The 142,447-nt window shown below is 48.5% G+C and overlaps 2 protein-coding genes across 2 annotated transcripts; both read right to left on the bottom strand.

The window, feature by feature from the left end:
* Positions 1–11,530: 11,530 nt before the first annotated feature.
* LOC115599600 lies at positions 11,531–25,465 on the bottom strand. Its single transcript, XM_030464653.1, has 5 exons — positions 25,396–25,465; positions 25,115–25,262; positions 23,011–23,098; positions 22,398–22,508; positions 11,531–12,146 (listed from the first exon to the last, which is right to left on the bottom strand). The coding sequence occupies exons 1-5, from the start codon at positions 25,463–25,465 to the stop codon at positions 11,928–11,930; spliced, it is 636 nt and encodes a 211-aa protein (XP_030320513.1). The 3' UTR covers positions 11,531–11,927.
* A 12,333-nt stretch (positions 25,466–37,798) lies between these two features.
* NECTIN1 (nectin cell adhesion molecule 1) lies at positions 37,799–99,716 on the bottom strand. Its single transcript, XM_008498380.2, has 6 exons — positions 99,270–99,716; positions 56,162–56,512; positions 55,614–55,916; positions 55,087–55,204; positions 52,709–52,860; positions 37,799–44,040 (listed from the first exon to the last, which is right to left on the bottom strand). The coding sequence occupies exons 1-6, from the start codon at positions 99,349–99,351 to the stop codon at positions 43,499–43,501; spliced, it is 1,548 nt and encodes a 515-aa protein (XP_008496602.2). The 5' UTR covers positions 99,352–99,716; the 3' UTR covers positions 37,799–43,498.
* Between the last annotated feature and the right edge of the window lie 42,731 nt (positions 99,717–142,447).

Genomic DNA, 142,447 nt, shown 5'->3' with positions numbered 1-142,447 from the left:
TTGTTTAGTTTGTACAAATTGCCCCTGAGGAATCGTAGCAGCCTTCAGGAAGATGCAAGGAAGACTTCTTTATTCCTAATGAAAGTGAGAAGGGGGAAACAAACCCAGAACCAGCTATGTATCCCCTGAAAGTAGCAGTGTCACAAGCATCCTAGCAGGAATAACTTGGGAATGATGATGATGCAACCTGCATTTCCATGATCACTTAGGGCAAGGACAGCTGAGGTGTCTACTCTGCCCATTCCATATTCATATGAGCTTGATGTATGCCATGAATGGGTCCTAAATTTATACAACCAGCCTCTGATCAGATGGCCCTGAGCCATTACTGATCTATAAAGCACAGGACAGGCCTAGGGAATCCTGAAAGTCCTGATCAAAGCTGTCTGTCCCTGTTAGACTTCAATCCTGTCTTCTTGCAGAGCTCTCAAAGCAAAGCACAGCCAACAAGACAATCATGTCCTTAGCCAGACAGAGCTGTCTGTGACCAGGGCTTCTGATGCTGATTGCAAACATTTAAAGAGGAATCACTCTTCTCCAGCTCCAGTCCTACCATTCTCACCACTGCCAGAGGAGGTTCAATGCCAGATCCCTGTTTTCCCTTCATCTCCTTCCTATCATTGCAGAGTTTTTGTCTGGGTTACAGAGTTATGGTTGTTATTAAGTTTGGATATTTTTATAGACTTCTGCACTTACAATATACAAGTGTGCATACAAACATGACCCTTTTGCTTTTATATAATTCTCTCCTTCCCTGCACCCCAAGTGACTTCTAACAAATGACTAAATAAATGCATTCAGATAGTGCTGTAATGGAGAAAAATTCAGTGTTTAATGAAGAGATTGTTCTTACCCTGGGACTGTAAAGATGAATGATGCTGGCTACAGTTTGAAAACTCTTTTTAGTTTAAAATACATTGCTCCTTGGTAAGGAAAATAGAAAGCACAAAGAAAAACAACCAAAAAAAACCCCAAACCCAATCCTTTATAGTTTTTTGCCAGGGAGGAGCTGCGTTCACACAGAACAGAACTGTCTCAGCCAAAATTGCTTCATATATCATAGACCAACACCAAGCAGATAATGGCAAACAAGTTCTGATCAGGGAGTGATTATTGCTCTGTGCTCCAAGCACTGATGTGCAGACAACTGAGTACAGTTTGATTTTTCTTTAACTGAACTGACCTTTTGAGGTTGAAATTAAGAATGTGATCACACTGGCTGGTAAAATGGTATGCCAAGCTGAAGGGAAAACCATGAAAGAAAGCAGTAAGGCAGTCCCCCTCTCTCATGCTTATGTTTTCTGTTTGAAATGAGGTTGTCTCTTTTCACACTGTGGCTGTGTGTGCTTGTGCATGAAAAAAATAAAAAGAAAAAAAAAAAAAAGGAAAGAAAAGTCTCTTGTCTTTCTGATCTGTTACTGACAGATACCAAATTATCTCAAAATCATCTTGCATCTATTGGAAATCTGTGGTCAGATGAGTTGTCAGATCTCACACCGTGGGAGGAATGGGAGGAAGAATGGAGGGAATTGCAATGAGATCATTTAGTTTAGCATCAGCCTCCTTCCCCCAGGTGTATCTGACCTGATACTCAAACACTCATCATCCCCCATGCTGTGGGGGTTTGTGTGTGTTTGTTTTGCCAAAGCAGGAGGAAAACCATTCCCACAGAACACAGGGCAGGCTGCTATGAGTGATTTGGGAGCAGAGAGCCATTTGTAGGCATGGTACAAGTGCCATTAGTGCCACATCCACTGGCCAGGAACATGTAAGGATTGCTCATCCTTCTGGGCAAGCCTTGCTCAGCCTCACAGGTCCTTCAGAAGGGATATAAACCTCAGCAGACAGCAATGGGCATCTGCTCAGTGCCATCTGCTCTCTGATACCCCTGTAGTTATTAGCTCCAGCTCCCTGCACACCACTCCATGCTCTGAGCTTGGTTTTGCTCTGACAATGTGACCAACACAGAAAGGGTTTTCAGACTCAGTGAAGACACTGATCCAATGCTCTCTGGCACTGAAGATTTGGGCTGGAGCAGGGGAAATGCAAAGACAGGTCCTGTCCTATGCATCCACCATGGGATCATCAACCAGACCTTCTGGCCAGGCTCTAAACTCTTCCCTTCTCCCAACATTTGGCCACATGAGTTTCAGAACAGGGGCACCACATACCTGGTACAGCACCAGCTGGATAGAATCACAGAATTGGCTGGGTTGGAAGGGACCTCAGAGATCATCGAGTCCAACCCTTGAACCATGATAGGACCTACAGAGGCTGTCTCAGTGCAAGCAATGATAAATGTGACAAATCAATTCTGCCAAGTAAGACCAGAGCTCTGAGCACACCCCTCCTCCTCACCCCTTGATCCCAATCCAATGGGTCAAGCTATTCAGTGTCAGGCTAGATTTGCACTTAATATCAGGTTTTAACTGCAACTTTGTTGGTTTGGTTTGTTGTTGTTTATGAAGCTATCCTTCCCCTTCCATAGGGAAGCTCTCTGAATTTGCCCTTTCTTAGCATCCATAGAGATTCATCCTCTGGTATTAATCTGCCAGTCAGTACTCCAAGGGAAAAAAATGCAGGAATCTATGGCACATCACCCCATCGTGCTGAGCACTTTCCCAAGAGGAGCCCTGAGAGGCAAGTTCAAAGTAGCAAGCAAATAATACAACAAGAAAAGAGACATGAACAGATGAACCCCCTGCCACTAAGACAACAACAAGTCAAACTTCCACTTTTCATGACTGAGACAGCACATTAAAATTAATTGAATGAGCTCCAGCTCTCATGAAAAGGATGTTCCCTGGCTGTTCACCTGAATCCTTGCTTCTTTCAAAGATGCTTTTGTGTCGTTAAACCAAACTTGCACTGCGTGTGCTCCTTGTAAAGCACAATGAGACGTGCAAGACCCAGGATCTGCCAGAGTTTGTTATTGAATTTGTAATGTGCAGTTGTGGGAATGATTATAATATCACCATTATAATATCACCAACTGGATTTCAGCTGTCCCCACACATTCCCGCACGCAAGCTGAAATGAACAGTGACAGGAAAACGTTCTTGTTTGCACACAAATACTGCAATAACCAGCAATTTCAGACAGAGAAAAGTAGGAAGGAAAAAAAGTTGAAGGACAAAGAACTCAAACATTGAATTCTTCAGAGAAGTAAAGTCTTAAAACCAATATCATTAAGGTTTTCAATCTGCCCTGAAGAGTGGTAAAAACAACCAAGAGTTAATTCTCTCCCTAAATCTCTCCTCCATCGACCACTACTTTGCATGCCTTTTAAAGCAGAGGAAATTATATTAATTTCTCTAATGTGTGCGATGCCATAAGTTCTTTTTTTAATTATGATGATCAAAATATTGCTTAAAATTAAAGGCAGCTGCATTTGTTTCTGACGGATATCGTAATTGCAATTGTAAATTGGGAAATGTAATGTTTCCTGGTGCTGCTGTGAGTAATGGTTCTGAAATAATTATAGATAGGTAGATATAAATAAACCAAGAGATCTGTGAAAATAGAGCAAAAGCAAGCTAAAAGGGTAATTAGCTGGGCAAACAGGAACAGAAGGGCTGTGGAGTTCTGTGACTGTATTCATAGAATTTGTAAAAAAAAAAAAAAGCTCTCCAAAAAGGTAGGGAAAAAAAAAAACAAACAGAAAAATAATTAATTTCAGCTCTGGATTTACCATGAAGTTTCTTTGCTGTCTTTTATACCCTGCAGAGAAATAAACTCCTCTCCATGAGGTAGTCAGATGTGAATGGCACCGATAGAGCCCTGGTGCTTTTGGGTTGTCCTGCCTTACCCTGAGGCTCTTACCCTCTGAGAGAGGGATGGGGTGGCTTTCCACCCAGGAACCATTTCTATTCCATACAGCTTGAAGGAAAAGCAAAATAAAGGTTTTCTGGTATTGAGGCCCTGACAGCTAGAAAATGGCCAGCTTAACCACAACATTTATCATCAGACCCTGAGCTATAACGAGCAATCACACTCCAGCTGGTTTATCATCAATAAACAGGGATGGAATATTAGTAACAATTCTGACAGCTTTAGCAGGTGAACACTGAAAAAAAGAGCAGTTGCAAATTGGAGACCTCAGCCTGTATTGTTCAGCAGCCCCAGGGGGTGTTGCCATCCCACTACATCACAAGAGCCATACTGGAAATTGTGGACTGAACTGGTGAGCCACTGAGCAGGGAAACAGATGGCAATGGGAAACCAGTCAACAGCTGTACAAGCCCCTGGAACATGCCCAGATGGAAAGAAGTTATCACTGGGCCAGATGACCACAGGGCTGGACTTGTTCCTAGCACAGGCAGAATAAACAGAACACAGAGATCTGACACTGTTTTGAAGATGTTTCTGGAGAATTAGAGGCACTGAAAACTGAAAAAAAAACCAACTGTGGAGCTCTGCTGCTCTGGGAGAGACCAACCTTGTCTTTTATTGTTATGCCCACAACATTTGCAAATGCAAGTGGATCTGAAATCATCTAACATCTGCTGGAGAAATACAAGTTCTTGCATGTGTAAGAAGACACTTTGACCTCAGTTGGAGCAACACCAAGCTCCAGAATTTGACTAGTCAGGCAAAATTCCAAGAAAAACCAATCCACCCCATAAAGATGATTACCAAGAAACACTTTCCCTCTAGTGGGGACAGTGGGAGAAGGCTAAAGATTTCACAGGGCTCATTAGAGAAATGGGAACCATTATTTTCCTTCTTCAGCTTGTAGAATCACCTCCTGAAAGGATCTTTTGACAGACAGAAACAAACTTAACAAGGACACTGACCAATTGAAGAGCCTTTTTGGATTCTATAAACAGTATTGATCTTCACATTCACACAGAAATGAGTTAGATGCCAATTGTATATGAACTGAGCTGTTGTCTTTTGTACACAGTTTGTTTCACTGCCTGTGTGAATAGAAGAAGGTCTGAAACACACTGGGTGCCCTCAAGGGAAAAAAACTGATGAGGAGGGAGGGGGCAAAGCTGTGGGAGTAAAAAGGTCTCCAGTTCAGTCCTCTGCTGTTGTCAGCAAATGCCTGCAGAAGGCCATTTCTCAGCTCACCAGGCTGCTGTATAAAACCATAGGGAAACAGGTTTGAACTCCATGATCACTGAGGGTAGAGGCTAAAGGGGACCAGAAGAGAGACAAGACACTGGATACAAAGTGATCCATGTGAAACTGGACCCCTCCTCTGCTCCACAGGACTTTTCACTTGCACAAATCCAGCTGCATATTTATTCTCATGTTTGAGAAATGACAGAACAGACATCAAGCATCAGTCCCATCTCTCTGCCAGGCACTATGACCTTTCCCTTCCAGAGCTTCAGAGATCCCACTCAGTGCAGCCAGGTCCCTGGGAATGGACAGAAGACCAGAGCTGTGTCCCCTCCTGTGCTGGCCTTATTTGAGAAGGGCAGCCCTGAGACATGAGAAATGATACAACCCCATGTCACAAAGCCCTAGCTCCTAATCTGCATCATCATCATCATCATGAGGAAGAGCTTGGCCATGGAAGCTGGGACTGGTTTAATCTTCTGCAGGCCTGTAATGACTCTGAACCCTCTGTCTAGCATCATTCAGCATGACTGCTTAATTACAGCAATTAGGGAGTGCAGTAGAAACCTGCACAGTGTGAAGGAGGAACTGCACTCAGGAAATGGATTCTCTGTCACTTGGGTCCATTAGGAGGTCAGCCTGGCTCTCACCTCCATCTCTGGGCCAGCCCATACCCAGTTTGTGAGGTCTGTCAGAAACATGGTGGGTTGGACCCCATGCCCAAGGACATGCAGCTTCTTTCTTTCTTCTTTCCCTCCCATCCCAGGGCTGCTTTTACATTCCAAGATCAAGCCCAGTGAAAGACCAACCCTGGTTACTCTCTAGAAGAATATGATGTTGAGGGGTGCCCCTGGGAGAAATGCTTCCCTCCATCCCAAGAAAAGGCACAGATCTCCCCAGAATGGTAAGAAAATGCACTTCACATCTGCACCAGGGGTATTGACCTCTCCAGTCATCCTGTGGTTGAGGAACACCTTCCCTGCCTGGTGGGATGCCCCATATGAGCACACACAGCTTTGTTCACACTTCAGTAGGTGATGCTGAGCGTGGCCAAGGGATGGATAAGAACCTGCCTGCAGCCAGGACAGAAATAATCCTGGCCCCACACCACTGCACAAAGGAAGAACTCTGGCTCTGAGTTAATGAACCATAAATTCCAGCTTAATGAGTTTTATACTGAGGAGAATAATTAATGTAATTAGTACTGATATGAAAATGATGGTACTCGAGCCCGGATTACAAGGGGGAAGGGGGGGATCTAGGGATGGGAGAAAGCTTGGAAAAAGCTCATCCTGTATGGGGCTGTTCACCCAGAGGAACAGGGCTGGATGAATTCTTGGCAGGCTTTAAAACCTCACCTCCCATCCACCATAAAGGGAAGGAAAATAGAGCATGACAATATAGCAAAAAAACCAGAGATCATTTATCCCTGTCTGCAGCAGAGAAGTAGAATCTTTAATCCAATTCTTTCCTGTGTTGTCCTTTAATTTGCAGCTCCCCTGTTCCACTCCATATTTGTGTTATATTTTCTGCCCTCTATGGTGCCTATTTTTTGATTCTACATGAAAAGCTCTTCCTAAAGATGATTAGCTCCAAGGAAAAGCAACAGCTCTTTAGCTATATAAGTATTTGGATATATTTTATATATTAAGTTCAGTCCAAGAGGCAGTAATACTGATATTTTAGTTTTGTAAATACAGATCAATACATGAATTTCTCTATACACACAAAGTTCAGGGTGAGGCACTGCCCATGGCACATTCAGCACTGGAGAAGGAGACCTCAAAACTCATCTTAAGTGTTGGCCCTGCTTACACATCTGATAGGGGTGGGGAAATAATTAAAAAAAAAAAGCAGGAATGGATGTGTTTCACAGAACCTCTGTTTGAGGAAGCACCTTTTTCACCTTACCTGTACAAACTGCCTCTGATCCTTGGTTGGTTGGTTGTGTTCCATTGCATGGCAGATGAACAGAGCTCTATCCAGGCATTGGTAGGATCCCCTGAGCAGATGGCCCCTGTGCTATGTCCTGCTACACAGGAGATGAATCCAGATGCTTTTCCCTTGTTCAGAAAGTAAATTGAGTCCTGGGGGGAGATGGCAGGTTCCAGAAATACAGGATAAACTTGTCTGGTTTTGTGCATAGTGATGATAGCACTGCCAGCAGTCTGCTTTCACCATCCTGCTTGCTGCAGGGATCTGCAGGCTCTCCTGGGATACTTTGGCCCTGAGGATAAGTTCTGGCTCTCCTTGAGAAACCACTGAGAGAAACTCTGGAGCAATATGTGCTGCTGTTTATCTCATGCAATCCAAGAAATGCCTACCTGGTATAACCAGCTTGGGCTGCTGCTTTGGCTGTGTTCAGCCCAGTGACTGCAAGAGCTTTTTTGCCTTCCCTTCATGACCCCACAGTTCTGCCATTTGCTAGCCCAGATCTGTGAATTGTTCCAAAAGATCTTTATCCAGAGGCTCCATCTTTGTGCAGTGGAGCTTTTTTTATTAAGAAATATCCTGGGGATTTTTCATTCTCAGCATTAGTGGCTTGTGCTAAAAATCCTCTAATGGTGTATTGATCAGCTCTGTCTGAGAGGGCACCCCCTAAGGAAGCATCAGCTTCATGTTCAGCTGGACTGGGCTGACACCTTGTCACCCTGTCCCCCTCTGGGTGTCTATCTGTCTGTGCACAGCAGGATGCTCCTCAGGGCAAGCAGGCACAGGAGCAGGACCAGAACAGCAGGAGGGGTTTTTTCTGTAAAAAAGTTTTTCCTGATATCCAACCTGTGCCTCCCCTGATGCAATTTGAGGCCATTTCCCCTTCTCCTATCATCTCTCACCAGTGAGAAGAGACCAACCCCACTCCCTCAGGACCACTCACTTCTCTCTCACTCTTTTTTTTCCTTTCTTTGTTTTTGTTTTTTTTAACCAGAGGGGCCCCTTTAAAGGTGGGGGGTTCTGTGGCCTCTTTCTCGTGTGAATCCAGCTCTTGTTAATCCCAGATTAAGCAGGGAGTGCTTCCCACCAGCTGGTGCAGGGCCCAGGCTTGCCCCTGACCACAGCACATTTGATCCCCACACACACGAAGCATCCAGAGCCCCTTCCCACTGCTCTGGGAGAAAGGAGAGATCAAGCACCTCACACAAGTTTCACAGCTATGAGAGAAGTAGTTGTAACTCCTCAGTTCACTTTTATTTAAGTTCTGTGATCAGTCTTTTCCATCTCAAGAGCTCTCCTGTCAGTGCCTACCAACATCAGAACAGAAATCATGACATTTCACCCCAATAACAGGAAGAGTGGCTTCATGTCTCACACCTGTAAGAAACTGAAATAAAACCAGTCCCACCTGTAGCACGATCCTGTTCAACTGGTTCAGCAATCCACCTCCAACAGTGTTCCTGGATGTCTTCTTCCCGGAGAAGGGATCCTTTAAAATCAGTTTGCACCCTGGCAGGAGGAGAAGGCCTCTCAGCAGTGTTACTGCTGCAGGATTTCTGTGCCTGAGAGGTCACTGCAGACATGGGTGGCTTTATCCTGGAGCCCATGGCAAGAGCTGCAGCAAAGTTTGGGAACAGCCATCAGGCAAAAGTTGTGGCATGTGTGGAAAGGGAGGGAGGAACAAGAACCCCAAATCAGAACCATAGAAATGCAGCTTTGTAAAACTGAAATGATGGACTTGAATCTCATGTTCTCTTGTCTTCAGGGCTTTTCCTCCCTCTTCCTAAGGTACAAAGGACTTATGGAGGGTGTGGAGGCTCCCTTTTGCCCTCTTCTGAGATGAACCAGGTCATTAAGAAGATTGTTAACAGGTGAGGAGAACCAAGACATTCCTAAGCTTTATACACGTGCTGCCATAAGTCACACTATTGCTTTGAGTTGAAGATTTTCTTGCTGTTTCCCTTTCTAAGGAGGACAAAAATCTCTCTGCTTTGCTGAAAAGCACAGTAAAACCCTTTGTGGCCTTCTTCTGTGGGCAGCTCAAATTAAAAGCTGCACAAAGCAACTGGGTTTTCTCTGTATCTCTGCCCCTTCCCTCTCCTCATCAAAGCAGCAATGAAAACAACCTGTGACATGTCCTCTGCCTCCTCTGGCAGCCAATCATTTTCTTTAGCTTGAATCTGAACACCTGACCATAATCAACTTCTGAATTAGATTCTTAGAACTGCCTGAAACTGCACCAGGTGATGGATCCCAATCAAACCTACTTTAATATCTACCGTGCATGCAGCACCCTGCTATTGCAGGCATGCAAAGAGGGAAGGGTGTAATGGACTTTTGTTCACTTTTTCTCCATGTTCAGGGGTTCTGGGTTGACTCCAAGATGTCAGACCCCCAGGTTTTCCAGCACCTCATCACCTTTCCAAACAGAGCGACCCAAGGCAGATTTGCCAGACTCCAAATCATGGTTCCCTTGCTGAGGTGATGTGTTTGCTGTGGCTTCAGTTCAGAGCACACCCAATTTCCAGCTCCATGGTAGCCAGAAAGTACTGGTATGTTGAGAAAAAAAAAAAAAAAGAAGAGAGAGAAATACATTATTTGAATCAAGACACGTAGTGCTGGAGTTCATTGGTGGTGAGAAAATGGCTGAATTCTCTGAAGACTGGCAGAGGAAATGTGAGTCCAAATGACTCCAAAAGGGTTCCATCGGTCAAGTCCAAAAAGATGGTATTGGAAAAGTTGTATTTAATGCTCTTGGGCTGTGTCTCTACAGGTCCCTGATCCTGCAGGAAGGAGAGCACCCCATGCCCCAGCACATTTGAAAGCTGCTCTGCCTGCCAGAGCTTGGCCAAGAAACGCACTGGTGCCCTTTCATCCACACCTCACCCAAGCACAGCAAGGTCACCTAGCTGCTACAACAACCTGTCAGTCTGGTGGGAAACCACCTCCCTAGAGTGTGCAGCAGTTTCCATCCACAGAGATGAACTCTTGTCCATGTGAGCAGCTACCACAAAGCACAGAGTGGTACCAGGGAAGCAGAGGGGTGGGGAGAGTCGGTTCTCCAAGGGGATGTTGGATGCCATGCAAGGGTCCAGGGGAATCCATGCATGGGCTGTCATCCTCACACAGTGTGGACTGTACTAAAGGAAGGATAAACTTCTCTCTTCTACACAGATCTATTTATTAGCCCCCAGGGGATCCACGAGGCAGTGTGAACACAGATGTGCTTCTCTGCGGAGGAAGAGGGACAAGCAGGATGAATCTTGAGGCTACTCGAGGTGATGGGAACACAGAAAGTGCATAGAACAATTACAGCTGTTTAGATCCAGGTATACAAAAATAAAATGGTGCCTCAGTCCACATGGCATGGCAGGAGGTGGGCTGGTAGGATCCAACATGATCATCATCCCTCCTCTCATCGGGAGGCTTTCAGTCTGGCTTTGTGTTCATACAGGTAGCACAGGTGTGGTCCCCATCTCTCCCTCCCACATGCACTTTGCCCAAACATCCTCATGGCTTCCAGAATGATGTTAAGTGTGCAATGTCTGCAGAATGCCAAATAGCCAGCCTGAGACAAAGGGAAGTAAATGCCTATGCCCCAAGAAGGAATATCCCCCTGTTAGAACTGTCCCACCTCCATCTCTCTTGTGCCATACCTGGGTGAAACAGATGGAAGTTACCCTTGAAACCAAGCTCTTATGCAGCATGTTCATTACTTTTTCTCCTCTTCCTCTTCTTTGCTTTTGTATGCAGTTAAGTGTACATCTATATTTACTTTTCTTCTAATACAAGTGAACACAAATGTGATGTGGAGATAAATTCACTTCTCTGAAACACTCTGTGGTCATAGGAATGTACACATTTGGATTTACACATCCACACACATTCCAATATATAAAAAAAATGTAGTTCCAACACTAAAATGCTTTTTTAAAAGTTAAAAAGGCCAGATTCCTCTGTTGGCTTCTATTCTTCATTAAGAGCAAGAAGATTACCTGAAATAATGATTTATTCTTTATATTCTGCCTGAGTTAATTTTAAAATTCCAATCAACAGATGCAAGGAAGAGAGGGAGAAAAGCTAGTGGGGGGCCACATTAGGCTTTCCTGAAAAGGAAGATTAGAGAGAATGTTTTCCTTTCTAATTTTTATTCCCCTTTGGGTTTCAGGTTATAAGATGGTTATTTAAAGGATGCTCTCTCAAAATGTGTTGGCTTCAAAACATATCCCAGCACCATCTGGATTTCAGAATGAATCCAAAAGACTGGGAGTGGAAGCAGGAGGGAGAAAGGGCAGAAACAAAAGACCTAAACCAAGCTTTTTTTTCTATTCTTGGGTTGGTTTTGAGTATCTTTCATTATAAGCATCTTATTATTTGGTTCACCAATCTTGGCTGTTCAACAGGGATTTCCTATCCCCACTGCCAAGGGGGAAACAAAACTCTCCAAAAGAGGAAAAAAAAACCAAACCAAACCACTAGTGCCTCAGGTTTGAGCACTGGTTGTGCTGTGAAGCTTCACATAAGCTGGAACCAGGGATGTGAAGAATCCACCCCCAGCTCCTCTGGTGCAAACAGGGTTAGAGACCCAGAGGAGGAAACCTGGGGACATTTAATCAGGTTGGGCACATCCCATCTGACACAGGGCAGTGTCACCCACACAGACATGCACACACAGAGCCAGCTTGGTACAGGAGGGGCAGGATGAGAGAAGAAAGATGCAAATACTGAACATGGGCAAAGGCAGAGTGTTCCCTTGAGCATTAGCAAGCCAGTCAGGTACTTAACCTAATCATGTCAATTACAATTGCAATCAATAAATAAAATAAACAGTGGCAAAAGGTGGATCTAAAAGGCCTTGAGTGTTGAGCAAGAGGGTCAGGAGAAGTGAAAAAACATCAGCTTCTTCGTTTGGGTGTGGTGACACTTTAAACATACTGTTCCTTAGGACAGATGTAAGGAGCCCGGGACCCGGGAGGTGGGCAGCAGAATGAGATGTCAGAATGATGAGGATAAAGATCTTGTGGGAGATCTGACAAGGGGGTATAAACATGAGGGATCTTCTCCAGATATCGATCTTCGTGTGAGTTACAGCGGGTCAGGTAATCACTCGCATTCGATATCTCTGAGTGACACTTTCCAAAGTTCTGTAAGTAGAGACAAAAGTCAATGGGTGAAAACTCTGGGATTATTAGCAAGCAAACACACAGCTCTCCAGCTCCTTGCTGAGACACACGTGTAACGAGAAGGATGGAAAGTTAAATAGTTCTGCTTTCTGCTTCAGAAAAGGAGAAACCCGGGTGATAAATCCCCACATTTCAAAGTTTTTGTCTCGTTTCCTGAAATACCCATACTGCTGAGGAACATGCAGAGATTTTGCATGGTTTGCCCCTTGTCTGCAAATGCTCTGCCTCCATGGAAAAAAGCAGTCAGCCAAAGAGAAGTTTCTTTCCAATACTCCTAAGTCTTCCACACCTGAGGTTTGAAAAACCAGTGCTTGGACATCATTAATCTAACCCAAGCTCCTGCTCTTTCATTTTAAGGGCACATGTGTCTAACCTGGGACTTTGGAGGTGAAATAGTTTATTGTGTCTCTTGTTTAGCTAGCAGGTAGGACTGCATGTGCTCAGCTTTACCTGTGTGAGCAGTTCCACTGAAAGCCCTGGGGCCAGCTTTGTAAGTCAAATCAACTCCAGAGAATAGAAAGCACTTGAAAGATCAAGACCGCCCTGTGGTCCCATGATCTTCCCTGCATTCTTATGGATGTTTTGCAAAATTTCAGCCTTCCTCTTTAACTGCCAAATGAAATGGAAACCCCTCGGAGCCCCAAATGCTTTGATTTATAAGGAGATAACTTTGCAGAGGTGTGGCAAGAAACACTGAGGAAACATTGCTTGTTAAAGTGCAAAAGTTGTGGGGACCCTTTTTCTCCCAGAAAGCTCCATGCCAACAGCAGAACCCCCTCTCCCCTCCCTGCCCTGGGGTGCCTGCTGGGCAGCCCAAGGGACTCACTGGAGAGCAGAGCTTTCCCACAGCCCAGGATCTGGCTCCCCAGAGGGTGGCAGCAGATGGGAAGGATTCCTCCCTGCTCACAGTCCCTTTCCTTTGGTTTAAAGTCCTGCAAGATGGCCTGAGCAGGAGGGATGGCCAGTGAGGACAGCATTCTGGTCTTCAAAATCAAGCCACATTCATGGGTTAGCTCCTCCAACCAAGGGCTGATTTCTTCTCTGAGAGAGAATGCTCTGGCTATCATCTTTATGCTTGTGGTTTGAACTGGGGCTGGTTGAAGCAAGTACCTTGCCCTTGAGTCCTTCCTTGTTCACTTTCAAAATACCAGACACAGTCAGTTTAGTGGAAAGAACAAAGACTTGACCCTCAGGAGAAAATGCCTGAAGGAACAGAACAATCTAGTCTGCTCATCTGCTGCCAGATCCTGGATAAATATTTCACCAGGTTGCTCTAAAAAATCATATAGAAAACAAAGTGTCAACACTAATTTATTGATGGTTCAGACTGCTAGGACAGGCAGCAAGCAGGTTGGAGGACTGCACAGTCAAAAGGCAACGTCAGGAACTGCCTTGCAATGAAAGCTCCCAGAGGTTGGGAAGTTTGTCTGAGCACCAGGAAAACAGCAACCTGACTTCCAGCTCCTTTTCCTTGCCAAAACTGAATATCCCACTGCTCGAGCTTTTAAAAGTCACTGATCTTGGCCTGCCCAGATAGCAAAAAATAACTTTCTGTTTAGAGTTGCTGTGTTGGTATCTGAGATTCAGGTGGGTCATTCCCACAGCTGCCTCATGAGGTTTTGTCCACTGATAAGAGCTCAACCTTATGGACAGAGCTAACCTGAAAGGGAAGTTGCCTCAAGGACTGTATTTAGTAAGAAATAGCAGGGAAGAGGGTCTCTTAGCAAGGCTGGCAGTCTGCTGGCAGTGAAATGGGAGGGGAGGTCCTTATGCTTTTTGAGCAGGCAATAGAAAAAGCTTAGAGCTTCAAACCAATATGTGCACTCAAAAAGTGTAATAGAAAGGTCTAACAGGAGAAAGTTTCTCAGTTAACTAGACATCTTGTGCAAATTGAGTTGACATCTAACACTGAAAGAAGCTGAGGAGGTTATGAGATGCTATTTCATGGGCTGCCTATTGACAAGACACTGCATCAGCAAAGCTGCTCGTCCAGCAGTGAGTGTGGGCATGAAACAAGAACCCATGAAGCAGGACTGGAGAAAATAAGTGCAATTTTGTCAGCACTTCTATTGAGTATGAACAAACTCTTCTCTTTCTGGTCAGTGTTTTGTCCTCACTCTTCATAGGTGAGAGCAAAGGCAAAGCAGGGCAGCTGGAAAATGCCAGCATCAAGCTCAAAGGAAGAAGCTTCCTTGTCTGTACTCACCTCTCCTCAGCAAGCCAGGAGTCACATTGCTCCAGCTGTGTTCCCTGATCTCATTTCTAAGTAGCAAAAGGGAAGTGAACAAAATCAGCCTGATGGTTTTTTAACATATTTAGCAGGCGCTGCCCTTTGACTTCCTTCCCCAGTCCCACTGTGAATTTTCCCAAACCTAATTTATCTTTAACAAAGTTTGAAATTAAATTAGGGATAATTAACTAATTAAATTGAACTGGCACACAATTCTGTCACCTTCCCCCACCTGACTTCCCCCACTTGCCTTTGTTTCCAGCATGACTCCATGCAATTCTTCATTATCTGGGTTATATCCTCTCCCCTCTCAGTTTTATTTTCAAGAGCTTGATTAAAGGGGATGTCAACCATCTATCCATTTCAGACAGCCTGGAAGATTACCTTTAAACAGTCTTTATTTGATTGAATTAGAGAGCTTTCGTTTCAGCCATGTCTTACTCTCAACCTTTCTCCTGAACCAAAACTAAGAACATTTCATCACGGTGCTGGGAGCCTTACACTCTCTCCTCCTTCTTTTTGGATTCCCTGTTCAGCAGTTTTGAGCTGCTTTTCAGCTTTCTAATATGGCCACAACTTCAGATGTCTGCTGGCATGCACCTACTCTCTGACACCTTATCTGTGAGGGAGCTCCTGGAGTAATCACTGTCCAGATTAAAGACCAAACATTAACTTGTCAGGGATGGGTAGGAAGCAGTAGCCCTGAGCCTGCTTTGAGGAGTGCTTGACTTCTGTAAGGGTAAAACAGAGCAGGTAGGAGACCAGGGTTCACCCCTGGGTTCAGAAAAAGAAGAGGTGGAGGAGCATGAGGAAAGCTGAAATTCTCAAAGTATTGGGAAGGAGCTGTGATGAGGGGTGCCAGTATTACTTATGCAGAAAACTTTATATAAAACTTACATACTATATATTTATATATATATGCATTTATATATACTATAATTTATATACTAAAACTTAGAAGCTTATAATTTACATCCCTCTTTGCAGCTTGCTTTTAACTCTTGCTCTTTCTGCCTATCGTATCCACCTGTTCTGCATTCCTACAGCACCTTAGACCATCATTAATCTTAAATATTTCCCTCCATGCTGTTTCTTCCCTGTGTCCTTCTCTCTCCCCTGCTGGAGCCATAGGGTTTTTATCCTCATTTGCAAATGGAAAGCTAACAAGGAGCCACCTGAGTTCTTTGCTTTGTTTCCCCTGTAGCTGGTGCAGGTTTAATAGTTGGGGGGACTCTGGCCACTAATTTGCTGGGATCTTGGTGCAAGCCTCATGGTTTTGAGCTTTTCTTGCTGTAACAGGGACAAGAAATTCCCAAACAAAACTGAGAGCAGGAGTGTGGGGAAGTGAAGGGGAAGGAAATAATTTTAAAAGCATTAAAAAAAAAAATATAAAAAAATCCCCCTGATCTGTGGTGTGTCTCAGAAGGGAGATTTTGTGGCGGTGAGATTACACCTTCAAAGCACCATATGACTGGCTTTATTTTTACTTCAGAGAAACTGGGAGGATTTCCAAATTTGGATTTGGAGGATTACTGTCCTTTTGCTGACAGTAAAATCCCCCACCCTGGGGAGGACAAGGCAAGACCTCCCAAGATGGATTAGGGAGTGCTTGCCTCGTTGTGGTCCTCCAGTCCAGCCCAAGGAAATGTTGGGAATGGAAGGTGGAGGCATAAGGGAAGGTGGCTGCTTTCCACCACATCTTCCTCTGGGCTGTGTGATTTTCATCCTCTCCCTGTATGCAAGTGGCTGTCAGTGCTGCTGCCTCTTGGTGACAGCCTGGGAGCTGGGCAGCACCTCTCTCCACTCACAAACACATCCCACAACCAAAGGGAGAAAAGAAAAACCAAACCAATCTAAAACTTACTGTCCACTCTCGCTCGTTACGTCTACGAAGACCTTGATCCTCATTCTGGTAGCAGGGGTGGGTGAGACACCACAAGAGAGAGGTTACCACTCAGTCCAGGCCAGGCCAGCTGCAGACACTTACCTAGGAAGGCTTTTGCTACAGCAAGGGAACTACAGGGCTGCTTCCAACAGAGGAAAACCAGGGACCAGAGGGATAAAAGCAGACTGACCTAACTCACTGCACACCTTCCACCCCTGTGTTTCTGCTCCACCTTCACTCACCTCTTAGCACAGATATTCCTGGTCTGCACAGAGGCACAACAGCACCAGGACTGTCCAGCAGGACTTTTTACAAGTGCCATTTTTCTCCTGATAGAAGTGGTCCAGAACAACCACTTGGAGGCTTGGATGTGGGCTGAGACCCCACTGGTCCCTGCCACAGGAGCTTGGTGACACTCAGACAAAGTGGTCAGAAAAACAGTCTAATTTTAAGGAGGAGAGCTCCAAGTCAGATCATCTTTCTCCCTCTTCCTCAAACATCCCATCATGCTGTCTGCACCAAACTCACACAACACAAGCTTTTTTATTTTTACATACACAGTCCCTCTGTGACTGTCACTTGTACACTGACTCTTGGATGCAGGAACTTCTATGTGTTCCCATATTCTTCCACATACTCTCCCACCTTGTTCTTTCACACATGCACATATGCTCCTTCTTATCTATAGTTGCTTCCATGCACACAAACTCTATTTTTTTCCTTTTTTATATTTTTTTTTTCTTTTTTCCCCCCCTTTTAGTCAGTTCCCTTCCTTCCCTCCCCTACTTGTACTGACTAGCTTGGAAAGGCCCTCTTAACATCTCCATGAAACTTCTGGCTTCAGCTTCTGCACATCCTAGAACTGCTGCAGAGCCTCACCAACACTCCCCAAAACCAAACCTCAGGCTGAGAGCTGCACCCTTCAAACCCACCTCGTTCCTCCCTGGGACTGCAGAGGGGGCAGACCCCTGTTCCAAAACAAAGTCATCAACCTTTTCCCCCTCCCACACGCCTCACCTCACTGCAGAAAGCAAAGAGGGGGAAAAAAAAGCAGTAAAGAGCATGCACAGGAGGCAAGGCAGAGAAATCCCTGTAAGCACCCCAAGAAATAAAAAGGGTGGCAAAGAGAGCAGGCGGCGTGCGGGAGATGGAGGGAGCGGGGAGGAGGAGGATGGGGAGGATGCACACTGGACCACTCCGTGGGGAGGGGAGGAATCCAGGGAAGGGGGGGGGGGAGGTGACTTCAGAAGGGCAGAGTGAGGATGGCAGAGTGTGACCGTGTACCTTTGAGGCCAGAATCTGAGGGGGAAGGGCCTAGAGTGACATGCGCTAGCGTAAGCTGGGCTGGATGGTTGCATACTCGACTAGGTCTCCGCCAGCATGGATGGAGGTCCGAGGGCTGGGTGACGAGGCCAGAGCTGATGTGTCCAGCTCTGCATAGTGGACATCAGAGTCCTTGTTGCCAGAGTTCTGGAGAGAAGAGAGCAGCAAGGCAGGGGGGGATGACACAGGAGGGAGGATTTGGGGTGGGAGTAAGGGAGCGAGAGCACAGGAACCGTGCGGAAGGTGGGGAGCGAGTGATGAGACAGGAGAGGGGGTGAGTGAAAGGTGGAGGGAGAAAGAAGAAAAGGGTGGGAGGGGGGAGGAAGAAAAAAACAGTTAAAAAGAAGGAGGTAGGGAGGTAATGAACAGTCAGCCTGGTAAAATCCCAAATCAAAGGTCCCAATGGCACTGCTCCCCAAATCCATCCATTGAGCTGAGCACTCCCAGCAGCTGCTCCATCTGCCCCTTTTTACTAAAGTTGCTCCCAGCAGCATCTTACTGCTCTGACCTTCCCACCAACCCCTCTGGGATCAACATTTTCTTTAGCCAGAGGTGGTTGAGTGAATTCAAGCTTTATAGGACACCTGAGCTGTCAGTTTTGACCTCGGAATTTAGGGTTCATCAGAGCACACTGGAGGCAAATGCAGGGCTGGAGGCATGAGTGAAAATCAAGGGGAAGGTTTGAATTTTGGATGTCAGGAAGGAGACACCTGGGGGAGTAGCTTCAAAGCCACATCTCCAGGGATAAGTTTGTAGCAGACACATGACAAAAGGGAAATTACACTGTTTACCCAATACTGTTGTTTTTCCCTAGCATGGGGGCTGTAGAACTCTTCTGTGCTACATTTTTTACACTAAGCTTGACTGCTCAGTTTGCTACTGCAGATTAACTATGCAGCATGATTTTGTCATTGTAATAACGTCTACTAGGTGCTAAAAGCATCCTTTGGCAAAAAAAAAAAAAATAAAATTTGTGGGTATTCCCTTACTAAGTGGGCTTATCAGCAAAAGCTGCATGAATGGAATATTATCCAATTTGTCTGATCACTCCCACCCAGGCCTCTTTCATGCTTTGCAAATAAAAATGGTCAGAGAACCTTGGGAGGCAGGATGGCCTGAAAACCTCACTGCTCAGTGGGGAAAATGAGTCACCAGGAGGAGCCCTGGTGTCAGTAGCCAAGGAATGAGGGGATACCCTGGATACTTGCCCTGTGGAGTTCAATACTCCCTTTTGGGGCTGGTTTCCTGCCAGCACTGGCCAAGCATCTGCTAAGAATCTCTGGGAGGAGATTGCTGTCTCTTCCAAATGAAATAGCTTTTCAGTTTCTCTGTCCCCTTCCCAAAAAATGTTTCGTGGTATGGCAATTATGCAAAAGATGTTTAATCAGTCTTTACCTCCTCATTCCTATCTTGTCTACTTAGTCTCATTCCTCTCCAAAATAGTGCTTCCTTCCCTCTGCAGGTGTGTTCTCCATGGAGTTCCCCTGCTTGCTGCTACTCCTGGGCTTGCTCCTGCTCCCTGACACTTGTTTGGAGCAAAATTTATTAAAATATCAATAACATGACAAGTATACAAGTTCTAGCACTGCCACACGCAAGCACTCTGTGTAAGTCATCAGCATCAGCATCCTGGTAATTGCCCAGAAAACTGAAAGAAATCATTTTGCTGTCTGCAGCAATGAAATTTTCCCTTCTACCTGTGCAAATGGATATTGCTGACATGTACACTAATCATACTTCTGCTCCTACATCCCCTGGTACCTCCACTTCCCTCGCTCGTGCTCTCTCACACACAAACACAGCCTCTGTGTGACCCCCAGGCACTGCCATGTGCACACTCAGCACATTTCTGCTTTTACCTACACCCGTGGTACTCTGCACACTGACACACGTGGGTGCTGGCACTCTCAGACATTCATAGTCTCTGAAACACACACTCACCTTTCCATTCCATTCACATGTAAACCAAAGCTTTTACTCCACATCTCTACCCTTGGTTGTCCACTGCTTATTTCTGTGCTCCCAGCTTCCTGTGGTCTTTCCCACAGTTTGCAACACATGAACATACATATTCATTTGTAGCTCTTGACACAGGGCCCACCCCTGCTCTCTCCTCTCTCTGCAGACATGTCCCAGCTTCTCCCCTTCACCTGCTCCCCTGCCAGCACACATCTGCACACATCTGCATACACATCCTCTTCATGGAGTCCTCCTCCACCTGCCTGGTTTTTGTTTTTTTTTTTCTCCTGGCACCACTCCCCCTGGCACCCCCTCTCTCACTCTTTGCCATTTCCAATCACTTTCTGACTCCTGTTCTAGGGCTGTGAAATTGTCAACCCCAGGCAGTGGCTTTCACGCCGCGTTGTGATAAATCTTGTTTATCCCAAATTATGAGGCTTTGCACAATTCATTTAAAGCTGAATGCACCCACCCCTTTTTTCCTGCAGAATCTGCTCCCTTCAACTCTCATCTTCTTCACTGTCCTCCCGAGACAAAGCTCTGGGTGAAGTGCAAGCAGAACAAGAATATCCTGTCTTTCTTCTGTGCCCTCCCCTCTAAAGGATCCCAGAACCATGTGTACAGCAGCACAGCTGCCTGGGGAAGGGGGGGCTGTATCATGGTGATGCTGGCAGATGCCCAGTGAAGCTGAAGGCATTGTGCTTCCCTCCTCATCCTCCAACTGACCTATCTGCTGTGCCTTAGGGCTGAAAAAAAGCAATGCCTTTGAGAGGTCCTGCAGCAGGAGGGCAAGAGCTGGCTCCTTTGCAAAGTGTGCCCAGGCCACCTGATGCACATCTGTCCCTGGTTGTGGCAGCTAATACTGCCTGTTGTTATCTGGGAAGAATCCAGGAAAACCAGCACTCCTTGACACCCTCCTTCCCCTTGCCAGTCATGAACTCGAATAGCCTGCTGCAAACTCAGAGGATGCAGTGGTTTAGCAAGAAATGGGAGCAAGCCTCATCCTGTTCCTGGGGCAAAAAGCCAAAGAATGGTGCATGTGTGTGATGGAGGAGCCTGGTACCATTAACAGGGACTGGCAGGTCCAGTTCTCTGCTGTGCTAGACTTGTGCCCAGAGCAGACACAGCTGTGGCAGCAGTGACTGAGTCACTCAGACACCACCTCCCCACTGCAAAGGGAGTTTCTTCATGGCCAAATGAAACGAGGGCTCCACAGGCTGTCACCTCTTGGCTAACACCATGGGTAAGGAGCAGTGAGTGTGCCACGCATGGGACATAGAAATGCATCTTCTCAGACCAGGGCTGAGAGCAGAAAACTCGGTTGCTATGGTTACGGAGCAGTTACCCATCACGCCCCATCTCACATCACTAACTCTGCCACTTAATTAACTGCCTGCTCGTTATTTCCCAAAATGAGCTCCTCCATCCTCCTGCTTGCTTGAAATTTGGCTCTCGGATGCTCTCCACAGAGCAGCCAGTCTGGCTCTAGCATCCTGTGTTTCATTTAAAATTCACCTTCCACTTAGCAAGGATTAGGAAAAGCTGCAGACAAGCCCTGGGACTGACAGTGGGTTGCAAAGGGAAGTTTTTCTTTAGGGACACCAGCCATTTTCAGCTAGAATGAGCTAAATACTTCATTCAGCTCAGCACAGAACTGTGTCTTTTTATTTTCAGTGCCCTCAGCATCTGTCTTGCTGCAGACTTCTGCTAGCTAAATGTCACTGGGCCCTGTCCTTCTATTATCTGCACAGGAATACACATTAAATGGCCATACCAAGCTGAACCTGAAGGTGGGTTATAATTAGTTATGTTCATAAAATATGACTGTGCTATTGGCTGATATTTATACTGACTTCTCAAACAAATGGGTTCATGTTGCTGAGAGCTGCAGGCTTGGTGCAGATCTGAACCACCCTTTGTGGAGGAAAGTTTTGAGACCTGCAGCAGTTCCATGGGGATCCTGTGTCTCCTCTGAGGACTCTGGGGAGCAGCCTCAAGCCACAGGGTGAGGGAGGGAAAGGATTGTCACAGGCCTGGGAGGAGGCAGGTTTTCTATTTGCTCATCCAGGGAGGAGTCTAATCCTACCTGTGCTCTGTTTCTTATGCCTTCGCCCTTTGAATCTAACATTTCCTCCTGCAGACAAGTCCTTGAAAATCAGCTTTTCCCACATCTCTCCTTGACCCTTAATCTCTCTGCTGCTGCCACACATTAGCATCTCCCTATCTGAGACACAAAAATCCACACACAAAAAAGGGTGTGTGTGTGTGTGTGTGTGTGTGTGTGTGTGTGTTAAAACTTGTTGTTGGTTGAGAGTCAAACACTTGGCAAGCTCTACCCTGCAGGTAATTGTTTTGTGAAGCTCTTGCTGCAGCCCATGCTGCTCTTCAAGAGCTGCTTCATCCAGCTGGAATTCTAACAGGGGTTGGGGAGGTGATCCTGGGGTGGAGCAGCTGGCTTGTAGGCTAAGCTGTCACATGTAGGGAAAAATGAGACTGGCCCAGGTTGTGAGAGTCCTCTGGTGATGATCTGGAATAAGCAGGGTGTTTTACTGAGGAATGGCTCACAAAGACACAGCCCTAAGACCTATGGAAACCAAGGATAAAAGGAGCAAATGCTGAATTATCTGAGAGGGAGGCTGAGATCAGGTTGTGAGGTTGCCTTCCTCCAGAAGAGGATGCTCCTGGCCTGGGAAGGCTGCTTGTTCACCCTTGCTGGGTAGTGAGGGTCTTTTATTTTGTAGTTTGAGAGAACCTGTGTGAAAAGCAGTGAGGCTGGGGGTGAGGATGAGGTCAGGCAGCACCCTGAGCTCCTTACCAGTTTGTCAGCATAGGGAGAGGGCTCGGTGGCTGCCATGTCATAGTATGGAGTCTGCAGAGGGAGCTTCTGGATTTCCTCCTCGTGTTTCATGTTGTCTAAGTGAACAACCTGAAAGAGAGGTGAGAGAATAGGGATGAGGAGAGCAAGTACTATCCCTCTGCCACAGCTTGGGGCAGCACCTGCTTCAGGTGACAGCACCAGCAGATATCACCACGAAGGGCAGTGCATCTGACCTTCCCCCTTGTTCCTGCTCTGCTGTTTGCATCCTGCTCCCTTTCCTTCCTTCTCACATCCCTCACTGCCACTCATGACATTCAAAATGGTGGGGATGCTGCAAAGGCCTCACACCCAGGAGCCCATCTGAACACCAGCTCATTTAGAATTTAATCCTCACAGAAGGGAGTAAGCAGGATCCAAATTTTATCTTTCAATCAGTGCCAACCTTTGGGGATTCTGGGCAGACAAGTCCTTACTTTCTGTCCCTCAAATCAAAACCATGGATTTCTTTGATCCTGCAAGCCTGGTTTTCCAAAATTTAGGCACCGTGGACACTGCTTGGGATCACAGAGCACAGAGGGAGGAACTTGCAGCTGGGCTGGGGAGGGGGTACCTGGATGTCTTCTGCAGTCAGGTGGCTTTTCATCTCCTGTTTCCTCTTTGGTGGAGGGGCAGGTTTGTGAGATGGAGGCAAATCCATTCTGCAGATAAAGAAGTGAGTGCTGATCAGAGGGCAAGAGGGAGGGGTCTGCTTGTTCTGATGGGCTGTAACAAGCTGCATCCTGCATGCACTGAAGATTTGATTGCATTTGTCACCAAACTGCCAATGTAATAACATACCTTATTCTCTGTAACCCCCCATGCCCTCTTTTTCACCCCAATTAGAATTGTTAATAGAAAGAAAGTCCCTCCTAGCATTCTATTCCTAATTCCAAGAAAATCCTCATGTTGGATTGCAGGTCCTGAGGGTGCAGCTGGGATACCTTTCTCCTGGCACAGTTTTGGAACAGCACCACATCACCCCATGGGACCTGGCTTATTTTATGGCTTCAGGGTACCAGAAATTGTCTGGCACTGGTTGCTGCAAATCAACAAGGGGAAGTCTCCCCTAATTCAGGAGCTTATCTGGAATGGTAGCCCCTGCCATGGGCTTCCTTGGAGGCTTTTGAGTCTTCCTCCTAGACATGCTGTGCCATGCAGGGACTTTCATCCCTGTCCCCCACCCAGGGGATCAGCTTTTGCCCCAGAGCATAAGGATTGGCAGCCAATATAATCCTAGCCTGGAGACTGTCTCTGCACATTCTGTTCATATCCACAGATGTGTCTAATCCTTTTACACAACTTATTAAAATTCTGATCCACTAATTAGCTGGCACCCCCTCCCCTCCCCTCCCTCTGTACAAACTTCACCAGATGATAGAGATGAGAGACTTTGCTTGGCAACCCAATGGATTCCAGCATGGGACCAGAGTGTACAGTGAGGGGGAGAGGAAAATGTGTATGATGAGAGGGAGAGGCTCTGAAAAAAAGAACCAAAACAACCCAACATTGGCTTTATGGCTCTAAAGAAAAGAAATGCTATTAACTTTCAGAGGCTTTAGAGAAGACTCCACAATAGAGGCAGCACCTTTGCAGACTCAGGCATCAGTGTGTTTCTGCTCTCAGCTAAAGTGGCTCTTCCCTGTGCCTGCATGAAGGGCCATTGTGGGAAGAGGGCTGTCTAAATGCATCTCTAGCATAGGGCCAGTGCTGTTGATGTAATTTCACCTTGTGGTGCTATTTTTTTGTTTGTGTGCTTTTCTGTCCCCCTGCTCTCTCCAGGCCTCTTCCCTCCCTCTCCTGCTATCCTCCGCTGCCCTCACTCAAATGGGATTAAATGGAGCACAAAATGTGGCCAGCATGTAACAGCAATGTGGAAAATAAAAGCAACTTCTGGCCTTTGGGCTTTCTGTGCCTCCCCTTTGAGGCGGAAAGGAAGGGAGGGGATGCTCTTGTGAAAAGGCAGTGACAAGGTAGAGCTTTTCAGGCAGAGGCCAGGGCAGAGATTTCTGAAGAGCCCATGCTGCATAGGCTGAAATCCAAACCACTCATTTCCCTGCCTGGGATCTGTGCTGGGCAGAGTAATGCAATTGCCCATCAAAGAGGAGCCCCCCAGGCTGTCCCCTCTCCCTGCTCTCAAGTGTCTGAGTTCCTGTCTTCAGGCTGGCACCATATGTACAGAACTGGACTGCTGAGGGGATGTGAATCCTTTCTGGACTCTTTGGGGTACATTCAGAGGTGCCCAGGGTCTCTTGGAGACCTCTTTCTGGTGACAGAATGGGATTCAGTCTAAAACAAGAACCCTGAAGCTATTTCCCTAGAAAAGGAATAATAGGATCCTCTCCTACCACTGGAGGTGAGAAGGGCACTCAGCAGCTCCACTTCCCCAGGGATAAGCTACAGCCCAAGCAGCACCTGGGTGAACACCCCCATGCTTCAGTTCCACTTCAGGCTTGTGATAAGAGTTCAAAAACAGGAGAGAGCAGGATGGAAAGCACTGGGGGGGTATTAAGGAGGGGAAGCAAGCCAGAGGAGTGAGCCAGAGGGTGTCAGACAGGAAGAAAAGGCAGGAAAAAACATTTTCTTCCAAACTTGCCGTGTGTCCAGGGAGCAGAAGGGGCAGCAGTGGCACCTGTGCTGCCGGGATGGTGTCCCTGGGGGGGTACGGGGATACTCACGGGTCAGTGGCCGCTTCCCTGCGGTGCTTCTGCTGCCGCCTGTAGACGACAATGACAGTGACAGCCACGCCGAGGATCAGGGCTGCTGCAATGGCTCCCCCGACGATCCCAATGATGCCTCCTGGGGCACCCTGAGGTAGTGGTTTATCTGCAACACACACAGGGAAGCACCAAAGAAGGGTTAGAGCATCAGGCGACAGGGCTGGAAAGGTGCAAAGAGCAGTCAGGGCTCAGGAGGAGCAGAAAGCTGGGGCTACAATTGCAGCCCACTGCATCCCCACCTCTGTATTCTGCAATCCCCCCTTCAATCAAGTGGCTATTCCTGCATCTGTTTTCCTGCTTTTTTCCCATCCTCGAAGAAGGGGATAGGGAATGAAAGTGCTTCCAAGCAGCCACCTTCTGTAGTGCAGAGGGACTCATGGATCTGCTCCTTGATGTCATTTTGCTACCTTGAAAGCCTTGTGCAGGGCTTTGTTAGTGTGTCTTCACTGAATTCCTGCTGCTGTTGTACTGAAAGGGAGCTTTGCTGTTAATGCAGAGTGTAGAAGAGCAAAGGACCAGTGCTCAATTTATTGAGCTGGAGCAGAAGGATGTGTACCCCTAAACCTTACAAAAAAGACATCCTGAGGGCAGGATTTAGGGGCCGGGGGGAGATGTATCATATCTTACATTTTATCTCCTGTTTGCCCCATGGCTGAAGAGCTCTGTGACTTGGGTCAGCTCCTGGGTGACTGACGTGGACCTGATTCAAAGGAAACCTATCCCATGGGCCTGATGGGAAAGCGCTTTGAAACGAACGATAAAAGGATTTAATTTGCTCTACCTTCCAACCTAATTAAACTTGAAAACTAGCTAATTGGTACTTTGTACTTACAGCTCTGCGGTGATGAAAGAAGGAGATAATTGGAATGGAGGAAGAAGGAGGAGGAGGAGGAAAACAAATTCAGGGGAGAGGAGGGAGAGAGGGATGAGGGACCGAGGTGCTTTGTTGAACTTGTCTGTCACAATTTTTCTGCTCTTCTTGATGCACTGGCTGCTCTTAGAGACCAGATCCTGGACTATGTGGCCCTTCTTCTGCAACAATTATGGAATTGGGTAGCACAGAGGCAGCCAGCATCTCCACTAAACCACCCATCCCCAGGGCCTCAAAATTATACCCACTTGACATGTGTGCAGGGTTATAAAGTAGTGTACGTGCACAGATTCCCAAGCCACACAGGACAACTTATACAGGGCTTTTCAGGGTGCAAATCTGCCACTTATTCCCACCTCACATCCCTGAATTCCATACTTGCTTAACTAAAGGCTGGGATCCCTGAAACCCCACTTCCCAGGTGCAATTGCAGAACTGGAAAGTGCCTGCTTCCAGATCTCACCTCACAGACACCCTTCTTCACCTTTCAGATTTGCTGCTGTCATCCAGGAGTGAACTGAGAGGTGTATGAACACTTCCCAGTGAAATCCCCTCTGTGCTCAATACCAACAAACTGCACAGCAGAGCACTGGCATGTTTGCTCCATCACTGCAGAGCCCTTGAACTCCCAGCACCAGCTGAGCCATTGCCACCAATGCAGATTTTGCCCTGGGAGCTGTACTGACATGGAGTCCCCACCCCTTTCCATTCAAATCTCATTTTCCCTTGCCTTGCAAGGACACTCCAGAGTCTCCATCAGTCAGCATCCCACACCCAGCCTTCTGCTGTTCCCTAATTAAGAGCTCAGAGCTCTATGTCTTCAAGGGGAGGGATGCTGTAGTCATCAGAATGTGAGGCTCTGCTCCCCACTGTCCTTGGCAGTCCCTATTCCTTCTTTCCCCTTCCCCATAAGCCACGTTGTCTTGTAAATAATATTTCTGCCTTGAGACAGCTCCCTTACAGCCATGCTCTGGCAGACAGCTGACATGTTGCAATCCAAAGCCCTGGACAGCATTTGAGATTGTGGCAGGAATGACACCTGTAAAGAATCTTCCAGTCACTTTGTCTGGGGCATAGCTGTGATGAATTGGCCCCTAAAGGCTCTTTGGATGGCAGGCAGTGAGCAGGGAACGTCAGCCTCCTGCTACTGCTGTAAATCAGAAGGTGAGTATGTGTGTGAGGGAAGAGGCTGGAAGGAGAAAGAGGAAAAGGAAAAAAATAAATAAAGGTAAACTGCATCTCCAGGGCTGTGTAACAGCAGAAAGGGGCTAGGAAAATCTGAAGGGGGGGAAATGCAGCTATCAGTATGCAGAAGAGAGAGGTAAATATTGGGCCCTGGGTAAAGGCAATAAGGGGATGAGGAGAATGAGGAAGCACAAGAAGAAATGCAGATAGTTTGGGGTGTCTATCAGAGTCCTTCCTTCTTGCCAAGCTCTCAAGACTATGGAATGAACATCCTGGTGTTGGTACCCATCCCAGCTGCACAGAATGGCAAAAACCAGACAAGCACACAAGCCTAAGGACAGAAGATCTGCCTCAACATGTGCAGGGCTCTTTCCTCAGGACAGGCTGAGCTATTCTGCAAAAGTGCAGGTCATATCCTTGCAGGAGTCCAGCTAGGAAGATGTGAAAGGTGACAGTGATAATTGCTGACAGTGAGAGGAAACACAAGGAGACAAGGGAGATAAATCATAGATGAAGGTCCTAAGAGAGCATGAAAGTACAGAAGAGAAGAGAAGAGAAGAAAACAGGAACAGGTAGAGACAGACTTTCCTTTCTGATGGCTCTTCCTTTTTTCCTTCTCCTTTCTTTTTTTTCCCCTTAAACCTTCTTTCTTATTCATCCACAGCTATTTATTTCTTTAATCCCTCCTTCCTGAGGAAGAGCTGTGTCTGGTACAGTTTGGAGGGTTCATCTGCAACCTATTTCCTCCCCTCCTCTGTGTGTGTGGGCTCTTTAGCAGGTAAAATCAGGGACACCAAGAGGAGGGAAGGGTGGCTGTGTTGTAAGTCAAACAGGAGGGCAGCAGAAAAGCCTCAGGAGAAGATGATAAGAACTGGCAGATGAGGATTCAGTTACATTGACAGGGCTTTTGGGCAGCCCTGGGAAGATGTTTACAAGGCTTGTGAATCAGGATCGGATTAAACTGGCAGGACAGCTCAGGGGCCTCCAGACTGGAGTGGGAAAAGGCTTTGCCAATTAAGAATGCAAAACCCCTTGCTCTGTGTCATGCTCAAATAATTTAAAACTCTGCAAAAAGTTTGTGTGAAGCAGTTGGCAGTGAGGCAGGTACCAGAGAACCCAAAGGGGCTGAATGAACAGCTCAGCCTTATCTGGATGTCTGAGGGCTGCTGGGAACTCCTTGTTCCTGCTGGAAACTGAATTAATTCACTGTGTTACAATTAAGGAGAAAGGAAGGACATCCCACACCCAGTCTCCTTCAGAGGAGTTTTATTTGTTCCTTTGTTCTCCCACGGCTCTTCTGGAGATGGAAGCAGACACAGGAAAGGAAGAGAAGTGGTTGTCTACCCATAAGCATCCTTCCCAATCACCTGCTGCTGTGTGTGTCTGGGTTTCCAAACATAACCTGTAACTGATGAAGTTCTTTCTACCAACTAGGTCAGCCAAAACATCCTCTAAGGTGCTGAGAATGCATTTCCCCAGCCCCAGTGCTCAGTTAAATCCCATCCAGCAGTCCAGTGCTGTCACATCTCCCAGAGAAGTGAGGAATGTCCCACTAGACAGCAATGTCCATCCTGGAGAGATGCATCAGGCACAAACACAGGGAACAACTGATGCATAGTTTCACAGCACTGCTTATAAAAAACAAAAAAAAAAACAAAAAAACCAACCCACATTGTCCAAACAGCCACAGGGCTGACTGCTCTATCTGTATGGCCAGAGCTGAGGCTCAGATTTGCTGGGAACAACCATGGCAGAGTTTCAAAGCAGGGACAGACAGAGCTGTCCACACGTGCTGTGCCCAGGGGGTGAAATAGTGCAGCTGCAGAGCCCAAGAGTAAATAATAATAGAGGAACAATGAAGGCTTTGGAGAACCAGCTTGCAGGAGAGCAAGAGAGATGTTCCCAAAGGAAACTTGAAGTGAGGCAAAGATGGATAAACTGGAAAGCTTCCAGAGAAGGGTATGCCAGCACAGGGGAAATGACTCACTTGCTCTTGGAATGGGGGAGTGATGTGGAAGACTTTGCAAAAGAAAGAAGAGAGGAGTCTATCCTGCTTTTGGAATTGAAGTCTCTTCCCTTAAAGCTACATGTGTGGCTGGGACATCTGCAAATGAAGCAGCCTGGCTGTTCTTGGGATGAAGACTTGGGAGCAGGATGCGTTACATGCACACCAAGGGGCTGTTCTGTCTGGGACTGACTTCTTAGGCAGCCCTGGGATCAGCTGGATAATTCTGCACTTGCTGGGATACCTGTGCAGTGACATCCAACCTGAGCAGGTGGGGAGGAGCAGATCTGGGGAATGGGATCCTGCACAAACTGCACAGACAATGGGGTGGGAAAGAAGTGCTGGCAGGCAGGAAATCTTAATTTGGATGAGAGGGATGAGTCTTACACCAGTGATGCCTTCTTTCTCTCCTGACTGTCTGCCATATATTCAGCTTCCTCTGAGAGAGCCTGAGCCCTATCTAATTGCTGATGCACTTGCCTGCATCCCCCAGGTAATTCTGGAAACTGAGTCCAAATTCTGGACTGAATCTGGACTGAATCTGGAAGCTGCTGGTTTACTGCAGCTCTCAAAGCTAGTTTGCTTGAGGGAGCTGCACACTTTTCTCCTCTTTTCCTCCTCCTGACTTCAACCTGATTCCTCAGTGCTTTTCAGGAAAAAGCATAACAACACAGAGCACCTACGATTAGCCCTTTGCTCAAAGATCTGCCTACATCTCCAACCAGATGCAAAGTAGGGTTCCCTTTCCATTTATCACCTCCTCACACAAAACAAATCCCCACCTATTTCATGGCTGCCTTGCTCACAGACACACTGTAAATCAGTGGGAAGGGATCATGGTACTTCTCCTTGCTTTTTGCTGGCAGCTTTGAATCTCTTCTACTTGCCAGCCTTGCTAAGAGTAAATAGTACCCTTGTAGCCCCATACACAGAACCATCCATCCTGCATGTCTAAAGCAGTCTGTACTGGGCCAGTCCCAGCTGAAAGTGAGCCTGGATTGTCACCCTGACCTTAGCACTTGCTGGACTCTTTCTTCCTGCTGAACCTTTGAGCAAGACAACAAGACCAGAGGATCCATATTCATAATACCTGACACATTCCAGGCAGCCTGAGACACAGCAAGTTCACAGAGCTAAATTAAACTGAGCTGAAAAGCTTGGCAGAACAAATACATCTCCACTTTGATTTTAGAGATGAGATCAGGATTGGCCAATTGCAGACACACTCCAATAGCATGCAGACCCTCAGGCACAACCTGGTTCAGAGCCCCATGATGTGTGTTTGCAAAGGGTTAATGAAATGCTGTTCCCAGGAGAGGCAGAGACATGAGCTGGGAGAGCTGATGGGCCAAAGGGTAGGATAAACAGCAAGGCTTGCAAGTCACTGGGGATTTTAAAGGGATCTTAATTCTGAGGGAGGGGAGGTGGGCTGGGTTTCTCTGGGGACAACTCCCTTTATGAAGTATATTAAGTGAATCTTGAGGATAAAAGGGATTAAGGAGGGAACAACACTGCTTGGAAAGCTGAGTACAGGCACCAGACCATTGCTGTGTGGGGCTGAAGTTGCCCCCTCAGCAACAGCATTTCCTTTGTCCATCAGAGCTGAGTCCACAATCTTCATGTCCCCTCATTTTGTCCTGACCTGAAGCAGAGAGAAGGGGAACCTGACACCTCCAGCTGCAGGAATTGCTCAGGAGCTCACATGTTAGCAAGAGAAGGTGCTTCTAGGTTTGTGTTATGTCAGGAGCTGGAGATGCAGCCAGCCAAAGGGTAAACACTGAAGTGAAGGCGGAGCTGCTGTTCTTCCCCTGTGTCCTGATATAAGTCAGAAGGAATTTTAAAAGATGCCACAGCCTCTCCTGCCAGGACTTTTGTTGATGTAACTCTCATCTACACAATGAGCCACCACACATCCAAGTCCCAAGACATGGCTGGGAGCCTGACCCTGCAGCACACGGGGCTCCATCCTCATTCCCTGGGAAATCCCCCAGCACAGCCTGGTCCCAGTGCCTCCATCCACTCCCGGCTGCTCTGCTGCACCAGGTCCAGGAAAATGGGTGCTGAGAGGGTCTCCCTTAGGGTGGATATTTTGAGTGGGGCCAAAAGGCAATGTTGCCAAGGGTGGCTAAACAAACAAATGCTCCTGATTGCTCTGGGCTGTCCTTCCTCTCACTCCCAGACCTGGGAATCCCTCATGGCTGCCAAGTCCCTCTGTGAGTGACCTGATCTATCCCCTTTCTAACTCCTCTCTGCTGCAGACCAGGTGACTGGCTATCCCCTGGGTCCTGAGTGCATTCAGAGCATGGGTATCCCACTGTCTGGGTACCAATCACAACATCCCTTAACTATCCCTGCCTGCTTTGCTTGCCTCTGTAATTTTCCCTACCCAACTGGCACTTAAAGGCTTTGCAAACCACTTCCCTGTCTCTGATGAGGTCTGGGAGAACTTGGCAGTGTGGTGTGCAGACCCAGCCCTCCCTGGGGTGCCTGCTTTGAAGCTCCTTCCCCCCTGCAAGTGGACACACGGGTGTGCTGGACATCCCTGGAGATTTCACACACATTCCAGCAAAGGCAATAATTGCTTTGCCATTCACCCAGGCTGGAGGCATCTCTGTTCTCTCCAGCAAGGACCAGCTTTCTCCCTTTCCTCCTTGTATGGGAAGCAGCAGAGTCATCCTTGGTTAAGTAGCATCTGGTTATGTAGCTGCTGGCTGCAAAGGAATGTCTGGAATGCAGCTTTAACCCTGTGACATTCCCTTGCAATGCTTCATAGTAGCCATTAGAAAGGATGGGGTTTGGATAAGAGCAATAGAAGCAGCCTGTTAACCCCCTGGGATCCAGCAGAGCTGAGGACTGACTGCTGCAGAGTATCTGTGGTAGTGGTATCCCTGAAAATAACTCTCACTAGGCTGGTTTTTCACTTCCACTGCTGGAGCAAAGCAGAGCAGCTGTTGAGCAGCTCCTGGAAAGCTGGTTTGACAGCTCAGGAAGGAAGAAGCTTTTCCTCTGTGTGGAAGGACAGAGCTCAGCAAAGTCTTTTCTGTGCCACAGAAAGAGACAGTTGTTCAGAAGGTGAAACAACAAGCAGTCACTTGTAGCAGTGTCCACCCACAGAAACTAATCCCCTCTGTACTTTCACACACATGCCAAGAAACCTCTGCATTAACTCCAGATTCTGGGGTGTCCTTGTTTCTTTGTGCCACTCAGTGGCTCCAGCAAAGAGGGACCATACATCACCTTGTTATCTCTAAGCCATCCATCCAAACCCAGCACAAAGCTCACCCTGCTCTCTGACCCTCTTGGCCAACTCCACAGATCCCACTTTGCCTTCCCAGAACCAGGGGCTTCACATATCAGAGCAGCTTTATGGAGAGTGCCCCAGCCTGTTTTGGGGCTGAAGATGGGTTCTGGAGAAATTGGGAGATGTTATCTGACATTTCCTCTGTCCTCCAGCCCCTAATTCCAGTTCTGCTTCTTTTCCTTGCAACTTAGCATGGTAATGAACAATCAAACCCTCTTGGTAATTTATTTCTTCTGCTGTAGTTTCAGGGAGGTGATGACACTTGAAATTGCCTCTCTTGGAGAGATGAAGGGGCCAGATCCTGAACCCCATTACATCCAAGTGTGTGATCTTAGCAGCCTACTCAATCTGCCCAGGGCACAGCATGGTCCCAAATCCATGTTCTTCCAGAGATTCATCTTTGCTGCCTCCATGAGCCCATTAGGGTCATGCTATTACAAGCAGCCACCAGATGAATTCTGTCAGATAGAAGGTACAGGGAGTGCAGCTCAGACTCCTATAATTTGCATTAATAGAGTTAATTTGCTCAACAATCTTCAGCAGCACTCCTGGGAACATCTCTCTTTGCTTGGCCATGTGCCCTGGGCTGTATTTGTCTCCTGTCACCTCCAGGGTGCTTACAGAGCAGGGAAGCTGTAGGTTGGGTGTCCCCAAAGGATGAGAGCAGCTCCCTGTTTGCATCTCTGCAGAGGGACTGCTTGGAATTGGGTGCAGACACAGGACATGTGCAGCAGGGTGAGGAGGACAAAGAAGCTGGTGCCAACCTGCAGCAGAGGACCAGGGAAACAAGCAAGGGCTGGGAGTTAAACAGAGTCCAAAAGGCTGCCAGAGCTGATCCATCCCAAGGTCTTCCTGTAACCAATGTACCCTCCCTCATCCCCTGCTGGGTGTCTTTCTGCTCCCAATGCTGAGACAGGGGACTGACGCCCTCCCTGACACAGGAGAGGTTGGGGACCTTAAGGAAAGAGAATCCCAAGGAGGGAGAGGGGTCTCAAAGCCCCTGTGGAGGGTGCAGAGCTGCCCACTCCTCCTCCTCATCCTCAGTTCCCCCTGTTCTGTTGCTCAGGTAACACTTTCAAGGCAGGTCTTCCAAGAAAATTTTTAGGTCAGTTGTAATTGGGAAACCTCACATAGAGCTATAAAACATCAGTTAATATGCTGGAACTATCTAGTTAAATGCCAATTATAAAACCCCATAAGCTTCTCAACTCAAATATATTAATAACATAATTAAACATTTATTGCTTATGCAAATTAAAAGTTAAGTTAATCGGACATCAACGAAACCCCAGGAAGTGACCATTTAAGTAACTAATTTCTATTTAATTATGATCCCCTACTATTACAAAGCCACTATTCCTGGACTGCTCTGCAGTGTTTCCTTGAGCCATTCAGACTCGACATTCCCACTCTGGTATCCACTGATAATCCCAGACAGCTGCAGAATTCTCAATAGCCATGGACCTTGCACAGCTGGAAGCAGCTGGACTGGGTGCCCCTCCTACTTTTTGCTCCTTTTCTTTGGTTAAGCTACAAGGAAGGGCACAGACAGAATTCTGCAGACCCAGAGGAAAGGGTATGTACCAGACTCATGGAAAGGCACCTGATGGGAATAATGGATAAGGGCACTCTTTGGAACAGCAGGGAAATTGTGGACCCCAGGGGATTAATGTTTCATGATGGGATCATCTCCTTGGGTGGACAAAACCGTGTGCCAGCAGAGAGCTTCTGTTCATTATTATTGTAAAGTGGTAATTGGAAGGGCTGGGAGCTACAGCAGGACAATGAGCTGAGGCTGGGAGATGGGAAATGAAGTGTTTTGTTCCTCAAGGGATGGAGACATCTCCCTTGGTGAGCAGAACCTGTGCAGCCAGGGCCATATGGATGGACTCCCTCCCTCCACACGACAGGCAATCAGTTAAACCTGACAGGTGTGAAGTTGGCAATTTTATTTTTCCTCTCCCAGTTACACTGCCTTTTCCTCTGCCTCTTGGAGCCCTTTGGCTCTTGAAATTCCAGTTCCAAGCCTACCATGAATGTGGGTGCCTGGGAGATCCTTCTATATCTCAGTCTCACTCACAACAAACCCTACTCAGCCCACATCCATTTGTCTGGGTGGAAATAAGTGTAACTCCACTCTAGTCAGAGAAGTTGAATGTGCCTGCACCAACGGGGAACCTGGCTCTGTATCCTCATCAGGGACATTTCAGCCCTGAGCTCTGTGTACATCTCCTGGCTCCAGGGAGATCATCTCATGGGGTTTGCTCTGGTGTAGCCTTTCTGCAGCTGGCCCATGCTCAGTGGTGGGCATGGAGCCCAAGAGCAAACACAAGCCCCTTGTTCATCTCCTCCTGCCCTGCTGCATCTCCTCCCCTGGCTTTCTACTGGCACCTCTGCTGATTGTCAGGGCTTTGAATATCCTTTTGGGACCAGCAGTGCTCTCCTGCAGGGATGTGGCTTTGAGATCCAAGCCATGCTACCATTTTTCCATGAGCTGCACACATGGCTGGCATTCCCACCCCCAACGTGTTTCTGGTTTGTTCCAGGGAAACACAATACTTAGGGGCACTGCATGGGACTCAGTTCCTGCTGTGTTCAGCTCCCTGCAACCTGAGCTGCTGAGAAGAGGCCCCATGCAATGGGTTTTATCCATCATCACTTAACTGCAAGACATGGCCTGGGAAATCAGTGTAGCATTTCCCAAGGGCATATCCCAGCAGGACCATGGGCAGAGATAGCCCTTCCTATCCTTCTCTCCAATCCCAGCTCCCTGGTGCTCCTTTTCCTTCTTTCCATTCCCCACACCCCCTCAGTTGGCTGATGTGGCTGAGCCAGCTGCTGGGGATCCAGTTCTGGAGGATGTTGCCATCACTGTCATGGATGCTCCTAAGGCCACTGACCTGAGTGGCTGCAGATGAAGCAAAGCTACACTTCCAACATCTGTCAGTATTGAGAGGAGCTGGCAGACAGGGGAAAATGAGGGGAGTAAAACCCAAGGACACACAGCTACAACCTCTTCTAGTGGCCACAGCTCTCTTGCCCACATTGAAGCCTGTCAACTAAATAGCTGCTGTCTTTTTTCCCTGCTTTGCATCTGGAGGAAGCCTCCCCAAGGTTCTGTTAGCCCTCTTCTGAAGTGAGCTGCTCATCACCCTCATTTTCCAGCAGAAGGAGTGAGAACTGGCCCTGTTAGTGGTGTGGGGTTTGGAGGGAGCTTGTCTGCCAAGCAGCACACAATCCCTGCTCCCTCACACCAAGGAGCCTCCTGCTGCTCTGCTGCATGCTCCAGCTTTGTTGCTGACAGGGAATGAACACTCTGCACTAAACCACTCATTTCCAGACCAATCCTGAACACTTCCCCCTCCATCCAGCTTCTGTCATAGAATTGGCTGGGTTGGAAGGGACCTCAGAGATCATCAAGTCCAACCCTTGATCCACTCCCCCCGTGGTTCCCAGCCCATGGCACTCAGTGCCACATCCAGGCTCTTTGGAAAGATCTCCAGACACGGAGAATCCACTACTTCCCTGGGCAGCCCATTCCATTGCCTGATCACCCTCTCCAGAAAGAAATTCTTTCTCATCTCCAACCTAAACCTCCCCTGGCACAACTTGAGACCCTGCCCTCTTGTCTTGCTGAGAGTTGCCTGGGAAAAGAGCCCAACCCCCCCCTGGCTCCAACCTCCTTTCAGGGAGTTGGAGAGAGTGATGAGGTCTCCCCTGAGCCTCCTCTTCTCCAGCCTCAACACCCCCAGCTCCCTCAGCCCTTCCTCACAGGAATTCTGCTGGATCCCTTCACAGCCTCCTTGCTCTTCTCTGGACCTGCTCCAGCACCTCAATCTCCTTCCTGAGCTGAGGGGCCCAGAACTGGACACAGGACTCAAGCTGTGGCCTCACCAGCACTGGAGCCCAGTTTCAGTTCAGGTTTCAGTCAGAATCACTCACTATTCCTCTCTCTGTGATGGGTTCAGAACTCCAGCAGATGATCCAGGTGCAAAAATCCCTCGGGTGCAGATGGGCAGAACCTTTCTCGGGGTACAGCACTTTGAAGTCAGAGGTGTTCTCACCAAGGTGCACAGTCAGTGCTCCCATTTTGCTGCCTTCAGACTCAGCCAACCTCCTCCTTCAGCTGCTCCAGAGTGAGCCCCTCGTGTGTTTAGAAGCTCCCCTTTTATTGGCCCCCCCAATCCTGCTCGTGTGCAGCTGAGGCAAACCCTAATTAGGCGGGGGCGGGGGCTTAACACAAGCTCGCGCCTCCCACCTCCTAATTAGCACCTGATTGCCTCAAACGTGAGGCTGTGCACGCATGCTGAGGCCGTGCCTCTGCTCATTCCACTCCATCCCTTCCCAGGGAGTATCCTGCTTTCTAAGCCAGAGGCATGGAAAGTGATGTTGGGATCAGTGCAAAGAAGAGCATGAGGATTTTCCCTGATCTCTTGCTCGCTCTGTCACTCCCTCCCTTGCAAAAGCTTGGCTCTTGCAGAGCTGTGTCCCTGCTCCAAAAGGAAGCAGGCTTTCCTTGTAGCATGTATTCATAGTCAGGAAGATGGAAAAAAAAGGGAAAGGCAAATTGTCCTTCCCTGTGCAGAGATCAGTGATGGAGATGCAGGGATATTGCCTCCCAATGAACCCTTAGCATCCCTACAGCACTGACCTGGTGTTGATGCACAATCATCATGATAGACAACTGCTACACTATAAGCAATCTCCCTGTGTCAAACCAAAGGTGGGCTTAGCCCAGAACCCTGGCCCTGACCACAGCTAATTCACATGCCCAGAGAAAAGGTAGGAAGAGAGGAAATGTGTATTGACATTTTTCCAATAGCCTGTCCCAGCTGCTGGAGCTAACAGCAACTTATCACCTCCCTTAGCTTGAGACAGTGTCATAAGTCTTAATAGCTTTTGATGGATTTTTATTCCTTAGGATTTTCTAGCTCAGGTTAACTTTCTGGCATTAGTAGCATCCTTTGAAAAAGAACTTTAGTGTTTCCAGTGCTGGGAGAAACACTCCCACCTCCTTTTGTCTGTCCTGAGAATTTCACACAACACACCAGTGGCACAACCAGTCACTCCTTGCCCACCTTCTCCAGAACCCTTTGGAAAATCCCAAGCCTTCACCTGTGAGCAACTCCCATTACAAAATACTGATTATCATGGGGAAAGACCAAGGTCATCAGAAAGCAGAAGCCACTTCTGCTCTTGTGACCCTGCTGCCCATCACAGGCTGCAGAATGGCGCAGGCACAGACACAGACACAGACACACACAAAAGGATAATGTATGTTTTTTTAAAATCCTTTATTTATAAAAAAGTACATTTTTTTTTCCACAGCTGAGCCACTATTGTTTTTATACAAGTAAAAGGAAGGGTGATGCAACACCCTGCCCACACAAATTATAACCAAGAAAATGCCCCCCCTGGACCCCAAACAAATTATTACAAAGGGTGGAAAACAAAACAAAACAGGAAAAAAAAAAAACCAACCAAAAAATCATAAAAGTCCATTACATTATTATTTTTAATTTTTATTTTTTACAAAAGCACTTACAACACAGATTACAAAAAAAAAAAAAAAAAAAAAAAGTGGGGTTGGGGTTTTTTGTCTGTCTGTAGTCTTTATTCCACAATGATAAGTACAGCAAGAGGAAGAAGAAAAAGAGAGACAAAATCACTGGAGTTAAGGATTCACTTTTTTTTTTAAAAAAAAAGAAAGGCAAAAGAAAAGAACCAGATCCTCAATGCCAGTACCTCCAGCAATGCCAGTTCATGATAGTGAAGGATCTGACTCCATCTCCTTGTTGCATTTACACTCAAGTACGTAACATTTGGAAACTCACACTGGTCCAAAGCACAACCTCACCCCTCTCGCTGAGGCTTGGGCTTCCTTCCCTTGCTGGTGGACTGAATCCTCCCCTTCACCCCCCTCAGAAGGCAGCACCCCAACACCCCAGCACCCCAGCCCTGCCCCATCACCTCCAGCCCATGGCAGTCCCTGGGGAGAGCCTGGCCAGGTTTAGGAGTGATGGGCAGGCAGTGGTTGGACCCCAGGGCCTTTGCACCCTCCCCTGCCCCAAGGTTTCCCCTTTCTCTTCGAGGAGTTGCTCAAATTGCCATCAAATTGCATCAAATACAAAGCGGAGGGAAAGAAGGGGGTGCAGCTGCAGGCTAAAGGGAGGGGGAAAAGTGCTATCATAAACCCAGCAGGAAAAAAAAAAAGACTCAAAAACTTCAGTGCTACAGCCAGAGTGGTTGTGAAGGTGAGAACCTTACAGTGAGTTTTAACCTTCTGGCAAAAGGCTACAAACCTGCCCCACTCAGAGCAAACCAGGTCCCCATTTCCAGAGGACAAACCCCTCCCTGAGCCTGCAGGAGTGACACATTCCCTCTGCTGCACTGAGATGGGGCTTTTCCCTCCATCCTTTGAGCATCCAGACCAGCACCTGAAACTCTTGAAAACTTGTGTGTGTGCCTGAGTGCTCGTGTATAGGAAAGAAAAACAGCAAAGGAGAGCAGCATCCCCCATTCTAATTGCATTCCCTTCTCTAATTGCTTGAAGATCAATCTTCTGAACCTCTCTAACCCTCAGTGGTTCCTGCTGAACAGTTGTTGTGGGGTTTTTTTTTTGACTCAACATCAGGAAAATGGCTCCCTTTGTCCCTTACGTCTTTGCAATCAATTTGGTGCTACCATTTCAGTTTGTTTGATTTTTTTCACTAAGAATTCTTCAGGGTTTTTTTTTTTTTAATTTTTTTTTCCTATGGCTGAATGAAAACCATTTAACAACAGGGAAAAAAAAAAAAACCCTGGTAATTAAATAAGGGAAAATAACATCGCTAGGGTGAATTGCAATGAATAATCCTAGAGATAAGCCCCAGCAGGAAAACAGCTGGGGTGTCTTTGTACATAAACTACAGGCTCGTTTTGGGTTGTGACACAGATGCATCTGCTTCAGTACAGCTCTCTGAATCACACAGGGAAGAAGCTGGGGTCTTGGCCCAAATTCTGATGAATTCTCTTTGAGGTGATGACAATGAGAGCCAGAGCAATGTACCACAGGGCTCAGATCAACCTCCCTCTCATCTACCTGTTCAGTTTTCCCATCCACCCATCTCAATTTTGAGCCACCACAAATTTTGCCTTAAGTTGCTGCCCAGGATCAGGGGTTGGGAAGGGAAAAGCACCACTCTGATATGTCTCTTCACTGGCAAGAACCCAGGAAAGGGATCTGGACAATGATCCCTTCAAAGAGAGGTAAGGCAAGTGGCCATGCCTCCGAGGCACTTTGCAGACACCCAGACCAGGGTGAGGATGCTTCCCAGGCAGGATGCCAAGTGGGCTGTGGCTAATCTGACACACCAGTTCAGGTCCAGCATTTCCTGGAAAGCAGCAGCTCCCTAGCACCTAAATGGAGAGGCAACCAGTGCTGTGCCCACAGCAGGGGATGGCAACTGAGAGAGGACGGGGACTTGCCCCAGGGAGCAGCCCAGAGGTCCCCATCCCATCCTCTGCTGCTGGCTGTGAAGCAGGGACACAACAACCAGCTGCCATCTCCCAACTGGAAGCTTCTGTTTGCTCTTTGCAGGCTCCCACGGGGATGTTTTACCCCTCCTTAGCACCTCAGATGAAGGGGGATGGAGAAGCAGGGGCTTTTTCACCTCAGGCAGCCTGAAGGTCCCTTGGAGAGGTGGCCCAGCCAGCCCAGCCTGGGAGCTCCTGTGCACAGCTGTGACATGGGAGTTACCACTTAAAATTGTCAGCTTGACCCCAGCCTGCTAGAATCTGGATCACTGTGAGAAAATGAGGCACCTGAGGACAAGACTGTCCCCAGAGGAAGGAACAAATTGCCCCTTTGTCTCAAGGAGGCCCTTGGGTCTCCCAGACAGACTGCCCCTCCAGGGTGCATGGTCTCCAGCACCCTCACTCCCTGCAGCCCCTCCCAGGAAGCAGGATCCATGTGGTTTTTTCCATTTGGCATCTCTACCGAGCTCCCCCTTGTCCTGTTCTCTCCCATCTGCTCCATTTGCACAGCTTTGTACCTTTAGTCCTTAGGACACAACCTGACTGTAGAAGCTGGCTGACTCCTGCAGTGCTGTGGAGTCAGGGCAATATGAATTTGCCAGATCAGATCAGTGCTCTCTGCCTGTGACTAATGCAAGAACATGAAAGAATCGCTGCTGGACCCTGCAGATTTTGTAAAAGGTTATTTTCTTCCAAATCCATCTCCTAGCAGCATGTATCTATGCTGGGGGAAATCTGCTGAGAAGGGTATGTGCCACTGATTTCCACTCTGCTCTTGGTCACGACAACCCAGAGTTTGTGTTGGAGATGTTGTCACAACCCATTTTTGAGCCTTGTTGTGAAACTTAAGATCTAAAAGATTATTCACTTGAGAGATGGACTTTGTTGAGAATTAATCTCTGCACCACAAACTGTGCAGACTTTGCAGAATACCCCATGTTACATTAAAGGAAGATGTGGCTAAGGTACAGTGCTCAGCAATGCTGGTCTGTCCTGATGCAGATTCCAGGGGGAGTCACACTTTGGGGGATTAAAGCCCTGGGTATGCTGTTATCCCAAGGCACCAGAAAGAAGTAATTCCCTCTGCAGGTTTCCAGCAGCCTCTAATAATTAGCTCCTAAGAGTATTCAAAGATACAGAGAGATGGTTTCATTGCTTTCCTTGGGAGGTGCTGGGTAGCAGCAGGGTGATCCTGGTGGCCGTGGACAGACCCAGGAGGGTTTAGTCTTACTTTTTAAGGTTCAGCCTGAGAGATCCCAAGAGAATCTCTCTATGCCCTTCTTTTGAGTGGACATAAAGCAGCTTTCCTGTGGCATTTGGCTGTTCTGCCAGAAGCCAGGAAGCAGGGACTGCTGGCAGGAAGATTACAGTGTGACAATCGGATTTCCCATTCCCTTACACCACTAAGGCAATGAGGGCAACCTACAAACTGTGCCTGGCTCAGGCTCAGCTTCACCTTGTCTGGACCAAGCACCAGAGGCTAAAAGGAAGCATTAGAGGCTGCCTGGCTGAGAGATCTGACCTTGACTCATCTGCGTGGGTCTGACTTTCCAGCTCCCTTCTGTAGCAGGATCACCACTGGGTACTGGGGAACAAAACCCAATGGGTAAGGCAAGGGGGGGAATTAGTCCTCCTGTTTTTCTATATGTGTGATCATACAGCTTAGAAAACTGGGGGGTTCTTTTCAAACAAAAGATTTATTTATACATCAAATTAAAAAAAAAAAAAAACACAAAACAAACAAACAGAACAAAAAGTAAACAAAACAAGCAAAAAAAAAAACAAAAAAAAACCACCCACAAAAAAGCCACCCAACCAAAAAAAAAAAATAACAAAAAACCCCCAATCAACCCAGAAGAAGAAAAATAAGCCCCAGTGCAGTGAATCTGATCTGGATATGGTTAGTGTCAGAGAGGGCCCTGAAGTCTGGAATGTCATTTATTCACGGAGCACTGATAGCAGCAATCCAAGCCTCCCCATCACAACGCAGTGCTTTGGGGGGAGGAGGATGGGATCAATACTCCACTCACTGCTGCCCTGTCTACCAAGCCTTTGCTCAGAAGAGAGATGTGAGACTGAAAAAGTGGCAATCAACGGGTCCCAAGCAATACACAGAAGGGCTGAGGGTGTTGCTAAGAGAGTTAGAGAGAAGCACCTCTATGCTCTGACTCCCCCCCCCCAACCCAAACACAAAACAAAAAGAAGAAAAAAAGTGTAAACACATGACAATTAAGTCTTAGTGGTATAATAAAACTTATGGGCCTGATCCTGTGCTGAAGCCCTCAGAGATACTGAGTGGTACCCTGGGAGATGTGCTCTGCCAGCTACACCAGAGCTGAAGGCAGGGGGGCTGTGGGAGAAGCAGGGTGGCACTGGCTGTCCCCTTCCCCAGGCAATGGCAGCAAGGTGTGCAATGGCACGGGGAGCACGACCCTTGTGCCAGGGCTACTGCTCTGTGGCTGGGAATAGCAACAACAACAACAGCAACAAGAACAAAAAGAGCCAGCATTTCTCTGAGCCATCACACGGGGAAAAAAAAATGCCAGCAATAAATACTCCTTTTCTTTCTTTTAAAAGAACACTCAAACAAAGACAGAAAATGAAAAGCCAGGAAATAATAAATTGTAGGAGGAAAATGGCAGCTCTGTTTCCCTGCTCTGCTATCAGCCCATGCACCTGGGGTTTGTTCCAGTGCTTTTTCTCCCCCCTCTCCTAATTTTCCTTTTATTGAGTCATTAAATATTGGGAGTGCATCTCCCCAGGCATGCAGTGGGCAATGGGAACACTACTCAGACCCCACTGAAAAGAAAGGATTAGGAAAAAAATAAATCTCTTCACCTGATAATGGCACCACTATTTTCATTGCTCTAAGCTTTCCTGGCTTCTGTCTTTCTACGGACAGCCCACTTGACCCCCTCCCAAGGTTAAAAAAAAAAACAAACACAACAAAGAAGACAACATACAAACAAATTCCAGTGTTTCAGGGGTGCAGAAGTGGGAGAAGGAACCTCGGGGGGGGGGGAAGTGGGGCTGAAGGGCACTCTGAGACATGAAGACACAAACAGAGTGTAATATACAGGCTGGGCAACAGTCGTTAAAGCAAATAGTAACACCTAAGCCACCGACCAATACAAACACCACAGAAGGGGACAGAAGTCATCAAGAGAAATTAAAAAGCAAAACCAAAAACCGGAGAAAATAATTACCCAACCTCCCACCTCCCAGATGCCCCCCCCAAATGATCTGTAAGCAAAGCTGCCCTCCCTCCCCTCCCTGCTCGGCCCAGCCAGCCCTTTTTGGGCCGGTGCTGGAAATGTCCCAAGTCTTTTCCGAGCTCCCAGGGCTGGCTTGGTGGTGGGGGGGGAGTGCGTGCGTGCGCAGGGGGTGATGTGCGTGCAGGGGAGCAGGAGGGGGTGTGTGTGTGTGTGTGTGTCGGGGTGTGCGTGTGTAGCGCTGGGTGCCGGGCTACACGTACCACTCCTTTTTGGAAATAAAAGATCCGTCGTTCTGCGAGACCATGTTGTCCCCTATGTCAAGCTGCTCGGGGTCGTACTGGAAGCCGAGTGTCCTCTCGTCGTAAGGCTCGGGGTGCGCCTCGCCCTCGTCCACCGTGAAGTACGGCCGCTTGGCATCCTCCTCGTACTTGTTGGGGACCCCCAGCTTCCTCTCGCCTCCCCCATCCTCATCCTCATCCTCGTAGGTGCTGCCTCCCAGTGGGCCCGGCTTCTTCTCGTCGTCCGAGTCGTCGGGGTACTGGAGGTTCTGGGCCATGGGAGGGTGGTGCTGGGGGATGCCGGCCTTGCTGTAGCCGTTGCCGTAGACGTGCTTCTTGGTGCTGTAGTCACCCTTGAAGGTGTGACGCCGGCGCCGGAGCACCACAAAGAGCACCACGGCCACCACCAGGACCAGCGAGACGCCTCCCACTATGCCCCCAATCACCGGTGTGGGGATGTTCGGCTGCACCATGGATTTGCGATCATCGATTGGAGACGGGGTGTAGGGAAATTCTGGGTAGGAAAAGACAGATGGAAGGGGGAACAGTGTCAAACCATGCGGAAATGCGCCCACCCTCTGTGCTTTCGTTGCCTTTTTTTTTTTTTTTTTTTTTTGGGGGGGGGTGAAGGGGGTGGGAAGATGAGGGTAAGGAACAGGGAAGGGAAAAACGAGGGAAAGGGGAAAAGGGTGCATCCTTACAGGGGTCAGCGCACAGGAGCTCTGCCTCAGCAAGGGGAATGCAGCGTGCTGTGCCAAGCTTGCCAAGCCTCATGCAGCAGCTGGAAGCAGTGTTTCAGTGTTTCCCTCCCCACTCCACCTGGTTTCTCGAGTCGTGCTCAAACCCCACAAGCCCAGCGCCATCAGTCCGGATCCTTTCCATTTTACTCGGTGACACTTCAGGTCCAGTTTACCAGAGCTTACTGACAGCCCCAGGGTGCTCCGGCCGAGGAGAAAGACTCAAACCCTTTCCAACAGGGTGGGCTCTGAGCTGTCACGACTGCTCCCGTGGATGTCACGCCAGACCAGGCAGCTTTGCATCCCCCTCCAGGGCATCCCAGCACAGCTTCAACCCCAACCAGCCTAGGCTGGGCCAGAAGGCAGCAGCACTTTGTGATGCCCCTTCCCACCCATCCCACGAGTGATCTCTGTCTGCACAGCACTTCTCAGGGACACAGACCTCCCACTGTTTCTTTTTCTTCTGGTATTACTGTGTCCAGCATAGTGCCACTACTCATGCTAATCTTGTCCCTACAGTTACCCTGACCTATTTTTAAAAAAAGACAACAAAAAAACAACTGAGAAAAAGAAAAGAGATTATAAAGAAGCTCCCTTTTCTTTCATGCAGTTCAACACCTACACATTGGGGAAAAAAAAGTTTGATCCAGGACTTGAATCAACTTTTCTAGCACTCCCTTGGCACAGTTACAGCCCCTGGCCAAACTCAGCTTTCACACACTGCCTGTTGAGCAGCCGTGTCCATGAGACATTAAGCACCACATGGCTGTCTCAGGCCTTCACCTGCCTCTGAATTTAGACAGTGGGCGCCTTGCTAATGCCCCCTTGGCAGCCTTGCCCTTGCACACCATGCTCAGACCCCTGGCACTGGTTTTTGCCAGCCCTGCTCATAGCTGTAAGCCTTTAATGCTGCTCTGGAGCTTCCTGGCCCTCACTTTTTACTCTGGCAGCCAAGGAGAGGCTCAGACCCACTACCACCCTCAGCATGCCCTTCCAGAAGAGCAACTAGGATGGGGCAATGGGGAAGGAGAGGCTAAGGCAGCAAATTTAAAATGGAATGCCTGTGGGACTGCCTGCTGCTGGCGGCCACATTCCTGGGTTAGGGCAGGAAGCCCTGGACAGCAGGAGCTGGGCAGGGAGTGGGTTTCCCTGCAGCACAGGAGCTAAAGAAGAGGAGAGAAAAGAACTTCCCCTGGGCAGAGGCAGTTCCTGAAACAGCTGCAGATTTTGGACACGGATACTGAATTTGAGCAATTGTTGGCCTGATCCTCGGGGCATAAAAGTTCTGCTTGTTCCTGAGCGCTGTTTAATTCCCCCTTTTCCTGAGACATCAGCCCAGCAACAGCATCTTCGTTTCTGCACTGCAGACTTGCTTTGAGCAAAGCCTCAGGAGCATGAAACCACACACAGAGCAGCACACTGGGCTGGGGGACAGGCAGATGGAAGGGCTCCCTGCTGCCTCCAGAATGAGGAGCAGGACACAGCGCAGGCAGGAGCCAGCATCCCTTCCCAAAAAAAGCCTTCAGAGCAGGAGTGAGGGCATGTATTTCAGCATGGGGCACTGGTGCTGGGTCCTGGAAAGCCAAAACCACATTCTGCATCAACAGAAGGCTTAGTCATAGCCTGCTGGCTAATCCAAAACCTCTCTGCAGAGGCAGCAAAAAAAGTCACGTCCAACCCCTGGTAGTCCTGGCTGCTGAGGGCTCATCTTCAACTACATAAGAGTCCACATGGACCTTCCTACCCTTGCCCATGCCTCCTCCCCAGGCCTGCTCCTTGCCATCACAGCCCCTGCAACCCCTTGGTGCCCAGTTCCCAAAACTGTACACAGGGCAAGGGTCGACCTGGAGTTTAAGTGGGTGCAGAGACAGAGCAGCAAGCTGGAGCAGACCCCAGGGGTTATATCTTTACCTTTCCCACAGCTCCAAGCTGAAGCTTCTACCTTGGTTTTGCCCACAGCAAGGTTAATTTCCTACCTGGGACTGTGAGATCCCATAGCACAGCCTGAAAAGACCCAGAAATTGTGTGCATGCCAGGCACAGGGTCCCTGCAGCCATCCTGATCCCTCTGCTTCCCAGCTCTGGAGGACACACACATCTGAGAGGGGAAGTGCACAATTTCTAAAGGAGATGGGCACTTGTTTTGGTTTTTTGGTTGTTTTGTTGTTGTTGTTGTTACAAGCCTCATTAACAGCCCTGGTTAGGCTCATAGAGAAAAAGGGGATGGTTTTCTACCTTTCTCATGCATATTTCTCTTTTCCTGCCCTTTGTGCTGTCCACCCCTGAGATAGCACTTGCCTACATGCCACCCCCTTGCCAGTGCCAAGGCTTCGGAGCTAACACCCCTCCCTCCGAGCTGGATTTCACGCCTTCAGCAGGGATGGCAGGAACTATTTTCTGCGCAGACCCCATCCCCGTTCTCCTTGCAAGTGGCCCTGTTCCCATGCCAGAGAAAACAAAACCAAAACTGTGGGAAGAGGGGGGAGGAGAAAGATGGGAAGATCGCAAACCAGCAGCCGAAATCATCCCTTCCCTTTACCCACGAGGCTCCTTCCCCCCCCTGCTCCAGACACCGCACGCTCCCGGCGCTTGGAAATCCGCGTGGTTCTGGGTATGCGGAGGGGAAGGATGGGAGGGACGGGCACAACCGAGGTGGGAATGCCCCGGAGCAGGGGACAGGGAGGGCAAGCGGCTGTCACCGCCGCTGGATGGCGGCACAGACCGCTCCTGGCTCCGGAGCGGCGGTGGGGGCACTGCCCGAGCCCCTCTCCGGGGTGGTTCATGGACCTGCCCCTGGGATTAACCTCGAGTCCGAACGCGTTCACTGCCGTCAGCCCTAAAAAAAGAGGGGTTTAACCCCACCGAGTTCCACCGTGCCTGGGGTGAGGATGAGCAGAGGCTGGGGAGAGAGGGGGGAAAGTGTGGGAAAGGGAACCCCGTTTCTGTTGGAGGGGTGCGTGGAATTTCTGGAAAGTGTTCTTGGGGACCTCATGTGAAAAATCCATTAGGAAGAGTCTGGAGAGAATTAAAGCCACTGTGAAAAGCAGACTGGAGAAACAGGAGACAGCAGAGTGGAGGGAGGTGGAACAAGCAAGGCTTTAATGCCAGCATAAAAAGCCTCCCTCCCTTCTGCTGCCCCCCCAGCCCTCATAAAAAGAGGGAGTGCTGTATGAATAGGAATTAAAGCAGCAACACTATCTGCCTGCTGCCCAGAGCTGCCAGCTGTTGTATTCAGCCCAGCTTCCTGTCCTTGTGCCAGGAGCTGGACCTCTGGGGCAGCAGCTGGGAGCACAGGGAGATGGGGGTCACCCTGGGCTTCACTCTGGCACCCAGCCAAGCCCACAGGTTGCCTTTGATCCCCCCCATGAAAGGTGGGGGGCTCGGGTATCCCCATTCCCCTGCTCCTGCCTCCCCCCCTGCAGCACACGGGGACACAGTGCTGCCACTGCAGAGGCAACCCAGACCTCCCCCAGCACAAGAGTGGCTTCAAAAACACACATTTCAAAAATCACATCTTTCTTTGAATGCCTGGTTTCCAATAGAAATGAGACCTATGCAAATCATCCTACCCGACCATCAGTCTCCTGTCTAATGCTTTTTGAACTTGCTGGCCAATTTTAGTGGTGTCTGACAGAAGAACAAGCCAAACTTATCCCTATCATAAAGCTGTCAGAAAGAGCTGGACTGGTATCCCTGGCAGAGGTGAGAGCTAAACCTCATTAGACAACAGAGAACCCACAGAGACAAGAGACTGCACCCAAGGGCAGGAAGGGCCCAGATCAGAAAAGGCATATTTTTAGACATCAAGTATTTCTTCTATGATATGCAGATCCACAGGAAACCAGCTGTTAAAAGCCCTTCTGCTCATCACACCGCTTAGACATTATAAAAGTTACTACTTCCCATGGACACCCTTTTTCTTGAAGTCACATTTCCATTCTTTTCCCTTCAATCATGAGGGCCAAGAAAAAGCCCAGTACCAGCTGAGATCCTCACTGTAGCCACGGGCATTGAGGAAAATGCCAACCTCCATCAGAAATGACTTTATGGACACGTGTGTCAGGCCAAGCTGCTCTTTGCATGAAGCTCCTCCAGAGGAAGGCCCAGAGTTTCTTTCTGCCTTGCAAAACCCAGCACCCATGAAGCTGGGGAATGGGAAGCAGGGGGACTTTGGATGGCTGTAACCAGGGCAAGCAGCAGGAACCTCAGCCACTGGGCTCATGGAGCTTTCCAGTTCCCAGATGGCCTCAGTAAATACACTGGTAACCACATGGTGTTTTTTTTTTACAAGACAGATTGCTGATGGCAAATGCTCTTTGCCAGTACAGTCCACGCCAAATTATCCCAGGACTTTGCCCCTGCTGTGCCACAGATGTGTACATAAGTGAAGATAAGGAGATACCTCTGGACCTGCCTCAACCCATCAGGGCTGCAATTTGAGAAGCCTGTAGCACTGCTGTTCTTTTTCCTTCACGACAGCCCTTGCACCTCTGCATGTCCATCCTGGGCTTGGAGAGGTCCTGCCTTTCCTCTCCTTACCAGGGATTTCTGCTCTCCCCATGCAGCACAGTGGGGGAGAGGAGGCAGTGGGGGTGGAAAAAACTCTGGCAACTAATACAGAAGTTTAGCAGCTGCCACTGGCATTTCAGAGTGTGATGGCTTTTAGGCCAGATGCCAAACTTGTCTGAGGTTTTAATCTCTCTGTCAGGTCACCTATCACTTGTCAATCAAGTGCTGCTCCCACAGGAGCCTCTGGCACCGATGCCATCAGACAGGATGCAGCAGACACTCCAGAAGATTATCATCAGACAGACCCCCAAGGCTTGTGCCTCTTCAGCCCCCTCAAGCCCTACATCCTCCTGGAGGCTGTTCTTTGGGTGCACCTGCTCTGTGCCTGGGATTTAACATGTCCTGGAAAGGACCCCCCCTTGCCCCCTGAACCCAGGAGGGAAGGTTTGTACCACAGGGGTTGTTTGCAGTGACCTTGCTGGGATGAGATGGTTGGTGGTGTGGAAATAAGTCCCTGCTGCCAAGCCAAGCAAACAGGGGGGGCATCAGCCTTTCCTCACCACCCTCCCTGGCAGCCTGTCACACATCCAAGGCCAGGGCTGCAAAACCTCCTGCCCAGGGCTGGCACAACCCATGCCACGGGACAGCTCAGAGCTTCCTGTCCTGACTGTCCCTCCCTAGGACAGCTGCACATCCTGTCCTGCCTCCTGGAAATCCAAGGGATGCAGAGGTTGGGATATACCAGGCAAGCAGCCAGGGGAGCCTGCAGAGTCCTGAAGGAAAAGATCCTTTCCTGGCCTTGGGAAAGAGGCAGGAGCCCTGCAGCAGAGGGGCTGCTGGTGTTCACTGCCTCAGCACAGGCTCTGCTCTCCCCAGCTCCACCACCATGGCTCTGCCTCAGTTTTGATATTTGTTTGCTGCTAGAAGGGCCGTGGGGGCAAAGAGATCTTTTAGCCACATCTTTCTCCTTGTGCTTCCTCTGGCTGAAGCCAGGACACAAGTGGATGACTGCCCCTTCACACACACACAGATGTGTAGCACACCCATGCACACACATCACTGCACACAAGCCCATGCAGCCAAGCAGATCTCCACAGATACAGACACGTTCACACATGCCAGTGGATGCTCTGGTGTCCTGCATGCACATGTGACTGTGCAGCATGACATCCCTGAGGCCCCTTAGTGTGTCAGGATGCAGATGAGGTCACACATATGTCTCTGTGTCCATCACCACCTCTCCATGCAGGACCACCTCACCCATGTGCAGGCCCAGGCACTCTATAAGCACAGCCCTTTATTATTATGTCACCTCTAATAAATACTTATATATCACACTACATGGCTTGGCTGCCACTGAAAAAGGTCCTGAAAGGCAGGAGAAGCTATTGTGGGAACAGATTGCAGGAATAAAATATTATATTTCTACTTATCAATCTCTTTGATATGCTATAACTCTTAATAGAAGGGTCCAGCCTTCTCCCCCTGGACAAATCACTTGAACAAGCCCTGCACTCTTCCTCTCTGGAGCCAGGGCTGGGAGGAAGGATGCTGGGTGGCAGGAGGGGGGAGGTTTATGCTTGGGGAAACGGGAGGGGAAAGATGCTGCAGGGTTTTTTCTGCATCAGCCTTCTGGTTTTTTTCTCCCAAGGCTGGCTGCTCACTAGATTGAACTCCATTTATTGCAGGCAGCTCTTGAAAGAGGTTTTGTGGTCCACTGACAGTCCCTAAATTGCCTGCAAGACCCAAACAAAAGTACCTGTAATAGCTGAGCAAGGATGGCTGAGCCCTCCCCAGCATGGGCCTAATCGGTCCTTTGGGAGAGCTGGATAAACATATTCAGATCCTATGAATTATTAAAAGCATTTTTTTTATACAGTGGAGCCCTGACCTAACGGGTTGGCTGCTAAACCCTTCAAGTGGAGCAACTGCTGGTGTGTCCCTCCTCCCCTCTCATTCAACCTCAGCCCCATGATGCAAATCCTTGGGAATAAATTGATATTAAAGGCAGGCGGACACCAACCCAAAGTCATTCCCCAGAAATCCTGTCAGTCCCCACTTCCCTTGCCAGCAATGAGTATAAGAATGATGCTCTACTAGTCCCCCAGAAATGGAGACATTTACCAAAGCCTGGAAAAGGAACCCAGAAACCTTCATCCCTAAGGACCTGTGCCCACGTGGATGAGCCAGTGCTGCCCACCCGGGCTGTGTTGATGTTGTGGTGCTGAGACAGATAAAACACTGAGGTGGCAGCAGGAAATATGAAGAGAGGTTGTACCTGGTGTTTGGGAACGTGTCCTGACAGTGCAAGGGATACAGGGTGGCACAGGACAGACAGAAGGAGAGCAAGAAATGGACAGACATGGAAAATGAGATGGTGAAGAGAGCCTGCTGCTCCCTTAACTCTTCTGCAATATCCATCCCACGTCCTTCCCTGCAACCAGTGACTGAGTCGGGAGGTTTTTTTTCTCTCTGATGTTCCAAATGAGACCCGATGTGTGTGGGATGAGTCTTTTACTGCTCATTCTGTACCAGGCATTGCCTGCACTGTCCCAGAAATACAGTGCCTGTGGCGGTAACCCCCATGAAATGGCCATCAGCTGAAGGGAGTTTGGCCATGACCTTCCCCTGGCTCCAGGCAGTTGGGCAGGGCAGGTGCTTTTTGTCCTGAACAAAGAGCTTTGTTATTCCAGTGCCTTTCACTGGCATATGAAAAATCCCCCAGAGAAAAGCATATACCAGGAACAACTCAGCAGGCAAGGATCCAGGACAGGAGGTGTGAATTAAAGGCCTGCTACAGTGATAATGATCATAAATAAATACTTGGTAATTAGCATCTAATTAGCACATCTATCCATTGACCTCTATGCACTTGGATAGAGGAGGATTAGCATGGTTTACCCATGTTACAGAGGAGGGGAACTGAGGTGGTGAGGGTGCCAAACATGTCATTGCTCATTTCAGGAGGCAGCTGCCCGGGCTTCAGTTTTCTGCTTGCTCAGCATTCACCCCTGTAGAGTTGGGGGGCTGAGAAACCAGTTTCATCACTCTCTGACAACTCTGAGGAGCTCTGATAACTGAGGACAACTCAGCAGGAGCTGGAGAGCAGGAAGGGCTAAAAGCCTCAGGAACTGCCTGCCCACTTTTCCTCTGCAATATCACTTGGTCTCTCTGAAACCAGCCCCTTGCCATATGCTATTTCTTCTGTTTAACTTACTTCTTGACACCACTTTCTGTCCCTCACACCACCCAGGCATAGCCAAGTGTCTTTTCCTCACTCCTGTGGCTATCCTGATTTGCCAGACATCCTCCCTTCTGTCCCATATGACATCACACCCCAGGACTCCCCATGGTCTGCATCCTGGGATGTTGCTCCTTTCTGGAGCCCAGACAAAGCTACTCAAGTGCTGACAGCCCCCAGGTAATCTGTGGCAGCTTGGTGAGCAAGTGCTCAGAGCTACGTGGCATTGGAAGGAGCACAAATGAGAAACTATGAGAATTGTCTAACATCAGAAACATCAAACATCATTCTGAATAAAAGGCTCATTCATCTCACACTTTACTGCCTCAGAGGCAGCCTGCATCCTCATCCTACTCTTTCTTCTGCCTTCTAACAAATATCCCCCTGACATTTCTTTGCTTTTAACATGGTCAACAATATTTCTTAATCCAAAGCAGAAAACAAAGGGAGAATAAATTGAATTACACCACATTTTGATGTAAGAAAGGAAAAGACAGCAAGAGGAAAGGAGACAAAATTCAAGCCAAACCTGTGTAAAAGCAGTGCAAAGCAAAGATCTTCACTGCTCCCAGTGCATCACCTAACTCCCCACCCCTAGGAGACACTGGTGACTAAGTCAGATGTTAAGCAGATGTAGCTGACTGTAGCTGTCCCCTCCTCCTCCTGTCTTTCCAAGCACACCAAGTGTTTTCCTACCTGTGACATTGACTTCCACCAACCCCGACCGTGTCCCGATAGCATTGGAGGCCTCACAGATGTAGGTACCAGCCAGGCTGTAGGACACAGGACCTTTAAAGTAGATGGTGTTGTTCTGGATTTCCACACTCCCTGGCAGAGTCCCATTTGGCCTGGAGGAAAACAAATACCATGGTTGATGCCAGAGATGATACTCAGTAGGGTCAAGCAGTATTGCAGAGGTGACAATGACATGATGGTTCTGCCCTTGCGCTTGGGCAGGTCCAGAACCTGGTGGTGCTGGCTGGAAAATACCCATTAATGTAGTCAGCCTTGAAATGAAACCTTCAGACAGAAGCATTGCAGGAAAAAGGCAATGGAGTGTCTCTCCAGGGTAAATCCATTGTATGGTGAGGATCTGGTTCTTTACATGGACTGTGGTATTTATGTTTTCTCCCTTCTCTGTGATTACAAGGGGGATGGAGCTTATTTGGGTCACAATGCAGCTCCTTGGATTTAGCTAACAGAATGTGGAGCACATTCAGCATATGTTCCTCCCTGTACAGCAAACAGACTCAGAGCCTTCAGACAGTTATTTTCCAGGAGGTGTAGGGTTAGGGTAAGATGACCAGGCTACTCCTTTGTTTCAGGTGGCTCACCTCTAGCAGGCTCATCTTCAGACTGTTCTGCATTCCTGACTTTCCATGTGATGGAAAACACAGGAATGGGACATCAACCTGACCTGACTTTACTCCAATTTCCTGCCCATGTGACTCTCCTGGGCAGCTGATCAGGCAGTGTTAATTGCAGCTCAAGCTCAAGGAAAGCAGTGATGATTTAGAGTCCTGCCATCTATGACCTGCCCATGTCAGAACAATCAGATAAGTGTGAAACTGCAATAATTCAATACCAAGTCCAGAGATACACAGAATAAATTAACAAAGGCAGATAAAAACATACAAAAAACCCCACCCCTGTGTGTTAGGAAAAGGCACACATGGCCTGGTTATTTTTAATTACTGAAGCAAAGTAAAGTAATTACTTCTCTTAGGCAATTAAAAATTATTCAAGTAATTCTTCCCCCCAAAACGTGCACATATTGTCAGCAATTTGTAAGAAACAAAAGGGAATAATGGGGGTGTAATGAGGTTTGTGAAGAAGTGGAGATCCTTTGCATGTCCCCATCCACACACACCACATCCATATAGCAAACACTTTCCCAGCTACACCAAGGCAGTGATCCCAAAGCTGATGGAAGAACAGAATTGCCTCACCTTGGTCCTCTGCCTGTGGGTGATTTAGGGCCCTGAATCTACAGATAGAGGGGCACATCTGTAAAATGTGTTGTGGGATATTAAGGAAGGCTCTTGCTCCCTCTGACAGCTCCTGTGACTGTTGCTCACCCCCATCCAAATAAGAGGAGAGGAAAGCATGGATGGTTTGTACATTCCAGGCAGGAGCAAAACATCATCTGCACTAATTGCTTCCTGACCCTCAGGAAGGGTAAGCAGCACATATGAGCACATGGATGAAGTAAAGATGCTGCTGGCTGTTTCCCTGGCTGCCCAGTCTGATGTTACCAAAGTGGCACTGTGGGATGGAAGAGGATGGCCACAGCTCTTATTCCCATTGTTTTACCTTCCTACAGACACTTGCTCTGCATGGATAGGTGGTTGGCTGCAGCACAGAGATAGCCCAGGCTAGTACCTTTTCTGCCTTGGGAGCCACACAGGGCATCTGTGCCTCTAATATTCCCTGGCAATGTTATGAAGAACACCCAAAGTGCCCCTCAGAGTTTAAGTCAAACTGGCAGAATCAACAGAGGGAGAGAGCTGGGATGAGAACTAGAAAAAAGGCTGGAAAAACAATCCTCTCCAGGCTTCCACTGTGAGCAGTTTGATCTGGGAAGTGAAATGAGAGAGAATATGCAAAGCCAGTTTGAGAGCCACTTTCCTGATGACAAATGCCAACTGAAAAGAAGAAAGGATCCATTTGATCTTTCTTTTTTAAAGCTACATGAGTGCTTATAGAAAAGAAAGAGAGAAAGAGAGAACGACCTCAGGTTGCAGCAATTCCCATCTGACTCCCCAGACACCCCTCGCACACTTTTCAGCCTTTTTAGTGTGTACATCCAAAGGCTGAAACCCTGGAGGACAAGGAATTGATTCTGTTTCATGTCAGTTACATGGGGATGAGTAGTCAGAAAGGGAGTTCCTGCCTGCAGTTGGTCCTGATTCCAGGGAAAGTTTTTTTTCCCCACACAGTTCTCTATGTGCTGCTTTATGGAAGGGAAATCCTGGGTTATTTTCCAGAGGGTGCCTCAGGTTTCTACAGAGACTCCTTGGCCCTGTTCAAAGATCCTGTGTGCTGCTGAGAGCAGGAGCATTGTAGGGACTTACAGTTTCCATTCATAGGTGTGAGCTGGGGGGTTGGCATCAGCTTTGCAGATCAGCTTCACATCCTTCCGGTTGAGAAACCAGTTGCCATCAAAGCCCTCAATAGTGACTTCTGGCTCATCTGCAGGGGGACAAAAAAGATGGAAAAGGAGGATGGAAACGGAAGGGAAAGAGTTATGGAAAAAGCAGAAAATGAAATAGGAAGAGATGAGGAGGCAGGGATGGAAGAACAAGACAGATTGCAAGGTGACAGGACAAGGAATGTGAGAGAGGGTGAGTGGAGGAGAGAGAGGAGGGGAGGAACAAAGAGTCATGGCAGAGGCAGAGAGAAGCAGGTGTGAAAAAGAGAAATCATATCAGTATTTGAAGGGCTCACTTAGGTTTTCACTCCCCAGAAAAACAGAGCACATCCCTACTACAGCCCCACCACCAGACCCTTCAGAAAGGGGTCACCAGACCCACCCCACACCTTCCCTTCAGAAAAATCTGCTTTTCCCAGACCACCATCCTCACCCCAGGCCCTCACTCACACTGCACATTGAGGGTCATGCTCTCAGTGAACCGATCCAGCTGGTAGTTGACCACACACATGAGCTGCTGCCTGTGGGCTTCCCGGCTCGGCACCAGCCGGTACCGGCTGATCACTGTGATGGTCCCATTGCTATTCCTGATCTCTTGGAACTCTGCTTCTCCTTTGAGCTTGGTGTCCCAGGTGACAGTGCTAGGAGGTTTTCCATTAGAGGAGGTGCAGGTAGCTACCAAGATCTTTTCTGTCCTGCCAGACTTAGCAATAAGTGGCCGCCTGGTGCCCTCCATCCAATTTGTGGGTTTGGCTGCAAGAAAACACAGAAAGGAGGAGGAAGAGAAGAAAAGGGTGATTAGAATAGCACTGATACCCTCTCTGCCCCAACCCAAGAGGCACCTCACACCACCCAGCCCGTGACAGATCTTGTGGTGAACCCAGAGCTGCTGCGAATTGCCAGCAGTCTGCAGGGGATTGTCTGCAGGATCAGTCTGGGGAAAGCCTGTTCAGATGGAGGCAATGCCTGACACAAACACAGCTTGTCCAGTCTCTTACCCAGCACAGTGAGGTTCAGTTGACTTTCTCGGTTGCCGGTTGGGAAGGTAGCAAACTCACAGATGTAAACTCCCTCATCCTCCAGCTCTAGCCTGGAAAGCTGAATGGTGCCATCTTTGAAGGAAGGGTTGCGGAAAGTCACCCGCTCTTTGTAGGGGGAGAGGATGGAGACTCCCATGGCAGGGTTGTAGATGGCCACATTCTGCTTGGAGCCGTTCGTGGCTTTCTGCCACGTCACCTGCGTGATCTTCACATTGGGGAGGGGGTTGGTGAAGCTGCAGTGCAGGACCACATCTGTCCCGATAAACCCCGAGACTGTGTCATTGACTAAGACAGTCTGAGCTTGCAGCCCTGGAATCAAATGGAAAGACATGAATATACACGTGTTTCTCAGACAGAGAAAGAGAGAAAAAGAATGATTCTCGGACATCAGCCTCATGGATTCCTTTGTTTAGTCCATTTGCTTCTTCTTGGCATGGCTGATACAAGAACAAGCTACAGGCACTCAGTGCCTTCTGCATCTGCCTGCATCCACCTGCATCTCCTGCAGCTTCATTCCTGCTCATAAACACCTTCCCTCCCACAGTTGGGGTTCACACTTCACTACAACCAGCTCTGCAGCCAGGCTGGGGCTCATGATCACCAAAAGGCACAAGGTTGGATCAATACTGTCCTTCTTTTTCTTCAGCTTTGGATAACATTAAATCAGTTACTGTAAATATACCGAGCACATGTATCTGGAGGCATATGGAGGCACAGATATTTATCACTACAGCATATCCTAACATTTGAGCTAACTCACTCAGACATCCATTTAATCCTATTGGAAATGCCTCAGTAATTAAATGAGCTGCAAATACTCAGCCCTGATTTCAGACTAGCAAGAGTTCCCATATAAGAAGAGATTTACATCAGTGTACACCTTGCATGATCTACCTGCATGATCTAGATTGTTTCTCTGGCCTTTTTTTAACCCCATGAGTGGCTGCATTTTGGAGCCTTCCATCTTGATTCTATGGAGTAAAGATGCTTGGGAAAAGTGGTAGCTGGTGTTCATGACTACTGTTCTGTCTCAGTTGATTCCTCCTCTGACAGCTGAAGAAAAGTGTCTCCCACCAGACCGACCCTGAAATTCATCTTTGGTTGCTGCTGTGTCTTTGCCTAATCTGTATGTTTAGAGATAATGCTCTGGTAATTATACAGCCAGTATTTAAATGATAAATACAATAGAGAAACAAGGTGGTGAGAACAAGAAAAGCGAGTTTTGCTCACTGCTTCTGGCAGAATCTGAGATTGGATGTATTCTGGGAGGCTGAGAGTAAAGGAAAGAAAGGGATAATAAAAAAAAAAAAAGGATGTACAAAGACTGAGGAACATGAAAGGGTAATGAAAGAGAGAGGCTGGGGAAAGAAAAAAATGCATAGCAAGAGAAACAGGATTTTCTAACCAAGGGGACAGATAATTTCTGAAATGTCACCCCTGTCCTGTTCTTCCAGGGGATTAACAAGCTCCTTGCACATGGCCAACATGAGCTCCTCAGTCTCATTCCCCACAGACCCTTGGTAGATGTGCCCTGTAACCTCTACACACAACCAGGGGTAAAATCAGCCCCGTCCCCGTGGTTCCACACACGGGAGTCCCCTCACTGCCCACTCATCCTGATCCCAGTCCCCATATGCCATCCCAGGCTCTTCTTTCTCCCCTTCTCCTTCCCTCCACACCAAGCCTGTGACCCTGAGGACAAGCCTCAACAATCCAGCCTGGCCAGGAGACGCCATCCGCTGACCACAGCCATCAGCAATTAAGACCGAAACTCAGTCTCGAGAGCTTTGTGTGAACTTGCCCCCTTCCCTGACTCAACCACTGCTTTGCCCCACACCCTGCCATTGTGGCTGCCTCCTGAGGAATGTTTTTCAGTGCTGCTTACAGCCACAGCAAAGCACTGGTTGCCCTCATATGCCTTCATGCATGAAACCATGGAGTCCTTAGAGGCTGCTGGCTGAGCTGGCAGGGCTGCACCCTAGCATCAGAGAATCGCAGGATTTCCAGGGTTGGAAGGGACCTTAAAGACCTCCCACTAGATCAGGTTGCTCAGAGCCCCATCCTTAAGAACTTCCAGGGATGGAAGTGTCCTTCCTCCTCCCAGTGCAGCTGTGCCATTTTTGCAATCCATGTCCTTCCAAAAACCAGAGGGAAGGGATGGTCCTGCTCTGATAAGGGCACAGCTGGTCCAGGTTTCTCCATTCCAACCAGAGAAGGATGCCCAATCAGTAAAACACAGTGAGACACTTCCCTGGCACCAGTCTGGCCCCCAGAAGGGCCTTCCTGATGAAATGAGGGCATTGGGTGCAGACAAAGGGCTCAGTATAGACAATGGGATTTCAGGAGAGGTGAATTGGGTGAGATATCCCCAGCACACTTTGCAGGCTCCCCAGGAGGTGATAGAACTTCTTGCAGCATTGCCCACACCTGCAGAGCTGAGCAACACCAGCTTTGCCAAGCAGTCTGAAGACTTCAGAGCCTTGCAGAGCATGTGGGAGCTTGCCAGAGAGCAAAGGCAATCACGTAGCAAAGGGCCTGGGAACAACCTGCCACCCATCTCAGGCTGCCTGGCTGTAGGTGTGCTCAGCACTCCCTCTTTCTCCCAAGGCTGGAGGAGATTGGATTCATCAGCACTGGTCCCCAGGTCTCTCATGAAGGGTCCATGCCCCCCAGCAGAGCCCTCTGGTGTCTGGGGTGATGGCACAAATGGCTCTGATCCCATTCAACCTCCCTGACCCCTTCTACCATACCCCTGGCATGGCATTCCTGCACCAGCACAGGCTGGACTTGGACACAAACTGGGGAAAATGCAGATTTTGTTGGCTGCCTAACCTGACCCTGAACCAAACCCTGGAATGGTCCTGCAGAACTCTCCTCTGCCCAGGTGTGAAGAGAGAGACTTTTGGCTAAGGAAAAAGCTGGTGCCAGCTGAGGACTCCTTGCCAGCAACAAAATGCTGCCAACACTAGGATTCAAGCTCCTACATGTAGCAGCTTCAACAAAAACACATTCCAAACTTTCTAGAGGCTTCAGGGGAAAAGGGGAAAAAAAACCCAAACACAAACCAGCAGAAGAAGTAACAAAACAAACAAAAAATACCCCCCAAAACCCCAAACACTGTGCGGAAATCGTGTTTCCTTTCCAGGTGACTGAGTAACTCACAGCTCTTTTGCAAGACAGGGTAAGCACTTTATGTTCTGCTCCTCCAAGGCTCTCATCAGGGAAATAAGGCACCCATTGCTCCCCTCTCTACAAAGGCAATGTACAGATGCTCCCATGCTCCCCATCCCAAATCAGAAGCCAGAGGGCAAACCAGCTCTTGCCGTGCTCTGGGGAGGGTTTGTTTGCAAGATGCCTGAGCTGGGGTGCTGGGTATTCCCTTGCCCTGCTCCACACTCAATAATTCATCAGGGCAAATGCATAGATAATTGATGGCAATGAGCGTGCAAGGTTGGGAGAGGAGGAGAAAATCAAATCACTGATCAATCTCTGGAGAGGCCTAAGTGTATCCAGCAGGATGTGTGTGAGCACGTGCAGTGCTGGGGCTTGCCTTGCTTTTTTCTTTGCTGAATGATGTGTGGTCGGTGTGGCAGAGAAAAGGCTTGGGATACATCCTGCCATTTGCAGATTCTACGCCAGATCTCCCAGTGCCCACCCATCCATCCTTACACCTCCAGCACCTGAGGAAGGATTAGCTGTATAGGTTGAAGCTTGCAGGATTGCGTCTCATGCGTTGTTTTTTTGGTGTTATTTTATTGTTGAGGACCAAAAGCAGTAAAAAAAAAAAAAAGGCAGTGGTGAGTGCCAAAGACAAGTTGATGCCAAGACCTCATTAGTGGAGACCTCTGAGATCCTACTCCTCCACCTTGGCCTCTGAAGTGGTTTGTGTCGATGCCTTTCCCCACGATCCCAAACCCAGATACTGAGTAGGTCATACAGGGCCTTGGGGCACTGTGCAGAACTCCCAATGCCCTGTGGCACAGGCAGTGGGCTGGGAAGGGAAGGTCTGGACTCCCTGGGTGTCAAGGGGTGCTGGGTAGAGAGCAGAATTCAAGAGCTGGTGGCTCTTGAAGCTCAAAACCCTCTCTCCTAAAAGCCCGGAAGGTGCCAGTACATTGAGGCTCCCACACCTGCAAATCTGGTTCTTGCTTCCCCATATAGAAAGCTCTGGAAATGATCTCCAGGCACCAGTGAGCTCTGTCACAACAGCAAAACCTCTGATCAATGCCTCATTGTTAAGAAACCTGTGAACTCCACACTGCTTTGCACAACTTTGCCTCTCCTGAGCCTCTCACCAATTTCTCTCCTCCTGTTCCCTGATACTCATCTCACCCCAAGGGCATTGAAACAGCCCTTGGCAGAAGTGTGATGAGCCACCCTTTGGTGTGGCAATATCATGGCTGATGCATATGTCAGAGGAATCAGTCCTGATAGTCTTTGCATCACTTCAAACTAAGCAGAAGGGGATGTGGGAAGGTCACAGTAGCCAGACCTTACATAAGGAGCAAACAATGCACCACACTTCCACCTACAAAAGACCCTGCACAAAGCACCTGATTTTGAGACAACACCTTGACTACAAGCAATGATGTTTTGTGCAGTGACCTGACCATCCTGCCCCACAGACACCTTAGAACAGATCTTCAAGAACTTTTCATGAGGGGAAAAATGTGACAGAACTGGAGCTGAAAACATCCTAGCTGGTGGCATTTCTCATTTTTTTTTTCTCTCCAGGTATTTCTGAATCTGTCTTTCAGATCTTCCCTATTTTTAAGTGGAAAACAATGTCTGAAATGCAGGCCTCCATGGGGCAGAACATAACCAGCCTCCAGCAGCCCAAAGGAACGCCACAGGTGTGTTGTGCAGGGTGGGAAATGGGGAAGAAGCTCCTAGGTGCCAGCAGGGGAATTTCAGGTGTCAAGATCCAAAAGGTTTGAGCTGGCCCTAGGCCAAGAGATTGGGGTTAATATTTTCCTTTTGCCAGAGACTTTGTATCGATTGCCAGGCATTCAAATCAGTACTCTGTGGTTCTTCCAAAAAAGCACAGTGCCTGCCTCACCCCACTCAGTCAACAGCTTGCAGCCTGCTGCAGGGGAGGAGTGGTCTGCAGTGATTCACCAGTATGCACTTCCTCCAGCAGCTGACTTTCACTGGAGGTCTCTCTCTCAGGCACTGATTCAGTTCTGCCCCACTTTCACACGGAGCTGGAACACCAAAATGGATGTCCTGAGTTTTCAGGAGAAGGGGAGGGGGCCTCAGAACAAAGATGAGATAGTAAGAGGTGCAGCAAGATTATAACTCCAGGTGACATGGCTGCACATGAAAGTGAAAGGCTCGAGATAACACTGTGATCGGGTTGGGGCACACCAAGAGAAACTGCAAGCCCAAGCATCCCTTCCCCAGCTGAGGGCTTGGAGCTTTATGGGAGCTGATGGGGAAATGGCAGTGTGTACAATGGCCCATCTGGATCTCATCCAACCCCTCTCAGAAAAGAAAGAAGGGGCTTGGCTTGTAAATGGGAAACACAGGGACTTTTACTCTAGGTCACTGGTTCATATCCAGAACCAGCACACAGTAGCACAGCAGAGATGTTACTATTTGAGGACCAGTCAATGGGTTGTATTGAGTGAGGTCTCTAGCCAGCCCTTCATTGGCTGTCTGCTGGGACAGGACAGTGGAGATGCCCTTGGGATAAAGCAGAGCTTCCTTCTCCTGCCTATGTAGTATTTCCACTTTGGATAAATAGAACAAAGCAGCCTCAGGATCAACAAATGAAAGATCTTTCCCAAATGGCCTGATCCATCGATGCTCCCTAATTTGTTCTGTTAAGGTTTGGGAATTCTATTCATTAAGCCACCACTAGGATTCACACAAAAACCCTAAACAAACCAGGGCCATGTTTGTCCTAGGTGTTCCTCACAGGAACAGATGAAAGAAAAGCAGAGGCCAGGGTGAGGTCAGCCACAGATCAAACAGAAAAGCAGAGATGAACACCACAGCAGACCACCAGTGCTTTGCTGTCTGTGCCTCAGCCTTACAGACAGCCTCAGCTGCAGCCACCCTTCTAGTCCTTTAGGAAAAGGGCTGCAAAGCAGAGAGGTGGGAAGGGAACCAACGTGCCTGTCTTTGCTGCTGGCTTCCACTCTTTGCTGCACCCTTCCTGGCTTCCACACAGTTGCTTTGCTTCTCCCCCCAAGTCAAGGAGAGGGGAGCACACCCCATGGCACAAAGCAGGAAGGCAGGCAGAGCAGGGCTCCTGCTCAAAGAGCTGACACAGCACTGGGAAAGGCCTTCCTGCAATAAAGCTATGAAAGCCCATGCTCAGCAACAAAGCACAAAGGCTCCTCAGTCACCAGGCAGCTCCTGCTGCCCGCCCCGCCCCGCCAGCATGTCGGATAATCCTTGGGCAAGAACTGCCAGTTCCCACACACCTGAGCAGTGAACCAGGCTGTCCCTCACCTCTACCTGAGGTGCACCACTGCTCAGTACTTGGCCCTCTTTCCTGCCCACGCTGCCTGTTCCTCCAGGCCTTTTGGAATGGACTTTACTCCAGCTCCTTCCTCAGCTCTTTTCCCACTGCGCGCTCTTACTCATCCCTGTCCGGTACCTGGGTTCAGAAGATTCTCAATCTCCTTTCCCCTTGTGCAACTTATTACAGCTAAGTCACATCTTCCTTCTGCCCCCATAAGCCAGGAGAGGATTGCCTCTCACCCTGCTTGGCAATGCTTCTTGCTTTGACTTGCCCTCCCTCCATTTCAGCCCTCTGAATTTTCCCACCCCTCTTCTGTCCCTCCAACCACATCCCAGGCCACTTGCTTGAATCTTCTCATCCCTAGCCACTAGTTCCTCTGGAGGGGCACCAGGGAGTATGTCCAGGATCACAGTTCTGCCCTAGGAAAAGCAGGCAGCTGGCCAGGCAAAGACAAGGGTGGACAAAGAACAGAAATGTCAGAGACCCCTTCTCTCAAGAGTCATCTCATTGCCTGCTCACCAACTCTGACCTGGGAACAACAGGGAAAACTGAGAAAAAGGCCCACGTTCAGAGCCAACACTTATTTGGTGGTTGGGTGGGGAAGCGAGGCCAGAAAAGAACAGGACAGCTGGAAAGTCAAGTGTGGAGGAGGGGAAAGAAGCTGAAACACTGAGCAGGGTGAAGTTTATTAAGCTGGGACTGTCCTAGGACCTTATCTTGATGGGCTGGGTCCCTGAATGTGAATGAGTATTTTCTCTGCCCTTGGACTCTCCTCTTGGACTTCCAGACTTCTTTTAGACTGCCTTGGATATTGTTCAAGGACCCCCAGTCCAGGGATAAATATTCTCACTTCTGGTGCTCTCCAGGTGCTAAGGAGGAGAGATTTAATGAAGAGCTGTGAAGAGGAAATCAAGATAGTAACCCACAGAGAGTCTCACTTCCAAAATGAAGGAACTTGAGACTGAAGAGATTTAATAGAAACAAAAATAAACTTGATGGCACCGAAACACCAGCTCCTTCCTTCCCTCCTTGTGCTGACAGCTCAGAGCAGGAGCAGGAAGCTGGGGAGCTCTCAGGGCTTGGCTGGGCAGTGACTCACTCGCCTCCACGATGGGAACCAACAAAGCCGAAACTCTGCTGACTCAGGAGTGACTTCAGAGCCAGGGTTAAGAGCTGGCAGCCCTCATTTGACTGTCCCCACCAGCCTCACCACCCCCTGATTCCCCCTCTCCTCACTCCAATCGAGCCTCTGTTATCAGAGGGGTAGATGCCAGGTCAGAGGAAATTCTCAAAGGATCCAACTCTCTGCTCTGCTGCCCAAGGCATGGTGAAAAGTGCACCCCTGCCAAACCATGCTGGTATTGGCCAGGCTTGCAGTTTGTGTGAAGATGATCAAAACTTCTACTTTTCTACAGCTTAAATGCATTTATGCTTAAATGATAACCAGGCACGGCTTTCCGACTCTGATCTTGCTTTCCTCTTGCCTTTCCTCTCATTACCCTTGCAGCACATGAGGTACTGCTGATATTCTGCTATCTCCTGAAGCTAAAGAGAAATGTTTTCTACTGTCGCAAGTGGGAACGCCATCCTCTGTTCTAGTACAATTTGTTCAAAGATAGAAACAACAAAATTTTTCTGTGGCCAGAAAAAATGTGCTACATGTTCTGGCGGCTCATGACCCGCTAGAGCTGACAACCAGGAGAAGTCTTTGCAAACACCATGAATGCAAGCATGGCACCCAACAGATGCAATGGGCAGACATCCCTCATCAGCTGCCTGCCTGTGATTCCTCTCATAATGTGTTTTATCTCACCCTAGAGATATTTCTGCAGGAGAGTGGAAAAGACTCAGACTTTTCAACTTTGTCTGGGTTGTTTAAGGATTCCTGCCAGGGAACAACAGGCTGTAAAGAACACTGTGTACATATAAACCAAAACTCAGCACCCTGCCTGACTTCCAGCCTGCTGCTGCTCAGCTTTCTTATCATCAGGTCCCTGTGCAGGGAACTAACTTTAGAAATTTCACCTCTTCCCAGCTCTGTGCTCTCCAGAGTGCAAGTGACAGACACCACACTCCAGTCCTACCTGCAGCCCATCTGTAGGGAGAAGTCTGCATCTTCAAAAGGTTTTTCAAACAGTAACTAATTAATCCTCCAAGATCCTGAGAGGCAGGGAGGTTTTATTACCCCTGTTTTCAGGGATGGGGAAATCAGAGGTGCTGAATGACAAAGAGATGTGCCCAAGGCCACCCAGGCAATCAATGGCAGTCTCACTTGAATGGCTTGGTTTAGATGTGGGTATCTGCATATTATGGTGACAATTCTCATCTAAGGGAGCAGGTATGGAGGCCTCACAGCCTCACCCAACACTCATGCAAACAGAAAAGGTCACCCCCATTTTTATGGCTGAAGAAACTGAAGCAGGGGGAGGTGAAGCGGAAAACCTATGCTATAGACAGGGCCTGGAAGCAAACCTCACCATCACCCATGTCAACAGCCAGACTAAAGGCTCCCAAAATGTGGCACGTGTTTTCCTCAACAACGAGCAAGCTCATTGCCACCAAATCTGTGACATTTTGTGTTGAGAACGTGCCAGAAATGATGAAAGACATTGAGGCTGATGAGAAGTGTCCCACTCAACCCCTGAGCAAAGCCAGCCCCAACGAGCTGACACCCACTCCAGGTTTGCCTCCTTTCTCTCACTTGCCAGATGAGAGGATGCTGCCACCCTCTTAGCCTGGGCATGGGCTCAGCAGAAATGCAGAAATGCAGAAATGCCACCACAGTGAGAAAAGAGATCTGCAGAAGGCAAATTTGGGTGCTTGGGAGCCCCTTTAACCCCATGCTCCCAGCAGCTGATGAGGTTGAGCAGAGGGCAGCAGGCAGAGAGATGGACTCTGTGCTGGATGGAGATGCTCCTAAGGATCACAGCCACCAGCCAGGCTGTCTTGGGAATGATTGCTGAGCTCCAAAACAGCTGCACAGGTGGGAGCTTTGAGGAGCCTGCTGGGATTGTAAAACTTGGGACTGTAAACAAGTGACAAGACCACCCACTAAACACCAAACTCAGGGGGGTCTGAGGGGGGGGGGAGGACAGCAATGATTGAGGGTCAGATCCTGGCCAGGAGGCCTCCCACTGGGGGTCATGCTCCCAGCCTTGTTCTGCCTGGTACAGAGCTCTGGGGCTGGGGATGCTAAGGGAGACCAACAGGGTTATATCCACTCTTACCTGCCCAGAAAGGTGAGAGCAGACAGCAAGGGTTTGCTGCACTGCACAGAGCAGGGGGCAAGGCAGGAGGAGCAGGATTTCCAAGGGATTCCTGCAGAAAGGAGATACTTTATCTTGCAGAGAGGAGTTTACAAAACCACATCACATTTCCCTTTGGACAGTATGTTTCACTTTTTTCCCCAGATCTAGAGGTGCCTGAGCAGGAAGGCTGGGATCCCATCAACTGTGACAGGAGCTGTGGGTAGTTACAAGGTCTGAATCCCCACAGCAAGCTTGAATCACATTATTTGCTCTCAACCTGTTTCCATAGATTCGTGAAAGACAAGCCAGAACCAAAAAGCAATCTATTCCCCCTAAAGATCCATTAACAGTCAACAGGATGGAACAAGGAAAGAGTCAACACCCCATTTCCAGCCTCATACTGGAGAAACCAGGCCCTGAGTCTGAGGGCTAAAGAGCTCAGTTGGCCTGAATCGACGTATTTCATTGACTCCCATGGTTATTTCATTGACTTTTGCTGAAACTGCCTCAGCACTGGGCTCCCTGTTTCCTTCTTACGTAGCAAGCTTAGAAATGGTCTGTGCTGTGTGGGCTGGAGCAGGACTCAGTGGGACAGACAGAATTTTCCTCTGTGCCATTGGGGAGAGCTCCAGTGAATCAGCCTGGGCTTGAATGGCCAGGAGGTCAATTGCTCCCGTGGGATTTTTATGTGCTTCCTCCTAGCTGCAACCAGGGACTGACAAAGTTGCCACAAAAATGAAAAGCACGTGAAAAAAAAAAATTAGAGCTGGTGAAAAATTTTGCAACATGGTTAAGTTTTTCTGATGGAAAGAGCCATTCCAAAACTATCCACTGGAACGTGCTGATTTTGACAAAATTCAATTTAAATAAAAAAAAAAGAAAAAAGACCTTTGATAAGGTTTAAATCGTCACTGCTAACCTTGGAAAAAAATGTTGCTTTTTTGTGGTTTTAGTTGTTACCATCAAAAAAAAAAAAAAAAAAAAAAAAAGGAGGTTTTTCATTTTAAGACATTAAAAGCACTGAAGAACAACTTCTCCTTTTGGACACTCCTTTCTGTGAAATAATATACAGTAAAACACTGACCAGAACTGAAGCTGGAAGAAAATGCTTTGTCTGTAATGCAATGGGACATTTTGGGTTACGCCAGACCAAAGATTTCTTTTGAAACTTAATTTCCGTGGAAATTTTCAAATGCTGGTTTGTTTCAAAGCAGAAGGGAAACTCATTCTGAAACGCCCAACATCACCACTTGCAAGCCCCATTCTGCATCTTAGTCATCTCCACAGGTGACCTTTCCAACAGCTCTCACACCCAAAATGAAGGCACCTCTTGCCTTGCCTGTCAATCTCCCCACCTCCATCTCCCACTCTCAGCTCCAGTCCATCTGGACTCATTCTGCAAGAGTCTCATCCCACCCTTTTCCTGGGTTAGGGATTTTCTGGGGCCTCAGGCCAACCTGCACAGCCTAGGATGGGTGCTCCAGCACCTGTCCCTTTGGGCTCCTTGTCTCTTCCTCCTTCCTGACAGACGGATTTGCTCCCACCCTCCACCTGTGCCCACCTCCTCCTCCTCCGTCTGCTGTTTGTGTCTTCCCTCTTGCTATCAGCTCCTTGAGAGAATTCATGTTCTTCTCAGATTGGGGGGGTAAAAAAGAGGCAGAGATAACACAAATCAGACTATGACAGTTTCTTAGCAGACACGACAATATGGACACAGCTCCTGCAGAATGTTGTGCATTTCTAAGGAAAAATTTCACCCCCAAATTCTCAGCCAGCTTCCACGGTGAGAGGAAAAATGAAGAAGACAAAAGAGCCCTCAGGTTTCCAGCAGAACATTCATATTTTCCCCTTGGAAAGCTGAGAACAACTGGGCAAGTTCTCTCAGCAACAGCTGAGGACCATCACAGGAGTGAGGGAGGAAGGGAAGGAGGAGCTGAGCAGAATGAATCCCTAGGAGACAAAACCACCTCCCCTGGGGTCTCACTGCTCCAGAGAAGGATGGGAGAAGCCTGGCCAAGGCTCTCCTTGGCACTTCACCACCTCTGGGAAGGGCAGCTGGGCTTGAATTGCTCACAAGCTGCAGAGCAGATCAAGTGTCACTTGTTTGCCATCTCTGCTCTGGAGCAGCCATAGCTTGAGCTAACAGCTGTTAAGAGACATCTTTACTTGTTGCTTAGGTACCAAGGTGACAGATATAACACAGCTGGATCCCTGACTACCTAAGAAGATGGATGGAAGGATATTAATAGCTAAGAGAAAGAGAAAAGAGGACAAAAAGTCCCATCTCCAATTTTGTAAAAAAATGACCAGAATAGCAGTGGAGAAAGACTTCCAGAAATAACCAGATGGGCATTGAATGAATCTAAGTGGGGACAGGAAAAAAAAAAAAAAGGAATGAAAAAGGAAACCAGGGAAAAGAGATTGAAGGGAACTTCTTAATTTGTCTGAATTGTAATTTTCCCATTGTGGAAAATGAATTGTTGTCACAAGGCTGCCAGAAACTGTTGCTCTCAATAAGGAACCCAGATACTTCAGTGTTTGGAGTAACAGGGTAGAAAGAGGGAAAGAAAGATAAGTGTACAGATAAATGGCATTAGCTCCTATTAGTGTGGGGGTTAGAGAGTTCAAAGGGTCAACCTTCAGCTAAGGGTAGAGGTCTCAGGGGCTGTGTCTGGCAACAGAGACTTATCTCTAGAAGCTCTGAGAGGAGACAAAGGTAGGCAGAAAGAAACACCAATTTAAGGGATGTTGTTGCCTGTGTGAACACAGTGCAGAGCAGGACATGTCTTCCTGGCACAGCAGCACAGTGTCGTGCAGAAATAGATGAACTGGCTCATTAAAAGTAAGCTCAGGGACTGGAAAATGATGTAGCTGCTCTGCTAAAGGATTCTACCTGTGCTAAGCAGCCTGGATGATCTAAGGAAGGGGAACACTGCTGCAAGGCACAGCCTGGTGCCCTGCCAGTACACCCGCAAGCTGGATGGGATGAAATGAGAAAAGCATTCATTAAACCAAAAGCTAAGTTTCCTCCTAGTTCTGGAAAAGCACCAGGCTTGAGAATCTCCTCTTCCTGATTCTGCCACAGCACCAAATCTGTACCAGTCATGGGGAACAGGTCTTTGGACTTGAACCCTCAACAGAGCACAGTGTGAGGAGCAGATCAGCCGTGCAAGAATGCCAAGGTGATGGGCTGTAGTGAAATGAGGCAACCAGGTGCCACTAATTGCCAGGTAGTGGGCATGAGCTTGTGTTAAGCCCACCTGTGCCTAATTAGGGTGGGCCCCCATTGCGCATGAGCAGGATTAGGGGGCCAATTCTAATCAGGCACAGGTGGGCTTAACACAAGCTCATGCCCACTACCTGGCAATTAGTGGCACCTGGTTGCCTCATTTCACTACAATGGGCACTGCACCTGAAGTCACCCTGTGCCCAGACCCATCAAAACACAGGCAGTGAGATGGAGGAAACAGAGCATAAGATGGTAAAGAATGATGTGCCCCAGAGGGCAATGGAGAGACTTTATTTAGAAGAGATGAGACTTCATTTAAAAGAGATACACCTTCCTCAGGAAAGAGCCCATCAGAAAGAAGTAACACCCCTGGAATGGAAGGTAACTACCTCTTTGCAGGGCTGAAGGCAACATGAAAGGACAGCCCAGCCTTCTGCCCAAGGGTATTTTGAACCCTGTGGCCTACAGAAGAGCTCACCAATCAAAAAAAGGACTGGGATTTTTTGCTGCAGACTTTCTCAAGTACAGGACTCAGACAGGGAAGCAACAGGAAGCCCAAGAGGAAAAGGAAGTTTATAGTTGTCCTCAGAAAAGTGAATGTGGCCTTTTCTCTCAGAGCTTCCCTATCCCTTAGGAAAGCATAACAGCTTCTATGCAAGTCTGCACAGGACTTTGGGAGTCTGAACCTCAGGCCTGACAACTCACTGGCACACTGTGAATCTCAAGTAATTGCATTGTTTGCTCTGGGAATATTCCAGGTACACTTGGCATAACTGAGAAGCAGACTCCAAATTCTCCCACTGTAGGATTTACAACTCCTCTGCTCTTTCCCATCCTTAGGATCCATATTTTCTCTCATGCCTTCCTTATTTCTGTTGCCTTGATCCCAGAAAAAGGTGTCTGAGTTTCTGCCTTCCCTGTGTAATGAAATCCTTCTACCCTCCAAACATACCTTCCAGTTAAGCAGTTCTCTGGAACAGACAGTGAGGTAAGGGTCCCCTGGGCATAAAGACAAGTGATCTGCAAGCAGCTGTTTGGGCTGCAGGGTTAAGCCATTTTAATTACCTGGAAGCAGAGCACCAGCCCAAGAATGGCCAATGTGTAAAGCAAGCCCTGCTGCCCAGTGGGGCTGGGATGGCTCAGGAAAGCTGCCTGCTGATCTTCTGTTAGATTAAATTCTTCTGTCAGAGCTGGCCTACAGTTTTATGGCAACAGGGATAACTTCTCTGCATTCTAGAGTTGGTTGTTTGCTTTGGGGCAATGCCTGTGATCCCAAAGCTGCCCAACTGCAAACCTCCCACTTTGGATTACAACACCCCTACAAAATCCCAGGAACCAGGACTTCAGTGGGGTTTGAAGTTGCTTTTCCATCACTATCACTGCAGGGAGGCAGAAGCCACTTTCTCAGAGCCCTGGAGCTTCAGGTCAGCGTGTTATTCCCAGAAACAGCCATTGCTGGGATAGAGGCAGTGGACTTAGGGTTTAGCACAGTAACCCCACAGAAGTGACACACAGCTTGTTAAGAGAGTAGGACAAACTAATCAGCAAAAAAACAACCCACATACAAAAGACCCCCCTGCATCCTGAACTTCCCAACTTGTTGTTTTCTTGAAGTTCAAAAGATTCTGACCACCTTTATGCCTCCTGGCAGGCTCAGTTCAGGTTGGCATCCACTGTGGAAGCTGTAGAACAGTCGTTCTCATACACGCTGTCCTCAAGTCAACTGGTGACAGCCCAAACACCCTCCCTGTGGATCAGCCCAGGACCAAATGGAACTTGTTCTGTCAGGATGCTGTCCCACCCACCCAGCAGGTTGCCTATCTGAGTCCCATCTGTCCCCAGCCTACCCAAACCAACCCAACTCCCTGTAGCTCCCCATGGCTTCAGGTCCCCTCACATGCCCACAGCACACACATGGGAAAGAAAATGGTGTTTGGGTGTTCTGATCTGTGGAGAGAAGGAAGGGAAGGAACAGTTCTTTCCCAAGAGACCCAGATGGGAGCCAGTGCTGAACAGAAGCTCTTCCCAGTGCAGGGACAGCCATTTGCCTGCCAGCTGCTTGTGCTGGCCCTGTGTGAAGTCACCTGAGGTTATGGCAGTGTTCCCCATCAGAAATAGCCTGCACATGGCATATTGCTTGGCAAGCTGAGCTGGACCTCCATCGAAGCTCCTGTCCTTGCCTAAAGCCCCTCTGTTCTTCCCCTGCCTCCTTCCCAAGCACTCTGCAGACCCAGGGAATCCAGGGATGTTCCCAAGGCAGACCTGCCTGCTCCCAGCTGGCAATGGCTCTGCTGCATAGACCTCACATGGACAGACCCCACATGGAGCTGCTCTGTTGAAGAGAGGAGCATGCTCCCTACCTCCTTCCCTTCTCCTTGGTGTTAGGAGAGCCAGAGCTTGCTCCCATGGGACTCAGGGGCTCCAGCATCCTCCCTCTTCCCTTGCCCTGCCATGCGGGAAGCCGCACCCTGACCTCTTCGAGCTCTGACTTGCTTTTCCAAATTCAATTCCTTGTGAGCAGGACATGCCAGGGCCTGCTGCCTCCTCCCTGTCCCTTTGAACACAGACACGTAGGCAGCAAAGCACGCTGAAGGCAGCTGCACACCACAGGATCCAGCCCTCAGACTTTCGTGTGGAAAAACCACAAATCCATGAGTCACCTGGATTCGGCAAGAGACAGAGCCTGCAAATGTTCCTGTTCCCCTCCCTTTTCTTGGTGGGACATCCCGGGCACCAAGATTCCCTCCTTCCAACCCAGGGACTGGAATAAGCTCCTGGGGAGGGGGACTGAGCTCTCCCTGACAGGCTTTGGGAGCAGGGACCCAGATCCAGAGCTCGGGACAGGCTACATGAGACCTGGTGTCCCTGCTATGAGGAAGGGAAAGGAGACAAAAGCCAGGGATGTCTGGTGCCACAGCATCTAACCAGAGCAGAAGGCTCCCTGCAGAGTAACCCCCAACTCCCAGGGGCATGATGTGCTTCAGCCTCGACCCCCCAGCAAAGGAGTCTGCCTTGACTGAATGATTCTGCATGATACCTCTTCCATTTTTCCCTTTTTTTGGGGACTTGCTCTCCTCATCTCCATTATCATCCCATTCAGGCACTCTCCTCCTTCCACCCGCTCTACCAGGGCCCCTCCAAGGGTAAGGGATGAGGGTGAACTAGGTGCAGGAGGGTTGCTGCCCAGCAATGGGGATGTTATCTGACAGGTAGGGTAGAGAACAAGGTGCAGGTGGACAGGACGTTTAAGGGAGGAGGAAATACCTCCTGCATGACATGCACACACGCTGCCTTTCAGGGCTCAGCACAAATGCTTCCCAACTTCCGCAGCCCCGCTAGAAATCCCCCACAAAAGCCATTTTCCCAGCCAAAGAGACAATAGAGACCTAACATAAACAACCTCCTATGGTTAGCAAACTGGTAGCTAACCTGCCCCCACTCTCTTCCTCCTCACTGGAGCTAAGGCCAGCACGACACAATGTGTAATTAGGTTAATGAGCTAAGCACGGACTTTAATTGGGATTCCCTGACTTACTGGTCTGTCTCCTCCTTTTGTTTTAGTGTTGGTGAAGGTTCCTAAAAGCTGCCCTTGCTAAAGGCTCTGATATCAGAAAGGTCTTACAGATCTTTAATTGTATTTAATCATCAAGGTAATTAATGATCCTTGAGCAAAATGGAGATTGCATCTAGAGTAATTCCAGTCTTGCCCTTCAGCATCTGTTGTGTCTGGACAGAGGCATCCTGCAGACATGTAGGAAGGGGCTGAAACAAAGACAAAAGGATTGTGGAGAGAGGACAAAGATGGAAGGGAAAGGGTTTGGGGGAAAAAAAACCACAACAAACCAACATTTAAAATGGAGAAGGAGCTGAACAGAAGAGAGGAAAGCAGGGAAAGGGAAACAATGCCATGTGAGCACGGCTCTGTCTCATGGCTGCGAGGGGACAGGGGAGATGGGAAGCAATGGGCAGCAAGTTGCAACACATCCCCTCTCCCAGGCCACATCCAAGCAGCTCCCATCCCAGCTGAGGCCTGCAGCCAACCTCCCCGTTTCTCCCAGAGCACCAACAAAGCCTGCCCAACCAGAAACTGGGCTACCTGCTACGACTTGCCCCAGAAATGCAGCTTTAGGTAGAAACGTCAGCGGGAAAGCAGAAGGGCCATGGGATCAGTCCCCGTCGCTTGGTTCCTATCAGGCAAGGGCTGTCCCAAACACAGGGATGTGCAAAGCAGGGAGAGGGTGTGCAGGTTGGGAGGGGGGGGGTCTGTGCTGGCTTGTTGAGGAATGTACTCTGGCTCCCAGCCCTACTGACAAGGGATGGTTTAGTGCAGAAAAACCATTGCCTTCCCCTTCTCCAGCCTCAGCAAGGATGGGCAGGCTAAATGCTGCTGCTGCTCTGCATCAAGGATAGATGCAAATATTGCATCAGGATCAGTGGGGCCTGGGGGTGGGGTGATATTCAGGACTGCATGAGTGGTCTGTAGAGGAAAAATCCAGCTGTCACAGTAGGATCCACTAAAAAAGGTTTTCTCTCTCATTCCCATTCTGGTGGGCTCTCCATGGATCAGCACCAGTGAAAGGTCCTGGCATGGTGCTAAAGTGAGCCTGCTTTTATACTGTCACTGTAAATTAGCCCTAGTGTGGCTTTAGATGGGACTCCTATAAGCTCTGTGGGTTGTGACTTGCAGAGAGAAACTGTTGGCTTGGGCTCACATTTCAACCTGGGCATAAACTGGATTCACAAGGCTTGGAGCAGCCTGAAGTCAAGGTTAAGGGCTGGGGGCAGAGCTCCTCTCCAGAGACTGAAAGCCCATTTTTTTTCCTGAAAACCTTGGGCTCTATTACCATGAGAAAGGGACTGCACAGAGCCAGTCCTGACTGAATCTGCCCCTTCCCACCCTGGAAGCAGCCTCCTCACCAGGCAGGTTTCAGCTTGCTTGGGCCGTCAGCTTGGCGGCTCTCATTTCTAGTGGGTTTTTTTTCCTCCTTTATTGCCTACCTGTCTGCCCCAGGGCTTGAGAAAAGGCTGCCTCCTTCTTTATAGCATTAGTAAACATGCCAATTTTCCCCACTTGGAATATTACATGCACAGGCCCTTTTCTCCCACGCTCGCTCCCTGCCCGTCCCACGTTCAGCTCCGGCTATGGCAGCAGCTTGAGAGCCACGAGTGTTCAGGTGTTGGCAGGCACAGGTGGGCAGGTTCTGTGCCTGTTCCTTCAGCTCTGCCCCTCCAAACACAGCACAACCCAGCAAACAGAACACTAAGATATGAGATACGGGGAGAGGCAGAGTGCCCAGAGCTGCATAAGAAAGGGGGGTGGGGGGGTCACCCAGAAACACGGGACAAGGAGCAACAGGGAACAGGAGAGGAGGAAGTTCCAGGCTGTGTGTCTGTCCACATGGGTTGAAAAGCAGGGCACTGCAGTGGGAGAGAGGGCTGGGAAACTGGGAAAGCAGCCTGGCTGCAGCAGCCTGACACTCATCTCTCACGCTGACACAAAAGCTCTCCTCCCTGCAAGACAGAGCAGGGTCTCACTCCCTCCCGAAGCTGATCTCTACAGATCCCTGATCCTGGGAACAGCTAAGCTGATTGCAGGCACAATGAATATCTGGATCAATCCTCTCCTCTCTCCCAACATGTAAGATCAGGTTGCCTGATTGTGTCATTTCTTCCTCTGTAAGCAAAGCAGTCAAAAGAGACACCCAGCCCATAAATGAGAAACCTTGCTAAAGACACAGCTCAGCACAGAGCAGTCCTATCCCTGCAGCCTGCTCTGCCCTACTGCTTCCCAGCCTGACCAAAGAAAGAGAAATGAGCCTGAAAGTGGCTTCTGCCCAAACCACTGTGCCTCAGCTTCTTTCCAGGGTGTCCTCCAAAGAAGGGTGGTGGTCACCCTGTTCCTTCAAGGCGAGCCATCTGCAGGGCCCTGTGCCACAGCTCAGGAGCAGAACACAGCATTTCAGCCCTTGTGCTTCAGGGCAGGAGCTGATCATGGCTTGCCACACCAGGGAGGAACTGCCCCTTCAAGGCATGTTACTTGCTGTCCCTTCTTTCCTATTGCTAATACCTTTCTCTTGCTTGAAAGGCAGCGCTTAGGTCCAAAGCCCAGTATTTGCAGAAGTGGGGCTTCAATCCTGCTGCTTACCAGCAAACGGGTCATTTTATATCCCACAGAGACCTCAAAAAAGCTCCGACAGTTCAATCTACTTTGTTGGGACACAGAGTGCTGTGCAGGGTGACTTGGTGAGCAACCCCCACCAACCACCATAGGGGTGATAACACACAGGCATCCAGAATCACCCCACTGTCACCAGACCACTGCCTCCTGCAAACAGATGTCTGCAATGAAGGAGATGCTGGGCATCCACAGAGCCAGGGGATGCTGACACAAAAGGAGGAGGTGCCTGGCTCCTCTGTTTGCAAACTTTAACCTGTGTGGCAGCTCAGCTCCAATGCACCAAGAAGCAGGAGTTTCAGCTCCCCTCCAGCTCTTGATGGGAGCCAGCACAGGGTCTCAGCCAGGGCTATATTGCACCAAGGAGTGCTCTCGCACTCCCCGGGGCTCTCCCTGGAGCTGCTCAGCATAGCTCTGGTGCCAGGCTCTGCTGGCAGCATCCCCACCTTCTCCTGGGGGATGGCGTGCGGGGGAGGGAAGCTGTGCTGGAGCTGCTTGCCTTGGGGTCCCTGCCAGCCTGGTGATTTCCCTCTGGCGTGTCAAGGGCAGCAGGCAAAGAGTTGGCTGCAAAGCTCCCCCTCCATATCTCAGCTCTGCCTTCCCGGGAGGAAGGGGGTGGCAGCTCAGAAAGACACAGAAATGCACCTGCTGCATGCTTCCTTTTTTTTTTGTTTTTTTTGTTTTCTCCCACCCTCCACAGAGTCTTCTGCTCCATGCTTCAGGCACCTCTGAGCACAACAGCATTGCTCTTCTCTGTCAAAAAGAGCAACCTGAGAAATTCAGAGCAGCAAAACTCAGCGACACGGGGAGATGAGTGTGTGGGAAGGTGAGAGCTGAGGGATGCTCAGCTGATCCCATCTCACTGCAGGAACTTTTCCCTGCTACCCCGCCTTGAAACATCTGCAGTTAATAACCATGGGTGCAGACACCCACCAGCTGGAAGCACCACCACAGTAGTGATGTTTCTAGCCACAACTCAGCAAAGAGCCCACACTGTCCTTGTTGGCTACTGCCTGCTGAGGAAGGATCAGGCCTGAGCATGCAGTATTCATGCAAGGAGCTTGTTTGAAGACTGCTCTCAACCCACTGCCTTTGTTTTTCACTACGAGGTAGAAACAGACCAAAAGATCCTGAGGGATGCAGAGAAGTCACTGACTGAACACACAGCCTACGAAACCTCACCAAGACATTGTGAAACCTTTGAACCACTGTTCAAATAGGTTTTAAATAGAGTCCTAGGCCTTCATACACTGAAGAATAAAGAACCAAGGATTTTCCAGTGCACACACCGAGGACAAAATGGCTTTTCCATTAAAAATGCCAGAGGCTGAATCCAGGGGATTCATCAGCATGTTCCAGCATCCCAAAGGACTGCAGGATCCTGCCTATACTAGTGTTAAATAACACCTTAATAAGAGGAGAAGTGCAAACAGGAGTGCAAGGCCTCCCCAGCAGCTGACAGCATCACATAAGCTGTTGCCAGATGCACTCAGGAGCCTTCAGCTTTCAGAGTTGACTCCTCCTTTAGGTGAATGGAGAGTAATTCCTGCAGTGCAGACACCACATTGCAGCCAGGTCACTTGGCTTGGATTGTCCTCTGCAACACTACTGCTGCTGTCCCAGAGGAAGCACAGTCCTGGGAATCACTTGCAGTGAGCACAAGCAGCTGAAAGGGGGGTGATGGCTTAGCTTCTGCCCAGTCATTCCTGCTCTGTCTCATCCTCAGATTTCTCTGACACTCAGCCTGGGTGCTGGGATGCCACCATGCTGGGAGGACTGTGCCCAGCCTGCCCCAGATGTGTGTTTTGCTCTTCATTGCCCTCAGGAGTCTCTTCCCAGCCTTGTTGCTGCAGTAATGCAACTCCTGGGACCAAGTCACTGGCGTGTGGGAACCCAGGCAAGGAGATGAATCTTGAAGAGACAGTAATTAGTTCTGTCATATTAATGCATTAATAAATCTCTCATTTATTCTCCAGATTTAATTTCCCATCCCTGTGTTTTCTCTTCCTGTCACACAAACAGACTACTAAAAAATGTCGGAAGGCACAAGCAGTGATTGAGAGAAGCAGGGAAGGGGAGAGGGAGGCTCCAAGAAAGGGGCTACCTTCCACTCTGCAGAGCTCTAGCATCTCCAGAAAATGATGCCAAGTGACTGAAATGGCTCCTAAAGTTGCAGTGGCAGAAAGGTGAGAGGATTAGAAACTCTGCCTGCACAACAAGCAGCCCCCCTCATGGAAAATCCCAGCTCATGCTGCACAGTGCAGACATCTCCATTTTAGCCAGCTGTCTGCACTAACTGCAGACTCAATTAGGAGAAATTTCTACCACATAATTCACCTGGTGTGCATAAGAAATCTACCTTGGGCTGAACGAACCTTGGCCTGAAAGCGCTTATTTATTTCTTTGGACATGAAGGAGTCTGGATGATGAGCTCCATATTCTCATCCGGTGCCAAAGCAGGGTCTTGCAGGAACCTAACCCCAGGGATATCAAGCTTTTCTCACTGACCTGGACTACAGAGAGGGCTCTGCTCATTCAGCAGCTTACCCCAAAGCCACTCTAAACACTTGTCCAGAAGTCCTTGGCCTAGATTTTCTAAAGGAGCTGCCTAGCTGGAGACTCCATTTCACAAGAGCTTGTTCCTTTCAGAGATGGCTTATGAAGTCCTGGTCTCCTTATTGGGTCAAACCTGGACAGCCCAAATCATGGGAACATCAGCTCCTCTTCCAGAGCTTCCTTGGCAGCTTCCTTCTTGCACAAATTTTGAAGCAAAACACTTTTCTTTTTTCCTTCTCCCTTTACAAACCAGCCCTCTGTGAAAACTGACACTGCCCGTGGATCAGATTCCTGACTCATCACTTAAAGATGATGCATTCTGGCCCAATGCTTGATACAGCATTTGTAAAATGATTCTTGGCCTCTTCTCTCCCCCACCCCTTCATGAGCAACCAGTCTATGAGACAGAGCCAGTGGCAACCCAGATGTATTTGTTGCAGAGAAGGCACTGATAGTTTGGTGCCACAAGGACCTGTCAATGTTTGCCCTCTCAGTCAAGAGAAGGACTCAAGGGGAGCATCCATTTAGCAGTAGGAAGGGAAGAGAATTGTGAGGCCACCAGGTCTCTTCCATCAGAAGGACACAGCATCTTCCATCACATCTTACATCCTCTGAGTGACTATGTCCTTCCCTACCTTGCTTTTAATTTCTCACTAGGAAAAACACAGGCAGAAAGATGCAAGGTTTGCTGCCAAAAAAAAACCAAACGTGGTTAGACCAGGAATAAGAGGAGGGACATTACAGGAGCTCTATCTCTAATCAAACCCTCCTGCTCGAAGTGCTCCTCTCCTGTGCACCCCACAGAATCACAGAATCACAGAATCCTAGGGGTTGGAAGGGACCTCGAAAGATCATCTAGTCCAACCCGCCCTGCCAGAGCAGGGCCACCTAGAGCACCCCAATCAATAGGATGTTCCCCTTGCAGATGGAGGGCTAAGCCGAGCTTGCTTCCCTCGTACTTTGAGGAAGCAAAAGGAAAAAAAAAAACCAACAAAACCCCCAAGGATGGCCACATCCCATTGCCATATTTGACCACAGAAGGTAAACCACCCCCAACAAAAGGCAGCAGCTCTTCCCCACCCCCTCTCCCTGCAGATGTCTGCTGTCTGCCGTCTAATCCGCCCGGGCAGCCCGGCACCAAACCCCCCTCCCCAGAGGAGGAGAAGGGACCCCTCCCCCTGCCCCCGGACCGGCCCCTCGCACAAAGGGCATCGGAAAAGGGAGCAGAGGGATTGGAGCAGCCCGGCCCGACCCGGCAGCACCGGCCCCGGGTGTGCCGGGGGAGGGGGGAGTGCGCTGGGAGGGGGTTTGATCGCTGCTCCTGCCATGAGCAGGAACAAAGGATGGGGCCAGGAATTCCGAGCCACCAACAGCATTTCTATGCTAATGAGAGCTCCCAGTTAGATCCCGCCGCCTGTGGCAAATCGGAGAGAAAATCCAGGCTTGAAAGGATGCAACTTTTATGTCCGATGAGCGTTCGCTGGGCTCCGACACCAATCCTGCTCCCTCGGTTTATTTTTAATTGACTCCTACGAAGCTGGAGTACATGTTCATGCGTTCCAAGTGGAACAGCTGTTGAAACTGAAAATCAGCATCATAAAGTGCGGACGTATATATTTTGTGGTGTTCACTTCTTAGCACTTCATTTCCAAACCTCAGCAGCCTGGCCAGAACCAAGGAGGCTTTGCCAGAGCATTAACCCCATCCTGCAACCCTTGCACACCCTTGCAGATTGTGCAGAAAAGGGCAGTGGGATGCTGTACGCTGTGGCAGTGCAAGGTGAGACACTGGAAAAGTTCCATATGACCTTCATAACCTCTTACCAGCTCCTCCTTTCCTATAGAACCTGAAACTCAGGATACCAGCAATAGAAGCATTAATAAGAGACTGCAAAATCTGTCCCAAACTGAGCAGAATTCCATGCTCCATCCAGTTGAGGGGACACAACACCAGCTTGCTGGGTCTATAAAGTGTGCTAAGTTTTCTCTTGGCTTCAGATGGACCATTGCATTTTATATGGCTTGAATAACTGGTCGAGGAGATAATGGGCCAATATATGGCAGAGGGTGTTTGGCACAGTCTGACTGTCCCAGTCTGCTTTCCAAAGGCAGCAGGAAGCAGGTACTCAACACCATTAGCCAGCTGTGAAAACCTCAACTTTGCCCACTTCCCAACAACTCCTCATCCCTGGTAATTGCCCTGCTCCCCATCTTGCCAACCACTCCCTAGGCAGCTCCCAAAGGTAGCTCCACTACAGTCAGCCCTGTGCTACAGCCCCAGCAGGGAAAATTTTCATCAGCAGGGTCAGAACCAAGGTCTCTGTCCTTTACATAACTGTGCTCTGACAGGCCAGCACACAAAACCCTGCACACACAGAAACAAGACCTGACAAGGCAATGGCCCCTGAAAGTGGACTGCTGTACTTCATGATCAAATAAAATCACTGGGACTTAGCAGGCACGATGCTCTGATCACCAGGCACCAGAGCTAACGTGCTCGTGCTTGGTCCTTCTCACAAATAAACCGTGCCCTCCTACACGATGAAAACACCACCTGGCTAAGTCATGGCCATCCCACTGCTCAGTTTCAAGGGATGATAATCCTGAGACCTGGCATTGCAAAATATACTGGAGAACCCCATGGATTGCCAAATTCCTACAGCGATACGAAGTCAACAAGGGAACATTGCAAATGGGAGCAACTGGGATCCAACCTGAGAGCTTAGCTCTGCAGAGGGACTGGATCCATAGGCAGGGATTAAGTTCTCTGGTTGACTCCAAGTGTGGGCAGTTACTATCATAAAGTAATTAATTAATTAATCAAAAGCTGACCCTGAGCTTTTTGAAAAGTCTGGCCTTATCTGCCTAGCTCTAAAAACTGGAAAAAAAAAAAAAAAAGAATTTTACTTTTTGCCAACCAACCAAATCCAGCTCCAGACCTCTGATTAAATATTAACTACTTTGCACAGACCACAAGCAAGATCCACAGCTATTTATTGCTCCAAAGGCAGCTGCAGCAAGAAGCAAAACAAAACAAACAAAACCAGCCAGGAATGAACGGTGTCATCCCCATCAACAAGTTTCCCATGTGTGCTTGAGTCAGCTTGAAGCCAGGAGGCATTTAAGAGCACGTTTCACTGGGCTCAGCGCTCAGGGACCCAGTGCATTTCTCTCCCAGGCCCCAATGCCTCCCAGCACCTTCCTTTCCTCTCCTCCCTCCCCTGCATGAGTGAACATTCCCAATCCACGGGCGGGTGACGTCAATGATCTTCACTTTGGATCTCGCTACAAAACCTCGGTGATGCCTGCAGAGCAAATACCACTTTGAGAGGGTAAGCTGGTGACTGCCTGATTTGTCTGCCTTTCATCCCCTTTTCAAAGCCCAGTTTGGGCTCAGCAGAGGCCTGACAATGACATTTAGAGACACAGGAGGAGGTGAGTGCGTGCAGGAGGCACAGACCCCATGGTGGGACTGATGCTCTCAGCCTGCAGCTGCAGGGCATGAGGAGGATGCCATTGCTGCAGTATCTGTCCCTCTGCAGGAAAAGGGTTGAGTTCTCCTACTTTCCATGGTAAAGTAAAGGGGGAATGGCCTGATACGATTCTGGGACAGCTTAAGTACAAGTGTAGGGCAGCAGTGGGAACCAAGGTCAAAACAATGTCATCATGCCAAGATTGCCCATTTCTTCCAGCCCTCTTACACACCCTATCACACCACAACAGAGATTAAAAAGAAAAATCTTGCTGTCCTTGCTGTGTATCTGCTCAGGCAGGTATTTGCAGCCTTCCATGAGTTGAAGCTTTACTAAGTCCAGACTGAGGTGGGGCAGCCTGCAGGTCTGGCTTGGCTTTGTCCCATTAAGTGGCTGGGTAGTGTTAACACCCCTTCTATGCCCTATATGTGTCTTTGAAGGCTTCTCCCTGGCTCCCACTATCATTTGATGCCCTGGAGCCACAGGACAAAAGGTGATTGTTCCCCATCTTATTTCTAATTATTATTGGAAATAAAAAATAAAGCAGCTGTGCTCCTGTTTGGGCCCTGAGCCAGCCCTGGTGTGTCCCCCCCTGCCCCTCCTGATTTCACAGACATATGCTCAGGTTTCTGACGCACAGAGATCAAATAACCCATCACTCAGGGAAAGATATTATCCCCTATTACCAATTCAATGCAAACAGCTCTTCCCCAGATTAAAAGCCAATTAAAGAACCTTGCTTTTCAAGGGGAGAGGAAACCGAGAGCAGGTTTTTTTTTTGTGGGGGTTTTGTTGGTCTCTGGCAAGGAGAAGATATTCCCCCTAAGTGTTATCAATGAATTCTTTTCAAATCCCATTGATTTTGCTCTGAACACGTTGGGACTCACGTCTCCAGAGAAAACTGAAATACAGAAAGGACAACAACAAAATCTCAACAACCTGTACCCTAATAAGGAAAAGGGAAGAAATTTTACTTGCTGGCGGATCAATGGTGTTTGCTTAAGTCAGCAATTGGTGTTTTGGGTTTCAAAGCCTTCTCAGGGCAAAGAAGCCTTACTCTCAAGGTGAAGAGCAAGCTCATAAAGCTGGGAGAAGCTTGAAGACCAGAATATGCTGATTCCCCACCGCAGGGAGGGCAGAGCCAACAGGAAAAGGGCATTGGCTCTGCAAACAAAAAGTAGGATGAGCACTTGTAAATCGTTAGTCACAAGGGAACAGGTGACATTCAGTCCTGCTGTACTCAGATCTGGGATACAAGGAGCAGAGAAAGGTGACTTTAAGCCAGCTCTGCTCTCACAAGGGCCTCACAAGGCCCTGGTTTCTTCTCTCAACTCCCAATAAAAGGTCAGAGAAGCTTCAGGTCTGATCCTCCATTTCCCACAGCTCTCACTGGGAAACCAAGACTTATCTTTAGAGCAGCAAACAAATGCCTCCTATTCCCTTCCTTCCCTGGGAGCAGACACATCCAGAGACATGCCCAGTGCTGGGGGAAAGCCAGAGATGGGACAATCTCCTGGTTGGGAGCACAGCCAGTGGAGCAGGACTCCCAACATGAAGGTACACAGTGAGACCTCTCTTTATTGATCCAATTTCCCCAGGTTCAGTAGAAACACACAGAAAGCCTCATCATCAAAAACCTCAGGCTGCCTTTCCAGCGAGTATCATGCCAAAAAGGAGCTCTGTGTTTTGGTACCTTGTTGAGGTACCAAAGCTTGCTAATGCTTTACTCACTGCCTGTTGACACCCTGCCTCTCGGGGCCACATTGCTCCTGGCCCTATTACCATCAGTTTGCAACCAGTGTGCAGGAACTGCCCTGGCCTTGGTCTCTCTGCCATGGCCCTGCAAACCCTGCCACCCAGAGCAGCCTCCCAGCATCCCTGCTGCAACCTGAAGGGGCACTGAGTTCCTGACAGAGGGTGTTTAGCACTCCCATCCACCTCAGAAAGGAGGCAGATGACCTCTTGAGGTCCTTCACAACCCACATTATCTTCTGTTTCTATCAGGATGCTAAGGGAGCACAAAAACATGTCTGTCTTTCTGTCAATCTGTCACTTTGCATTCGTTTCATTTTCATCTGTCATGCATTAGTCTAGAGCTCGCAGTCTACAAGCAGGGAGTTACTTATTTTTTCCTCTTTTGCTTTTTTTCCCAATCAATTTCCACTGGAAACACACACAAATATCAGGTCCCAGTTTTCACCAGGCTTACTCTCTATTGCAGCTTTATTTAGAAAGACTGGGAGTAGCTCAGTCTGACTGGTGACTCTTTGCATTAAACATCCAGTTGCCACATTCTCCTCTTGGTTCCATACCCTGGCAGGAGGAGGGGATCTGCTCAGCTTCCCTATAGGGCTTGGGCTCAAGTGGGTGCAGAGGCAGAGGAGGAAACCAGGTCATGTCTACCCCACCATCACCAGATCTCAGCCAGTCTGCACTTGCTCACCAGACAACACCTTCCCAGGAAGCCACAAGTTCTGCATGGGGAGAGGAGGGGCCCAACCACGGCACAGAGAGCAGGAAACCTTAAAATCTTGCTCCCATTGTCTGGGCTGAGAGTGAGCACGAACCAAACCAGCTCCAAAGCATCAGGAGCGCCCAACACCCAGAGCCACCAATCCCCAACAGCAAATGGGGACGTGGCCACAGCCACAACAACTTCTCCCCAGGTCAGAAAGTGCACATGCAGGAGACCCAAACTGTAGGAAAAGGGAGAGATGGGAAAGGAAAAGGGGGTAAGGAGGGGCCTGGGGCAGGACAGCCATGGATGAGGAGAAGGGAAGGGCCACAGGGCCTCTGCTGGCAGGATCCTTCCCTCTCCTCTTCATTTCTGCCCAGGAAAAAAAAAGGCAGAGTTTTTCCCTGCTGGAATTTTTAATTTATTTTTTTTTCCCAGCATCCCTGGGCGCTGCTGGTGAAACCCCCATCTCAAGCCACCCCGTCGCCATGGCAATGGGCCTACAGGAACAGATGGTCCTGGCGAGCCAAATCCCAACTGGAAGAGCACGGCACCGTGGCACCCCTGGCCTGGAGGGACACGGAGGAGGTCACAACCCTCACACTTCTCTCCCTCCTCCTCTGGCCATGGCAGGACAGTCACAGGCTGGATGTCACCTGAGAGTGGCTTCAGGGGAGGGAAGGACACACACACTGAGGACATCCATCCCTGGATAAGGGGCATGGGCCTTCTGAGAGCCACCATGACCTGGACCTCCCCTGGCTATGGGAAGAGCCAAGTTTTCTCAGGCATCTGGATGGAGCATCTCCAGGGCTGCCTTTAGGAAAGCTTTCTCCCTTGGACAGGGGGATTGCAGAGCAATGGGAAGGGAGTGGGAATAGGGCACAGCTTGCTGGGTGTCTCAGATGGATCCATCTGAGCAGATTGGGGATGAGCACCAAGGTGGGTGAAGATAAAACTCAGCCACTAATCTCCCTGTGGATTACCAGTCAAGCCTGTCCACATGGGATTGTGGTGTGGGATTTTGGAGCAGGCAAACAACATCTGAGCCCTCCTGGAGTTACCTACAACTCCTCTGGGGTGTGTTTGAGAGAAGCAGCCAGGCATGCCACAGGCTCCTGGAGAGAGGAGGGTGTTGGGGGCACAGACCTCTCCTCAGAGGATTTGCTGAGTGAGCTGCAAACCCAGCTCAGCTTGGTGTGGTCAGCCCCATAACTGGTTGCATTCTGGGGGTAAAGCAGCAAGTGTGAAACTCCATTTCAAAGTCTACAAAGCTGCCTGGACCTGTAAAGGTGAAGGACTCTATATGGGGAAACAGGCTAAAGATGAACATTGTCACAAGAAAGAAAAAAATTTAAAAACTGAGTTTTCCCTTAGGAGCCCCCCGCGTTGCTCCTAACACAGAATGTCTCAGCTGTTCAGGCCCCTTTTCTTCTGAAAACACAAAGCAACACTCGTGCTCCAGAACCACTTTTGGAGCTGTTATCACCATCATCACAACTTCCTTAGCTCCAGAACAGGTCAGTCTCTATGGACCACTGCTGACTATTGCATTCTTACCCCCAGATCTACGGGGGGCAGACAGCTGCTTTTCTTCCCCCCAGGAAGGTTATGTCCCACCTGGGAAGCTGTGTTTTTTGGGGGCTGAAGGCCAGAAGAGGCTGGGGATGGAAAGCAGGCATTCCCAGGGGGAGAGATGAGCGTGCTGGGAGGCTGCATGGGGAAGGGGGAGCTGAACCCCCTCCTGCCTAACACCAATGGCTTCTCCTCCTGCCAACCACTCCTCTGCCAAGCTGCTCCCTTTCCCCTGGCCCTGGCACAGAGATATTGGCCTCGGGGGGCCCAGCCTGGCCCAACCGGCTCCCAGCCCACACCCGTGAGAAGAGTGAGAGCCCGGTCCTGCCTCTCAGGTGTGGCCCTTTGCCTCCGGGCTGCTGGAGGCAGCACTGGTGCCAGCTTGGATGCGGACACTTCTGCTGGTGAGAGATGGGGAGAGGGACCTGCCAGGCAGATCTGTGCCAGGGCAGCAGTTTCTGAGACGCTGCAAAGCCTCCCAAGTGTGGTGGTGGGGTTGTCCATAGGACGCTTTTTCCTTGCTTTCTCTCCTTCAGGAGGGTTTCTCAGATTTTCTTCTCCCCGGCGTCTTGGGTTCAGCCCTTTCTTCTCCAACCTGACAAGCCCTGGAAACCCACATCTTTTCTCTGCAGAACAGGTTGGGTGCAGGAGCAGCCATGCTTCCCACGCGCCAGCACAGCCCAGCCTGGCCCACACCCTCCCCCTGCCCCAGTAGACCATCTTTTTTTGTTGGTTTTTTTTTTTTTTTCTTTCCCTCTGCTTTCTTTCCTGGATCAAAGCTGCCTCCCCTCCCTGTATTACAAACATTATTCAGCTGCAAGATAAGACGCTCTCCAGCAGCTCTTTATTAATCCCAGTGGAGACAGAAGGAAGGCAGAAAGAAAGGACTCAGCGTGGCCAGGACAGAGACTAATGGTCCACGAAACACCTTTGCAAAAGAGAGGCATGTCTTTTTCCCAGGAAGTCTCATGGGAAGCTTGGCTAATAATTAACAATTATCAAACTTTAAACCTTCCATTTCTCTCTCTGTCCTGACCAGATCTTGTAATAACTCATCCAGTCTGAAACATTCCCAGCCTGGTTTTCTGGGACACACTGAGGCAGGAGAGGTAAGGAGGGGGATGCAGACAGATCCCAGGCAAGCAGAAGGCAATTGCTGAGCCTGCTGCTTCCCTTCTTTTATACTGAGCTGCTGTGTCCCAGCTCCAAGCTTCCACAGAGCTTGGATATGAACCTCCTTTCCCTCCTCCATCTCGCAGCTTTGGCCACAAAAAGAAAGGGTTTGCTGTGGTACACATCTTCCTAGGGAAGTTTCCCTAGACTTGGAATACCACAGACTTCTGCATCTGGCTAAAATCATAATCTGCTCAGGAGAGAGACCAGAAAGCTTTTCTAGCATGAAGACACTTGTTTAAATCCATCTGCTGTCTGAGGCAACAATAACTGATCCCATGGGAAGTTGGGTGGCTCATAGGGTCTGGGTTTACATTGCCATGTGCCCTCTCTTATGGAAGGACCAGAGTTTTTCAAGTGCTTGTTCATGCAACAGGCAGGGTATTGCTGTTATCTGCACCCTACAGTGGGGCAACTCAGGTGTTGTGAAACTTGCTCACAACTGCCTAGGAAATCAGTGGCAAAGGCAAAATACACTGCAGGTACCTGGAGACTTAGATGACAGTCCCCAGCACGCAGCCATCCCTCCTGCCTCATCATTCACAGCAAATCTACCAAGGTCAGGGCACAACATGGATCACTGTCTCCTGTCCTGCCCAGCAAAGAGCCAGGGTGTTGCTGGGAACCTCTCTGCTACAACCCCAGATAGAGACTGGAAACCAGAGGTGACCAAAATGGAGTAATGGTGGAGTGAGAACTCAAGAGGCCTTTGGATTAAACCAGACAGGGAAGTCAGTGGACATGTTCACCCACTTTCATCATTTCAGCCTAGACATCACACACTCAGAGCAGTAAGTAACTGGGTCCAGTGTTTGCACTGACAGAATATTTGTGTATCAATCTATGCAAAACAGAGTTTTGTCTTCTAAAATCACTGGGCAAAGAGCTGTTGGCTCCAGGTCGCTATGAAAAAGGACAAAAAAAAGGGGAGTCACCTTTCCCTGTGCTTTGTAAATGGTCTCCTGCTTGTAAGGAGCAACATCAGCATCTCAGCTGTGCAAGGCACCCTGCAGACAGGGCAATAGGAGCAGAAAAGAGAGGGACTGCTACCGGCAGCTTTTGACAAGGAAAGGCACACAGAGGTGAAGTGAGCTGGCCAAGGATATTCCAGGGAGCTTGTGGCAAAGCCAAGAAATGATGCCAGCCCTTCTGAGCTCAGCCTGCCTTTGCCATCACCTCCAGGCCATTCTTTCCCTTTGAGTAAAAGCTGATTCATGCCCGGTAGAAGTCAGTGTGAGGCAGCAGATATTTCCATTCCCAGTGAGGTACCATAAGGTAGTCCACAAGCATGGCAGCACTTGGGATGTCAAAAATACATCTATATATATATATATACATTAAAATAATTATTTTAGTCTTTTATTTCCAAAATTAGTTTAGAGCCACTGAAAGGTCTCAGATCAATACCAGCAAAACTGCAAATTGGAGCCCTCCCCTTAGCTGCAGAAAGGGTACAGCTGAGACAGCATCTGCACAAGCAGCCTGCCCACAGCCTCTGCCAGCGAGCCTCAGCTCTGACCTTGAGGAGCTGCCTTGAAGCTCAAGAGGGAAACTCCCCCTTCCTCCTTGCTTCCCATTCAGCCCTGAGCTTTTGTTCCCCAGCAGGGAGAGCACTGCTGGTTTATTTTACTTGGGTACACTCTGTCTAGAGAAGAAACTGGGTCTTGATGAACTCATTCCATATGCACACCAAGAGGACCTGCTTGGTCGTGTGGGTAGAAAGAAGTCCTAAGGGGCTCGAGGGGATTTTTGCAGCACAGATTCTGAGGCAAATCCAGCCCTAGAGAGACCTCAGATGCCAAGCTGGCTCTGGCATTTCAGATGGTGGAGCGATGCAGTTTTCTGTTCACGTGCTCCATTATAAACAGGTCTTTCTCCTCCACTCCTGCCCCACAGCTGCACATGTGCTTGGCCCCGTGCCCCAGGGACCTTTGAAAACCGCATTATAGGTTCTCCCCACCCCAAGTTTGGATCAATACAGCTGTCAGGCTTTGGCCACACTACCCCTGCTAATTGGAATTACAATAGGCGGAGTGCAGCTTTCTCTCCCCCTCTCTCTGTTGCTTGTCATAACATAATCAAAATCTCTCTCTCCTTTTATCACGGAGTGTGACGGGAGCAGAGGCGCTGGCAACCACACGGCCTCCAGAGACCACAGATTCCTGTGGATCAGACAGAAGCTGGGAAGCAGCTTTGGCACGGGGGTGGGAAAAGAGCCCCTTTTATTGCTGAAGCTCTGGCCTGTCTTTGGCCAAGCAGCATCTCAAGGGGAGATCCAACCTCAGCCCTGAGCTGAGGCACAGCAAGGAGACAGATGGGGATGCAGGGATGCTGGTGGAGCAGGTGCTGAGGGAAGGAGGTGCAGTGTCAGGCTGTGTCCAGAGGCAGCCACAGCTTGCCTGTGGGGCTGGACACTGGCTGACAGCAGAGCTTCTTGCTGTGCCCTACTGCAAGCAAAGCTGAGCTAGCATCTAATTCAGCCAGGTCAGGATCCTTGCCACGTTTGGTGCTGTGCAAAAAGCCCCTGCCCTGGCAAGCTCCCTGCTATGGTGACTTTTACAAACCCCTCCCCACATCCTGCTCACTGCTCCCTGCATGTGTGCCAGGGAGAGGCCACGCACGTCTCACCCCAAAGGCTCAGGGAGTTTGTGGAGCCTGTGTGATACATTGCAAGCAATAGATACAGCATCTGTGATTTGTTGATCATTATCAAAGGGCAGTAATGCAGGGCTGAATTATCCAGAGGAGGGAAGGATCAGCAGCCCGGACCTACTCAGCTCTCCAGAGACTGGCCATAAACAAAACTTAAATAATTAGAGTGCTCGGGCAAAGATGCTGCCTCTAAGTATTCTTAGGCTCACGCAAATAAAGGAAATAAATTCTTGGAAGGTGCCAGGCTGGATGGGGCAGAGGGAGGCTCATTTTCCACATCACTTGAGAGCAGCCATTATAAATCTCACTGAAAGATGCACCTCCCCAGGCTAGCGATATTTTTAAACTCCAGGAGAGAAGGGAGAGAAAAAACTCATTTTAGTATTTACACCACAGGCGAAAAGGGTATTTAAAAATCAGGGTACGTTTTTGAAAGTCTGTTCCTGCCATGCCAAGAAAGAAGGAAAGAATTTTCCTCCTATAGCGTGATAGCTGGAAATATAAGCCCCAGAGAATGTGTTCCTACCACGATCATTCTGTTGTAAGCTGAGAAATCAAACTCCCAGAAGGACTGGAGGGAGTCAGGGGATAAAGGTTCTTTCACTGGCAAATTGCTCGTTGAGTTCCCAACTGAATGAGCAGCAAATGCAAATCAGCTTCCCTGAATCCTGAGGGGTGACTTCTGTGCTGTCCTTGCCTCCTTGGTGTCTGGGATAAGGTCCCACAAGAGATGAGACAACACAGCTCCATGCTGGGGCACCCTCATGGGAACAGCAGTCTGGTTTGCTGTGCCAGGAGCCCCAGGATGTACAGCAGGGATGGCACACCAGGACACAGGGACCTGCTGGTGGGTGTCAGCTGAAGGACACAGCCCTGGATTTAGAGCCAGGGCAGAGCCTCCTGTGGGGTTTCTCCCTCTGGAGCAATGTGTCCCAGCCGTTCCACATGGCGAGGCCACCTGAGCTCCAGGGAAGGGAAATTCAGGCATCAGCTTGTGCAGGTTCACCAGGCCAGTTTTCCTTTCTGCTGCTTTATTGTTCCTCGGTTGGTTAGTGCTTCCTTCCCTGCACAGGGTGGCGAGTGGGAAGGGCTCTTTTTTTGTCAGTCATCTAGGAAATCTTGTCACTGGCTGACCGATCACAGGTCGACTGATCACAGGTTGAGGGATGCTGCGTGGTGACAGGAGGTGTAACGATGTAGGAGCTCTTAGCAGGGTCCTAGAGGAGCCAAAGATAAACTGCCAGACCCACTGCCTTCCTCTGCAGCCACTGCAGCTTTCCTCCTGCCAAAATCAGTCCTGCTCTGAATTTTCTTCTGGGTCCTCAGGCACTGAGAACATTCCCCCTTTTACAAGCTGTGCTCTGTGCGAGCATCTCTCCTTCCCAGCCCTCCCACCCCTTACTGGGACTGCTGTCAGCCTCCCAAAAGCATCCTATTCAGCTTGTATCAAAGGGATGCATGAGCACACCCATTAGAAATCAGAGCATCAAGCAAATCCCCAAACAAGCCGCCTCGAAAGATCAGAGCACGCTGTAATCACTCCCTCTGCAAGGAGATCCCAGTAAGATCCCTCCCCCACTTTCTCTGGGTTCTAGCTGAACCCAAGCACATGAGAGACATTTGGCATGCTCAGCCCCCTCAGTAGTAAAAGTCTCTTCATACAACTTGCACACACAGAGCTCCTGGCCTCTCCCTCTTCCCCACAAGCCCTCTCCCCCCCCCCCATTTCAGTGCACAGCAGATGTTCAGAGGATGCCCCAGCACTGCTGCTGCCCTGAGGGTCTGACCCTGTCCTGCAGCTGCCAGGCTGGGCAGCAAGAGGGGCTGTGCAGATGTCACAAGCAATAGCAGCAGGTCCCCTCTGTCACTGCCCTCCTCCTCCTCCTGCTTCCCCTCAGGAGACAGCAGAAATCCACTGCAAGCCCTGGGAGAGGGCAGAGCTGGCAGAGCTAGCAGCTCCCCTGCCTGCACCAGGGCAAACACAAGGAGAGAAGTGGCACTCTGGTACATGTGTGTTCATTCGTGTGTTGGTGCACACAAGCATCTCTTCCACGTCTGTGGCCTTGAAGAGAAAAGTAAAAAGCCTTTTCTATGGCTTTTCACCATGTGCTCTACCAATGTGCCACAACAAGCACAGCGCTTGGCTGTGAAGTCATGACAAGGGGTAGACTTGGATCCTTGGGCTGGTGTGACACTACCCTTTGCTCAGCACCTACCACCTAGGACTCAGCCCCTCGGGACACAGAAATGACCTCATCATTCCCAAGTGAGATAAAGAGCTCCAGTGTGTCCAGCAGACTAACAGCACCCAGCAGCACTGCCTACAGAGCCAAGAGGGGTCCTGTATCCAATGGAAACTGTGGCAGCTGATATAAATTATATTGTGGCAAGGATGCTGCTATGCAACACATCCCTGATCCTTAATGACCATAAATGGGCACAGCCCTGGTTCTCCCCTACACCCAGAAAATAAATACCCCTTCCTGCAGCTCAGCCCTGAGCCACCATGCTGGTGACAAGTGAAAGAGGATGAAGAGGCCCAGTAGTGAGCAGCTCGTGCCATTGTCTCTGCTGTACAGCACCAAATCACTGCTGCTGCCTCCTGTTCCAGCCCTTAACAACATAGTTTCTTAAATAACACAGGTCTTGGCTAAGTAAGGTGAGACAGGCAAGAGGAGCAAGGAAATACCCTGTCCTAAAAGATCACAGGGGTGATCTTTTGTGTACCTACAGCCCCTAAACTGACTTTGATCATCTGTCCTTAACATTTCCCCTCTTTTTGGCACCTCCAGGCTAGGAAGGCCATCAGCAGAACTACTCTGCTGGGAATGTGACTCCGGGCTTGCCTACAAAGGGTCTCAGTGCTGATTATCTGGCCCAGGAAAAATCAATGAGAAAAGCGCGTTAGATGCCTCTCACTAAAAATAAATCAGCCCTAATGTGGTGCAGCTTCATTCTCCAGTGAAACTACTGTACTGACTGCAGGCTTTGTATGGATGTTTACAGCACTAGCAATCTGCTGCCCAACCCAGCAGCCACTTTGCTGGGCATCCAGCACTCCTCAGTCACAGGCACAGGGGCTGGAGCTCTGGCCATGAGTTAGGAAAACTGCAGCACACCAAGACAGTCTCTTTATTTCAAGTCCCAGCCCTGTGGGAGGTCAAGGAGATGTTTCAAGGCAAAGGGAGCCTCTGTCACAGCCATGGGTGAGGAGTGAGGAGTGAGTTACAAGTCCACATTGTGCTGATAACTCCCCTGGACCTGGACTGAGACCTCAGCTGGCTCATTTGTTTGGACTCTTCAAGGACTGGGCAGGGTTCATTCCTCCCTTGCTGCTCCCCCCTGCCCTGCATCTCACACAGGCCAGCAGAACCATCATGTGTCAAGCTGCTATACACAGAAACCTGGAGAAGACAGTAATGGAAACCCTGACCTTTCTGTTGAACCATCCAACCTCCCAGTTTGTGCCTCCAAGTAAACCCTCTCCATCATATCAAACCTGCCTCTAGGCCTGTCATGGACTGTCTGTAACCTCTGGCTTTGCTAGGACACTCAGCACAACAGCCTCTAATTATAAGCCTCTGCTTGAGCTCTTGAGTCCCACCAGCCTCTTCTACTCATTAGTGTTAGATCCTAAGTCCATAGCCAGGACTCTGCCCTTGGCCTGTCTCTCCTAGGAACAGTGAAAATGGCCAGTTTCGAGCTTCTCAAGCAGCATCCCCTTTGGTCCAGAGAGTAACTTGCCAGGAGATAAGAAATGAAATCTGATTCTGCCAAGCATGGGATCCTCAGTGCAAAAAGTAGATGCCTTTAAGGGCAGTGTCCCTCCTGGATCCACACGATGTGGCTGCAGACCTTCCTCTGCAACAACCTCTTCTGATACTGAGTCTTTAGGATGGTTTTGCTCTCAGGTGGCCACTCAGCTCTCTGCTCCAGTCCCCTCATCTCCCACACAGATGAGCCTTTGTGCTGGGAACCACTCTTGCCTGTCACCAGAGCAGAAAGGTTGGATGTTAGCCACTGGCTGCATGGACCCTCTGTCACTCCTGGCCATGCCTCTGGATGGATCCTCCATGGGAAAGGAAAAAACAGACTCAAAATCATCTTGATTATGGAGTCTCCTCAGGTAGAGAGAGAAGTGCTGAGAAATGGGGGCAGTCACAGACCTCTTGACTAACCAGGCTTGGGAGCACCTGCTGTCTCCTAGCCAGGTGGTCCATCTGGTATCTGCTGCTGCTTCAAGGCAGTGATGTGATTTGCAGGTCCTTCTGTAGCATCCCTGCATGGCTGGGAGCAGATGGAGGTACTTTGCTATTTCCTGCAGTTAGACAGAAAACCCCATCCCTATGTTTACTCTTTTGGGGAGGAGAGTCACAAGGATCCTGCCTGTCCTTAAGCTCTTCCCCCTGCCCACCTGTAGGATGGAGGAAGGTGGAAAGCAGAGCTGTACACCAAGACTCCAACTGGGCTGGCTCAGAGCCAGGGAGGGCAGATCTGGAGCAGAGTGAGTGCAGAGTTGGGTGGAGAGTGCTTAGAAACGCTTTCCTCCTGCATCACAGCAAATAATGTCAACGGAGGATTATAAACCTCCTGCAGGGACAGCTTTATTGTGAGAGAACAGAGAAGAGATGGTTCATCAAGTTGGGTCAGTTCCTCCCATCCATCCTCAGCACCCCACAGAGATCCCAAAGAGACAAGAGACCAGTGCCATCCAGGGGCCCTAGCCTGGCACCCCTGTCCTCCTGGGCTGGGCAAACAGCAAGGGTCAGAAGCTTTCTTTCCCCTTCTCATGCCCAGGAGCTGCTGTTTCTCTGCCTTGGGACTGCTGCAGAGCCGAGAGCTGCTGCAGCCACTGCTGCCATCCTGCATCAACAACTGCATCAGCCCCAGAAGGCAGGGACACACAGGGATGACAGCACGGGACATACAAATTAAGACAGTTCTGGGAAGCAGAGCCCTTGCACTTGCAAATTTCATTTCCTATTTCCGTGTGTGATGGAGAGAAGGATGTAAATGCAGGACTTTAAACCTAGCATGGTGGCACAGTGGAAGGGCAGAGAGGTGCCTGTCTGGCTGCCACAGGCTCTCACTTGCAGACTAAGAGGGAACTGTCTTTCTTCTCATGGATGATGCTTCTGCATTTGAGCAGCTTAAGCAGGAGTTTCTCTTCTGCAATGGAGCTGAGGGGTAACCTTTGAAAACCAAGCTGGAAGGGCATGAGCATCAATCTAGTCTGGGCTAAGCCTTCACTGGGAGAAGTGAAGAAATCTGTAAGACCAGGAGAGCATCTGCAGCTCAACAGCAGCCAGGAGGAAAGCAAGGGGATGTATCATGAGACTTTTCATTCCTTAGTTAAACAAATTTTCACCTGAAACAATAATCTGGGTTAGGGAGCCCTCACTGCAGAGCTCTGAATTCTCTGTGCTGGGATGGCTGGGCTCTAGTAATTAACACAAAAGGTGTCTCAGATGCACACTGGGTCCCAGCTCCAGTGGCTGGCAGCACCAATTCACCCTGCATCAGAGCTGCCCTGATTTGATCTGATGGATTTGAAAAAGCAAGAGGATCTCTAGGGGTTGCTTTGTCCCTCTCTGATGGTTTGCTTTTTGCACCAATCCCTGGCCCATGAAAAGGACTGAGCAAGAGCCATCACCACCTCCAGCAATGATGTTGCAAGCTGCAAACCTTTTCTCAGAGGCCTGAGGACTTCTCAATTCATCCCAGCAGCACTGACTCCTGCTCTTCCAAAGAAAACCCCTTCCTCTGGCACTGCCCCACCATCTCCCCTTCACACCTACCTACTGGTGGTGCTGTGCAACTCCCCTGGGCACTGCAGCTGGGGAACTGCCTTCCCCTGGCTACTGGTGGCCACTTACTGCTCTCCCCTGCATTATGATGGGCTGTCCCCACTGTCCCCAGCTTTAGGAGGGGCTAGCAGAGGGCAGGGGGTGCCAGTGGAAACTGCAGGCCTGGGAAGCAGGTCAGCACAACCAGCTCTTCTGGTTCCCTTCGTGATTCAGCTGAGGTGTGAGCGGTGCCCAAAGGATCCTTCTGGTGCCTCCCTGTAAACTTTGGCTCTGTGGCTGGGGCAGCTGCAGTCCAGGGGAGGAGTGATGTGAGAAGAGCTGTGCCAGGCTCTGCCAGCACAGGCATCTTGTCAAGCCACCAGTTAACTGCAAGCACTGGCCTTGTTGCTGGATGTGGCAATGCCCCTGCTCTCTCCCTGTCCCTTTGCAAAGGGATCCACGTGCACTGGGCTGGGAGCTCTGGCCTGATTAACACTGCAGCTTCAGAGGGCAAAGAGCATTCAGCACAGTCCTCCCCTGGCTCTAGCCATGGGGCAGACATCCTCCTGCTTGTGGGCTGAGCTGGCTCTCCATGCAGGCTGTCACCTCACCCATGCTGACACATCCATGAGCTCATCAGCTCATGCCAGGTCAGAACTCGATGGGTCGGTTCCGCCACAACAGGAGAGGTTTAATGAGAAAATAGAAGCAAAAGACACTTTGGTTTACTGAAAACAGCCTGTATGCTGTTGTTTCTAAGTTTTTGGGAGGAGGCAGGTGAGGGAAAGAAAAAACTAATAATTAAGATTCCAAACCAAAGGATGAACAAAACTCTGGCAACTTTCTTCCCTTTTGGAAGCTTTAGGATATTAAAGCAGCTCTACAGAGTACAAGATGGACCAGAACTTGCAGTGACACACTTTGACTATTCCCAGCACTTCAGAGAACTGCTGGACCTCCCCTAAAAGGAACCCTCCCTCCAGCTGCAGCCAAGTTTGACTTAAGGCCTCCAGGTCACTACAGCTCAAGTTTTCAAGCGCCTTGATGGAAAAACCCAGTGTCAAAGCTTCAAACATATCCCCAGTTCTCCCCTGCTGAGGATCTCAAAGCCCTTCACAAAGAAATACTCACGGGCCCCTCCCGGAGCCCAAGAGGTAGCCCAGTGATAGCAGACAGGAATTTGTTCCCAGACAGGGGGGTGAATTTGGAAACAGAGGCCCAGATCTGCAGACAGAAGACCAAGCACAAGATGAATGCCTCTGCGTGGCTGTAACTCAAACTGTACTGAGTTCCATGGCAGGGATAAACAGACAGATTGTGGAGACTCATAGAGCATAAATTTAACCACAAGTGTCCCTGTCCTCTGCAGATCAGCCACTTAGGATCTCTCCTTCCCAGTACCACACAGCTTTTCCACAAGCCCTATTCACATCAATATCTTGAAGCCCTAATGCTGTAGCCTGAGATGATCCCTGGTTAATGATTCCAAATGGACAGGCAGGCAGATTTGTAGGGAAGGCTGCAGGAAACCTGAATTGAATCTGTTCTGGATGATTGAGCCGATCACATTAAAGAGAATTTGTAAAGCAGATTTTTATAGGGGGCTCCTTCCAGCTTTTACAGCAGGGCACTTTTATTTCCTTATCAGGAAAAAAAAGCTGATACTGTCAGAAGGGAGAGGTGATATAAGTGGACAGGAACAAAATGAAACGGCATTGATCAGATGAGCATGAAAGGTCTTCCAGAAAGCAGGCAGTGCCTCCTGACTTCCTCTCATCCTTCTTGCAGGCTGGGTACTAAACCAGATTTTCCAACAAAGTCCACAGCTACTAATTTACTTACAACAGAGGAACCAAAGTTCCTCTTCTCCTTGATAAGTACACTTATCTGCATTCAAAGCTTACGTATGGCTTGTTATATATACATATCCTCAGCTGATTTAGGTATTCAGGTATAGGCATGGCAAACTTGAGGGACTTCCTGCCTCAGTATGGCATTCAGACCTGCAGTTTATTAAGGACTGTCAGTTTGCTATGACTTTGTGCAGCATCTAACACAGTATTGTGCTCGCTGGTCCTTTCCTGCAGCTCTGGGATGCATCCACAGCACAAATAAATGCACAAAAGAATGAAACTAACAAATAAATATGTCATATAGGATCAGTCACTCCTGCAAATGTGGTGCATCCACCACTAAACTGGTCCAGCCAAGAGTCTCGCCCACACAGGCTGGAGGGTACTGGGTGATCATGGACAGGGGTTGGGAAGGATTATCTTCCTGGAGCATTGCAGAGCTGGCTGCACCCTTTGCTTGGCAAGGCACCACGAGATGCACCACTGGCTTATCCTGGCAGAGCTGTCAGCAGGACAGTGCAAGACAAACTACCAGGCTACTGCAGGAGACGAGACTGCCTGACTGCTGGCAGCAAAGCCTTGAGAACAGCTGAAAATAGGATAAGCAGGGGAAAAAAACTCTCTCTTGGCAGGATGAGGTGAGATGCCAGGCTGCCCCAGGTCCATTGTCTGTGTGTCTCCTTAGAGAAAGTAATTCTTGAAGGGACTAGGGGAGCATAAACCATCACTACAGCATTACTTCACCTCCAGTGCCTTTTCCAGTGGTTGTGGGGAGGGTTCCCTGCATGGAGCTGCTTGGTGGAGGGATAAGAAGGTGGGAAGACTAGGTGAAGAATGGCATGGAAAATTCTGGGACTCTGTGAGGAGCCACAGCTCATCCAGGCACCTGCCTGGAAGCACAGAGGAGTGCAGGGAGCCTGAGGCTGTCCCTTCCATCACCTCTTTTTGCAATGCACAGCAGATCCCTTTGTCCTAGGAACACAGAGGTATACCCAGACCTGGTTTCTCAACACTGTTAACCTTTTCCCTCTCACAGCCTCCCTGGTTTCCCATCTCACCTCTGTCATCTGTTTTTGCTGGGCCAGTCTAGTCACTGTGTTCTGTTGATGTCCCATGTCCTTATTGTTGCCATCCCTGTCATTGCTAGCACCAGGGAACCCTGGGCCCTGGCATCTGCCCTAATGGCCAGTCCTTTGGCCCAGAACTTGCCAACTGCAGCCACATCCCAGAGTCACAGCCCAGCCAGCCTGGATGCTCCCCTAGGATGCTGCCCCAGCCCAACGAGTGGAGGAGCAGAGGCAATTACACCCTCCCTTCTCTGCAGCTTCTCTCCAGATGCAAATCCCACTCCTTCTGCAAGCACAGGCTGGCTCTTACCCCTGCAGAAGGCTGGATACCCACCCAGGGGTGGCACGTGTGCCCGATGCCACACACTCCAGACTCAGCCACCAGGTGCCTACCCTCAAAAAGGCAAACTTCGGTTCTATTTGCATTTCCCAGAACATTCACAAGCACTGTAAACCCCGACTCCTGGTCCCCCTTCCACAGCTCCGACAGCCAACTGGGGAAAGCCCTCCAGGATGGCATTAACCCATTCTGCACTGGAGCAGAACAAGAGTCCTCCCGCAGGGCACTTTCAAAGCAATGTGGGTCACTCTCCTGCTCCTAAGAGCTGGGCTAGAGCCCAGGGCAGGACAAAGCCCCGGGGTGGGGACATACGAGCTGTTAAGCAATCGTCAGGGTAGGTCGAATGAGCTGGGGAGAAATCGATTCAATATATTTGCCCATCTCCTTCTTTGCAGGGTGGACCACAATAAAAAAAAGGGATGGCAGAGAACCAAAGGGATGGATCGAGTACCCAAGTGCAAAAGCAGTGAAAGGAAGGTCTGAAACCTGGGAGCAGCCCAGCCGCTCGGCAAAAGAGCCCGTGGGAAGTGAGTGTGCTGAGAAAAGCAGTGATTTCGGGGATGCTGAGCCTTCCATCTCTCCCTCTGAAACATCTGTGCTCATTCCCCAGCCTTGTGGCTCCCTTTCCCGGGAAGCCTGGCTGCTATGCCTCGCTAGACGTTGCTCGATCCAAAAAGCAAACAAACCGCCCCAGCTCCCAGGACTCCGGAGCCCACTGCCTGCAGCTGCTTCCAAAACAAACGATCGTGTTGTTCTTCTCCGAGCCAGCGATGAAATCGGCCCCGATTCCCTTCCTCTCTCCCACCCTCAGGCAGATGTTTCCACACCTGCTCCAGACCCAGGCGCGCACCCCAAAAAAACCGATCCCATCCTTCCCCTCAGCTCCGCAGCCCTTCCCGCATCCCCTTCCCCACATCGGCAACCCCGCAGCCTTTCCGTGGGGCTGCCCCGATCCCCGCAGAGCCCCGGCAGAGCCCACAACCTCCTGGGGGGACCGGCCGGCAGCGGCTCACCTGGGAGGAGCGCGGCCGCCAGGATGCAAACTCCAATAGTCCAGCAAGATGCACGGCAACTTCTCTGCAGCCGTGAAGCCATGAGAGTTCCTTAGAAGAAATGGGCAGGGGTCGGTCTGGCAGCGTCGCTGGGCCCCCCACCTTCCCCGCCCCCGGTGGTGGTCAGGTCTGCTTAGAGAAAAAGCCCCCAAAATCAAAAAGAAAACAACCGTCGGTGCAGGAGGACAAAGAGGCGGTGAGCCCAGCAGGGAAGCCGGCGGGGGGGCAGGCGGCCGAAGGAGAGCTTCGCACATCCGCGGGGGCTCGGCGGGGCTCGGCGGGGCGCGGGGCCCCCTCTCCGCGGGTGCGGGGCAGTGCGGGCGCTTTCCTCCGGGAGCGAGCACGTCCGCAGAGCCGGGCGAGCGGGAAGGGGAGGGGAAAAAAATATAATCGGGGAAAAAAAAAAAAAAAAGGGGGGGAAAAAAGAGGAATGGGGAGGGGGGGGAGGGAGGGGAGGAAGGCAAAACAAATAAAGGGAAGCGAGCCCTCCGCGGGCTGCTGCCGCCGCTCGCAGCGCGGCGGTCCCGTGGCTCCGGCGGCGGGGCTGGGCAGCCCCCGCCCGCTGCCTGCCCTCCGCTTCCCGGGGCGCCGGGAACCCGGCGGCGCTGGGTTCAGGCGGGGCTGAGGCGGCGGCGGTCCATGGCCGGCCCGGCCGCGGGGCGGGGGGCGCGGGCTGCCCGGGCTGCACGGTGCGGCCGCCGCTGGCTCCCTCGCTGGCTCACACGCACACAGAACCGGGCGGGGCGGCGGCGCTGGGCCGCGGCTGCTGATGTCAGTGCACCGCGGAGGGAGGGAGGGAAGGAGGGAAGAAAGGAGGGAGGGAGGGAGGAAGGCAGGCGGGGAGGCAGGGCGCAGCGTTAACCCTTCGCCTGCCCCGCAGCACGGAACCTGCCGCCTGGCGGATCCCCGTCGGGGACCGGGAGCTGCCTGCCTGGGATGGACGGGGGTCGTCCCAGGTTGTCCTCCCCCCTCCCGTCGTCTCTTCTCTTCCCCTCCCCGGCTGCCGGGAGGTGGCAGCTGGCTTTTGTTGGGCGGGTGTCCGGCGTGCTCGCAGGGGATAAGCTCGGAGCCCAAGGCGAGCTGTAGGTTCGCTAAGGTGCTCTTAGGTTGTACCTCGGCACCCAGGTTTGGTGGACTGGGAACGTGTTTCCTGGACTTCCTTAGGGATGATAGAACGCTTGGGCCATGGCTGGTGGCACAGCTGCCTTCCTGGCCGTGGTAAAACATACAGAAATACCTTGGATAAACTGCTGTGTGAACCAGACAGAGCATGGCATCTGGATTTACACTTATAAAGGCTTTTAAAGCACGGAGATCCTAAGTAATACAGAGCGTTTTGATGGGGAAAGAAGGAGCTGCTTCTGGACTCATTCTATGTGCACTGATGAGGGAGGGGATTCAGAACCAGCACAAGGGGTAATGCACCAGAGGAGGGAGGCACTGGTCTGCTGTGCTTTGTAACAGCCCTTTTTATGTGGACACAGACAGAGCCTTTGTGGATCTTTTGCTAAGGAGGTGTTCAGCCTGCTGATGCCAGCTCTTGAGCTGCCCTGGCCTCAACAAGGATGCTGAACCCCCAACAAAGATGTGAACAACAATGACAACAACCAACAACAAAGTCATGTTGATTTCAAGCTCCATTAGAACAACACAGGAAAAAATCAATGCCTGGCAAGCAGAAAAGGACAGAATCAGTGGGGAAGGATACCACACATAGCGGAGAAGGAAACGAGGGGGGCAGCCAGCAGCTATAAAAAGATACCTCTAAGGACCCCTTCAGCAGTCTCCTCCTCCTTTTAATTCCTTTAGAAGTTAATTCCTGTTCGAGGGAAGGATGGGCAGCTCTGTAACAAAGCGGATTAGCCAGATACAAGGTTTGTTCCAAAATAACAAAAGTTATTACGTAGTAATGAGGTTTAGTTAATAGATTCACAGACTTTAAGGCTACTGGGATTCCTCTGGGCATCCTGCTTGTGGAGTGGGGGCTGATGAATTTGCTCTGATGATTTCTGCCTCTTCTGTAAAGCTGCAGGACAGAGCTCATAGGGCAACCCCCTGTCCTTGTGGACAGGCAAGCTATGGAGAACCCCCTGCTTCTTTGCAGAACAAGTCTGTTCTCACCTTCTGGTGCTCTTCTTGGCTGCTGGGAACAGTGATGGTTTGGCAAACACCAAAACTGATCAAGTTGTACACTGTGAGTGCTAGGAAGAGCTGTTTCTGGGGGCTTGCAGGTGACACAGAACAGACAGAGCAAGAACATGAAATTGTCCCCCAGTTTGTTGCAAACTCAAGTCCAAAATCAATCTCAGAAATAAAAAACTCAGGACTGATCACAGCTTGATCTAAAGGTGATATTTCAGTGCTGTGTCTGGGGTATCATTAAGATTCCCTTCAAGAACACGGGGAGATCTGATTGAGCCTTGGGCTCCCAAATAACTGTCCTCAAACGTTTGAGACAAAAATGTAAATCCAGGACCAACAACAGCAGCAGAGCATCATTAGTCCTGGTGCATCAGGCCTAACTTATTCAGCCAGAATGTGATATTTTCATGATCCTGTGCAAAGCAAAACCCATCACATTTGGCACAGTTCTGGCTGTTAACTTCTAAGATTTATTACACAGTGCCATGGGGCCCCTGCTCTGCAGCTTTTTGTGAGTCCAAAATTTCCGTGAAGCCCAAGGGGACTTCTGCATGAGCAGGAAAGGCAGGAGTAGAATACTTTGTCTTGGCAGTCTTTGTTATTTCTAGGGGAGGAAGATCATAATATGTAACATATTTAATTGCATCATACTCATTTTTTTTTATTTGAGGAGGTCTCTCTGTGTGTCTTTTGAGGGATTGGTACTGCTGCTTTCTGCTTTGCTAAATCATCTGATTTAGCCAATTGTTTTCTTGATTCTAACCCTCACAGCAGTAGGTTTCTAAAGTCTATCCCAGCCAGAGACGTGGGAGCACAAGCCCTAAATACTTTATGTACTGTGGTGCCTGCAATAACAGGACAGGGGTTTTATAGGTTGCCCATCCTTTCTGCTGTTAAAGCAGGAACACATGAACCATTCTGAGGCTCAGAAATCCTTTTCATAAAGCTCTAAACATATGCCACTAGAAGCAAAGAGAGGAAAAACCAACCCTCCTTGTGCTTCAGATAGTCCAAAGGGTGTAAAGAATCCCTCCTTCCCCAAAGAAAATAATTCCTAACAATGTGGAGGGGTGATATTTACAGTTTCCTGATTTTTAGGGATGGTAGAAGTCTAATTTTAAGATAGCAACTTATGATCAGAACAGAGACCCAAAAATTAGACAATCCCCTTCTGCTACACCTCTGTGAAATCTGTTTTAGGCACAAATACTGGAAATGGTGTAGTAACTTGGCCGACACTTACATAAGTTGTCATGCTAATATAGTTCTTGAAAATTGCAATTAAAGCATGAAACAACATTTGGCTGGGGGAAAAAAAAAAAAAAGTTTGCTTATAGTGGAGCAGTGTTTTGTCCGCCCAGCATTTTGGCTGCTCAGCCAGCACAAGAGTTTTCTGCTGATGCTGACATGTGAGGTAACGTCTCTGCAGCAACCTGCTGTAATAGGACATTTCACTTGCTTCTCCCCGAATCCTTCCCACTGGTAGAGCATGGTCTGTTGGCAATGTGCAGGAGGGCACGGGGTGGGTTTGGTGAGGGTTCTGCACTGCCACAACTCCTTTGGACCAGGCATTCCTGCCAAGCTGATACACATCCTTCCCTGGGGCTGAACAGTTGCTGGGTTGAAGTCTGCACAATGGCTCTGCCAAATCTTTGTGGAGGCAGCTCCTATCTGTTCTGGGATGAGCACAGCACATGCTCAGGAACAATGGGGCTGTCCTGATGGATAGCCCTCAGGGGACCACTGCATTCCCATCCTCCGGGCTTCTGCCTGCCTGCCTGCCACAGAGGAGGAAATAGACCCAGGAATTCCCCCAGCCTGGTGAACTCCTCTGGTGTCTGGGGCTGTGCCTGGGCTCCCTTTCCCAAGCAGTGGCCACTTTCCAATGGCTCTCTTTCAATGGTCTGGCAAAGCCCTGCCACTTGAAAGGCTCAGTGGGAATGGGCATCTTACATTATTTTTTACCATTGTGATTACCAGAGGGGATTGGAAGGATGGTAGAAGGCGGGGGAGGAATTGCTCTTTAAAACATTCCTTAGTGGGTTTTTTCAGCTGCTTTTGTTTGATGAAGAGCCCACAGCAGAGGCCTGTCATTCTGAGCTGGTAAGGCATTTTTGACACTCCTGTCTCCACCATATACCTGGTGGGTATTTGCTGCAGTGCTGATTACGTTAACTTCAGTGTTTATAAACAGTTTGAATCAGTGCAGAAGGCTGTACTGAGCATATTTTTAAAGCCAGCATCAGTTGTTTTGGTTTGGTTTGCTTTGTTTTGTTGGTTTTGTTTTGCTTTTCCATCTGTAAACATATATAATGTGTCTGCAGAGCAATCAGCAGCGAGGGATCAGAGGTGCAAAGGGCTTCCAGAGCTGATTCTCTGCTTGGCTTCACTTTTGAGCTCTCCTGATACAGCCACCCACATGCTTACATGAACACACATATGGACACACACATACACACTGCACAGACAGGGGATCCCCCTTCAGATCTGGAAGCACCACCATTTTAAAAGGTAATTCAGTCCTAATAGTCACTCCTGCCCTGCTGTTCTCTGGATAGAGCCAGCAGTTGGAGAAGAAATTAAATCTGAACTGGTGAGAAAATTGCCTCCCAGTTAATGGGAGCTGATGTCAGTTGTAAGCAGTCTGCAAACAGCAGTGGGGTTTTTCTGTCTCCCTCTCTTGAAGGGTTTATAATAGCCTTGCTGCAACACTGAGTGCCTTAGCCCTCTCAATCCCCACAGCACCCCCTTGTGAGGCAGGAATTAAACCGTAATCCTCATTATACATGGAGAAAAGAAACCCGGGGAGATTAGGAATCCCAGCCTTGCAGAAAGCAGTATGAGCTCTGCTATGGGATTTCAGTGGAAAGTGTCTGTCAAGGCTGGTGGGCTTGTGAGGACCCATGTTTTGGAAATGCCCAACAAGAACTGGTCCAAGTGCTTTTCAGTCCAACCAGCTACAAATAGGAGGTGAATTTGGGTTGGAGCCTGGGGTGAATTTGCCTGGGTAAGACTGCTGCAAGCAGCATGTCCAGCTCACACCACTGCACATTGCAGTTGTTTGGTCCACTCCTTTCTCCTTGCCTTTCTGTGCCAACACACACTCCAGGCATCAACACTAAAGTTACTGCTGGGAGATGTTAAACATTTGGGTCCTCTTAGAGATGGGCAGAGGAAGGGATGGAGACTCCACCCGTTGCTAGGCTAGGAAAAGGGGGACAGATTTTTTGAGTGCTCTTGAGGTGGCTCCTGACTTAGAGCTGAGAGGGAACAGGGGTTCCATCTCCTGAGCATCAGTGCCGGGGCAGAAGGAGAGGATGCAGCTGATCCCAGCGGGGCGATGCATGCCCGTGGCAGGGCAGGAGGAGCACTTAAGCCGGAGCAGGCATTGCCCAACAGCTCGAAAGGTTAAAAGAGCGGCCAAGCATCTCCGTCGGGATCCGGGCAGGCGGCCCCAGGCACCGCCGCACTAAGCACAACCACCGAGCACCATCTAGTGTCAGCTCCGCATCTCCTGCCCCTCCGGGCCCGGGCAGGGGGCAAGACCGCGGCTGGATCAGCCCCACGGAACCGGCGGTGTTGCTTGGAACCGGCAGTGTTGCCTGCAGCCTCTCCGGGTCAGAACCCCGGTGCTGGAGGCTGCCTGCTGGAGCCCGGTAGCTGCCTCATGCCGGGGGTGATGTGTGTGTGAGCCACTTCCACGGCATCAGAGAACAATTGGAGCAGGAAAGCTGCTTAAATGCTTGGTGGAGAAGGAGCTGTTGCTTTTCCCGATGGAGCTGACATCTAGGAAGGCATTAAAAGGTGTGTCTTCCATGCACACAAACACTTGGGATTGAGTGTGTGCAGATCCAGAGAAAGACAGTGGTGGGCAGAAGATTAAAGACAGCATTCACAGAGAGACAGAGAGACACAGAAAAGAGAGAGACAGGAACTATAGAATTAAATCAACGGAAATATTTCCAAAAGCATGTGTTCCTGACACTGCTAATGAGGTCCGACAGGGGGAATTCTCTCTGTTCTCTTCAAGACTTGTCTCTCAGCTCCAAAGTCTGAGCTGATGTGCTCTCCAGCACTGGCACAGCTCATCCAGAGAGCACGCAGGCTTCAGTGGTTATTGTATTAGGAAATAGCATGGATTATTGAACAGCATTGTAGCCCTGCCTTCCCCAGTGCCTTGGCAGTGCCCATGCATGGCAAGGAAGGCAGAAGGCAGAGTCCCAAACCAATACTCAGAATAGCCTTCTGACTGAGGGCTTCAGAGGCTGCTGCGCAGTCATCCATGAGGGAAAACCACAGGGATTTATTCCGAACTGGAACTTCACCCACGTGCTCTGCTTCAGATTTGAATCAGGATCAAAACTTGTTGTAAATTTACAAGTGGAAATAAGGCCTTTACTTCTCGTGGTTGGACAAATAGGCTTCTTTTCTTGCACAGGCTCTTCTGGGATCTGATCTCTGGATCACACTGTGGGAAGTCAAGAGGTTTGCAGGCCTCTCTCATTTGCAGGTTCTCAAGTCAATAGCACAAGAGTGTAAATTTGATGCTATGGCAGTAGAGCTGCTGCTGTGATCAGGGAGCAATCTCCCTGCAGCTACCACAGTAAGTCTGAAGGGACACATTGCCCTCAGCAGGGTAACTGCTCTGTCACCCTGATGGAATACCTGGAGTTGGACCAGATCATTTCCCTCCTTGTCAAGGTGTACCTCTGGAGCAACTCCAATGCATTAACTTCAGCAAATCTGCAGCAAATCCAGCCCAGACATGGGAATTTGTGGTGCAAATCTGGAAGGAGTTGAGCACAATTACTGCTGTGAACATGGAGCAGCCCCACATGAGGAACAGAGAGGCAGCCCTCTCCCTGTCCCTGCTGGCATGGATGGACACAGCCCAAACCCCCTTCCTGGCTGGTGCAGCTCTGCAGGTGTGCAGGAGCTTTGTTAAAATCCACATCCAGGGGGGGAATCATTGCTGCTGCACGAGCAGCTTCCCCATCCACTCCTTGCCATTTGCTTCTGAGACACGTCCAGCAAAGACTGTTCTCTCTCTCTCTCTCTCTCTCTCTCTCTCTCTCTCTCTCCTTCTTCCAGCCAGGCTGTTAATTTCTGGCTGTCACAAACGAGCTGTTTCTCTGCTAGCAGGGCCCTCTGCCCCCCTCCTCCAGGAAGAGGCAAGCGTCGTCAGCATCAGAATTGGCCACAGGAATCAACACATCCCAGGGATGCTGATTTATCGCCCTCTAGGTTGTCAGCATAAATACTTGATAAATACAGATATGAATAATACAGCCTGAGTTTACCTTGTCTGCATTAATGAATCTCCTCTTGGTGAGCAGGAGGAGACTATTGCCAGGCTGTGTGTGCAGTGGAGGTCTCCTATGCAAGTTCCTCCAGCATCCCAGGGAAGGCAAGGGATTGTACTCCAGGCAGTGCCTTCCTGAACCTAAAGTAAACCCCTTGCAGCCTGTTTTGTAAATGCCAGCTTGGCCTGGCTGATACGTATTCAGAGGAATTTTGCTGCAGTCTGAGGAGTTAGCAATGTGAATTTGGAAGGACTCCAAGGGAAATGTTTCTGTCAGCCTGGAGTAGCTGCAGAAGGGGCAGGGAAATGACATTACTCCTCTCTCACAGAGGACAAACTTCATGGGCCACTTTCCTTCCTTCTGTCTGCTAGTGGGAGCAATCTGTCTCCTCCACCCATGGGTTTCTGCTTGCTTCTGCAGATGCTGGAAGGAGGTCACCTTCCTTGTGCTGAGCACCTACAACATCATGAGACCTTTCCAAAAACAGTGGATGGGGAAGCTCTGCCCATCTCCCTGGAGAGGGCTGCTGGCCTGGCACTGTGGATGAACACTTGTCCCCATGGCAAAAGCTTTCACTCAACCAGCCAAAAAATCAGGCTCTGCCTGCTGATTCCTCCCAGCTGTTTGATTGGGGTTATTTTTGGGATGGAAGAAAGAAACCAGCAAAAACTTGGTAGTCTGTGGTATTTTACAGCCTTCCCATGAGGAGAAAGGATTCACGCAGGCATGGGACTTGGGGCATCCAGGTTTATTTGCCTTTCTTCCAAGTGTTTTGGAATATTGTGGCTATGCTTCAAAGTGCTGTGAGACCCTTCCATCCTTAGCACCCAGCAAGAGTTGTAGGCTGACTTAATGAGTCATCTCTTTCCAGGCAGGGAGAAAAATGTCACTTTACATTTTTGTTTGCAAATTTTTTTAATACGTAGCTTGAGTTCTTGACATAAATGAGCTTACAATAGAAACTGTCTGCAGGGCTGTATTTTCCATGGCCCTGGTTTTGGTGGAGATTTGGTGGTGTTTCTGGATTCCAAATCCCCTCTCACGGAGTGATAAAATCTACATGGAGTTTCATGGTAGTAAAATTCACTGTGTCTTTTAGAGATCTGGGGCAAGAAGGCAGAAATCCTTTAGCAGCAGAAATAGACTCCTTTGTTCAGCCTGTATTTCTTTTCCTATGCAATCTTCTGTTTGTGGTCAAGGCTCATTAATGGGCTTTTTATCCCTGATATGAACTATTGGGATGAGAATTCACTTTGCAGCAGAGCTACCAGCTCCTATAGCACGTTTTCTGCTGGTGTAGCTGAGCATCCAGGACTTGGTCTGAGTCTTCATCATTTCATGTCTCAGTTCATCACCAGACAACATGTTAGAGCTAACAGGAAAAGTCTGGAGGCCAAAAGCCTGGAGTGGCTGGGGTATGCTCAGACAGAGCTTGGCAAAATGAATCGAGGGTTTCCATCTGGAGCATTATGGGAAACTGGACCTCTTTAGAGATGGTTTGTTTTGAGATGGATAATAGCAGGGACAAGCTGTTAAAGGCTTTCTGTCCATCTGTGGGCAGCAAAGGTCTCTTTTATCTAAGACAACCTGAGTAGGACTATGGGCTCACTTGATTTCTCAAGTGATTTTTAAAAACATATTTAAATATTTTTACAGTGTCTGTTAATGAAACTTCAGTGACCCTGGGGCTCCTTAGGGAATCCATCTGCATCTAAGTGATGGAAAATGAACTCGTTAATGGCTGGGGCCTGTTCAGTCAATATAGGAAATCAATCCCTAGTGATGAAGGGCTGTATGGGAAGGGGCTGGGCTAAGTGGGTTTTATCCTCAGGATGAGGAGGGATGGGTGGGAGGGTGGTCAGGGCAGGGCAGTGACTGATTAAGAGGATCAGATGGTGGCTGGGAAGACTCCTCAGTTTTACAGCTCACTTCAGAGCTTTAGAAGGGCTTGCCAAACCTAGGTACTTGTGCCTGAAGGACATGTGGAAAGCCAGTATAAGATCTGATTGCAAGCTCTGTACTTCTCTTTTCCCTGTTTGGACACCACTTAGCACCATAGGAGCTCTTCTTTTCCTTCCTTCCCAGTTCCCCTCTGGAAGGAGAGATGTCTTTTCAAAACCACCCATCCCTGCTGCCTTCAGTCCTCCTGTCCAAATTGATTCAGCATGAGGAGGGAGACCAGAGCTCCTGGAAGCACTCACCCTATGGATAATAACAGAGGATAAAGGATAAAGTTTCCTGTTACTAACAGGAAACCATTGGGAAGCCATGGACCTGGTGTGTGGGTGCTGTGGGAAGTGCTCTGGGGCAGTCTGGAACATCTGTCCTGCATCTAACAGGACTTATTTTGGGAAAGGGCTTGTACTGATCTTGCCTGCACTTGGGCTAGCAGGAACTCCCTTTCCAATGCCTTTGGGGCATTTGTCTCTCTGCCCTTTGCTAAGCTCCATCACCACCAGCTCATTCCTTTCCTCCGTGGCCTTTTTGCACTGCATCAGGGACAGAGGTTCCCCCCTCCTCAGGCTGAACATTTATAGGAGCAGGGACTCAGGATTCCAGGACTACTCAGAGTGGTAAAGTTACATCACTGAGAAGGGCAGAAGATCACAAGTGGATATTTGTCAAACTTCTGCAGGAACTGGGAATTATCTGTGTGGCTGTGGAGACCCATTGCTCCTGCTTGAGGGGAAAGGAATGAAGGTGGGGAGGAGGATGAGAAATTAGAAGAAGGGAACAGGAAGCATATTTTTCTTCATTTGGGGATGTGGTGTGTGCAATCTTCCTGTATGTGCCATCTGTAACCGTGTTGGGTCTTTTGAGAGCAGTGATCTGTCCTCCCATTTCTCATGCAGGGCAAACCATGGACCACAGAGCTGGGAACAGAGCCTCAGACTGAGTAAATTGGTCATGTTCTGCTGGTCCCCACAGGGCTGATGCTAATTTTCATTACAGAGGCGGGTGGCCCAGGGAGATCAGAACAGCAGGGCTGGCTATGCTTTTACTCATGGTCCCTGTACACCCCTCTCCTCTTTTTCAGGGACACAGGGAGTGTGTGTCACTGTGATTTAAAGCAGCTGGACGTTCAGGGAGCATATGAAAAAGGCAGGTTTGGGAATGTGAGCAAAACCTTCATGGCTCTGAAGCAGCTTTGGATGTCTGCAGAATGCTTTGAGATATGCAGCAGGCAGCTGCCAAAGAGGAGCAGTTTTATTATGATGTGATTGGTGCTATGCCCTTCCCCAGCTCACACATCCTGTGGGGCAGATCCTCAGCTGATAAAAGCTGGGAGAACTGAACTGATTTATGTCCACTGAAGATCAGCTACAGCAAGCCCAGGCTATACCATTTGATGAAGAGTCTGAGTCTGCTCTCTCTCTTCTCTCTCCCCTTACCTTTAGTCACTAAAATCTGCTTCATTAACAAACTCTCCCCTAATCACTGTTCCTGAGCAGTGGAGCACTTTGCCCAGTGGAGCCCTTCATGAAGGTTCTGCCCAAAGATTGTTGCAGTGTGTATAACCCACACTTCAATGACTTTGCTTCTCCTTAGCCAGTTGTTGGAGGCCATGGAGCAGTAATTCTGCAAAGCTTGCTGTGCCAGGAGTCTCTGAGGGGTGGCTGGGTGTGAGCTGTGAACCTGCTCACATGCTGAACAGTGAAACATTTTCCTTCTTTAAACAGGGGGCAGCCTTTTAGCTAAAGGCATTTTTGCAGAGTCAGAAAGTGAAGGGACAGCAGAGATGATACCCCAGGTTTTAGGCCCATCATGGAAAGAGTTTAGGTGTCTTTAATGATGGCATTTCTGTGCCAGGATTTGGCCGGACATTTTTACAAAAAAAAAAAAAGCTTTCATAAAACAGTTTAATGACTGGGGAGAGTTTAGATTTTGGCCATGCCATGGCAAAGGGAAGGATGGGCATTGAAAAGAGCATGTTCAAACCTGGCAGCATGAGCAGGGGGTGTGCTCAGCTGTTGATGCTCTCCATTCCGTGGGCTGTGCTTGCAGCCCAGCTCTGTCTGCAAGGAGACCCCAGCCCCACCGTGCAACGTCAAGAGTATAATTTCAGTGTATAATTTAAGCTGTTCTATTCCTATCCTGGCACGGAGCCCTTTGCTTGAGATGTAAAACTCCCCCACACAACCCTGTGCAGCAGCATTTTTGCTGTGGGGAGCCAGGCACTCCAGGGAGGTGCTGGGGGAGCAGCAAAACTGTGAGGAGCAACCCAGGTAGCATCAGCCAGTGGGCAGCTTGTTTGTCATCCTTCCCACCCTCTTGGTGATGATGAGGACTATTTTTCTCCCTTTCCCCGTGCAAAAATAGCTTTCATTTGTTGTAAATCACCTCGGCTGCGGATGGTGAGTCACTGGTTGATCAAAGGCAAGACCCTTTTCTGGGTCTGAGTGGAAAACTAGAAGCTTCAATAAATCATTAGGAATCAGCAGTAAAGAAAGTTTCCCTTGGGTGCAATGAGAAAACCTCCCCACCCTGCCCCTTGTACCCCATTGCCCCTGGCTTGTGCAGTGGAAATTGCAGATTTTAGTGACTTGAATGGAAATACCTGATTTAGGATCCCTGTGGCAGCTACTCCTGGGCATTTAGCTGTAGTATTCTATCCTAACCAACAAATCTGGACAGCAGCAAGGGAAAAAGTGCTTATAGGTGAGGGGGATGGAGTAGGGGGAGGAGGGGAAACCAGACCCCAGCATCTATCTGCAGCATCACGACTGCAGCCTCCTGTGCTGGATACACTACTGGGTTACACAGGAGCAAAGGATGGCAAGAGAGCTGGCAAGGGAAAAGGGAAAGACATGGAACGTTTCCCTGTACACTACACACTCCTTTCCTCTCTGCACCCCTTGCTTGTCTCAAGCCAGGCTCTCTGGGAAGGAAGGGATCAATGGCTCTTGAGTCAGAGACTGCTGAAAGCAGAGCAGATGAAGGGTTTGCCATCTGTGAACAAGTTGTTCTGATCGAATTAGGGAACATTTAACATTTACAGATAATTAGAAACAGCCACCCATTACAAAGGGAGAGAGAGGGGAAGCTTTTGAAAGACGATTGGAAGCTCCTTGACACATCAGCCAGGGGAGCTTTTCAGATACAACTTCTGAGCGTTTCCAAATGCTGTGTGCTTGTTACATCCCCAGATCTTGGGAGCCAAGTACCTATCTCTGTCTCTTCTGTCCTCTCCATTATTTTTTTAACTGCCTTTTGCTTTTTTCCCCCAGCCAGTGCTCAGCCAGATGCCTTTCTTGGAGATTTTAATAGGATGTCCCCTTTGGTCCCACACTGCAAAGCAAAAGGGAAGAAAAGTTGCTTTGCTTCTTCATGACAGTCACAATCTGCTTGGTCTGAAGTTGGGCTATGCAGCCATGAGGAGAGACAGCTCTGAATGCAAAGGCTCCTATGATATCCTGACTTCAACAAGATAGACCTAGACTTAAAGCTGGTTAATAATTTTTTCATGTTGACTTCGTTACATAGAAAGATAAATATCTTTGGAGTGGAAAAATTAAAAAAAAAATTGTTACCAATTAAAAAAAGAAGCAAGTAAAATATGCAAAATGCTCTCTTTTCCACTTAAAATATCTTCCCTCTTACAAATTTATCTTTTTTGTTCTTGTGTTCCCTTAATGCGTTTTTACATCAACAGTATTAAGAAAAACATGTTTCTTAAACTTTTCTTTTGAGAGAAAAAGAAGCTGGTGGAAATTTTAAATTCCCCCAAACACAAAAAGAGATGATTTCCTTTCTAAATTTCCTCTGAAAAATAACTGGCATTTCTCAAGCATCTCGAGCAGTAATTGCGCTTACATCAGTGACAGTAATTGCATTGCATCTGCTGCAGAGCCTTACCCAGGAGGTGAAATCATCAAGACTGCAGCTGCCCTTTCACTGGAAGAAGTCTCAGGGATGGCTCCTGGGCAGTGCCATGACCTCTGCTCCCATCACCAAGGGTGACACCATGAGCTGTGGTCACTGTCCCATCCTGGCCAGGGCTGCTGCACCTTGCAGCTCCTGCTCCCTGGCTGGCACTGTCTTGGCTTTGGACACAGAATTTGATTTTGAGTGAGCAGACCTGCTACAAGGAAGGGTTTATTCAATGGTTGCACAGCTGGAAGAGCAGCTTTTTGTTGCCCAGGTTCCCATGGTGGAGATTCTAAGCAGCCCTGATGGAGGTACCAACCTAGGAGGTCACATCCCGAGAGGAAACTTGTCACAATTTGTCCAAAAATTCCTGCAATGAAACCAGAGAAGAGCTTATGGTGCACAGAGGTAATCTTCAGCTTCCCTACATTCCTTAAAATGAAATAAGTGGAAAATTGAGATCTTCCTGCAGGTCCAGAAACACCAGGAATAACTGGGACGATGAAGTGAGAAGCAGCCACGGCTTCCTGTGCAGCTTGCACCCCAGCTTCACCTCCCTTGTTTAATTGTCCTCCCTTTTTCGTTGGACTTGATGATCTCAGAGGTCCTTCCCAACCCGGATGATTCTGTGATTTTCTGTGATTTTACCAGGGCAATGTGTAGGACCCTGACAGACCTCTAGTGGCATTTTACTATAACTACACGCTTAGAGCTAAAGAAGGGGTGCCCGGTGACCATGCATGGTGGTTAAGAAGGAGATGGTTCTGCTCTCCAAATAACAGAGGCATCGTTCACAGGGAAATACAAGACCCTTGCACCGGCATCCATCATCTGGAAGAAGAAAGGGAGGGATCTGTGACCCAGCAGCATTATTTCTTGGAGAGCCAGGCTGGACGCAAAGGAATCTCTGCAGGAGAGATGCTCCCCCTGCACAGCCCCATCCCACTGCCACCCAGATCTCTGCTGCTGTTGGAGGGGGAGAAAAAGAAGGGATGGAGGGCAGGCCCCCACCCTCCAGAGACAGAGAGATGCTGGGGGCTCAGCACATGCCCACATCCTGGCTGAGAGCATGAGAAAATGCCTCCAAGGGGGTGTCAGACACAGTTACCGTGAAACATGATATTTATAACAAAGTGTGGGGGAAGGTGTCACATCACATTACACTGATGCTCCAGCACCAGAGACAAGGGGACAATGCTGTGGAGTGGGGTGTGGGGAGGGCCAGTAGGCATCAGGATGAGTTTGCTCTGCACATATTGATCCTTTGGTGCAGTCCTGGCAGCAGGGGTGTCCTGGAGGCAAGACTCATGGGTGATGGCATCACCTGGTGGGGTCTCCTATTCCTGTGCCTTGCTCTGTTTTCCAGTAGAGCTAGGTAAAACGGGAAAAAGAAAATCCAGGTGTCTCCCATGTCCTTACACAGTGGTCTATTTTTAATTTCCTGGATGGACATGCCCCACTTGCTTTTGTGTCACTGAGAGGATGTTGGCTGAGGAGCTTACCCTTGCTGGCAGACCTTCCCTTACCAAGCCAACATTACCTCCTGCACTCTTTAGAATAAACAGTTCTTCTGTGAAAGCTGGGCTGTGTCACTGCAAGCATCTGGGATTGCACAACTCCTCCCTAAAGAGTTGAGTCTCTGCAAGCACCAAGGTCTTTTGAGCTGCTGCAATGAGTGGGCCAGGATGTAGAAAGCTGATGCCAAGGGACAGGTCTCAGAGCTGCATTTTCCCTGTGCAGCAGGAAGAGGCCTTGATCCAATGTGGAAATACCCTCACAAGTTGGAAGGACAGTGATGGGAACTCCTACACATCCACAGGCATATTTCTGTGCATTCAGCTCCTGTTCCTCTCCTCTGCCCTGGCAATGGGACATTAAAATGTGGATGCAATGTAGCACAGCGACTGAAGCCTTCATTGCCCTCCTGGGGCTAATTGCCTGGGAATATCTCTTGTCAGCCCCTGTTTCTCCCTCAGTGCAAACACCCGAGCATCTCTTGAGACAGCAGCAGGCAAAAGCAGACAGGACTGGAACCCTCCCTTTCCTCCCAGCTCTGCCTTGCTCAGCCTCTGACCTCCCCACACCAGCCCTGCTTTCCTCTCTGCTTCCCCCCATGCAGACACCCCTGCTCTTTCCTATTTGGGGATTCAGGTGATGTTCTTTCCCAGGGTGGTTTGAGGCATTGCAGCTCCTTGCAGAAGCAGGGACCTCATCCCCACTGTTATGTCTGTGCCAGCTTTTCTTCTCCTCCTGGGAGCACCATGAGTTCAGGCATGGGTCAGGGTGACCTTGGCTCCTTTGTTTGCCCTTCCCAATTGCCTGCAGGGCTGAAGCTGCAGCCCCTGAGTAGAAATGGCAGCTCTGGCTGCAAGACAGGGAGGCAGGACCTGCCACAGCTGCCTGCAGGGAATGTTCCCTGGGAAAGACCTCTTTGCAGAGTGGGCTCGAAGGTGCCTGCTGGGGCAGAAAGCTACAATTCATTTTCACAGGGAAATCAACACTCTTGACCTCAGCCCTAGACTGAGCCTGCCCTGAACTCTGCTGGGCTCCCCTCTCCAGCCGCTGTGTGTGATGCTGATCAGATGGATACCAGGTGCCCTCCTTAGGCTCATCCACTGGAAGCATAAAAATCCCTACATGAGGAAAAAAACAGGAAAAAGGAAGGGCAAGAGCACGGGCTGGAATGCTACCCCAGCAAGGCAAAGGGCTGGAGCATCTCCACAGGTATGGCCCTTTGTTAGTACTGCTGGAAGATCTGGGCTACTCTGGGGAGGGAAGGGGCTAGTGAGAGCCATTAGGTGATATGCTGGGTGTCTATGTATGGTACCATATATATCTATATGGGCTGTGTAACAGCCACATGGGTTTTTGTTTTTTTTTCATGCTGTTGTGTGGCATGTTTGCTGTGACACAGGTGCTGTGAGTGATACCTGAGTGTGGCTGTAGAGGGAAACACATTTGCACAGAGCACACACCTTTTCTCTGCTGTGTTTGCACGGGGATCAGAGAGATCCCCGGCGGCCACAGGAGTGCAGAAAATGGCTGGATTCCTGCAGAACAGCTCCGTGTGTGGCTGATCCATGTAAGCAGCTCTGCCTGGGACATATTCATGCTGAATGCAAACGTCACATCCACGTGGGGAGATGAGCTGAGGAGGGATGATGGCACACGTGTGGCTGGAAGGCACTCCATCCCTCTGCAGCCTGGGCAGCAGGAGTGTTCTTCTTCTCTTCTATCCCACATGGGAGGCAGTGTTTTGCAGGAACACTCAGCACTTGGTGGGGAGGTCCTGTGGGGGTTGTGCTTCTTTTGTAAGGCAGGTTCTGCAGTGCCCATGTCCCTGTGTGCTTGTTTGCTGAGGCTGTGTGCCCACAGCAGTGGCAGAGTGCCAGGGCACAGCCAGCCCTCCAATGTGGCCACTGTTCTCTCCCTGCACAGGCAGTTTAGAGGAGGTTGTCCTTGTCCTGCTAGAGACAGTGACTAAGGCAGCCTGGCATTTACCCAGGATTGGTTTGGAAGCTCTAGAGCCAGCTGCAGACATTTTTTTGGTATTGCTTTTTGTCTGACTTCACGTCCTTTTAACCCAATCCTATGCTTTTGGGGGAAGGAGAATTGTGCAGCGACCACCAGATGTAGGCAGACCAAAAGGGAAGCAATGGAGGAAAAAAAAAACAACCAAAAAAACCCCCCAAAACCTTTTGTACTATCTGTCCTGGAAGTGGCATTTTCTTTGTACAATTCCCTTTGACTTCTTTTGGTGAAAGATTTATTCTCTCCTTCCCCACAACAGCAATTTGCAGTGTTCCTGTAAGTTTGGATCAGCCTAAATTAACTGTGCATCCTCAGTGTCTGATTAGCTCTATTTGCTGTGTTTTATTGACCTATGCAAGAGGAAAAACTAGGTCAAGCCAGGCTGATGAGGCTGGATCTGGCTCTGTAGCATAAATCGGTACAAATGAGGCCATCCATTCGCTGAGCCATCAAATCATGCTTTGGGGTGGGTTGCCTCAAAAGTGTCCAGGGGACATAATTAGGAACGTTCCCAAGCTGTCAGTCAGAAGTGAAGAATGATCTGTAGGTAGAGGGTGGGCTGGTTTTTTTTTTTAGAAGCTTCTCTTTGCTTTTGTGGTGAGGGGCATTTTATCAGGATGTGGATGAAGCACGGGCACTGGGATGGCTGCAAACAGAAATGCCTTTGCTTGTCTGTGACTCCTGTGCAAAGGCTCTCCACAGAGGAGGGATGGAGGGAGTTGAAAGAAGCCTGCAGAGCTGAGATCAGGCTTTCTACAGAAGCAGGAAGGCAAAACTTTTCCTTGCTAGCAGATCTTATTGATGGTTTTTGCCATGCAGAGTTAAAGGTGGTACAGCCAGCCTCTAGGATGGAGAAGCTGTTGAGACTGTTTACTCCTGGCAGTTCTGAACCTCCTCTCATGTTGCCTCTCCTGGTTTGACTGGATCAGAGCCTGTGACCCAATCTTGGCTGCTGAATGAGTTGCCCTGCTCTGGAGAGAGAAAGATGCCACAGTCTGTGAGAGACTGATTTCAGATGCATTAAAACCTCTCTCCATCACCCTGGAAAAACTCTTTGCAGGGAGAGTTGTGAGTTGTCTGGTGCTGGAAGTTTCCAGGGCAGGAAGCAGCCTTGGCTGGTCTCATCTTGAGTGTGCAGTGTGCTGGGAGTGAGATGTCACACAGCATTAGCTTCACCTTTGGTGGGGTGGAGGCAGCTGACAGGAGTGCTGTGACAGCTCAGGACAAAGCTACCCGGCAAGGAGAGGGGCAAAGGAGCCACAGAGCAAGACAGAGGGGGCAAAATCCCAAATAGGCAGTGCTGGACTCCAAGAGTGGGTGGAGGAGGGTGGAGAGGGCATGGCAGGTTTTCCTTGCTCATCATGATTACCCTGAGGGCTGTCAGCAAGCTGTGCCTGGCTTGGGCTCTGCTCTGCAGGAGGGAAGCTCAGGACAGTGTCACGTTGGGCTGCCAAGAGCCACACATGTGATGGGCAGGCAGCAGGGTGCTGAGGCTTCAGTGTCCCTGGAGAAGGTCACCAGGGTGTGAATGCCAGCTGGGATCTGCTTTTGAAGAAGCAAGTGGTTCAGGCAGAGCTTGCACAGGGTGAATTCAGCCATGACAATAGGTCAGGATGCTTTGTGTGCAGAGGGGGTGGCAGAGCTCTCAGCATCTCCCAGAGTCTTTGGGGATCTTGCATTGATGTCAGGCCATAAATGCCTCATTCTTCACCCCTGAGAATATCTGCAGTCCCTTCCTACATAGTGGGATATGGAGGGATTTTTTCTGTTGCAATACACAGGGCAGGAATACCTTCAGTGGGAGTGTCAGGATGCTGCAGGAGACAAAACCTCACCTGTTACAAACAGGAACAATCCATCATCTTTTGTAGAGCTACACACCTGGCTCTGTACAGCAGGTATCAAGTGTGCAGTAAGTGCTGTTCCTCTGGGGAAAAACTGGTCAGTAAACCAAGAAGAACATCAGCTTGTATGGAGAGAGACAGATTGGATGAGGCCTGGCTGTTCAAAGCCTGCTGGAGATGCAAGGTTTCCTCCACAGAACCCAAATGTCCAGTCAGCTGAGTCAGCTTCCAAGGAGCTGCTTCCCATCTGATGGGCATGCAGGGGAGAAGCTGGCATGGGCACCTCTTCCAGACCTGCTCCTCCTGGCTGAGCTCAGCACCATCCTGCTGTGAGTGATGGCCCCAGCTTCCCAGAGGCATTTACATTCCCTTTGCATCCTGCTCTTGCCTTCCCTGCTTTATGGATTTGATTTACTGACATCGTGGGCACAGCATCATGGAACTGAATTTACAAGAGGCTGGATTTATGATTAGAGGAATGAACCCTTCCCCACTTCATGCTGCTCCCCTTTCTGTACATACACAGGCATGCACATACACACCTTGCTCTGCACTACAGGCACAGAGGGGGAAGAGAGGCCATGGAAAACCCTGGTTCACAGAGATCTGCTCCCCTGGCTGCAGATAGGAAAGAAGGCATCAGGGAAAGGGTTCAATAGAGTCCTGGATGTCCAAAGATCCTGAGCTTTAGATCTGCAGGCTGGCACTGCAACCACTCTTATAAGCTTGGGCTCTTGGCTTTTGCATGCATGTCTGAGAGGAGGAGTGGGTTGCAGCCCATGCTCCTGTGTTTTTTATGAACTGCTCATTGCAATGGTGTGATTCTACTTTTGGGTGCTGTCCAAAGCAGTCCCAGCAGGCATTTCTCAGCCTCACCATCTCCAGGCCCACCCCTCCAAATTTTGCCTTCTTTCCAGGATGAACTTCTGGATAAACTGCAAGATCAGCAAACAAAGAAGGATGGGGATCAGAACTGAGAGAAAATTTACAGGTTGTAAGCCAAACTCATAACAGGATGCAGCTCTGTGCAGCTTGAAGCATGGCTTAGTTTATGTCTGGGTGTGTTGGAATTACTCCATCCTCGGGAGCTAATTTAGGATGTCCTCTGCTCTCTGCCTGGGGAGGAAATGGCTTCTGTACAGAAGGCACTTGTCTGTGACAGATCTCTTGTAAACAGCATGATAGCTTGATGTCAGACACACTGAAGACATCTTTATCAGGTGCTTTGCCAAAGCCCCCAGGGGGAAGCTGTAGGACAGACCTTGGTCAGCAGAGATTTTTCAGGCACAGTCTGGCTGAGATTCAGAGTCAGGCTGCATGGAGCCCTTGCTAACCCAAAGGCTTGGGTAAACTGCTAGCTATTAATAAAAAAGGAGGTCTGTGTTATACCACACTGCATCACAGACCCAGCTGTCTCTCAGCAGAGGAGCTTTGCAGAGATATTCTAGGCAGAGGCACTAAAGAAAAGATTATATCAAAAAGGGAGCACGTTAGAAGAGCAGGAAGGATAGAGGATTTCCTGTTCTGGGGGAAGGTCAAAGCCTTTTTTTCCAAAATTAAAATCCTGGTGGCTTTTCATCAATCATCAACACCCATTTTTCTCTGGGCTTAATCACAATGAATCATGTAGGCCCTGATATATATTTTCCCCCTAGTTCTGGACATGTATTAACTACTTTTCCAATGAAATGTCCCTTCATACAAAAAAAAAAAAAAAAAAAAAAAAAGAGGGAAACAGAAACTTTTTAGAGGGCACCAGTGTTTCTCTGGTGATGTGCTTGTTTCTTTCCAGGCTCTGAAAGCCATCAGTCCATCCATTCATCTCTCCCTCTCTCCACTCCCATCTCTCCCCACAATCCAGAGTTCCCTCTGGCTATGCTGAAATGTACTGAGCTGCAGAAATTCTGCTTGAGGTGGAGAAATTGCAGAAGCAGAAGGAGCCTTTACAGCAAACAGTCTATTTATTGGTATTTTATTATGCTGTTTAGCAGGACCCAGGTGCCTGTAATAAAGCACTAAGGAAGTGTAGCAGCACATTCTCATTGATCCCATTCAGCACTGTGGTATTAGCGTGAGGGCCAGTGACAAAGAAAATAAATAATTTTGCTCCTTTCCCCTGTGCTGAATTGCTGATGGCAAAATGCCCTTTAAGCCTGAAGGTTTGCTTGTTGTTCTGTGAGCCCCAACTGAATGATCACAAAACCACATGCAAAAGGCAAGTTTTTTTTATTATTCAACTCTAGTACACAGTGAGGGATCTGGAGAAATCCACAATGATCCAGGAGAGCTCAGATCTATCAAGCCTGGTGACTGAAGATGGAAATGGGCTGGTCCCAGTGGTGCTGGACATAGCTCTAACAGGAGACATCACTGCCCTACAGAATTCATACCAGGTGAGAACAGCAGCAAAAGGGTGAAACAGCTCCCAGGTGTGCCAGGAGCAGAAAGGACACAACCTCACTAGAAAACAAGGCAGAGACCCCAAATGTTCAAGCAGAGCATCTGTACCCTCAGTGCTCTGGGCACTGGGAGTCTCTTCTTTGGGTTCTTTGGATGGGGTTGTGCTTTTTTATTCCCCCAGATAGGTCTCAACAGGGCCATCAAGTGCTGCTGACCCATCCTCAATCCGTGCAGCCCTTGTCCCAGAGGGGGTGGCTCTGCCTCAGCCTGCTCAGGGATTCACATGTGCAAACATTGCAGTAGCCAACTGGCTTTTCCAAAGGGAGAAGGTGCTTGGATGTTTGGGAAGGGATTCAGCTCTATTATCACTGGGGGCCTGGACCCAGCTAAATATTTACAGTGGAGCAGAGAGGCTGAGGAATGCTGCTCAGGGAATGCCCCCTCCCCAGCCACAGACCTCAGTGTGCACATTGCTGTCCCTGCTGCCCAGGGCAATGACCCCAAGGTCTGCTTTTTAACCTGCCAGAATCTTACATGGGCTCCTTCAGGTCCCCCTTTCTTTTCATACCTGTGAAAATTCAGGAAATAGTAACAATACCTTAGGATTACTGGAAGGGGGTGAATCATTGGCACCAATAACATCCCCAAGGGTCTGAACCTCTCATTTTGTGCATGGGGGGTTTGACATCAGCAGGAATGGGCTTCATCCTGTCTTAAAAATCTCCTCACTCCCCCACTGTGACTGGGGGGACAATTAGCAGCTGTAATCTTCTGAGTGTTGTGTAAGGAGGGGAAGAATCCAGTAATACCTGGCTGGGATTTTGTGTGGATTAATTAGCTGCCGTTTGCACAGCTCTTTGAAGCCTCAAACCTATTCAAGTGCTAAATATTATTATTAAATAGTGATCCATTAGTTCTGATCGTTGGCTACATCCTCTCTGGTGTCATTTTGTACAGCATCATGTATTTGCCTTTGCTATTCCAAGTACATTCACTACAGAGATGTGGCAGCCAAAGAGTCCATCTGCAGGCTTGGTTTAAACGTGATTTTTGGTAATTATACTCGTGATGGCTGAGTTAAAATTGGGTTTAGCAGTTACAAGTGCATTAAAACCTGCATTTCCCTGGTTCTGGATCTATGCTGGGAGCCAGGGTCAGAGAAGAGGGGACAAGCAGCTGCCTGGCACTGAGCATCACCTTACAGGACCAGTTTTTCAAGGAGCACTGTGACAAGTGGTACCTGCCAGCTGCTGTCCTCCCAGCATGGAATCCCTGTGCTCAGGGCTTGACAAATCCTTTGGGATCAACACTTCCCCTCCTCCTCACACAGGTCTTGCACAATATTACTCTGCTGGGGTGAGGGCTTGTGAAGCTCCCTGGGAGCCCAGCCCAGCTGTGTAAACAAGCTGAGCATCCTCTGCAGCTCTGAGTTTACTCCTGGTACTTACAATGGGAAGAGATCAGAGCCTCAGGCACTGACATATATCTGTGGGTGAATATTTCTATCTGGAATTGAAGTTTTATTCTCGTAAACATTGTATTTATTATTTAAGGAAACATACAGGCTGCTGAATTCATATTGCAAAAGAAAAAAAAAAGCCATAAACCTTCCACTAAAGAGGCAGAAAATGCTATGAGGAGAACAAAGCAGGCATATATCACTGTATTTAGCTAATCTGAAACCCAGTCATGGCATTGCAAATAAAATACAGTGCTCCTTTCACCACAAATGTATTCTCAATCAGGAAAAAAATTATAAATAATTTTAGATCTGATACACTCTAAATCAAGATGTGACTTAAGTTCAGGAACAAAAAAGATAAATTTCTAAATCATTCAGGCCTCCAAAATGCTAGTTCTTCAACTGATGCTTAAGAGAGAAGCTTTAGAAACAAGTGAAGTTTGTTAAGTGAGATAAGTCATTCCAAACACCTCCACTTCTGAGACTGACCCCCAGCTTTCTTAAATCAGCATCACCCAGTGAAGGCAGCCAATATTGCTCTTTGCTTTTAAACTGTTGGAAGTTGTTCCTCACACATGAAATTTTATCTTTATGGGGTGATTTAACTTTTTTTCTCTGCCTGATTTGTAGGGGTCTGCAGAAGGAAGGTGAAAGCTCTGTAGACTCTAAATTCATTCTGGCAGTGACTGCACCTCAATAGAAGTCTGGATAGAATGTGGCATGAGAGAGACCTGGCTGGCTTGGAGAACTTAATCCCTTTCTTAATACATAGCCAGGCATCACCACAGGACCTGGACCTCTCTGCCAGAACCTCCAAATGGTGCTGCAGTGCAGAACTGGTTTGTTCTTCCATGGGTCTGATTCTGTTTCAGAGCTATTTCAGTCCATCCTAACTTGATCTTGATCCTTTAATTGTATCATCTGGATCATTTCCAAACCAGTTCTCTAAAACATCTGACTCCTGAGTCTGAAGAGAGCTGGTATCCAACTTTTAATCCATTATCCTGATAAGGCTTATAAGATGGGGTTTACTGTCAAACTACTTTCTCTTGATGCTGAAGAGGCCAGATTTCCAAGCAAGGGAGTGTGCTTTTGGGTGATGGCCACCTCAGATCACCTTCCTGGGTTGGTCTGTGGTGAGTGTTGTGATATATTGATGGCTCTACCAGTGTCATGGATCTGATGCAAAATGTAGCTGCTTTGTGCTACTTTTTTTTTTTTTTTTTTTTCCCTTAATTTTAACCCAGACCTCACTGTGAGGGCTGCTGTACAAGCACCCAGAGGTGCCTTGGGGGACCTCAGAGAAGAAGGGAGGAAAAGTAAGTGCAGACAGGGGTGTTATTCCCCCTCTTGTACAGCTGGGGGCTCCGAGGCACAGCAGGATTTGAGTTTTCTGCCCACAGTCCTGCTGTCCAGGGCTTTGCTCCCTTCCATGCTGGGAGCCCTGCAGAGCCCTGTGGATATTCCCTCTCCCAACCAGTTAAGAAATAAGATTTTCAGCAGGAATAAATCTGCAGAGCATCAGTGCTGCTGATGCCTGCTGGCACCCACTGCCTCTGTGCTCCCTTGGGCATCTTTGGATCTGGAGGGGAACTTTTCCTCCACTTGTGCTTCTGGTTGCATTAAACACAGAGTTGCAAACGAGGCTGCATCTTCTCTCCTTAGTCCTGGAGACCTTGCCTGCACACACGACTTCAGTACAAACACAAGGTGCCCACAAACTCTTTTTCTCATTTGCAGAGGTGTAAACCTTGGCAGGATAAACACACCTGCAGCAGGAAGGGAGAATGACTTCACTTCTGCCTCACAAATCATTGCCTATGTGAGCTTTAATCATTCTGGTCTTTGTACTAAGAGAAACCCTTCTGATCAATCAGAACTTTGAAGTTTTGCTATAAAAATGTAAATTAAATGCATTTCTAAATGAAGCTTTTCTTCTGCCTCGCTCGCCTCTCTCTTCTTTCACACAGACTCACAGAAAGCACAACAGTGCTGATAAGAGTGGGATCACTTCCCTGGGCCATTTCAGGACTGGGGTGCACATTTGCCTCCTTCCTCCCTTCCTCCCACTCTCTTCACTGCTTCCAATCTTCCACTTACAAAAAACAAAAAAAAGAAAAACAGAAAAGTAGACATTCTAATCCAATTGGGAGACAAAATGTTCTTCTGATCACGGCTCTAAAAATAAAGATGGGGATTGTAGGGAAGATGTTGTGCTGCTAGTTGCTTCTTTTCAAAAAGTTAAGTCCAAATCCCAAGGGAAGCAAGTTGCATGCAGCCTGCTGTCTGTCTGCATCTCTGTCTGGTATGCTCACCAAATAATTTCTTTCCTCTGATGCTCATAGAAAGTGAGATGTCTCCAGGGTAGGAAGTTCCCAGAAGTTTCAGAAAATCCTTTTTGTCCTAGCACACTGGTTGTGTTCCAGTATCTGAGATTTAGCAAAATAAATCAGCACTTCAACCTAGTTCTTCATAAGCCTGGTCCTGGTGATGTGCAGCTACCAACCACTTGGCCAAGTCCTTGGAGAAACATTTCCCAAGGGTTTTGGTCAGGATCTGCTTATAGAAAGGAACAGTGCTTGTGGATCAGTGCTGGTTAGGTGGAGAAGAAAAGTCTAGTGCTTAATTTCAAGCTGTTTCATCAAATTCACTTTCATTGCTACTCTTAGCATCTTCCTGGGAAGCAGAGCCAGCCAAGTCTGGCAGACATCTAGGAAAAAAAGAGCTCTATCATCCCCTCAACACTTGTTCTGGGCATGGGGGTGAATTTTATTTCCAGTGTCCTTCACATAGAGTTTTGGTGGTGATTTGGTGAAACCTCTCAGTGTCCAAGAGCCTCTAGAAATCACTGCAACCCCCTCCTCACTCCTGGCATCAGTGCTCTTTGCTACACTCAAACTTTACAGCATTTTCCAGCCCATCTCCCTCACTGTGTCCATCTGCCAGTCCTGCTCTTAATCAGTTTGAACTATTGGCTGATTTCAGTAGATCCCTGGTGAAGTTCTGATGGGTTTTGCTAGCTGGGAGAATAAGAACAAAATTACTTGCTCAGCTAAAGGAGGAGCCACGGTGTGAGCAGAGCAGCAGGGATAGGCACCAGGGAACCTGCCCAGGCCAGGGACACGCTGATTTCTTAGCCCCGAGAAAAGCTTCAATCAGAACTTACAACTCCTTTGTCAGAGGAAATCTGTGTGGCACTGAGCCTCAGGAAACAACCACAGCTTTTTTAGCTGCACAGCTCACAGGAGTGCTTCTTTTTTGTCTTAAACCTAGGATCAAGTTTTGAAACCATCAGAGGTGACATCACTCTTTTGAAAATGGAATTTAGACACACAAGTCGCTGCTGGCCACTTGGAAAAAATCCTGGTTTGAACCTGTATTCCAAATCCAGCTGTGCCTTTTATCTCCAAGCAAGGATCTTTGGTGTCTTCTGAGCATTTTCAGAGGACTGGCAGGGCAGCAGATATGCCAGGAGATTTTTTTGCTGTGTCCCACATCAACTCAGATCTGTGCTGACTTTCAAGCTGCAGCCCATGGATTGCAGGCGACCCACTGAATATTTCTGGGTGTTTGATGAAAAGAAAGTCATTGACAGGAGACTTAAATTTGCAGGGATTACAATCAAGGATACAAGGATTTGCAGTTCCAGAAGATTCTAAGGATTCAGCAAATGGAGCAGGGGAAAATGGGAGAAAAAAAAAGTAATCCATTTTGTTACCTAGATTAGACATCAGGTTTTTGAGTGAACTATGATTTTAGTTTGCATGTAGTGTAGATCTGTTGATTCTGATGTTCACAGATAATAAACTGCAGGCTGGAGAGTCTCTAGGTGCTAGTGGGTGGGCTGTAGAAATTGACAGCACAGCATCCTTTCTCTGAAAGAGTATTTTACTGAGTATTAGATTTATGCCTTTTACCACTTTATAGATAAAATGGTCACTGTGTCCTGAACAGGTGATGTACTTAGAACAGGATGGACTGGTTTAGGGGTTTCTGTATTTGATTACTGAGAGGGCAGTTTACTACTGGATTGGAGAGATTGTGATCTAAATTATAGAGGTGCTTTTATGAATTTAGCAAGGGATGGATTAAGCAGAAGGAGGGGGCTGTCTGTGTTGATTGGTGGCTTCACAGCTTTCAGCATGAGTGGCTGAGGTCAATTCAAGTTCGTTACACTGCAAGGAGTTTATGATTTCTTTGTTATGGAGGTTCAATATGAATTGATTTTAAAATAAACTTTTTTTTACCCATTTAATAAATTCACTTTATTCTGCAGGCTTTGATGTTATTTTCCATGTGATCAGCATAAAGCATTTCCCTTGCTACCTCCATCACTCTGAATGTTATTTAGACCTTGCAGCTCTTTTTCCCCTCTCTCCAAAGCCTGATCAAAAGATGGGCATAAACTGAAGCTCATTTGAGGTGTGGGTCTTGATGCAAAACTTTCCAGCTGTAGTTGAGCCAGTACAACACAGTGTGGGAGGGACACTTTTTCCTCAAGCCAATATTTTTCCAGGTATTTTAGCTGGAATTAAGGAATCTCTTGTCTTTCAGATGAGTGTTAACAGATGGGAAACTTCAAATGCACAATCATAATTTGCATCATGGTGCAATTTTGATAATAACTGCAGCTATTCTGTAGGGATGTCTGAGAATCAGCTTGGCACAGGGGGATGTTTTCCACTTATCTAAGCAAGGACCAAGAGCAAGGAAACCTTACCTGCTTGGCAAACCTAAATGGTTTTTGTCTTGGGTACATTCTTCTAGCCTGGAGTGTTGGAGTGCAGGGCAGTGGAAAAGTGCAGTGAGTTTGCAAGTGAAATAAGTGCATTTTGAGGAGCAGTGATGTCTGTCAATGAGGCAGCAGCTGCACAATAATTCTTTTCCAACTCTGTCTCCTAATCTGCTGTGGAGATGTTGACACAGCACTTTTCTCTCTTGAGCTGTTTTGGGTTTTTTTTGTTGTTTTGTTTTTTTGTTTTTTTCTAACTGCTTTCAGTACATCTAGGAGCTATATTGGGAAAAAAAGAGAGAAAATCACAGAAAGCTCTGATATGTGCATAGCCCAGCCCTAAACCTCTCCCCAAACTTTGCTCTGTGGTGGGGGAGTGGAGGTTTACTAAGGCTGTGCCTCAGGAGGTCTTGCATTGCTATAAAGAGTATCAAAGGGAACAGCTAACAATTCATCCAAAAATGCCCATCTGTTGGCTTTGTGTGTACAGTCTGTCCCTCTGTTCTTCCTTCTCTGTCCCTGAGTACAGTGAGCTGGACTGCAGGCTGTGCCCCAGAGGATGATCTGGGACCCTTTGAGGGGATGCTGCAAGCCCAGGGAAGGGCTGCACGAGATGGAGAGCAGGGCAGTGGCTTTTGTGGGATGCAAAATATGGAAGGGGAGCTCCAGTATTTGCTGAGGCCACCGAATAAACCACACTGCTTAGTCCTATAGCTTTCCTAATGCTTCCCCCAAATGGCAGTGTCCTGCCTTTTAGCACCTGCTGGGCTCTGACTTCCCTGTGCCAGAGATCTCCATTAGCACCTCCTGTCCCCTGAGCTCCCATCACACTGGTGTGGGGAGCGTGCAGATCAACTTAAGCTCTGGCCCTGGTCCCCTGTGAAAACTCCCATCAAAAGTCAGGATGTTTTTTGCTAAAACCAGGAATGTTGTCTTCTCATTTGCAGTCATGCTCTGCAAAGTGTAGTAAAGGGACCCCTGGCTTTGGGAGGCAAAAATGAGTTGGCAAAATGGCCCTTGTGTCCTAGGTACCTGCATTTCCCTGAGCAGACACAGATGTGGCTCCCAGGTGGGTGCCTGATGGTTCCATGGGTGCCACAGCCTCCTCTGCATGTCTGCTCCTTTGGGCTGCTCCTTAGCTCTGGACACCCCAGATTATTTTGCTCAGAGAGAGGTTGGGACAAGTTCTTTGCAAAGTGTCTTTACAGAGGAAAAGGGAGAAATGGCAGCACACATACCTAATGTAGGCAGGAGGGATGAAAAGCAGCAGGCTGAGTACCTGCTTTGGAAGTGGCACATTTTCCTGGGTTACCTCCCTTTCCCTTGTGCTTGTTGCCAAGATCAAAGGCTCATTGTTTCACATATTTGCTAGTGGAGATTTAAAAGGCTTTTTTTTTTTTTTACTGACCCCGATGAGCTGTGGAGGGTGAAATATCTCCTGAATATACCTGTGTATTGGAGACTCACTTGGTGTTTCTGGTCTCATTTGAAAGAAGTCTTTAAGCCCCTGTCCTTTCCTCTGTGCTTACTGTATGCAGTCAATCACTGTGGGGCTGCTCTCTGCAATGCAAACAGCATCTATCATGTGCCAGGGGAAGTTACAGGAACACTTTGTTACCTGTTCCCCATCATCTGCAGTGTACAGGAATAGCTGTGATGCTGATAAACATGCTTGAGGGCTGAAGTGGGAGCAGTGCAGGTTTACCCAGATGTTGTTCTGGAATGATTAAAAATGTTCCTTGCTTTAAGATAGGAACTTATCACCTGTAGTGGCTTCTCTTTCCTTGTGGGGAGGGATGTCAAAGGGCCAAATACTTACCTGGTGTAATTCTGGATGGCTTCTCTGGACTGGCATTGTGCACATTTGGGCTCCAAAGTCTGTTGTTTCAGTGGAACTGGGCTGAGATCTGCCAGCTGAAGATCTGTTTCTAAAACTGTTTAAGGCTTAGTATTCCTCAGCATCCTGGTGAGATAAGGATTTACTGCAGCTGTTTGAAAAATGCAGATTTTTTCAGGAAATATGTTTTTCATAAAATTGTTTCTTCAGTGACTGGAAATATTTCATGAGCATCTTTAAAGTTTTGATGGAAAATGGAGTCCCAGAAAGCAAAACATTTTGAGCTTTCTTTTTTTATAACACTGCATTTGCTCGTGCTCTCAATTATTTACATTTGCTTTATGACAAAAAAACCTGTGATAAATTAAAGCAGGCAAGTTTCTCATGCACACAAAGTGGTACGTTGGGGGAGTCTCTCTTCAGTGAAAGAATTGCATTGTATTATGGTGTTTCAGCCAGGCCTGTGAGTAACAGGCTTAAACTTAAGATAAGAAAATCCTGGGTTCAATTTGTATTTGGCAAGTTTCTTTTTTTCTTTTATCAGCTTCTGCAGAGCAGTCCATGCTTCTCCTGCTAGTTAAAAAGCAGAATCAATACTCAAGAAGGGTCAACCAGCTTACAATTCATTACATGTGTGCATTTCTAAGTGACAATGCAATTCTTGTTTCTCATTTTTCACGTCAACTGTTTCTAGGAAAAACAATAAAAGAAAGAAAAGCAGAAAAAGACAAAGAGACAGAGATTTACCCAAGTCATCAAGTGAAATGAGGGCTGACAGGTTCTCTAATGTTACATGCCCAGAACAAAAAGGATTCTTCACTCTGCTCCTCTGTTAACTGCTTGAGAATCCTTTGTGTAACTGTGCTATTCACTGGGAACCTCAGCTCCAGGATTGCCTGGTAATTCCTTGAGAAATGTCCAAGATGCTTCTTGGCCTTGCAGGAATTATTCAGCAGATCAAAGCCAAGCAGCAATGAATTGTATGGATCTTATCTGTGTCACTGAATGTGCCCCACTTCCCTAAGGCACAACAATTCCTGGTTTTGCCTCAGTTTCTTTCCTTCTTGCATGGCACGAGTAGAGGCAACTTTGGGTGGGAATGGTGAGGGGAAAATCCCCGTGGGTAGAAATAGTTCTGCTGATTAAAGTATGCTAAGCACCTCCTACCCTCATGAAATTTAAACCTAATTCAGAGCTTTCCCAAGTTCAGATTTTTGCAAGTGAATTTGAAGCTCACAACCATCTCCTCTCATGCAGGTACAGTGAGGAGCTGTAAATGCAGGGGCAAAATCTTGGTTTGTGCCTCAGACTTCAGCAGATGGAGACAGTGATGGGATTGCAGGGGCTGGTGAGGATGTCACTTCAGCCCTGGGCAATGTGTTTCAGGACAAGTTTCAAACCAAGGCCAAATGATCATGGGAGAGCCATGGAAGTCCTGGATTGTGGGTCCTCCTTGCTGTAGTGCTGGCTCTGTTTTCACTGACAAAGCTTCCACAATTATGAAGGCTTCAAAGTCCCAATGAAAACCTCATCGATTAGAGGTAGAGGTTGGGTCTGTTCCAGAGATGGCTTTGGAACTGCTTGAACAGAGCAAGACTCTGGGGGTGCTTGCTCATAGAAGCTCCAACCCTTGTAAAAGGCGCAGAAGCTTTTTTTTTTCTTTTTTCTTTTATTTTTTTCTTTTTTCTTTCCCAGTATCATCCTGAAGATTGTTTTGAGCCAAGCCTAATTTATCTGCAGAGACCAGAGGAAAAAGCTTGACTAAGTTGTTTAGTTTGGGCTGATTTTTGTAACTCTTTGATGTGGCAGTGTTATTTAAGGTCCCTTTGGATTCTTCTCTCAAGTTGGACTCACTGGGGAGCTCAGTGATTGAGAGGGCACAATGACAAAGTCCTCAGTCTTTCCTACCCCTTCCCTTGGAGATGTGATGAACACTTCCAGCACTTTCCTGTCTGAGAGAAATTCATCACTCCCAAATCAGGATTGACTTTTTGCTAGAAAGCAAGTTGGAACCTCTCTTCTTCCCTGTTCCACCTCCATCTCCTGTGTGACAACATTCCCTCCAGTCCTTCCATGCTGCAAAGCATCTGGAGACTCCTGCTGCAGTGTCTGGGGGCTCAGAGCCTGCCTGGCACAGGGGAGAGGAGGCAAGGAATTAATTCCAGTCCCCAGTGGTGGTGGCTTGCTGGGGGAGTGGGGGTTGGAGGGCAAATGTTGCTCCTGAAAGCTGATTACTCTTCATTTCTGCTCTGAAATTAGTAACTCATTCAAAGAAAATCCTTCTTAACTCTCATATAACCTAAATGCAAAGGAGAATTGCTGGGCTGAGCAGGTTTTAAGACAATGCTGAACTGGGTATTGTCAGCTGCTTTGTAGAGGAATGGAGAAGGGGGGATGTGCTTTGCAGGGCTAATTGATGGAGGAGGCTTTGTCTGTTCTTACAAGAAACCTAAATCTGCTTTTTCTAGTCCCTCCTCTGCAGATTCACCCTATTTCCCCCTTTTCTGCCTCTAGTGACCAGAAGGATAATTGCTCACCTCCCTTTTCAAAGCAACCTTTTACATATCAGAAATCTGCTCTATCCCCACTTCAGAAAACTTTTATCTGGCCTGAGCAGCCTATTTCATTTGACCTTTATTTGAGGCTTGCATTTTCTGAGCCTCCCATCAGTCTCTTGGGTGAGCTCAATGCAAGTTATTGATACAAAGCCTGAGCTTTTGCCCACCAGGACTGGACTCAACAACTTACATCCTCTGGGACAGGGTGGTGAAAATTGCAAATACAAATGTATTTCCTAGTTTGACAGGAGCTGTGAGGGTGGGATCTGCTGGCACAGCCTGGGCAGTGCATGGCCCTCTGAAGCTGGCAGCTCTGGGGCCAATGCAATTCAGATTCCTTGCCAGTCCAAGATTGATTGAAAGCCATGGAAATCACAGTATCCCTTGTCCCTAAACCTCCAGTCAGGTGCTCTGTCAGTTAGATATAATCCCCATCACTGCTGACAGCTACAGATTTCTGTATTAGCTGGGAAAAAAAAAAAAAAAAAAAAAGCAGAAGTAAACTACTCATGCATCTCCTTTTACACTAGCATGACTTTCCTGTCATGTTTTCCATGTTCTCTCCTGGTACTTGATGTTTGCAAGTCTCTTTGCTTTAAGCCATGTCAGCTACTGGCCCAGAACATGCAAGAGCTACAATTTTCTTTCACTCCCTCCCTCTCCTCAGCTTGAGTGTTTAATTTGCTCTAGACTCTGCTTGAGCAATTTTTGGAGAGTGTAGTTTATATTTGTCTATGCAAATAAGCTGAGCAAATATGCTAAGGAGCTCCAAAGATAGATGAGTACACTGAAGTATATGCTGGCCCAGAGTAAAATCATCCCAGGACATTCTGATCTCAATTAACCCTTCTGTTTTCTTCAGCTTGGAGTCTGTTTGTGGTCCTGCCAAGCAGGCAGGACTGGGAGATCCTCTCCTACCCCCTGTCTCCCAGTGAACAGATGAACATAACTGGTGTCACTGGGATGGGGCTGCACCATAAGCCAGGCAGCTGGGCACAGTGCTTTGCCCATGCTTGCAGGTGGTTATGTGTTCAAATAGCAGTTGATTTTCATGTCCTTTTATTGTTGAGAAAGCAGTTCCAGGGGCTGCAAAACTAAGCCAGCTTTCCTTCAGACTTGTGATATGTGTTGGAGTCTTTGCTGTCTAGTAAAATGTGTTTCTGAAGCTTTGTGCATGGTTGGAGAGTTTGTAAAAACTCCTCCCTATGGGTTCTCTGATCCTAATAACATAACTGGATGTAGTTACTGCCTTTTCCTTAGGAGCAGGGAAAGCATTTGACCTTTTTTTGTCCAGTTCCTGACAGTGGTTATAAAACTTGCAAAAAATTCATTTCCCTTAACTGGTGGATGTGTCAGATTGGTTCAAACATCTCCTGAAGAGCACAAGGTGTCTTAAACTGGTTTCCCTCCCTCTAGGAGGGGAAATGACAGATCACTGCTCTTTGCTGGGCTTGCCTACACTGAAGGATTGGCTGCAACACCTATTGCAGAATGAACTCTTCAGTCTGAAGCCTTCAGAAGATTTCCCTGCGTGGACAAACTCTTCTGGAACCATAAGAGACTTTACTGTAGCATAATTGCTTCACTTTGGAGGGATGCTAATTACCTTGGAGTACTTTCTTCTGGATTAAAATCCTGCTGTCATAATGTCCTTTGGGAGGTGTGATGGAATAGTTTCTTGAGCAGTCACTAATCAGACATTTCCCTTCTATAGATGAGGGGAAGAGTCTGAGAAGTCAACTGACCATTCTGGTCCTGATTTTCTGAAAGATTTGAGGGAAAAACATCCAAGCAGATTTCTGTGCTGCTTTTAATGCATGGCTTATTAAACCTTAGGATATGTGGAAGATGATACAGCTTTTCATTACCATTTTCTAGCTTAGTTTCTTAAATAAATGAAGCTTACATAATCAGGGGCTGTGTACATGCTGCCCATCATTTCTGGGCCAGCAGAGCATTTCAGACACATTGAGCACTTCATGTGTTGGAGTCCTACAATTTTTGGGGTGCAGCAGGAGCAGGTGGCCCCTTTTCACCCAAGCTATGCCCCTGGGCTGGGAAAGTGGGAAAGGGGTGTTTCAGGTGCTCTGACTGCCTTATCCCTGTTGTGTGCCCTGGTTCCTGCTGGTGAATGGTGACAGGAGAGTGGGTGCTGGAGGGGCTGACACCCCCCGTGGCTCTGGGATGTGTTCCCAGACCTGGGCACAGCAAAGATTTTTTTCCAGCATTAGAAAGCAAAAAGCAGAGGCAGAGGAACACTGAAAAAACTCTTGCCCAGCAGCACCACTTGCAGTGATGCTCTTGGCTTTTCTAGTGGTTTGTGTCTGCAGGAACTGAGATTTTATCAAGTTGTAAAATGCTTCAGCCCTTGCTGAGTTGGGGGTAGCAGCATTCTGCTCCCAGGAGTTGCTTTGCTAGCTCCTGAAGCAAAGGGTTTTCCTTTGGTAGAGGGAAAGTTATAGAAACCTTTTGCAGAGCATTTGCTAAACTCCTGATCATTTAGTTTAGCAAATGAGAAGAGAGTGCACTGAATTGAACAGAAGTAAAAATAATTTGGTTAAGCTTATGCTCAGTGGTCCAAGTCTTACTTTGAATCTTCATACTAAGAGTAATTGCATTAAAATTATGGTCTGGTAAATCAATGTTCACAGCAAAGTTTTCTGACTTGCCACCCTTGCTACTACACTTATTTAAACTGTTTTATTCTCAGCAATGTGAGAGGGGGCAGAGTTGCTTTCTGGATCCAGCTTTCTCTTTGTCAGGCTCAAGGGCCTTCATTTCAAGTTCTCAGATTTCAGTTCCATATTTGCTTTACCTTATATCTTGTCCTTCATCCATCTAAAAGGTTTTGTAAATCACCCTTGGAGGGGTGATTCCCTGACCACCAATGAAGGGGTCTGGAACACTTCATCTGCAGTGTCTCTGACTAGCTGATGTGAATATCTGTATTTATTCCTGCTTCACAGCTATTCTGTGTTTGTTTTCAGACAGTTGAAGCTTAAAGAATTGGTTTTGAACAGTGACTTCCAGGTTGCCTGCTTGAAAGAACTTCAGTGTACCCTTGAAGAATTACCTAATGTAGTGAGGTTCGGTTGTCTGGTTATCTAAGTGTGTCTTCCTTGCATTTTCAGGGAGAAATTGCTGACTTCTATCAATGCTTGATATGAAAACCTGTGTCCCAAAAGCTATCCCTCTGCATCCTGTCTTTTCAAAGGCTGAAACTTCACTAGAACAGTGGGAGGGTATTAAAAAGCCCCTCAGTTAACCCTTTGAGCTACACTGAGATGATAAAAATCCCATCTCAGCCAAAGAACATCCTTTATGACATCTCTACAGAACAAATGCTATCATCCTGGTTTGTTTGTTTAGCTACAAAACACTCCAGAGCAGCTGATACTTACTCCATCCAGCACAGTTCAGCTCCAGGTAGCTAAAGTAGGTCCTACAAGAATACAAATACTGAGGTTATTCACTTTCTTTTCTGGGATGGTTGTGTACCCCTCTTTTCCCTTCCTTTTTATGAGATAAGGACCAGAACATTAGTACTCTGGTTTGCTTGGGGTTTTCTGTGTGTGTACCCAGGAAGCAAGCAGGCTTTTCCCCCCAGGGTTCCTATTTTTGAAGGTTTGTGATAGCCTTGGAATGGAGGCAGATTGTCCTGGGATGGAGGCATTTTCAACAGACTTTCACAGATGAGTCTGCAAGTGGCTGGCTCAAAGCTACAGCAGAATTCTGGCTGTACCCCATGCAAGTGGACTCCCTCCTCTGCCCTTGAAAGCAAGGGGAGATGAAGAGATAGTGTGTGGCTGGCCAGTACAATGAGTTGCTTCATTAAAGTGTGTGAAAAGCCATGCTGGGTTTTGGCAGTGATTAGATGAAAATATATCTAGGCACACAGAGACCTAATCTCAACCCTGTAGGCAACAGAGTCTGAGATGAGAAACTGAAGAAATAATTGTCACTGATGCTATGAATTCACTGTGCCCCTAGGTCTGAGGGTTTTCCTCTACTTGATGGCTATTTTTTAATATAGTGTATTGAAATCACTTTGAAGCCAAGAATACAGGAAATATCTAGTAAAAGAGAGGATTTTCCATGCAGAAGCCTCTGCAGGTTCATGTGTTCTTGTCTCCTGGGGTACCATTTAAAAGCAAACATCTCATGACATCAGGAGGAATACCCCTTCTAAAAGAACCTGGCAGCTCCAGATCTGAAAGCTGCCAAGGGAAGCAGGGTCCCAGCTCTGCTTTGGGGTATCAAGAAGGCTGCTGAGACCCAAAGCTTCTCAGGGCAACATAACACTACAGGAGGCTGAGGATGTTTCAGCCTTGGCCCTTTTGCCCCCTGTATGTGAATCCCAACACGTGCCTCCTGAGATACTCAGAATATTCCCTGGCACCTCAGCAAACTGAAAATACAGAGCATTCCCCAGGTGGGATGCAGGCTCACAGCCTGCCCTCAGCACTGATGGGAGCTTTTAAGGCCCACAGATACTTCTGGATCTTAACTTGGTATCTGACACCATGTGTCTTTTTCGTCCCCCCTCCTGTTCTCCCTGTTTTACAGCTCACCTTTAAATTCTCTGTAGAGAACAGGACAGGCACAAAGGCAGCACAGAAGGGCAAGAGATCACAGTATCCTTAGTGTCAAAAATAGCTGCCTGAGAAAATTCTTTAGCTTTAAGCTAAATTATCATCATAAGTTGCTGTCCTCCCAATTTTACAATGCAATCTCCTTTCCCCCACAGCTTGTCCTAACCCTGGCTAACTTCAGGGCCTGATCCCATTCTCATGTCACAGCACAAGCAGCACAGTGCTGAGGCTGGAGAGTCCAGGGCTGGCAGATCAAAGACACCTTAATGAATGTGAAACCAGTGGCTTCATTAGCCACAGCCAGCCCTGTCCTTAAAAAGCTGTTTTACAGCAGCTGGGGATGAGGGGGGTGTAGGGATCAGTGCTGATGCAGGAAAGGGGAGAGGTTTGAGGTGTGCAGCTGCCCAGCTCAGCATCTCACTGGTGGTGCTGAGCAGTCCCTGCAGCAGCTGATTTTTTGGCTCTTTTTGGGCTGTTTCAGAGCACAGCTGGGGGTTGCCCTTGAGCTAGGGCTGAGCCCCCCCTTTAACTTTCCCTTCTTGCATACCCTGCTGGCACCAGCAGAAGGATGGGCTGTGAGCATCTCTGCTGCAAGCATCGGAGCCCTCGGGGGGTGCCCCAGAGCTGGGTGGGGTTGTGCCTCTGGCTTTGCAGGCACATCAAGGCTGTCAGGTAGAGCAAAGCATCTCTGCAGCTTGCATGCCCCGAGGTGTTTGAGTTTAAGATGGGGATGCTGCAGGCTGATCAATACTGGAATTGACACCCCACACATCACTGGCTTTGTCACTCACTTGAAGTGGGAAGAATAAAATAAAATAAAATAAAATTAAAAAAGGGAGAGATTAAATAGAATACGAGAACTCCGTTTTGTGAATAATTAAATCAGTGAGCAAGGGAAGGGCTTGGAGTGCAAGTGAGAAGCAAGGGGAGAGAAGGGGGAGTGAGGAATGCTAGACAAAGCCTTTCAAGCTGAAAAGAAGGACCCTAGCACCAGGCTTGTGTTGGAGCCTGTGATGTTGCTGCTTCTGATCTGAGGAAGGGAGCTGGGAAACAAACTTCAGCTGGTTGGTGTGAGCTGTGACCACTGGATTATTTATGTTGCCCCCTGCCCTTTGGCTGAGCTTCCTTTTAACTGGTGTTAGAGGCTTGCTCAGAATGCCAGCCACGCTGCTGCCAGCCCTTCCAGGGAGCTCTTTGAATTGTAATGAAAAGTCCTGGGAGTGCTGGGGCTCTCTACGTGCTTTTACTGTTTTCTTGAAATAAAGAGGGCTGAGCTCTGTCCACAATGTTCCAGACAGATGAGATCTAACAGGGAATGTGAATTCATCTGGTCCCAGGGCTCCTGGAAATCAGTCTGACACACTTCAGATGCCCGACAGCAAGAGTGTTTGAAGTGTGGGCAGACTTGCATACACACATTCACAAAAGAAGCATCTTGAGCCTGTGATGTTCATGGAAGGAAAAGGAACTTCTGGGCTCAGGCACTGGCAATGCCACGGGTTTTTCAGACAGGATTCTGTGAGGAAGAACCCTGGGAGCCTAAGGATAATCTGCTTGTGCCCTAGGAGAAAGTATTCTTCTAGAGTGAGTCTGGCATTTTCTTACAAAATCTAAAAATTGACAGTAAAGGATATCTACCAGTGTTAAGATCTTAGTCAAGACAAGAAGGTGAAAAGCTTGTAGATGGGGAAGGGAGGGTTACTTGTAAAGAAATAGCATTTTAAACCTTAGTGCACTGTGACAATGAAAAAGGCTGAACAGTATGTGGGACTCTGTAGAAACCCTACCAGGTAACGTGCAAGAAATACCCAAGTTCTCCAAGTGCAGCAGAACAAGCAATATGATTCTTTGCTGTCTAGAAGGTAGTTTGTCTGTTCCAACTACCTAAAAGGGCAAGATTGTTTGTGCTTGTAGTGAAGAACTGATATTGGGGAAGAAGGTCTTCAGCTGCTTCTAGACTTAATGTGGTCCCACAAAGGCAGACCAGATAGTTTGCCTAATTTTCCAGATTTATTTTCTGGGATGATTTTGAAATTGCATGTACCATTGATATTATTGGGATCACCAGAGTCATTGAATTGCTCAGACCTTGTAGTCTGGAGTTGGAGTCCTTGAGTTGGAGTCAATCTGGCAACTAAGAAACCTCATCAAAATAGCTTTCTCTGCCCCCCAAATAAATTGGTCTTCAATTAAGTTCTTATGCCTTGGAGAATACTCAGATAAAATTGCTTTACTTCCTGTTTTACTTGTCATAAATGATGATTTCTTTTTACAAGCCTCATGCAAATGTTCAGCTCTTACTGCTGTTCAGTAGTTGATCATCTTACTTGGGAAGTATCAGTGCAATTTTCCATGCCACTAACTTAAAGATTGTATCTCAGCAAATGAATCCATTCTTTTTGCTCTCATTTGTGTTGTGAACAAACAAAAGTCAAGTCTGATCTTGTCTCCCTCACAAATATATCAGTATCTTTGATAAACTGCTGGAAATCTGTCCAGAACAGACAACACCAATGTATTTCTACAAGTCCCTATTCCATCTGTGTTTCAGCTACAATAGTGATTGCAGAGCTGGGAAATGTCTTTCCACCCCATTACATTTCCCAGTGAAATATGTGAGAATTACCTCTGTTAGTAGGAAGCCATCAGGACATAAACCACTGAAAATGAAATATTAACTTTTCTATCCAGGCCAGTAATGGCTGTTATGTTTTGTATTATAACACATTAAGGTGAAGTTTCTGAATAAGAAATAAATAAAAATCCCAAGCTCCCATCTAGGCTGTATTGAACATAAATGACACACTGATGATGGATGACAAAATTGGAAAGTTGGGGGGGAAAAAATATAATATATTCACAGTTTAGATGACAGTGAATATAAAGACAGACTGAGCTTAAGTGGAAGTTGCAAAATATCCCTGCAAAGCCTTGTTCCCTCCAGATTGCTACAAGTTATACTGGTGTATATATATATATATATTATACTGGTAAATTTGGAACAGAGGAAAAGCAAAACCTTATGGATCCGTGAACTAAAAGCACTTCTGTGTAATGCCATTCAGTTCACTGAGCTTACAGAAAAAGGCTCAAGATTTGTCATTATTCTTAGTAGCTTTGTGTTGCTGTGTTTATCTGGAGCTGGTCCCTGACTTGCTGGGGTGTCTGAGCACACATCTCAGAGCAGCTGGGACCTGGGAAGGTCTTTTCCCCAGATAAGGAGTTGTATGACCAGGGCAGGGCACTTGGATTTTCTTTTTTTTTATGTGGCAATTGTTTTGCAAAAGTGCTGCTGGTGGCTGTTGCTGTCTTGGAGTGTAAGGTATGGAGATTTCTGTGATGGTGTAGACAGTTCATCTTGAAAGCTTTGACTGGAGAAGAGAGCAGAGGTGATGGGGCATTTGGGTTTGTGCTTTCTCTCCCTTCCAGAGCACTGTTCTGCACTGCTTGGCCAGATGCTGAGAAATTGGTCTGTTAAAAGCAGCCATGAAGATGCTATTTAAATGAAGAGCATCATCTAGAATTTTATTTGAGGTCTTTCTAAGGCAGGCTTGATTTACATTATGCTATGAAATTAGTTTTTATTTGGAGGCTTCTAGGGGGAGAAAGGAAGAAACATAGATCTATAGAAAAGTACAGACAAAAGCTCTCTTACAAACCTTTGTTCAAGGCAATGCCACGAGTCCACCAGATTTGTCAATGACCAAAGATTTCTGGGTAATGAGTCCCACACTCTGATAGCTCTGAGAAATAATGTTTCAGAAGAAAGCAATCAGTATATAATGAATAGGAAACTATTTTGCAAGAATTTTATCTGCTGTTAAGGACACAGAAGCTGGAGGAGAAGATAACTATCCCCATTAATAATGATTAGTCCACTCTACATCTGAAAAAATTATTATAGTGTTTGGTGCTCATTTCCCTGAAGGAGAGAATTCTGCCCTGCAGCCACTGCATCTCTAAGTACCAGGTCACATCTGGCACATGGTAATTTCAAATAAAACTTGGAGATCTGGCTGAAAACAAATGGAAAGGATATGCCTGGGGTGGAGTTTTGGCAAATAATCTCTAAATGTGAGTTTTAGCTTTAACTGATCACAGGCCATGATTGAGCACCAATACCCAGACACAGGAGTTACATGAGGAGGATTCAAAGCCACAGCTTGGAGCTGAAAGGGTTCATCTGCCCACTGTCCATATTTTCCTTAACATCCCCTCTCATCTGGCTTGAGTACAGTGAGAAAATGGTTACAAAGGGAAGCACAAAGAGTAACTTCCCATTTGTTTCCAGCATCATCTCATTCCTCAGATTATCACTTGTCCCTAAAACTACTTGAGAAAGGGTACACAGGGAAAGGAGGGGAGGAAGCAAAAAAGATGCTCCCATGTTTCACAACATCTGAAGTTGAAGGTGCCTTTAAAAGCTGTGCAATTTCCAAGCAGACCCAGAAGTGTTGTTAGGCTGAGCAAGGGAAGCAACACTGACATGTTCTGTTCCAGCAAGCAAACTATTAGCAGAAGCCTCTTAATCTCTGCAGTAAGTGGAACACACTCTGATTGCTTCCTTAGAGAAAACTTGATTTCTTCTCAGAGGCAAGAGTATTTTGTCTGTATTGGGTTTCTTGGTGCCTCCAGGAGCTCTTAGAAAAATGAGCCAAGAATCCAGCCCGGGATTCAGGAGAGGAGCAGAAACACTGAACTGTCTTTAAACACAAAGCCATGGGGAAATGGGGTGAGAAAGGGGCATGGGCACTGCAGGGAGCTTTGCTGCTTGGAGTGGGGAAACAGGAAGGGTGGATTAGGGAAGGAAAAACTTAGGAAGAAGCAGAAATGCCCAGTGGTGAGGGTAGCTGGCTCTGGTGCAGAGAAGCTGCCTTGTGCTAACTAATCTGGCCTCCAGATTGCTTGGAGCTGCTGGAAATCTCAGCCCACTATCAGTGAGTTCAGATGCTTCTGAAACCTTGTTCTTGATCACTGGGGATAGGGTTCCAAGAGCAGCTTTTGCTGAGTGGCACCACGTTTCACACAGCATCCTGTTTGCTCCAAAGTGACTCTGAAGCACATCAGGCAAAGGTTTGGTAGCTGATCAGGGCTTTGCTAAAAGAAGTTTCAGGACTCCTTAAAGAAGGGAGGGATCTGCATGTTCTTTTGAGTGTGAGCCTGCCTTGCCACTGGCATCCCTGGGCATCAAATAATTATTTGAGGAATCCAAGACAACCACAGCAAGATGTTTGGAGGCTGCCTTCTAAAAATGGCTGTAGACTTATTCACTCCCTAGGTCTAAAATTACTATGTAAATACCTTCTCTCCATCCTCAGTGCCTGCCTGCTGCATCTCTGAAATGTGATTGAGAAGTGACAGAGATGGAGGTCTCTATTTTTATTGGCAGCAGTGCAGTAAGAAGAGATCTGAAGGAAACAGCTCCAGTTCTCAACCCAGAATCCTTGAAATAGCAAAGAGAGCATTGATTTGTGGCAGGCTGCTGCTGGAGTCCAGGGTGAGCAGAGCACTGGGAACTGGAATGTTGTTGATTATCTGTTAACATGTTATCAGCTCTGAATTTTGAGTAGGCTTGCAGTGCACTTAACAAGAGTTTGACTTCACTCCTCTTTTTTAATATTCCTGGTAACGCTTTATGGGGAATATATTGATTCCATTTGCTGGAGAATTCCTTCCTTAAATATTTTTTACATGATGTGTATTGTACACATTTATAATGGCATTTGCAATCTTGTCTTTCAGTGGCACCAATAAAGCAATTTAGTTTAAATTGAATTGAACTCAGTGAAACAAAGAATGGAAATCGAGATGGAGGAAAAAAAGTGTAGATGTCTGTTGAGGGGGAAGAAAAGCAAAGGAGAAAATGAGCAAGCTAGGGAGACAGATTTTTCTGACAGAAAGGTTTTAAAAAGCAAAGAGAGGAGACAAGAGACAGAAAGTGGGGAAGTGGTGGTGGTGACTCCCAGGCAGTGAGCATCCAGGGAAATGCAGTGGATTGAAGGCATTCCCCATCCAGCCCTTCCTGGCCAAGTCTACCTTGAAGCCTGTTCCTGCTTCTCAGAGAGGGCACCCCAGGCTGCTGTCTTTCTTCCCTTGGGCATTTGAAGGGGAAGGAGGTAAGAGAGGTGCCAAGAGCCCAGGAATTGTCCTGGTTACCTCCATTTGCTTCCTAGAGGGCAATGATGGCATCTTGATATTTAAAACCAGGCAGGAGTTGAAGCATCTGAATTTTTACTGGATCTCTGACATTTCAGAGAGCTGTGGTTGAATAAATGCTCAGGTGATTAGCTGATGAGGTCTGAGTACCTCCAGCTATGCTGACATCATCGTCCAAGCCAACTAACCCAATAACACCTGGGACATGTCTGTCTGTGCTACTTGTCATAGCAAGGCAGTGCTGGGTATCTTTTTGGGATCTGCCACCAGAAAATCCTCTCTTCCCTGCCCTGGAGCAGTGGGAATAAAAGACCTGCTTTGCTAACCTGTTCCTTTCCCTGTGCTGAAATCAGACAAACTAAAAGCAGCTTTCCCAAGGGTGCAGCCCAGCTCAGCATGGCTCACAAAGGGGGCTCTGATTCTGAACCCGTGAGGCTCTGTTTTAGGAGTTGGTTTTGGGTCTTTGAAACAGAGACAGTGGTGGCTTGAAGGCAAAAGGCTGAGCTCTGAAATCTGTGTAAGGGCCTTGGCTTCAATGATCTTGACGTTTCCATATGCCTCATAATTAAATTGTAAGTAAAAGTAAGGAGCTGACTGCTTCCCTAATAGCAGTGAAAGGATGCAGTCATGTAACTTCCATCTGTCTGCAAATAGAGTTCATGGTAGAAAGACATTAGCAACCTGGAGCTGTGTGCCAGGCACAATTAGACTAAA

This window comes from Calypte anna, chromosome 24 (assembly GCF_003957555.1).
Source record: "Calypte anna isolate BGI_N300 chromosome 24, bCalAnn1_v1.p, whole genome shotgun sequence".
NCBI classification, from domain to species: domain Eukaryota; kingdom Metazoa; phylum Chordata; class Aves; order Apodiformes; family Trochilidae; genus Calypte; species Calypte anna.
Note: the sequence above shows the minus strand (reverse complement) of the source record. Positions and strands in the feature narration are given on the sequence as shown.

Bases quoted from the DNA above. Each gene is read 5' to 3' on its own strand.
- NECTIN1 (XM_008498380.2), bottom strand. From the start codon at position 99,351: ATGGCTTCACGGCTGCAGAGAAGTTGCCGTGCATCTTGCTGGACTATT. The intron at 56,513-99,269 runs GTGAGCCGCTGC...ATTTGATTCCAG, and splicing joins GGCGGCCGCGCTCCTCCCAG to GGCTGCAAGCTCAGACTGTC. The intron at 55,205-55,613 runs GTGAGTGAGGGC...GTCCCCCTGCAG, and splicing joins CATGACCCTCAATGTGCAGT to ATGAGCCAGAAGTCACTATT.
- LOC115599600 (XM_030464653.1), bottom strand. From the start codon at position 25,465: ATGGGAAAAAAGCAGGAAAACAGATGCAGGAATAGCCACTTGATTGAA. The intron at 22,509-23,010 runs GTACCCCCTCCC...CCTCTCTTTCAG, and splicing joins TGACTGCAGAAGACATCCAG to GTTGTTCACTTAGACAACAT. The intron at 12,147-22,397 runs GTAAGGAGCTCA...CTCTACTTACAG, and splicing joins CTCCCTATGCTGACAAACTG to AACTTTGGAAAGTGTCACTC.